General features: G+C 47.9%; 15 non-coding genes across 15 annotated transcripts; 8 read left to right on the plus strand and 7 right to left on the minus strand.

The window, feature by feature from the left end:
- The first annotated feature begins 135,179 nt into the window (after window positions 1-135,179).
- Window positions 135,180-135,343, plus strand: LOC134898862 (U1 spliceosomal RNA). The gene has a single exon (XR_010172550.1). It is a non-coding gene; the product is annotated as a U1 spliceosomal RNA (small nuclear RNA).
- Window positions 135,344-135,495: 152 nt separating this feature from the next.
- LOC134899380 (U1 spliceosomal RNA) lies at window positions 135,496-135,658 on the plus strand. Its single transcript, XR_010173056.1, has one exon. It is a non-coding gene; the product is annotated as a U1 spliceosomal RNA (small nuclear RNA).
- Window positions 135,659-136,333: 675 nt separating this feature from the next.
- On the plus strand, window positions 136,334-136,497 carry LOC134899159 (U1 spliceosomal RNA). The gene has a single exon (XR_010172841.1). It is a non-coding gene; the product is annotated as a U1 spliceosomal RNA (small nuclear RNA).
- A 152-nt stretch (window positions 136,498-136,649) lies between these two features.
- LOC134899273 (U1 spliceosomal RNA) lies at window positions 136,650-136,812 on the plus strand. The gene has a single exon (XR_010172953.1). It is a non-coding gene; the product is annotated as a U1 spliceosomal RNA (small nuclear RNA).
- Window positions 136,813-137,482: 670 nt separating this feature from the next.
- On the plus strand, window positions 137,483-137,646 carry LOC134899139 (U1 spliceosomal RNA). Its single transcript, XR_010172821.1, has one exon. It is a non-coding gene; the product is annotated as a U1 spliceosomal RNA (small nuclear RNA).
- Window positions 137,647-137,798: 152 nt separating this feature from the next.
- Window positions 137,799-137,961, plus strand: LOC134899478 (U1 spliceosomal RNA). Its single transcript, XR_010173150.1, has one exon. It is a non-coding gene; the product is annotated as a U1 spliceosomal RNA (small nuclear RNA).
- A 671-nt stretch (window positions 137,962-138,632) lies between these two features.
- On the plus strand, window positions 138,633-138,796 carry LOC134898960 (U1 spliceosomal RNA). The gene has a single exon (XR_010172648.1). It is a non-coding gene; the product is annotated as a U1 spliceosomal RNA (small nuclear RNA).
- Window positions 138,797-138,948: 152 nt separating this feature from the next.
- Window positions 138,949-139,111, plus strand: LOC134899606 (U1 spliceosomal RNA). Its single transcript, XR_010173259.1, has one exon. It is a non-coding gene; the product is annotated as a U1 spliceosomal RNA (small nuclear RNA).
- Window positions 139,112-139,468: 357 nt separating this feature from the next.
- LOC134898935 (U1 spliceosomal RNA) lies at window positions 139,469-139,632 on the minus strand. Its single transcript, XR_010172624.1, has one exon. It is a non-coding gene; the product is annotated as a U1 spliceosomal RNA (small nuclear RNA).
- A 676-nt stretch (window positions 139,633-140,308) lies between these two features.
- LOC134899436 (U1 spliceosomal RNA) lies at window positions 140,309-140,471 on the minus strand. The gene has a single exon (XR_010173114.1). It is a non-coding gene; the product is annotated as a U1 spliceosomal RNA (small nuclear RNA).
- Window positions 140,472-140,623: 152 nt separating this feature from the next.
- On the minus strand, window positions 140,624-140,787 carry LOC134899104 (U1 spliceosomal RNA). Its single transcript, XR_010172788.1, has one exon. It is a non-coding gene; the product is annotated as a U1 spliceosomal RNA (small nuclear RNA).
- A 674-nt stretch (window positions 140,788-141,461) lies between these two features.
- On the minus strand, window positions 141,462-141,624 carry LOC134899437 (U1 spliceosomal RNA). Its single transcript, XR_010173115.1, has one exon. It is a non-coding gene; the product is annotated as a U1 spliceosomal RNA (small nuclear RNA).
- Window positions 141,625-141,776: 152 nt separating this feature from the next.
- On the minus strand, window positions 141,777-141,940 carry LOC134899105 (U1 spliceosomal RNA). Its single transcript, XR_010172789.1, has one exon. It is a non-coding gene; the product is annotated as a U1 spliceosomal RNA (small nuclear RNA).
- A 674-nt stretch (window positions 141,941-142,614) lies between these two features.
- Window positions 142,615-142,777, minus strand: LOC134899411 (U1 spliceosomal RNA). The gene has a single exon (XR_010173087.1). It is a non-coding gene; the product is annotated as a U1 spliceosomal RNA (small nuclear RNA).
- Window positions 142,778-142,929: 152 nt separating this feature from the next.
- Window positions 142,930-143,093, minus strand: LOC134898843 (U1 spliceosomal RNA). Its single transcript, XR_010172533.1, has one exon. It is a non-coding gene; the product is annotated as a U1 spliceosomal RNA (small nuclear RNA).
- Window positions 143,094-144,179: the final 1,086 nt, after the last annotated feature.

The following is a 144,179-nucleotide window of genomic DNA, read 5'->3' on the forward strand; positions in this document are numbered from 1 at the left end:
CCACCTCCCCTGGTCCGACTCCTAACCCTCCCTCCAATACTCACCTTCGGGATGTTGGCTGTCTGTGTGCCGGCACCAGTCTCCCAAGTGGTGTCAGGATTCCAACATCGGTCAAATGACCGCCGGTATACCGTCTGCCAGGATGGTAAATGTATCCTGAGGACAGGTAGTGAGTGTGGAGGGATAGGTGGTTCAGTAAAATGTAACGGCTCAAACTGCGATCATTCACTGATAAATTGATTTATAGCTCTCCCTTTTTAACCATTGCAATTATAAAAGCAATGTTTTTTAAACTTTTAAATAAAGCTTGTTAGCATCCCCAGCACACTGTATATGCTGGGAGATGTAGTTATCAATATGAAAACATTTAATTACTGTATGAACTCTAATCCCCCAACTGAAACCTGGATGGTGCTCCTGGCAAGTGACATCCTGGCCAAGGGGTAGATACGCCCCTGAGGGTCAGGGCCAGCAACAGAAATCTTGGGCCCCAGTACACTGATATCTCTGGGGCCCCCTTAAGCCCCCCTTAACTTGGCAGAGGGATCTTTTTAAAAAAAATGGAGCCTTTGACTCGGACAGTCAGTGAGGCCGGCAGGTGGTTTTCATACTGGGCTATCCAGCTCTTCGGTGGCGGTGGCAGGGACATTCAGAAAAGGGCCAGCACAGCAACATGCATAATAATGGCAATACAGTATGGACCACAGGGACTGGACAAAGTGATGGGGTAAAAGGAGGGGGGAGGGTTTAGTTGGCCTGTTGACACTGCAGCATACTTACGACTGCAAGGGATATAGGACTCTTGAGTTCACGGGCCAATTTCATGGCAGTCTCGGATAGGAGGGCATTGTGGATTCACCAAGGGAATGCTGATGCTGACTCCAAGAAGAAAGGGAGTCTCTTCCCTATGAAGGTGAAGCCTTGTTTGGCGACGGCCTAGTTAATTTGATCTCGGCAGCTCCCGCAGGTAAGTCAACCTTCTTGCCCTATGTTCCCTCTCAACGGATGAAGACGCATCATTATCTACCGCAGTCATTTTGGCCCAATAGATATGCAAGAAGTTAAGATTCCCCTTTCTTTGCAGGTAGAGGAAGGAGAAGGAAGAGGTCTGTAGCCTCTTCAAGATCGCAGGAGCAGAGATTGTCCTCTGCTTCTGCCAAATCCACTGCATGACGCTGGGGCTTTCTTGCAGGAGCCAACACCAGTGGGGGCACGTCTAAAACTCTTCAGTCAGTTCTGGATTCATTCGGACCTGGACTCGTGGGTTTTACAAATAGTGTCCCAAGGGTACAAACTGGGGTTTCAAGACGTTCCCCCTCACCGATTGTTCAAATTGGCCTTAGTCAGCAGGGAGAAGGTTTTTATTCAAGCCTCTTCGTGGTCCCGAAGCCGGACGGCTCAGTCAGACCAATCTAAAATCTGAAATCCCTCAATTTCTTCCTAAAGAAATTCAATTTCAAGATGGAATCTCTCAGGGTAGTGATCTCCAGTCCGGAGGAAAGAGATTTCATGGTTTTGGTAGACATAAAGGATGCCTACTTACATGTTCCCATTTAGCCACTGCATCAAGCTACCTAAGGTTTGCAATTCAGGATTGTCATTACCAATTTCAGACATTGCCGTTTGGTCTGTCCACGGCTCCGAGGATTTTCACCAGGGTGATGGCGGAAATTATGGTTCTCCTTCGCAAGCAAGGAGTCACAATTATCCCGTACTTGGATGATCTCCTGATAAAGGCGAGATCCAGGGACCAGTTGGTGCAAAACATTGCAGTCTCCCTGACAGTTCTTCAACAACATGGTTGGCTCCTACACTTGCCAAAATCGCAGTTGGTCCCAATGACGCGGTAGTTGTTTTTGGGAGTCATACTAGACACAGAAGAGGTTTTCTTCCAGGGGAAAGGCTATGGAGATCCAGAGTCTGGTCAAACAAATTCTGAAACCAGCAAGAGTGTTAATCCATCAATGCATTTGGTTGCTGGGGAAGATGGTTGTGGCCTACGAGCCCATTCAGTTTGGCAGGTTCCATGCCAGAGTGTTCCAGTGGGACCTGTAGGACAAGTGGTCCGGATACCACCTACACATGCACCGGAGGATAATCCTGTCTTCCAAGACCAGAATCTCACTCCATTGGTGGCTGCACAGTTCTCACCTCCTAGAGGGGCGATGGTTCGGGATCCAGCACTGGATCCTAGGGACCACAGATGCAACCCTCCGAGGCTGGGGAGCAGTCACACAGGGGGAAAACGTCCAAGGAAGATGGTCAAGTCAGGAAAGTTGTCTCCACATAAATGTTCTGGAGTTAAGGGCCATTTAATAACTGCAGACACAGTACACACTGGGACGGGTGCCCAGCATCCTCTACAGACTAAGAGAAAAGGATTTACCGGTAGGTATTAAAATCCTAGTTTCTCTAACGTCCTAGAGGATGCTGGGGACTCCGTAAGGACCATGGGGATAGACGGGCTCCGCAGAGTTCATGATCTTCACTGAGGTAACGCACAGCACTGCAGCTGTGCGCCATTGCTCCCATACACCTCACATACTCCGGTCACTGTAAGGGTGCAGGGCGCAGGGGGGGCACCCTGGGCAGCAATATAAACCTCTTTTTGGCAAAAATATAACATATAAACAGCTGGGCACTGTATATATGTATGAGCCCCCGCCAATTTTACAGTTTAAGCGGGACAGAAGCCCGCCGCCGAGGGGGCGGGGCTTCTCCCTCAGCACTCACCAGCGCCATTTTTTCTCCACAGCACCGCTGAGAGGAAGCTCCCCGGACTCTCCCCTGCTTATACCACGGTAGAGAAGATGGTTGAAAAGAGGGGGGGGGCAAAAAATTTGGCGCAAATTACATACAGCAGCGCTACTGGACAAACATTAAGTTACTGTGTTATTCCTGGGTTATATAGCGCTGGGGTGTGTGCTGGCATACTCTCTCTCTGTCTCTCCAAAGGGCCTTGTGGGGAAACTGTCTTCAGAAAAAGCATTCCCTGTGTGTGTGGTGTGTCGGTACACGTGTGTCGACATGTCTGAGGAAGAAGGCTATATTAGAGAGGAGCGGGAGCAAATGAATGTGGTGTCCTCGCTGACACCTGATTGGATGGATATGTGGAATGCTTTAAATGCTAGTGTAAACTCATTGTACAAAAGATTAGTTAAGGCTGAAGCTTTGGGACAGTCAGGGTCTCAACCCATGCCTGATCCTATGTTGCAGGGACTGTCAGGGTATCATAAGCGCCCACTATCCCAGATTGTTGACACAGATACCGACATGGATTCTGACTCCAGTGTCGATTACGATGATGCAAAGTTACAGCCAAAATTGTCAAAATCCATTCGATATATGATTATGGCAATAAAATAAGAATTTACTTACCGATAATTCTATTTCTCGTAGTCCGTAGTGGATGCTGGGGACTCCGTCAGGACCATGGGGAATAGCGGCTCCGCAGGAGACAGGGCACAAAAGTAAAAGCTTTAGGATCAGGTGGTGTGCACTGGCTCCTCCCCCTATGACCCTCCTCCAAGCCTCAGTTAGGATACTGTGCCCGGACGAGCGTACACAATAAGGAAGGATTTTGAATCCCGGGTAAGACTCATACCAGCCACACCAATCACACTGTACAACCTGTGATCTGAACCCAGGTAACAGCATGATAACAGCGGAGCCTCTGAAAAGATGGCTCACAACAATAATAACCCGATTTTTGTAACAATAACTATGTACAAGTATTGCGGACAATCCGCACTTGGGATGGGCGCCCAGCATCCACTACGGACTACGAGAAATAGAATTATCGGTAAGTAAATTCTTATTTTCTCTAACGTCCTAAGTGGATGCTGGGGACTCCGTCAGGACCATGGGGATTATACCAAAGCTCCCAAACGGGCGGGAGAGTGCGGATGACTCTGCAGCACCGAATGAGAGAACTCCAGGTCCTCCTCAGTCAGGGTGTGCCCCTGACCAAGTATCAGCTCGGCAAAGTTGTAAAGCCGAGAGCCCTCGGGCAGCCGCCCAAGATGAGCCCACCTTCCTTGTGAAATGGGCATTTACATATTTTGGCTGTGGCAGGCCTGCCACAGAATGTGCAAGCTGAATTGTACTACATATCCAACTAGCAATCGTCTGCTTAGAAGCAAGAGCACCCAGTTTGTTGGGTGCATACAGGATAACAGCAAGTCAGTTTTCCTGACTCCAGCCGTCCTGGAAACCGATATTTTCAGGGCCCTGACAACATCTAGCAACTTGGAGTCCTCCAAGTCCCTAGTAGCCGCAGGTACCACAATAAGCTGGTTCAGGTGAAACGCTGACACCACCTTAGGGAGAAACTGGGGACGAGTCCGCAGCTCTGCCCTGTCCGAATGGACAATCAGATATGGGCTTTTGTGAGACAAAGCCGCCAATTCCGACACTCGCCTGGCCGAGGCCAGGGCCAACATCATGGTCACTTTCCATGTGAGATATTTCAAATCCACAGATTTGAGCGGTTTAAACCAATGTGATTTTAGGAATCCCAGAACTACGTTGAGATCCCACAGTGCCACTGGAGGCACAAAAGGGGGTTGTATATGCAGTACTCCCTTGACAAACTTCTGGACTTCAGGAACTGAAGCCAATTCTTCTGGAAGAAAATCGACAGGGCCGAAATTTGAACCTTAATGGACCCCAATCTGAGGCCCATAGACACTCCTGTTTGCAGGAAATGCAGGAATCGACCGAGTTGAAATTTCTTCGTGGAGCCTTCCTGGCCTCACACCACGCAACATATTTTCGCCACATGTGGTGATAATGTTGTGCGGTCACGTCCTTCCTGGCTTTGACCAGGGTAGGAATGACCTCTTCCGGAATGCCTTTTTCCCTTAGGATCCGGCGTTCAACCGCCATGCCGTCAAACGCAGCCGCGGTAAGTCTTGGAACAGACATGGTACTTGCTGAAACAAGTCCCTTCTTAGCGGCAGAGGCCATGAGTCCTCTGTGAGCATCTCTTGAAGTTCCGGGTACCAAGTCCTTCTTGGCCAATCCGGAGCCACGAGTATAGTTCTTACTCCTCTACGTCTTATGATTCTCAATAGCTTGGGTATGAGAAGCAGAGGAGGTAAGACATACACCGACTGGTACACCCACGGTGTTACCAGAACGTCCACAGCTATTGCCTGAGGGTCTTTTGACCTGGCGCAATACTTGTCCAGTTTTTTGTTCAGGCGGGACGCCATCATGTCCACCTTTGGTCTTTCCCAACGGTTCACAATCATGTGGAAGACTTCCCGATGAAGTCCCCACTCTCCCGGGTGGAGGTTGTGCTGAGGAATTCTGCTTCCCAGTTGTCCACTCCCGGAATGAACACTGCTGACAGTGCTATCACATGATTTTCCGCCCAGCATAAAATCCTTGCAGTTTCTGCCATTGCCCTCCTGCTTCTTGTGCCGCCCTGTCTGTTTACGTGGGCGACTGCCGTGTTGTTGTCCCACTGGATCAATACCGGCTGACCTTGAAGCAGAGGTCTTGCTAAGCTTAGAGCATTGTAAATTGCCCTTAGCTCCAGTATATTTATGTGGAGAAAAGTCTCCAGACTTGATCACACTCCCTGGAAATTTTTTCCTTGTGTGACTGCTCCCCAGCCTCTCAGGCTGGCCTCCGTGGTCACCAGCATCTAATCCGGAATGCCGAATCTGCGGCCCTCTAGAAGATGAGCACTCTGTAACCACCACAGGAGAGACACCCTTGTCCTTGGAGATAGGGTTATCCGCTGATGCATCTGAAGATGCGATCCGGACCATTTGTCCAGCAGATCCCACTGAAAAGTTCTTGCGTGGAATCTGCCGAATGGAATCGCTTCGTAATAAGCCACCATTTTTCCCAGGACTCTTGTGCAATGATGCACTGACACTTTTCCTGGTTTTAGGAGGTTCCTGACTAGCTCGGATAAATCCCTGGCTTTCTCCTCCGGGAGAAACACCTTTTTCTGGACTGTGTCCAGAACCATCCCTAGGAACAGCAGACGTGTCGTCGGAAACGGCTGCGATTTTGGATATTTAAAATCCACCCGTGCTGTCGTAGAACTACTTGAGATAGTGCTACTCCGACTTCCAACTGTTCTCTGGACCCTGCCCTTATCAGGAGATCGTCCAAGTAAGGGATAATTAAGACGCCTTTTCTTTGAAGAAGAATCATCATTTCGGCCATTACTTTGGTAAAGACCCGGGGTGCCGTGGACAATCCAAACGGCAGCGTCTGAAACTGATAGTGACAGTTCCGTACCACGAACCTGAGGTGCCCTTGGTGAGAAGGGCAATTTGGGACATGGAGGTAAGCAACCTTGATGTCCAGGGACACCCTATTGGTTCGCTATCACTGCTCTGAGTGACTCCATCTTGATTTGAACCTTTGTATGTAAGTGTTCAAAGATTATCCATTTAGAATAGGTCTCACCGAGCCGTCCGGCTTCAGTACCACAATATAGTGTGGAATAATACCCCTTTCCTTGTTGTAGGAGGGGTACTTTGATTATCACCTGCTGGGAATACAGCTTGTGAATTGTTTCCAATACTGCCTCCCTGTCGGAGGAAGACGTTGGTAAAACAGACATCAGGAGCCTGCGAGGGGGAGACGTCTCGAATTTCCAATCTGTACCCCTGGGATACTACTTGTAGGATCCAGGGGTCCACTTGCGAGTGAGCCCACTACGCGCTGAAACTCTTGAGACGACCCCCCACCGCACCTGAGTTCGCTTGTACGGCCCCCGCGTCATGCTGAGGACTTAGTAGAAGCGGTGGAGGGCTCTGTTCCTGGGAATGGGCTGCCTGCTGCAGTCTTCTTCCCTTTCCTCTATCCCTGGGCAGATATGACTGGCCTTTTGCCCGCTTGCCCTTATGGGGACGAAAGGACTGAGGCTGAAAAGACGGTGTCTTTTTCTGCTGAGATGTGACTTGGGGTAAAAAAGGTGGATTTTCCAGCTGTTGCCGTGGCCACCAGGTCCGATGGACCGACCCCAAATAACTCCTCCCCTTTATACGGCAATACTTCCATGTGCCGTTTGGAATCTGCATCACCTGACCACTGTCGTGTCCATAAACATCTTCTGGCAGATATGGACATCGCACTTACTCTTAATGCCAGAGTGCAAATATCCCTCTGTGCATCTCGCATATATAGAAATGCATCCTTTATATGCTCTATAGTCAATAAAATACTGTCCCTGTCAAGGGTATCAATATTTTCAGTCAGGGAATCCGACCAAGCCACCCCAGCGCTGCACATCCAGGTTGAGGCGATCGCTGGTCGCAGTATAACACCAGTATGTGTGTATATACCTTTTTAGGATATTTTCCAGCCTCTCAGCTGGCTCCTTGAGGGCGGCCCTATCTGGAGATGGTACCGCCACTTGTTTTGATAAGCGTGTGAGCGCCTTATCCACCCTAAAGGGTGTTTCTGGCGGGAAAAGGTATACCGCCAATTCACACACTTCATTTAATTTATCTGATTCAGGAAAAACTACAGGTAGTTTTTTCACACCCCACATAATACCCTTCTTTGTGGTACTTGTAGTATCAGAAATATGTAACACCTCCTTCATTGCCCTTAACATGTAACGTGTGGCCCTAAAGGAAAATACGTTTGTTTCTTCACCGTCGACACTGGAGTCAGTGTCCGTGTCGACCGACTGAGGTAAATGAGCGTTTTACAGCCCCTGACGGTGTTTGAGACGCCTGGACAGGTACTAATTTGTTTGCCGGCCGTCTCATGTCGTCAACCGACCTTGCAGCGTGTTGACATTATCACGTAATTCCTTAATTAAGCCATCCATTCCGGTGTCGACTCCCTAGAGAGTGACATCACCATTTCAGGCAATTGCTCCGCCTCCTCACCAACATCGTCCTCATACATGTCGACACACACGTACCGACACACAGCACACACACAGGGAATGCTCTGATAGAGGACAGGACCCCACTAGCCCTTTGGGGAGACAGAGGGAGAGTTTGCCAGCACACACCAAAAACACTATAATTATACAGGGACAACCTTTATATAAGTGTTTTTCCCTTATAGCATTTTAATATATATATATACATATCGCCAAATAAGTGCCCCCCCTCTCTGTTTTAACCCTGTTTCTGTAGTGCAGTGCAGGGGAGAGCCTGGGAGCCTTCCCACCAGCAGTTCTGTGAGGGAAAATGGCGCTGTGTGCTGAGGAGAATAGGCCCCGCCCCCTTTTCGGCGGGCTTCTTCTCCCGTTTTTCTGAGACCTGGCAGGGGTTAAATACATCCATATAGCCCCCAGGGGCTATATGTGATGTATTTTTAGCCAGAATAAGGTACTATCATTGCTGCCCAGGGCGCCCCCCCCCAGCGCCCTGCACCCTCAGTGACCGCTGCTATGAAGTGTGCTGACAACAATGGCGCACAGCTGCAGTGCTGTGCGCTACCTTATGAAGACTGAAGAGTCTTCTGCCGCCGGTTTCTGGACCTCTTCACTTTTCGGCATCTGCAAGGGGGTCGGCGGCGCGGCTCCGGGACGAACCCCAGGGTGAGACCTGTGTTCCGACTCCCTCTGGAGCTAATGGTGTCCAGTAGCCTAAGAAGCCAATCCATCCTGCACGCAGGTGAGTTCACTTCTCTCCCCTAAGTCCCTCGTAGCAGTGAGCCTGTTGCCAGCAGGACTCACTGAAAATAAAAAACCTAACAAAACTTTTACTCTAAGCAGCTCTTTAGGAGAGCCACCTAGATTGCACCCTTCTCGGCCGGGCACAAAATCTTAACTGAGGCTTGGAGGAGGGTCATAGGGGGAGGAGCCAGTGCACACCACCTGATCCTAAAGCTTTTACTTTTGTGCCCTGTCTCCTGCGGAGCCGCTATTCCCCATGGTCCTGATGGAGTCCCCAGCATCCACTTAGGACGTTAGAGAAAAGATGTTTTGCACATCACAGAGGAACCCCCTGTCCCTGACAAGAGGGTACATATGTACAAGGGAAAGAAGCCTGAGGTAACCTTTGAGGGGGTCACACGAGCTGAACGAGTTATGTGAAAAAGCTTGGGAATCTCCAGATAAAAGACTGCAGATTTCCAAAAGGATTCTTATGGCGTATCCTTTTCCATCAACGGATAGGTTACGATGGAAATCCTCCCCTAGGATGGACAAAGCATTAACACGCACAGCTACAGTTGGAAAATCAAATTTTTACCTTATGTTCCCTCACAGCATAAGAAAGCTCCGCATTATCAAATGCAGTCCTTTCGGTCACAAAGAAACAAGAAAGTGCGAGGTGCGTCCTTTCTTGCCAGAGGTAGGGGCAGAGGAATAAAGCTGCACAACACAGCTAGTTCCCAGGAACAGAAGTCCTCCCCGGCCTCTACAAAATCTACCTCATGACGCTGGGGCTCCACTGGCAGAGTCCGGCCCATGTGATGTCATGCAGCTGCTCTGACCACACCTCCTGTTTCTCCGTTGCCGACCCCATTTTGAAACCGTGCCCCCGCACCGCTCCATCTCCGACTTGGAAATGGAGTGTTGTTGACCCCCCCCTTCACCGATTCACCGGGGTGCCGCAGAAAATGCAGGCGGATGCGTATGCTCTTAGCAGTTTTTGCAGTTGGATTGCGATCCAACCTGAATCAGGCCCCATTACCTATCACAATGCACTGCGGGTAGTACAAAATGGGGTTAATACAGGAGAAAAACCCCCAGAGCTGTGCTCCTTAACTGTCCCTGGTGGCTAGTGGAGCGGCTGCCCAGTAATCAGTGTCCACGCCAGTGCGCACACGGCCCGCCCCCATCAGCGGCCTCGTGATCCCGGAGGGTGGTGTGTGTGTGACTGACCTTAGGAAGAAACCGGAGCCTCCGCTGCAGTGACCCAGCAACCGGGGCACGGGAGTATACTGCGCCACTGGGAGTGATGGAGCTGCAGTAAAGAAGTCTATTAGACCAAGCCTGCTGCAGCCCTTGTAGATTCTTATAAAAAAAGTTCTTCTTTTCTTGCCAAAATTAATAGCTAAGAATAGGCTGCCTGAGGCAGCCCCCTGTTAAGTGGCCTGTTACTGAAGGCACCAACTACAAACTGAGCTCCCTGTTCATGGAAGCGAGGTTATAGAGGAGGGGGCGCTGAGCATCTTGGGAACAGTCAAAAGCTTTGAGCCTGTTGGTGCCTCAGATCAAGATCCTACTCTACACCCCAATGTGAATCCTTGTGGAGTCCAGTGTACCCCACAGAAGAAATTAATGTGTCACACCCATTGGCAGTAACATTAGAATAGCTGCTGATGGGCACAATTGAGAAAGGAAGGGGGGAAAACATTTGAATCCAGCACATATATGTAATTTGAATATGTAATTTGTACCTTCCTACTTTAAAATGTAATGGATGAACCTCACCCTGTGAGAACTATCTTCATGATCAAGAGATCTCATATGCAAGATAAGTATGTGTTGGGATAGGGCTGTGGAGGGCGGCTGCTCGGGCACACCCCTGTCAAGTTAAGGAGATTCAACTGAGGCAGCACAAGGGAACTCTCATCTGGGGACAACAACTGCAGGGAGAACACATTTTCAGACGAATGTGGGAGGGCAGAAGGCTGCCTAATACTGAAGTACCCCCAAACAACAAACCAAATGCAACAACTAGTGCAAGCATTCCTGGGGGAAGGCCTGCAGCAGATGGATTTGCATATGGTGATGTCATCCAAGCAGTGGGCATAGTTGGCTGCAACCCTCGTCTGCATATGAAAAGAGAAAAGGGTCACGCAGGGCATGGCGGCCTTTGTGGGGTTGCGCTTGGATGACACCTAAATCGCTTTATACACCCCCACCCCCCATCAGTGTGGGCTCATGTTGGCCATGCCCCAGCCCCTGAAGCATTCAAGCTGATTTCTTGCAGCAGCTGGACCCAGTAACAGCTCCAGAGTTGCTCTACAAGACAAGTAAAAGGGTGTGAGCCCTGCAGCACCACCTGTAGTTTGCATACACACATATATAGGACAGCATCTCTTATATGCCCCAGGGTCAATAAAATAGTATCCTTATCTATGGTATCCATCCCCTCAGATAAGGTAACCGTCCATGCCGCTACAGCACTACACACCCAGGCCGACGCAATTGCCGGTCTGAGTAAGGTACCTGAATGTGTATAAATGGACTTCAGGGTAATCTCCTGTTTGCGGTCAGCAGACTCTTTGAGGGTAGCCGTATACTGGGACGGGAGGGCTACCTTCTTGGATAAGCGTGTTAATGCTTTGTCTACCCTAGGGGAGGATTCCCATCGTAACCTATCCATTGATGGGAAAGGATATGCCATAAGAATCCTTTTGGAAATCTGCAGTCTTTTATCTGGAGATTCCCAAGCTTTTTCACATAACTCGTTCAGCTCATGTGACCCCCTCAAAGGTTACCTCAGGCTTTTTTCCCTTGTACATATGTACCCTCTTGTCAGGGACAGGGGGTTCCTCTCTGATGTGCAAAACATCTTTTATTGCCATAATCATATATCGAATGGATTTTGCCAATTTTGGCTGTAACTTTGCATCATCGTAATCGACACTGGAGTCAGAATCCATGTCGGTATCTGTGTCAACAATCTGGGATAGTGGGCGCTTATGAGACCCTGACAGTCCCTGCAACATAGGATCAGGCATGGGTTGAGACCCTGACTGTCCCAAAGCTTCAGCCTTGTCTAATCTTTTGTGCAATGAGTTTACACTAGCATTTAAAACATTCCACATATCCATCCAATCAGCTGTCGGTGGAGACACCACATTCATTTGCTCCTGCTCCTCTCTAATATAGCCTTCTTCCTCAGACATGTCGACACACGTGTACCGACACACCACAAACACAGGGAATGCTTTTTCTGAAGACCGTTTCCCCACAAGGCCCTTTTGGAGAGACAGAGAGAGAGTATGCCAGCACACACCCCAGCGCTATATAACCCAGGAATACACAGTAACTTAATGTTTGCCTAGTACTGCTGTATGTAATTTGCGCCGAATTATGTGCCCCCCCCCCTCTTTTCAACTCTCTTGTCTACTATGGTATAAGCAGGGGAGAGTCCGGGGAGCTTCCTCTCAGCGGTGCTGTGAAGAAAAAATGGCGCTGGTGAGTGCTGAGGGAGAAGCCCCGCACCCTCGGCGGCGGGCTTCTGTCCCGCTTAAACTGTAAAATTGGTGGGGGCTCATACATATATACAGTGCCCAGCTGTATATGTGTTATAGTTTTGCCAAAAAGAGGTTTATATTGCTGCCCAGGTGCCCCCCCCCCCCCCCCCTGCGCCCTGCACCCTTACAGTGACTGGAGTGTGTGAGGTGTATGGGAGCAATGGCGCACAGCTGCAGTGCTGTGCGTTACTTCAGTGAAGATCATGAAGTCTTCTGCCACCTCTGAAGTCTTCTTTTCTTCTCATACTCACCCGGCTTCTATCTTCCGGCTCTGCAAGGGGGACGGAGGCGCGGCTCTGGGACGGACGGCGATGGAGAGATCCTGCGTACCAATCCCTCTGGAGCTAATGGTGTCCATAAGCCTAAGAAGCAGGACCTTGCAACTCGGAGAGTAGGGCTGCTTCTCTCCCCTCAGTCCCTCGATGAGGGAGTCTGTTGCCAGCAGTGCTCCCTGAAAATTAAAAACCTAACAAAATACTTTCTGTCAGAAAGCTCAGGAGAGCTCCTGAAAAGCACCCAGTCTCCACTGGGCACAGTATCAAACTGAGGTCTGGAGGAGGGGCATAGAGGGAGGAGCCAGTGTACACCCAGAACTAAAGTCTTTCTTAAAGTACCCATGTCTCCTGCGGAGCCTGTCTATCCCCATGGTCCTTACGGAGTCCCCAGCATCCTCTAGGACGTTAGAGAAAATAGGATTTTAATACCTACCGGTAAATCCTTTTCTCTTAGTCCGTAGAGGATGCTGGGCACCCGTCCCAGTGCGTACTGTGTCTGCAGTTATTAAATGGCCCTTAACTCCAGAATATTTATGTGGAGATAACTTTCCTGACTTGACCATCTTCCTTGGATGTTTTCCCCCTGTGTGACTGCTCCCCAGCCTCGGAGGGTTGCATCCGTGGTCCCTAGGATCCAGTCCTGGATCCCGAACCATCGCCCCTCTAGGAGGTGAGAACTGTGCAGCCACCAATGGAGTGAGATTCTGGTCTTGGAAGACAGGATTATCCTCCGGTGTAGGTGGGATCCGGACCACTTGTCCAACAGGTCCCACTGGAACACTCTGGCATGGAACCTGCCAAACTGAATGGCCTCGTAGGCCGCAACCATCTTCCCCAGCAACAGAATGCATTGATGGATTAACACTCTTGCTGGTTTTAGAATTTGTTTGACCAGACTCTGGATCTCCATAGCCTTTCCACTGGAAGAAAGCCTCTTCTGTGTCCAGTATGACTCCCAAAAACAACAACCGCGTCATTGGGACCAACTGCGATTTTGGCAAGTTTAGGAGCCAACCATGTTGTTGAAGAACTGTCAGGGAGAGTAGATGTTTTGCACCAACTGGTCCCTGGATCTCGCCTTTATCAGGAGATCATCCAAGTACTGGATAATTGTGACTCCTTGCTTGCGAAGGAGAACCATCATTTCCGCCATCACCCTGGTGAAAATCCTCGGAGCCGTGGACAGACCAAACGGCAACGTCTGAAATTGGTAATGACAATCCTGAATTGCAAACCTCAGGTAGCTTTATGCAGTGGCTAAACGGGAACATGTAATTAGGCATCCTTATGTCTACCAAAACCATGAAATCTCCTTCCTCCGGACTGGAGATCCCTACCCTGAGAGATTCCATCTTGAAATTGAATTTCTTTAGGTAGAAATTGAGGGATTTCAGATTTCAGATTGGTCTGACTGAGCCGTCCGGCATCGGGACCACGAAGAGGCTTGAATAAAAGCCTTCTCCCTGCTGACTAAGGCCGATTTGAACAATCGGTGAGGGGGAACGTCTTGAAACCCCAGTTTGTACCCTTGTGACACTATTTGTAAAACCCACGAGTCCAGGTCTAAATTAATCCAGAACTGACTGAAGTGTTTTAGACGTGCCCCCACTGGTGCGGGCTCCTGCAAGAAAGCCCTAGCGTCATGCAGTGGATTTGGCAGAAGCAGAGGACGATCTCTGCTCCTGCGATCTTGAAGAGGCTACAGACCTCTTCCCTCTTTTCCTTCCTCTACCTGCAAAGAAAGGGGAATCTTAACTTCTTGCATATCTATTGGGCCAAAATGACTGCGTTAGACAATGATGCGTCTTCATCCGTTGAGAGGGAACATAGGGCAAGAAGGTTGACTTACCTGCGGGAGCTGCCGAGATCAAATTAACTAGGCCGTCACCAAACAAGGCTTCACCTTCATAGGAAAGAGACTCCCTTTCTTCTTGGAGTCAGCATCAGCATTCCCTTGGTGAATGCACAATGCCCTCCTATCCGAGACTGCCATGAAATTGGCCCGTGAACTCAAGAGTCCTATATCCCTTGCAGTCGTAAGTATGCTGCAGTGTCCTTGATATGATCCAACGTAAGGAGTAATCCCATCTCTCCAAGATATCTATATCGGATGACGAGGTATTCGACCAATTCTTGAATACTACTACTCACCCATGCGCATGTAATGGCAGGTCTAAGTAATGTACCCGTGGTTACATAACTAGAAATAATGTAGCTTCCTGCATACGATCCGCTGGATTTGTGACAGGGCCCCGTGCAGAAGAGGGGGTGACTCCCACTTTATTCTGTCCGCAGCAGGAAATGAATAAACAACCGGAAACCTTTTGGGGATTTAAAACCATCTTGTCGAGCTGGCCCAGACTTTCTCAAACAGAGATGGAGGAACGTTACATCAGCTTTCATTATATATCTATATATACCCCTTTGTCAGGAACAGCAGGGTCCTCAGTGATGTTAATATGTCCTTAATATCCACAATCATGTACTGAATGCTCCTTGCCAATATTGGATCTAATCAGGAAATATTATGGCCGACATAGGAATCAGTATCCGAGTCAGTATCGATGTGTAGTAACATTTTTGCGGGCCTGAGTGAAAAGAAGCATAGCCATGAACATCACATCTTTTCTCTACGTCTGTGTCTGGGACACAGATTTATCCAACCTCACTCTGATATTACTGAAACTTTCACCCAGTCAGTTATTGGTGGTGCCAACAGGGCCACCATCATATGTCTGCATTCCTAATATAGTTTCCTCTTGGGAAAAACATTCAGCCACCGACATGTTGACACACATGTACCAAGTACCCACAGACACATCGGCTTATGGGGGATAGACCTACAGTAAATCTGTCAGAGGGACAGAGAGGATTTTTCAGCTCACAATCCAGCGCCAAAAGTACACAGTCTGGGAAATAATAAACTCTATAGTGATAGACTTGTTACGCTCTATAGATGTGCTGGTGAGGTGAGGAAGAAGCCCCGCCGCTGTAATGGCACGCTTCTGTCCCGCTCAGAAACAAATAATTAATTACGCTGGCGGGGTAAGTACAGTGCCCAGGCACTAATGTCCACTTTTGCCAGCCTTTTGTGAGGAATTTATGCTGCCCAGGGTGCCCCCCTTCCCCACCCACACGCCCTGCACCCTGCAGTGCCTGTGTTTGTGTGGGAGCATGGCGCACAGCATTCCGCTCGCTGCGTGGTACCTCAGAATGCCGTCACTGGAGAAGAAGTCTTCTGTTCTTCTGCTACTCGCCTGTCTTCTGACTTCTGGCTCTGTAAGGGGGTGATGGCAGGCTACGGGAGTGGGCATCTAGGCGTACCTAGCGATCAGCACCCTCAGGAGCTAATGGTGTCCTGTCAGCCAGAAGCAGAGCCATTGAACTCACTAGAATTTGGTCATACTTCTCTCCCCTAAGTTCCACGAAGCAGGGAGACTGTTGCCAGCAGCCTCCCTGAAAATAAGAAAAACTAACATAAGTCTTTTCAGAGAAACTCAGTAGAGCTCCCCTGTAGTGCATCCAGTCTCACTGGGCACAATTCTAAAACTGGAGTCTGGAGGAGGGCAGAGCCGAAACTAGGGAGGGGCTAGGGGGGCATGTGACCCGGGCACGGGATTTGATAGGGCGCTGGGATCAGCTGGGTCTGAAACAGCAGAGAATCTATTGAAGAAAAATGGGATTTGTAGTCATGTGTGCTACTGCTTAGACTTTATGCAGTAGCATAGAGACTACAAATCCCATGAGGCATTGCAGAAAGCTGGCCACGGCTGCTGGAGCTAGGGAGTCAGGGTAACGTCTAGTTTCCCTTCCTAAGCAGCGGCGGCAAGCCCAAAAAAGTATACTGCCCGCCCGCACGAGCTACGAATGTGGTCAGCTACTGACCTTTTTCTGGCCCCACACAGCATTGCATTCAGCCCAACAGCACAGTGATGGATGGAAGCAGGACAGCGAGAGACGGAGGTAAAACACACACACATATTCACTGTGACTGGTGTTAACCCCTGCAGCTCATTCAAACTACTGCTCATTTTCACCACTGTGACAGCTACAGATATACAGATATATACAGATATATATATATATATTCCATAGACAAAAAACCTTACGGTTTCACATGTCCCATTAAGGCTTCTTAGACATGATCGAAATTTCAGAAACCTGTTGTAACTCTTCCACTCAAACTCCAAAAAGCAATGAAATTCCGATCATTAAGGCTGACGCCTTAATGGACGTGTTCCTTGCGCAATACAGATATGGTATGCCATCACAGCCTGTGGGTAAGTGCAGATTCAGCACTCTCACAGAGTGAGATTGCTGTCACTCACACAATGGTGGAGCTGCTAATTCACAGATTTGTTTGCTCATTGGAATACACACATGCAGTCTATGCAACTGAAGGTCTGAGCAGTTTTGTGGTGCTCCCATCCCACACAGTGCCCACAACCATCCCATTCGGTCACCACAACAATCCCACCGTGTTACAACAGCTTCTCACTCCATACATCCATCTCACTTAGTATACACATTTAGCTCCCTCAAAATATCTTGGTTAATTGCTAAAACTATAATACCACATCTACTGTCTATGCATCTACACTTGCTTCCCCTATACACCTCCATGCTGCTGTCTTCCCCTATCCCTACTGCTGTGTTCTCCCATCTGTGCTAGTCTGTACTAACTTATCTGCACCATCTGTCTTTCCGCACCTGTGCCTTGTCTGTATCACCGTTTCCTTCTCTCTGTACTGCTCAGTGTTTCCCTCTTCAACGTCACTCTGTCTCCTCCAGTACAGGGCACACTGTCTTCTCTCCCATCTGCACCAGTTTTCTACCCATCCAAGCCAGTGTTTTCAACCCATCTGCACCATTTCCCCCATCTGCACCGCTCTGTCTCCCTTCCCATACTTTGTGCTTAATCTACCCCCTATCCACACCACTCTTACCCCATTCATGTAGCCGACATCCTGAAGGTAAATTTCGTGGGTCCTGCGCTCTTGGCAGGGAAATAACCGCCACAGCCCACCCCCCAGTGGTCCGGAAACGCCTCTGTTGTGCAGACCATGCCCTGCCAATGGCATTCTAACGCTGTTTGCACACCCCCTCCTTCCCCGCAACCCACTCTGCCTATCAATCAGGCAGGGTGATCGCAGCCAGTGAGATGCTGATAGCATCTCACTGGGCTCCTGGGGTACGTACGCGCAGTGCAGCCATTGCACGTGCGCACCTCACAAACTAATTCAGACTGCGATCGCTGCTGCTGCGGTCTGAATTACCCCGTGTTTCTTTGCCCCCCCCCATCAGTGCTGCTTAGTGTTCCCTCTATCCACACACTTCTGTTCCCCCATCCACACCGCTCTCCTCCCTTCAATCAACAACACTCATACCTCATCTGAGCAGCTTTGTCTTCCGCTCAGACCTTCAGTTGCATAGACTGCATGTGTGTATTCCAATGAGCACACAAATCTGTGAATTAGCAGCTCCACCATTGTGTGAGTGACAGCAATCTCACTCTGTGAGAGTGCTGAATCTGCACTTACCCACAGGCTGTGATGGCATACCATATCTGTATTGCGCAAGGAACACGTCTATTAAGGCGTCAGCCTTAATGATCGGAATTTCATTGCTTTTTGGAGTTTGAGTGGAAGAGTTACAACAGGTTTCTGAAATTTCGATCATGTCTAAGAAGCCTTAATGGGACATGTGAAACCGTAAGGTTTTTTGTCTATGGAATTTCATTGCTTTTTTTAAATTTATTTTTTTTATTCAGAAATGTAAAATTTCACTGTAAAAATAAACATTTGATTTTTTAAATGTTTAATGAAAATTTTCGTATAACATCACTGTTCTGTGCAAAATAATTTTATTTACCAAACCGAATTGTTTAAGGTCCGTACACACTTAACGATTTGATGAGCGACGTCGCTCATTTTCCCCCTCCTTAAGCGACGTCGCTCGTTTTATCGTTAAGTGTATATGCCACCAGCGACGAACGATGCGCTGCCCCGCGGGTCGGTAACAATCATCGCTGTCGGTAGGGCATGCATGAAGGATGTGGACTGTCGTCCACGACCTTCATGCAGGGCTGGCGGGGGCGTGACGTCACTGAGTGATATGAGCGGTCATATCGCTCAGTGTGTACAGTCGGCCGCCGGCCGGCCGGCCCGAGAGGGGGAAACATTAGACGATGTCGCTCACAGAGCGACATCGTTTAATGTGTATGGGGCTTTAGACTTTGGTCAAAATATTTTGCTGCCTTTGCAGCTGATGCAGGGAGGGGGGTAGGCGGCAGCAGCCTGTAACTGAGGCTGGAGGTAGGCGTGAAATGCATTGCTTGTACGTGTGAGTGCGTGGTGTCAGGTGCTGCGCGTGTATATGTGTGTGTGTCAGGTGCTGCCTGTGTATGTGTGTCAGGTCCTGTGTGTGTGTGTGTGTGTGTGTGTGTGTGTCAGGTGCTGCGTGTATATATGAGTGTGTCTGATGGTGCGTGTGTATGCGTCAGCTGCCGCACGTGGGTGTGTGTCAGGTGTTGCGGGTGTATATGTGTGTGAGTATCAGGTGCTCCGCGTGTGTACAAGTGTATGTCTGGTGCTGCGCATGAATACGTATGTCTGTGTCAGGTGCTGCGCGTGTACATGAGTGTGCGTCAGGTGCTGCGCGTGTACATGAGTGTGCGTCAGGTTCTGCGTGTGTACATGAGTGTGCATTAGGTGCTGCGCGTGTACATGAGTGTGCGTCAGGTGCTACGCGTGTACATGTGTGTGCGTCAGGTGCTACGCGTGTCTGTGTGAGTAAGGTGCTGCGTGTGTATGTGTGTGTCAGGTGCTGCATGTGTATATTAGTGTCTGATGGTGTGCGTGTATATGTATGTGTCAGGTGCTGCGTGTATATGTATGTGTCAGGTGCTGCGTGTACATGCATGTGTCAGGTGCTGCATGTTTATTTTATTGTGTCTGATGCTATGTGTGTGTGTCAGGTGCCGCATGTGTATATGTGTGTGTGTCAGGTGTTGCGCGTGTATGTGTGTGTCAGGTGCTGCATGTTTATTTTATTGTGTGTGTGTGTGTGTGTGTGTGTGTGTGTGTGTCAGGTGCTGCACGTGTATGTGTGTGTGTGTGTCAGGTGTTGCGCGTGTATGTGTATGTCAGGTGCCGTTCCCCTTCTTCCCATCCCAGCTCTCTCTGTAGAATACAGCTCTGCACCCAGAGAGAGGGAAAGACCAGGGGGCTGATCATTGCACTGCTCACTTTTTGGTCATGAGTTCGGCCTCCTGTTTCTTCCAGTGCTGTGTTCCTGCAGCCCAGCCCTCCCTGTTGTGCCAGAGAATCAGCCCTTCCTTCCCCTGCCAGAGAGAGAGAGCCCGAGGCAGAGACACTCTTCCCGTAGCTGGCCTACCCCCAGTACTTCAGCACTGGCCATGCGGCAGTCAACAAAGGAGACCAGCAGGGGGTCCTGGCAGCATCAGCTGTGGCCGCAGCTGAATTGGGGAGGCCTGCAGTGTCTGAGGTGGGCAGCACTTCCTCCGCCGCTGTCACCTTCCCCTGCCGGAGAGAAAGCCAGAGACATACCCTTCCTGCAGCTGGGCTACCCCTAGTACCTCAGCGCTGGCCAGGCAGAAGTCTATGGAGGGGACCGGCAGGGGTTTCGGGCCGCAGCAGCAGCGGCCGCAGCCAGATCAGGGAGGCCTGCAGGGTCAGAGCTGGGCAGCACTTCCACCAACACTGTCACCTCTGTGCTGGGCATGTACACCAGTCCGTACGGACGGAGGTGTCCACAACAGGCAGCAGTATAATGAGTCAGACAAACTCATTACACGCTGCCCACTGCTGCGCCGCATGCCCTCGATGGAGGAAGCCTAGATGCGGTCCCCAGCAGCAGCGAGGGAGAAGGGTGATCACATCACCCTTCAACCCGGCACCTCACAATCAGCTGGGGATCTGCAGTAGCTTCATCTCTCTCTTCCTCTCCCTCTCTGACAGCACAGCAGCCCCTCTGGGTCCCATGTAGCTCTGCCCCCCTGCTCACAGTTCACTCGGCCTCTCCTGATTAAAAAGAAAATAAGAGCCTGACCTGCTGCTCAGATGCGAGGAGGGGACGGGCGGTAGGTCCTCTGTGAGTGCACTACACAGCAAAATTAACTGACTCCTCACAACAGTGTGAACTGCGGGCGACGTCAGACGCCAATTTGGGTGTGCTTGCTGCACTACCTGCCCATCAAGCCCAACGTGGTGCCATGGTGCCAGCCCCGCCCACTATACGGATTCCATTTTGTATTAGGAATCCTATAACAGCATTCCGACATCCCTCCCTATGACGCTGCCATCCATACACTGCCGCTCTCATACATCCGTACACCGCCACTCTCATACATCCGCACACTGCCGCTCTCACACAACTGTACACTGAAGCTCTCATACATCCATACACTGCCGCTCATACATCCGTACAACCCCGCTCTCATACATCCGTACAACCCCGCTCTCATACATCCGCACACTGCCGCTCTCATACATCCGTACAACCCCGCTCTCATACATCCGCACACTGCCGCTCTCATACATCCGCACACTGCCGCTCTCATACAGCCGCACACTGCCGCTCTCATACAGCCGCACACTGCCGCTCTCATACAGCCGCACACTGCCGCTCTCATACAGCCGCACACCGCCGCTCTCATACAGCCGCACACCGCCGCTCTCATACAGCCACACACCGACGCAGTTATACAGCCGTACACTGCCGCTCTCATACAGCCGTACACTGCCGCTCTCATACATTCGCACACTGCCGCACTCATACAGCCGCACTCATACAGCCGCACACTGCCGCTCTCATACAGCCGCACACTGCCGCTCTCATACAGCCGCACACTGCCGCTCTCATACAGTCGCACACTGTCGCTCTCATACAGCCGTACAACCCCGCACTCATACATCCGCACACCGCCGCTCTCATACAGCCGCACACCGCCGCTCTCATACAGCCGCACACCGCCGCTCTCATACAGCCGCACACCGCCGCTCTCATGCAGCCGCACACCGCCGCTCTCATGCAGCCGCACACCGCCGCACTCATGCATCCACACACCGCCGCACTCATGCATCCACACACCACCGCACTCATGCATCCACACACCACCGCACTCATGCATCCACACACCACCGCACTCATGCATCCACACACCACCGCACTCATGCATCCACACACCACCGCACTCATGCATCCACACACCACCGCACTCATGCATCCACACACCACCGCACTCATGCATCCACACACCACCGCACTCATGCATCCACACACCACCGCACTCATGCATCCACACACCACCGCACTCATGCATCCACACACTACCGCCCTCATACATCCACACACCACCGCACTCATACATCCACACACCGACGCAGTTATACAGCCGTACACTGCCGCTCTCATACAGCCGTACACTGCCGCTCTCATACATTCGCACACTGCCGCACTCATACAGCCGCACTCATACAGCCGCACACTGCCGCTCTCATACAGCCGCACACTGCCGCTCTCATACAGCCGCACACTGCCGCTCTCATACAGTCGTACACTGTCGCTCTCATACAGCCGTACAACCCCGCTCTCATACATCCGCACACTGCTGCTCTCATACAGCCGCACACCGACGCAGTTATACAGCCGTACACTGCCGCTTTCATACATCCGCACACTGCCGCACTCTTACAGCCGCACACTGCCGCTCTCATACATCCACACACCGCCGCACACCACCACACGCATACAGCCGCACATCATCGCACTCATACAGCCGCACACCGACGCAGTTATACAGCCGTACATTGCCGCTCTCATACATCCGCACACTGCCGCTCTCATACATCCGCACACTGCCGCTCTCTACATCCGCACACTGCCGCTCTCTACATCCGCACACTGCCGCTCTCATACAGCCGTACACTATCGCTCTCATACATCCGACCACTTCCACTCACATCTATACATACATCTACACATCCAATCCCCGCGCAAGGGAACACTGAAATCACTATCACTTTTCCCCGGGGTGTGACCACAGCCAGCCACTACTCCGGCCACCTTCTTGTGACACCAAAATGCATCTTACCTATCATCAGGGTGGTGCTGCTGCTGGGGGCGGGTTGCTGCCTCAGTCTCCTGGTTGGTGCTGCGATTGGAGGGGGTACTGCTTCCCTGTGCTGCCACTGTCTCCCGGATCATCGTGCCGCTGGCTGAATTGCAGCTTGACGCTACTGCTGCCGGGAGTAACAGCTTCCTGACTGTTGTTGCTGGTGGCTGCCTACTGCTCATTGCCGCCGGAACACTGACCGGCTCGGCAGTGATGCTGGCGGAGGAGTAGTGGCGGTGGGGTGGGGGGTGCCTGCTCCCTTCCCTCGAGCATGCCGCAGTGCAAAAAAATAAATAATAAATAGAGAGCATACCAGGGTGAGAGTCTGTATGGATCACAGTGATTACACGGGGCACAGCATAAGGACACCTTGCTGTGAGGGGCTCTGCCCACACAGATTGCTGCACCCTCTCCGATGTCAGCCGCTGCCCTCTCGTTCTCTGGGCGGCCAGTTCCAGTGTGAGGTAGGAAAGGAAGAGAACACACAGGAGAGCAGCCCTGATATATAACAGAGGTGGAAGTTCTATAGGCAGCAGAGACGGAGACTAGCCAGCCAGTCTCCCAGTGCCCTGATCACTACACGCCGCCAGCACAGCATTACAGGAGGGTCATATAGTGCTGCCCTGAGCTAACAGGTGTGTGTACTAAGTGTACCCCGTACAGTGTGCTGCGCCCTGGTGTCTCTGAGAGGGGTGAGGTCACCGTGCCGCTTTAGTATATGGCTTTTCCTTAGTACTGTACGTTACAGCCCTGCACTAGTAGTGGCAACTCTGCCCTATGTGAACCTGTGAGGTTATTTTCCTATTTACAGAATAACCGGGGAGAAGGCGGCCATATTGCGGCTCTCAAGTGAAGGCCCTCTAGTACACCCCCTGCTGGCGGCCACTGCGCAGGCGCAACAAATTGAAATGCCCTATCTCTATAATGGGGCATATTTCTCTTAATTAAAAAAAACCTGTAACTTTCCGAAAAACCACAACCCCAAAAGGCACTTCACTGGGACATGCTCTATCTAATAAAACAAACCCCAAGTCTTATTTTTATACATATATATATATATATATATATATATATATATTGGGTAGTGGGGGTATGGCGCCACAGGTATGTGTGAGCAGATAACTATTAAAACAATATATATGTTATTTATAGACACTCCTTTTAAAAATGTAAGGTGTCTGCTATCCCCTAAGTAATCAGCAGTGATAAGCTGCCTTTAAAATGTGAAAAAAAGGGGGGAATAGGGGTACCAGCGACTTACAGTGTCTATCAAATTAAAGTAACTATGAAGAATATAGCAGGATACGGTTTTAGAAAAAGGGTAACAATATATTTATTTATACAATTTATAACATAATGATGGGATAAAAAAGTAGGTAAAAATTTTTTTTTTTGATATGCAGTAAAAAAAAAAAGATTTTAAAAACATAAACAGGTAAAAATAGAGTATATAATTTAGCTAGAATCCAAAATCATGTAAAATCAGTAAAAACAATTTCATACTGATAAAAAATATTTCAGGATGATAAAAATAAGAATTTACTTACCGATAATTCTATTTCTCGTAGTCCGTAGTGGATGCTGGGGACTCCGTCAGGACCATGGGGGATTAGCGGCTCCGCAGGAGACAGGGCACAAAAGTAAAAGCTTTAGGACTAGGTGGTGTGCACTGGCTCCTCCCCCTATGACCCTCCTCCAAGCCTCAGTTAGGATACTGTGCCCGGACGAGCGTACACAATAAGGAAGGATTTTGAATCCCGGGTAAGACTCATACCAGCCACACCAATCACACTGTACAACTTGTGATCTGAACCCAGTAAACAGCATGATAACAGAGGAGCCTCTGAAAAGATGGCTCACAACAATAATAACCCGATTTTTGTAACAATAACTATGTACAAGTATTGCAGACAATCCGCACTTGGGATGGGCGCCCAGCATCCACTACGGACTACGAGAAATAGAATTATCGGTAAGTAAATTCTTATTTTCTCTGACGTCCTAAGTGGATGCTGGGGACTCCGTCAGGACCATGGGGATTATACCAAAGCTCCCAAACGGGCGGGAGAGTGCGGATGACTCTGCAGCACCGAATGAGAGAACTCCAGGTCCTCCTCAGCCAGGGTATCAAATTTGTAGAATTTTGCAAACGTGTTTGCCCCTGACCAAGTAGCAGCTCGGCAAAGTTGTAAAGCCGAGACCCCTCGGGCAGCCGCCCAAGATGAGCCCACCTTCCTTGTGGAATGGGCATTTACAGATTTTGGCTGTGGCAGGCCTGCCACAGAATGTGCAAGCTGAATTTTACTACAAATCCAACGAGCAATCGTCTGCTTAGAAGCAGGAGCACCCAGCTTGTTGGGTGCATACAGGATAAACAGCGAGTCAGTTTTACTGACTCCAGCCGTCCTGGAAATATATATTTTCAAGGCCCTGACAACGTCTAGCAACTTGGAGTCCTCCAAGTCCCTAGTAGCCGCAGGCACCACAATAGGTTGGTTCAGGTGAAACGCTGACACCACCTTAGGGAGAAACTGGGGAGGAGTCCGCAGTTCTGCCCTGTCCGAATGGAAAATCAGATATGGGCTTTTGTGAGACAAAGCCGCCAATTCTGACACTCGCCTGGCCGAGGCCAGGGCCAACAGCATGGTCACTTTCCATGTGAGATATTTCAAATCCACAGATTTGAGCGGTTCAAACCAATGTGATTTGAGGAATCCCAGAACTACGTTGAGATCCCACGGTGCCACTGGAGGCACAAAAGGGGGTTGTATATGCAGTACTCCCTTGACGAATGTCTGGACTTCAGGAACTGAAGCCAATTCTTTCTGGAAGAAAATAGACAGGGCCGAAATTTGAACCTTAATGGACCCCAATTTGAGGCCCATAGACACTCCTGTTTGCAGGAAATGCAGGAATCGACCGAGTTGAAATTCCTCCGTGGGGGCCTTCCTGGCCTCACACCACGCAACATATTTTCGCCAAATGCGGTGATAATGTTGTGCGGTCACCTCCTTCCTGGCTTTGACCAGGGTAGGTATGACCTCTTCCGGAATGCCTTTTTCTCTTAGGATCCGGCGTTCAACCGCCATGCCGTCAACCGCAGCCGCGGTAAGTCTTGGAACAGACAGGGTCCTTGCTGAAGCAAGTCCCTTCTTAACGGCAGAGGCCATGGGTCCTCTGTGAGCATCTCTTGAAGTTCCGGGTACCAAGTCCTCCTTGGCCAATCCGGAGCCACGAGTATAGTTCTTACTCCTCTCCGTCTTAAAATTCTCAGTACCTTGGGTATGAGAGGAAGAGGAGGGAACACATACACTGACTGGTACACCCACGGTGTTACCAGAGCGTCCACAGCTATTGCCTGAGGGTCCCTTGACCTGGCGCAATACCTGTCCAGTTTTTTGTTGAGGCGGGACGCCATCATGTCCACCTTTGGTTTTTCCCAATGGTTCACAATCATGTGGAAGACTTCCGTGTGAAGTCCCCACTCTCACGGGTGGAGGTCGTGCCTGCTGAGGAAGTCTGCTTCCCAGTTGTCCACTCCCGGAATGAACACTGCTGACAGTGCTATCACATGATTTTCTGCCCAGCGAAGAATCCTTGCAGCTTCTGCCATTGCCCTCCTGCTTCTTGTGCCACCCTGTCTGTTTACGTGGGCGACTGCCGTGATGTTGTCCGACTGGATCAGCACCGGCTGACCTTGAAGCAGAGGTCTTGCTAGGCATAGAGCATTGTAAATTGCCCTTAGCTCCAGTATATTTATGTGGAGAGAAGTCTCTAGACTTGACCACGTTCCCTGGAAATTTCTTCCCTGTGTGACTGCTCCCCAGCCTCTCAGGCTGGCATCCGTGGTCACCAGGATCCAATCCTGAATGCCGAATCTGCGGCCCACTAGTAGATGAGCACTCTGCAGCCACCACAGAAGAGACACCCTTGTCCTCGGAGACAGGGTTATCCGCTGATGCATCTGAAGATGCGATCCGGACCATTTGTCCAGCAGATCCCACTGAAAAGTTCTTGCGTGAAATCTGCCGAATGGAATCGCTTCGTAAGAAGCCACCATTTTTCCCAGGACCCTTGTGCAATGATGCACTGACACTTTTCCGGGTTTTAGGAGGTTCCTGACTAGCTCGGATAACTCCCTGGCTTTCTCCTCCGGGAGAAACACCTTTTTCTGGACTGTGTCCAGAATCATCCCTAGGAACAGCAGACGTGTCGTTGGGATCAGCTGCGATTTTGGAATATTTAGAATCCACCCGTGCTGTTGTAGCAGTACCCGAGATAGTGCTACTCTGACCTCCAACTGTTCCCTGGACTTTGCCCTTATCAGGAGATCGTCCAAGTAAGGGATAATTAAGACGCCTTTTCTTCGAAGAAGAATCATCATTTCGGCCATTACCTTGGTAAAGACCCGGGGTGCCGTGGACAATCCAAACGGCAGCATCTGAAACTGATAATGACAGTTCTGTACTACGAACCTGAGGTACCCTTGGTGAGAAGGGCAATTTGGGACATGAAGGTAAGCATCCTTGATGTCCAGGGACACCATATAGTCCCCTTCTTCCAGGTTCGCTATCACTGCTCTGAGTGACTCCATCTTGAATTTGAACCTTTGTATGTAAGTGTTCAAAGATTTCAGATTTAGAATAGGTCTCACCGAGCCGTCTGGCTTCGGTACCACAAATAGTGTGGAATAATACCCCTTTCCCTGTTGTAGGAGGAGTACTTTGATTATCACCTGCTGGGAATACAGCTTGTGAATTGCTTCCAATACTGCCTCCCTGTCGGAGGGAGACGTTGGTAAAGCAGACTTCAGGAACCTGCGAGGGGGAGACGTCTCGAATTCCAATCTGTACCCCTGGGATACTACCTGTAGGATCCAGGGGTCCACTTGCGAGTGAGCCCACTGCGCGCTGAAATTCTTGAGACGACCCCCCACCGCACCTGAGTCCGCTTGTAAGGCCCCAGCGTCATGCTGAGGACTTGGCAGAAGCGGTGGAGGGCTTCTGTTCCTGGGAAGAGGCTGTCTGCTGCAGTCTTTTTCCCTTTCCTCTACCCCGGGACAGATATGACTGGCCTTTTGCCCGCTTGCCCTTATGGGGACGAAAGGACTGAGGCTGAAAAGACGGTGTCTTTTTCTGCTGAGAGGTGAGTTGGGGTAAAAAGGTGGATTTTCCAGCTGTTGCCGTGGCCACCAGGTCCGAAAGACCGACCCCAAATAACTCCTCCCCTTTATACGGCAATACTTCCATATGCCGTTTGGAATCCGCATCACCTGACCACTGTCGTGTCCATAAACATCTTCTGGTAGAAATGGACATCGCACTTACTCTTGATGCCAAGGTGCAAATATCCCTCTGTGCATCACGCATATATAGAAACGCATCTTTTAAACGCTCTATAGTCAATAAAATACTGTCCCTGTCCAGGGTATCAATATTTTCAGTCAGGGACTCCGACCACGCCACCCCAGCGCTGCACATCCAGGCTGAGGCAATTGCTGGTCGCAGTATAACACCAGTATGTGTGTATATACTTTTTAGGACATTTTCCAGCTTCCTATCAACTGGCTCCTTGAGGGCGGCCGTATCAGGAGACGGTAACGCCACTTGTTTTGATAAGCGTGTGAGTGCCTTATCCACCCTAGGGGGTGTTTCCCAACGCGCCCTAACTTCTGGCGGGAAAGGGTATAATGCCAATAATTTCTTAGATATCAGCAATTTTTTATCGGGGGAGACCCACGCATCATCACACACTTCATTTAATTCTTCTGATTCAGGAAAAACTACGGGTAGTTTTTTCACACCCCACATAATACCCTTTTTTGTGGTACTTGTAGTATCAGAAATATGCAAAGCCTCCTTCATTGCCGTGATCATGTAACGTGTGGCCCTACTGGAAAATACGTTTGTTTCTTCACCGTCGACACTGGAGTCAGTGTCCGTGTCTGTGTCGACCGACTGAGGTAATGGGCGCTTTAGAGCCCCTGACGGTGTTTGAGACGCCTGGACAGGCACTAACTGACTTGCCGGCTGTCTCATGTCGTCAACAGTTTTTTGTAAAGTGCTGACACTATCACGTAATTCCTTAAATAAGACCATCCAGTCAGGTGTCTACTCCCTAGGGGGTGACATCACTACTACAGGCAATTGCTCCGCCTCCACACCATTTTCCTCCTCATACATGTCGACACACGCGTACCGACACACAGGACACACACAGGGAATGCTCTGATAGAGGACAGGACCCCACTAGCCCTTTGGGGAGACAGAGGGAGAGTTTGCCAGCACACACCAGAGCGCTATATATGTATAGGGACAACCTTATAAATAAGTGTTTCTCCCTTATAGCTGCTATATATGTTTTTATATGCCAAATTAGTGCCCCCCCCCTCTCTTTTTTACCCTGTTTCTGTAGTGCAGGACTGCAGGGGAGAGTCAGGGAGACGTCCTTCCAGCGGAGCTGTGAGGGAAAATGGCGCTTGTGTGCTGAGGAGATAGGCTCCGCCCCCTTCACGGCGGCCTTTCTCCCGCTTTTTATGAGGTAAAATGGCAGGGGTTAAATACATCCATATAGCCCAGGAGCTATAGGTGATGTATTTTTTACCATAAATAGTGTTTTCATTGCGTCTCAGGGCGCCCCCCCCCAGCGCCCTGCACCCTCAGTGACCGGAGTGTGAAGTGTGCTGAGAGCAATGGCGCACAGCTGCAGTGCTGTGCGCTACCTTTCTTGAAGACAAGATGCCTTCTGCCGCCGATTTCTGGACCTCTTCACTCTTCTGGCTCTGTAAGGGGGCCGGCGGCGCGGCTCCGGGACCCATCCATGGCTGGGCCTGTGATCGTCCCTCTGGAGCTAATGTCCAGTAGCCAAGAAGCCCAATCCACTCTGCACGCAGGTGAGTTCGCTTCTTCTCCCCTTAGTCCCTCGATGCAGTGAGCCTGTTGCCAGCAGGACTCACTGAAAATAAAAAAACCTAAGTCTATACTTTTATTCTAAGCAGCTCAGGAGAGCTACCTAGATTGCACCCTTCTCGGCCGGGCACAAAAACCTAACTGAGGCTTGGAGGAGGGTCATAGGGGGAGGAGCCAGTGCACACCACCTAGTCCTAAAGCTTTTACTTTTGTGCCCTGTCTCCTGCGGAGCCGCTAATCCCCCATGGTCCTGACGGAGTCCCCAGCATCCACTTAGGACGTCAGAGAAAATGATGCTTATCTTTTTGAAGATGGAGAGTCAGTGGAGGTACAGCCAACGCGTTTCGTCCTTAGACTTCATCACCCCTTGATGAAGTCTAAGGACGAAACGCGTTGGGTGTACCTCCACTGACTCTCCATCTTCAAAAAGATAAGCATCATTTTTATCATCCTGAAATATTTTTTATCAGTATGAAATTGTTTTTACTGATTTTACATGATTTTGGATTCTAGCTAAATTATATACTCTATTTTTACCTGTTTATGTTTTTAAAATCTTTTTTTTTTTTACTGCATATCAAAAAAAAGATTTTTACCTACTTTTTTATCCCATCATTATGTTATTAATTGCATAAATAAATATATTGTTACCCTTTTTCTAAAACCGTATCCTGCTATATTCTTCATAGTTACTTTAATTTGATAGACACTGTAAGTCGCTGGTACCCCTATTCCCCTATATATATATATATATATATATATATATATATATATATATATGCACACACACTCATGTATATACATGCATATACATGTATACACAAATACACGTATGTACATGTTTATGTATGTATAATACACTGATAGAGTACATTATATTTATGAATTAATTGCTTCCCGATTCTGCAGCATCATCATCAGCACCACCAGTGTTACTCACAGTCACTTCACACTGACTGCTGCACAACACATCACTTAATTTCCGGGCCGCCCGCCACCTGGTGAAGAGACATGGGAGATGAAGGACCAGCAGTGCCACGTTGAGCGGAAGTATTGTGAATTAGTTACCCACACACTCCTTGTGACACCTGCTCCCCGTCTGCCCTCCCACCCGCCGCCTGCCGTCCGGAACCCGCACTGACAAGTAAGTCTCAGCAGAATGTGTCTGCCAGCAGCTCCCAGTCCCTCCTAGAGGAACACTGCCAGTGGTGTGGCGGCCGCGGCACACTAGGACTGAGAGACCGCAGCAGGAGGAAAGCACAGGTGGGCGGGAGGAGAGCATGGGCGGACATCACCACGTCACATTGCAAGGTGACGCCAGTCCCCCCAGTGAGGCCGCCGACGAATGCACTCAGCATAGTATTAGCAGCAGGCAGAGGGGGGGCGGGTGCAGCGGTGGTGGGAGGTACGGAAATGAGCTGCAGGCTAGGCTCCACCGATCACACACTCAGCGATCACTGTGCTACAGCAAGCGTGGCGTGCAGCGGTGCTGGACATTAGGGAGTGCCTGTGCGCACCAGGCACCCCCTGTACGCACGCCTATGCGCTACCACCCCCCATATGCCACACTACATCACTATGCTACAGCCCTTCCATATGCTGCACTTCATAATTACACTATACCCCCCATACAACATACTACATCACCACACTACACTACTCACAATAAAATTAAAACATCCCAGTTCCTAATTCTTAATGAGCTCACGTGAGTTCTCTCCCCAACGGAGCTCCAGACCAAGTAACAATGAAGACACCAGCAGCGTGTAGGGGGCAGGCCTGGTCCACTTGTCAGGAGAGAGCAGTCACAGGAGGGTAAGAAGGGGGCGGGGCCTAGTCCTTCAGACTAGGCCCCGCCCCCTTCTTACGGGAGAGAGCACAGACAGGAGAGAGCAAGGTACAGGGGTAGAAGGGGACGGCTGATGTGAAGAAGGGGGCGGGGCCTATTCTTACAGGCTTTCAAAATTCGACTTTAAAATTCGACATTTGACAAATTCGACTTTTCTGCAATGGTACAAATGCGGCAATTCGACAAAAGTATATTCAATTAAAGTTTGTAAATTCGACAACAGTGCTTTTAAACAGTAAATTCGTCATTTTCAATCCGCAACACTTTGCTGGCGGAATCTAATTAAAAAAAATTTAAAAACATGTTTTTTTTTGCTGTTTTTTTTTTTTGGTAATAGCATATCTATTTATATTAGAAGGGATTAGGTACTTGGTTTGTCTTTTTTGGAGGCACAAGTATTATTTATATATTTTTTAAAATATTATTTATTTTTAAATGGAATGTGAAAAATCCAGAAAAAAAATTGCGTGGGTCCCCCCTCCAAAGCATAACCAGCCTCGGGCTCTTCGAGCCGGTCCTGGTTCTAAAAATCCGGGGGGAAAACGGACAGGGGATCCCCCGTATTTTTAAAACCAGCACCGGGCTCTGCGCCTGGTGCTGGTGCAAAAAATACGGGGGACAAAAAGAGTAGGGATCCCCCGTATTTTTTACACCAGCATCGGGCTCCACTAGCTGGACAGATAATGCCACAGCCGGGGGTCACTTTTATACAGTGCCCTGCGGCCGTGGCATTAAATATCCAACCAGGGGTGAAGCCCGAGGCTGTCCCCCCCATCCAAGGGCTGCGGATGGGAGGCTGATAGCCTTGAGAAAATTTAAAGAATATTGTTTTTTCTAGTAGTACTACAAGTCCCAGCAAGCCTCCCCCGCATGCTGGTACTTGGAGAACCACAAGTACCAGCATGCAGGAGAAAAACGGGCCCGCTGGTACCTGTAGTTCTACTGGGAAAAAAATAAGAATTTACTTACCGATAATTCTATTTCTCGTAGTCTGTAGTGGATGCTGGGGACTCCGTCAGGACCATGGGGTTTAGCGGCTCCGCAGGAGACAGGGCACAATAATAAAAGCTTTAGGATCAGGTTGTGTGCACTGGCTCCTCCCCCTATGACCCTCCTCCAAGCCTCAGTTAGGATACTGTGCCCGGACGAGCGTGCATAATAAGGAAGGATATTGAATCCCGGGTAAGACTCATACCAGCCACACCAATCACACCGTACAACCTGTGATCTGAACCCAGTTAACAGTATGATAACAACGAAGGAGCCTCTGAAAAGATGGCTCACAACAAGAATAACCCGATTTTTGTAACAATAACTATGTACAAGTATTGCAGACAATCCGCACTTGGGATGGGCGCCCAGCATCCACTACGGACTACGAGAAATAGAATTATCGGTAAGTAAATTCTTATTTTCTCTAACGTCCTAAGTGGATGCTGGGGACTCCGTCAGGACCATGGGGATTATACCAAAGCTCCCAAACGGGCGGGAGAGTGCGGATGACTCTGCAGCACCGAATGAGAGAACTCCAGGTCCTCCTCAGTCAGGGTGTGCCCCTGACCAAGTAGCAGCTCGGCAAAGTTGTAAAGCCGAGACCCCTCGGGCAGCCGCCCAAGATGAGCCCACTTCCTTGTGGAATGGGCTTTTACTGATTTTGGCTGTGGCAAGCCTGCCACAGAATGTGCAAGCTGAATTGTACTACAAATCCAGCGAGCAATCGTCTGCTTAGAAGCAGGAACACCCATCTTGTTGGGTGCATACAGGCTAAACAGCGAGTCAGATTTTCTGACTCCAGTCGTCCTGGAAACATATATTTTCAGGGCCCTGACAACGTCAAGTAACTTGGAGTCCTCCAAGTCCCTAGTAGCCGCAGGTACCACAATAGGTTGGTTCATGTGAAAAACAGAAAACACCTTAAGGAGAAATTGAGGACGAGTCCTCAATTCTGCCCTGTCAGAATGAAAAATTAAGTAAGGGCTTTTATATGATAAAGCCGCCCATTCTGACACACGCCTGGCTGAAGCCAGGGCTAATAGAATCTTCACCTTCCATGTGAAATATTTTAATTCCACAGTGGTGAGTGGATCAAACCAATGTGACTTTAGGAAACTCAAAACAACATTGAGATCCCAAGGTGCCACTGGGGGCACAAAAGGAGGCTGTATATGCAGTACCCCTTTTACAAACGTCTGAACTTCAGGCACTGAAGCCAGTTCTTTCTGGAAGAAATTCGACAGGGTCGAAATTTGAACCTTAATGGACCCTAATTTTAGGCCCATAGACAGTCCTGTTTTCAGGAAATGTAGGAAACGACCCAGTTGGAATTCCTCTGTAGGGACCTTCTTGGCCTCACACCACGCAACATATTTTCGCCAAATGCGGTGAAAATGTTTTGCGGTTACATCCTTCCTGGCTTCGACCAGGGTAGGGATGACTTCATCTGGAATGCCCTTTCAGGATCCGGCGTTCAACTGCCATGCCGTCAAACGCAGCCGCGGTAAGTCTTGGAACAGGTCCTCTCTTAAAGGTAGAGTCCACGTTTCTTCCGTGAGCATCTCTTGAAGTTCTGGGTACCAAGTCCTTCTTGACCCATCCGGAACCACGAGTATCGTTCTTACTCATCTCCTTCTTATGATTCTCAGTACTTTTGGTATGAGATGCATAGGAGGGAACACATACCCTGACTGGTACACCCACAGTGTTACCAGAGCGTCCACCGCTATTGCCTGAGGGTCCCTTGACCTGGCGCAATATCTGTCTAGTTTTTTGTTCAGGCGGGACGCCATCATGTCCACCTTTGGTTTTTCCCAACGGTTTACAATCATGTGGAAGACTTCCCGCTGAAGTCCCCACTCTCCCGGGTGGAGGTTATGCCTGCTGAGGAAGTCTGCTTCCCAGTTTTCCACTCCCGGAATTAACACTGCTGAGAGTGTTATCACATGATTTTTCGCCCAGCGAAGAATCCGTGCAGTTTCTGCCATTTCCCTCCTGCTTCATGTGCCGCCCTGTCTGTTTACGTGGGCGACTGCCGTGATGTTGTCCCACTGGATCAATACCGGCTGACCTTGAAGCAGAGGTCTTGCTAAGCTTAGAGCCTTGTAAATTGCCCTTAGCTCCAGTATATTTATGTGGAGAGAAGTCTCCAGACTTGATCACACTCCCTGGAAATTTTTTCCTTGTGTGACTGCTCCCCAGCCACTCAGGCTGGCATCCGTGGTCACCAGGACCCAGTCCTGAATGTCGAATCTGCGGCCCTTTCATAGATGAGCACTCTGCAGCCACCGCAGAAGAAAACACCCTTGTCCTTGGAGACAGGGTTATCCGCTGATGCATCTGAAGATGCGATCCGGACCATTTTCCCAGCAGATTCCACTGAAAGGTTCTTGCTTGAAATCTACCGAATGGGATCGCTTTGTAAGAAACCACCATTTTTCACAGGACCCTTGTGCAATGATGCACTGATACTTTTCCTGGTTTTAGGAGGTTCCTGACTAGCTCGGATAACTCCCTGTCTTCTCCGGGAGAAAACATCCTTTTCTGGACTGTGTCCAGAATCATTCCTAGGAACATTAGACGTGTCGTCGGAAAAAGCTGCGATTTTGGAATATTTAGAATCCACTCGTGCTGTCGTAGAACTACTTGAGATAGTGCTACTCCGACCGCCAACTGTTCTCTGGACCTTGCCCTTATCAGGAAAGCGTCCATATTTCTTTTAGGAAGAATCATCATTTCGGCCATTACCATGGTAAAGACCCGGGGTGCCGTGGACAATCCAAACGGCAGCGTCTGAACTGATAGTAACAGTTCTGTACCACGAACCTGAGATACCCTTGGTGAGAAGGGCAAAATCTGGACATGTAGGTAAGCGTCCCTGATATCCAGTGACACCATATCGTCCTGGTTCGCTATCACTGCTCTGAGTGACTCCATCTTGATTTGAACCCTTGTATGTAATTGTTCAAATCTTTTAGATCTCACCGAGCCGTTTGGCTTCAGTACCACAATATAGTGTGGAATAATACCCCTTCCCTTGTTGTAGGAGGGGTACTTTGATTATCACCTGCTGGGAATACAGCCTGTGAATTTTTTCCCAATACTGCCTCCCTGTCGGAGGGAGACGTTGGTAAAGCAGACTTCAGGAACTTGTGAGGGGAAGACGTCTCGAATTTCCAATGTACACCTGGGATACTACGTGTAGGATCCAGGAGTCCACTTGCGAGTGAGCCCACTGCGTGCTGAAACTCTTGAGATGACCCCCCACCGCACCTGAGTCCGCTTGTATGGCCCCAGCGTCATGCTGCGGACTTGGCAGAAGCTGTGGAGGACTTCTGTTCCTGGGAATGGGCTGCCTGCTGCAGTCTTCTTCCCTTTCCTCTAACCCTGGGCAGATATGACTGGCCTTTTGCCCGCCTGCCTTTATGGGTACGAAAGGACTGAGACTGAAAAGACTGTGTCCTTTTCTGCTGAGATGTGACTTGGGGTAACAAAAGTGGATTTTCCAGCTGTTGCCATGGCCACCAGGTCCGATGGACCGCCCCTTTATACGGCAATACTTCCATGTGCCGTCTGGAATCTGCATCACCTGACCACTGTCGTGTCTATAAACATCGTCTGGCAGATATGGACATCACATCTACTCTTGATGTCAGAATGCAAATATCCCTCTGCGCATCTCGCATATATAGAAATGCATCCTTAAAATGCTCTATAGTCAATAAAATATTGTTCCTGTCAAGGGTATCAATATTTTCAGTCAGGAAATCCGACCAAGCCCCCCCAGCGCTGCACATCCAGGCTGAGGCGATTGCTGGTCGTAGTATAACACCAGTATGTGTGTATATACTTTTTAGGATATTTTTTAGCTTCCTATCAGCTGGCTCCTTGAGGGCGGCCGTATCTGGAGACGGTAACGCCACTTGTTTTTATAAGCGTGTGAGCGCCTTATCCACCCTAAGGTGTGTTTCCCAACTCGCCCTCACTTCTGGCGGGAAAGGGTATACCTCCAATAATTTTCTATCGGAGGAAACCCACGTATCATCACACCCTTTAATTTATCTGATTCAGGAAAAACTACAAGTAGATTATTCCCACCCTACATAATACCCTTATTTGTGGTACTTGTAGTATCAGAAATATGTAACACCTCCTTCATTGCCCTTAACATGTAACGTGTGGCCCTAAAGGAAAATACGTTTGTTTCTTCACCGTCGACACTGAAGTCAGTGTCCGTGTCTGTGTCGACCAACTGAGGTAAATGGGTGTTTTTACAAGCCCCTGACGGTGTCTGAGACGCCTGGACAGGTACTAATTTGTTTGCCGGCCGTCTCATGTCGTCAACCGGCCTTGCATCGTGTTGACATTATCACGTAATTCCTAAATAAGCCATCCATTCCGGTGTCGACTCCCTAGAGAGTGACATCACCAATACAGGCAATTTGCTCCGCCTCCTCACCAACATCGTCCTTCTACATGTCGACACACACGTACCGACACACAGCACACACACAGGGAATGCTCTGATAGAGGACAGGACCCCACTAGCCCTTTGGGGAGACAGAGGGAGAGTTTGCCAGCACACACCAAAAAACGCTATAATTATACAGGGACAACCCCTTATACAAGTGTTTTCCCTTATAGCATTTTCACATATGTAATCATATCGCCAAATAAGTGCCCCCCCTCTCTGTTTTAACCCTGTTTCTGTAGTGCAGTGCAGGGGAGAGCCTGGGAGCCTTCCTCACAGCAGAGCTGAGCAGGAAAATGGCGCCGTGTGCTGAGGAGAATAGGCCCCGCCCCCTAAAACGGCGGGCTCTTCTCCCGGAGTTTGTGAAATCTGGCAGGGGTTAAATACATCCATATAGCCTCGAGGGCTATATGTGATGTATTTTAGCCATAAAAAAGGTATAATACATTGCTGCCCAGGGCGCCCCCCCCAGCGCCCTGCACCCTCAGTGACCGCTGGTATGAAGTGTGCTGACAACAATGGCGCACAGCTGCAGTGCTGTGCGCTACCTTATGAAGACTGAAAGTCTTCTGCCGCCTGTTTCTGGACCTCTGGACCTCTTCAACTTCGGCATCTGCAAGGGGGGTCGGCGGCACGGCTCCGGGACGAACCCCAGGGTGAGACCTGTGTTCCGACTCCCTCTGGAGCTAATGGTGTCCAGTAGCCTAAGAAGCAAATCCATCCTTCACGCAGGTGAGTTTACTTCTCTCCCCTTGTAACTTAAACTTTTATTCTAAGCAGCTCAGGAGAGCCACCTAGATTGCACCCTTCTCGGCCGGGCACAAAAATCTAACTGAGGCTTGGAGGAGGGTCATAGGGGGAGGAGCCAGTGCACACCACCTGATCCTAAAGCTTTTATTATTGTGCCCTGTCTCCTGCGGAGCCGCTAAACCCCATGGTCCTGACGGAGTCCCCAGCATCCACTTAGGACGTTAGAGAAATACCCAAATAAAAACAGGACACAGACACCGTGAAAGTATAACTTTATTTCACACCTGCCGACACACACATACTTACCTATGTTGACATGAAGCAGTCGGTCCTCTTCTCCAAGTAGAATCCACGGGTACCTGAAAATAAGATAATTATACTCACCTGATCCAGGTTCCAGATTAAATCCACGTACTTGGCAAAACAACAAACCGAACACCCGGACCAGACTGACTGAAAGGGGTCCCATGTTTACACATGGGACCCCTTTCCACGAATGCAGACATCCGAATCTCGCGAGAATCAGACAGCGGGATGATGACGTTCGTGCGCGCTCGGGCTAGCCGAGCAAGGCGGGAAGGTTCGAACCTGCCTCGGACCCGTGTAAAATGGGTGAAGTTCGGGGGGTTCGGATTCCGACGAACCGAACCCACTCATCACTAGTATGTACGTGTGTGTCAGGTGCCGTGCGCGTACGTACGTGTCAGTGCCGTGCGTGTACGTACGTGTGTGTCAGGTGTCGTGCGTGTACGTGTGTGTGTGTCAGGTGGCGCGTACCTACATGTGTGTATGTCAGGTGCTGTGCATGTGTGTACGTACACGCGTGTGTCAGGTGCCGCGCGTGTACGTGTGTGTGTGTGTGCCAGGAGCCGCGCGTGTACATGTGTGTGGGTGTCAGGAGCCGTGCGTATACGTACATACGTGTAGGTGTCAGGTGCCGAGCATATACGTACATACGTGTGTGTGTCAGGAGCCGCGCGTGTTCATACATGTGTGTGTGTCAGGAGCCACGCGTGCGTGTGTGTGTGTCAGGAGCCATGCGTGTGCATACGTGTGTGTGTCAGGTGCCACACGTGTACGTACGTGTGTGTGTGTGTTAAATGCCGCGTGTGTATGTACGTATGTGTGTGCCTGGAGCCGCGCGTGTACATACATGTGTGTGTGTCAGGTGCTGTACGTGTATTTGTGTGTCTCAGGTGCTGCACGTGTATATGTGTGTATCTCAGGTGCTGCATTTGTATGCGTCAGCTGCCACGTGGGTGTCAGGTGTTGAGCGTGTATGTGTTTGTGTCGCATCTGTATGTGTGTGACTGTCAGGTGCTGCGCGTGTATGTGTGTGTCAGGTGCTGCATGTGTATATATGTGTGAGTGGCAGGTGCTGCGTGTGTATACGAGTGTTTGTGAGGTGCTGCGAGTGTATGTGTGTGTTAGGTGCTCTGAGTGTATATGATTGTGTGTCAGGTGCTGTGCGTGTGTGCGTTAAATGCCACATGTATGTATGTGTGTCAGGTGCTGTGTGTGTGTGTGTGTGTGTGTGTGTGTGGGTGTGTGTGTCAGGTGCTGCATGTCTGTGTGTTGTCAAAGTCAGAAAAATATTACATAGAGAGACCATATAAACTGCACACATATAAGCCGCTATACTTGCAAATATGCGCAGCGAGCACAGCAAACACCAGACGTCATGGAGATTTAGAATTGGCTGATGAATTAATGTCATGGATGTGTATCATTTGAACCGAACCAGATAAACACATCATGTTTGGTATTGAAGCAAGCAGAATAAGGTGTGGTTTAGTTTGAGACCTATTGTGTTGTCGTGGGACATTGCAGCGGATAGATATGATTATATGTATAAAAGTTAAGATCAGCTTTGTTGGGAACAATGGATGATCAACTAAGTTTTCAGGTCTGAACCTGATTAGCATATACAAAGAGAACAGTGATTCAATACAAAAGCTAGAGAGACCCCTCCCCCAGATACTGGTCAAACAGGAAGGTAGTGGTCAGGTGTGGCCTCAGAGAACAGATGTAATGTAGCTACACTCACACACAGACACACACAGCTACCTGGCACCCAGCAGCATGGAGGCTACATCCCCAGGACTGACCAGGCACCAAAGGCTAAGTATTGAATCCACATGGCTAGATAAGGGAATATAGACAGATTGCTTTCTGGTTTAAATAGGATGTTGTAGCTTGGTTGTGTGATTGTTGGGTGTTAGTGTTGGTGCCCTGTGGAATCTGTGATGGTAGCTGGGATCTTGTTAATCATAAATACCACCATGCAGTAGTTTTGAATATGTGCTGGTAGCAATGGCAGGCTGATACTTGTGAGTACATTGTGATCTGGTCTTGTGATGAATATGCTCTGGTTAGTGAGATACTGAAGTTGTTTGGGATGTGAAATTATGAGATGGTTCTAGGAAGTTGGATTACATTGTGAAAGGTGATTTGGAATGTGAAATTATAAGATGGTTCTAGGAAGTTGGATTACATTGTGAAAGGTGATTTGGAATGTGAAATTATGAGATGGTTCTAGGAAGTTGGATTACATTGTGAAAGGTGTTTTAGATGGTTTGGAATTGTAAAATCAGAACATATGCATTGTTTTGAGGCTTGGACATTTTGGAGTAAAATGGAGTCTTGTGTTTTCTGCTATGTGATTGTGGTGCCATGTGTTTGGACCTGCAAATCTAAAATGGCTGCTGCTGGATGTCTTCCCCTCCCCCTTTCAGGCATGTGGTGTGGTCTTTGGAATCAAGTGGAGGTTTCTCAAAATGGAGTCTAGCTTCCATCCCATGCTGTATTCAGCATTGACTAACTGCGCAGCGATTGTCTCTCACATATGTAGTTTTATCTGCAACCATGTTGTCTCTTATGTAACGTAATCATTGTTTTTTCTGTGAGCCAATTTCTCTCATCTCTCTCTCTCTCTCTCTCTCTCTCTCTCTCTCTCTCTCTCCCTTCTCCTTTCTCTCATATCTCCCCTAGACTAATATAGTATTGTATTGTATTGTATCTAGGTCAGCGTAGTATTGTCTATTTGTATTTATTGTTTAGTTCTGTGGTTAGGAAGTCTCTGTTATATTGTAGTGTATCATATGTACTGTTATCCTTTTTTTACAAGTATATTAGATATAATACAGTTAATAGGCTTTGGAACCCTAAACCAGTATCTGTGTATTTTCTATAGTGTTAAGTGTTCACTTGAGCGTCGGTGACGCACAAGCAGCTTTGTAGTTAGTCAGGTTACACAAGGTTGCACTTACACCCTGTACTCACATTAAGGTATGCAGTGTATTTCATTGATATAAGGTTTTACATAAAGGTATAGTGTTGTGAGCGTCGGCATCGCTGGTGACCTCCTCGTGGTCTCGAGCGTAAGCTACGCCATAGCGAATCATTTCCCTAGACATAACCAATAACGTGTCCTGTGATCACTGGGCCGCGAGCGAACGTGACGCTTGAGCGTCTCGCCTACGGCTGAGCGATCGTTACGCAAATAGCGTACCATTACGGTACTTCTTAAGTAAACAGCGTACAGTGTTCTTAGACTTCTTAAGGTGTTTTATACGACAAAGGAATTCAGCATTGTCAATTGGGGGCGTGTCCTATCCTTCTCATATCTGCACTGGGTAGATCAGCAGACATTATCCCTCCAGCAAAGGGTGGGAGGTTGTCTCGCAGTTGCTGACGGGATAAGCGTCTGCTTTCGCTTAGATTAAGAGTGCTGAAGGAATCCGGGACCGGAAGTAAGAACAAAACGCTTGTGTCTTTTTTTAAAACTGTTTATTTTTCTTTTGTCTTGCGTACGCACGCATATATCTGCATTTCTGTTTCATTTTCGTATATCACTATTCCTGTCTGCCAAATTTTATAGTTGATAGAAAGGGCTAAAAGGAGATTTGCTGTTATTTAATAAGTAGAGGTAATAGTTAAAGTATAGAACAACACACGGCTTGTCCGAGAGACGAGGCAGCCAGTGTGCAGTGTGGATTGCGGTAGATGATCAGGGATCATCTACATTGATAAAATATATATTGTGTTACGGTGGATCCTTTGCATTGCGTACACGTGTCACTAACAAAGACTAGCGTACGCAATCCGAAAGGCAGACGCACGCAGCGTACATTACGCAACGTAGCGTCTGGTTACGCCCACGTAGCTCAAGTTGTGATAAAGTTGAATTAGCGCAAAAGCGATAAGTAGCGCAAAAGTGAAGTAACGCAAGGCGATAAATAACACAAATTGATTTCAGCTTTCCAAAACTTAGTTTAAATACCTTGTTTTACTGTAGTACCTCTGGGGAGAGCTATCAGACTACGGGAAATGATTTTTCTGATCAGAAAACTATAAGAATGATAGTGGGTTGAAAACGGTATGAGTGTATTGAATCCCGCTTTGTGGACTTTGTGATCTATGTGATAATCCCGCTTTGTGGACTTTGTGATCTATGTGATAATCCCGCTTTGTGGACTTTGTGATCTATGTGATAATTTGTGATCTATGTGGAATGTGATAAGCACGATCTGAGTGAAAACGTGCAACAGAGTGTGATAAAGTTTTCGTTGTATTACGCTCTGGCTGTTTTGGAGCACAGTAGGGAGACTCCAATGATCCTACCATTTATGGGCAACAAGTGTCTATAAGTGGTACGATTGGACCGCACGGTTGTATGTGTGACCAATAACGCAACGGGATATGAGGTCGTATATCCATGCGTAAATCTTGCCCTCATACGTGTTGTAGGGAGCACATGCAAGCGTGATTTGTGTAAAGAAAAAGGAAGGGAATTTTCTCAGGAAAATCTCTAGAGATAGGGCCTGCAACGGCTACACGTATCTGCTAGAAGGCGGAACGGAGATACCCGGAGCAGAAGAAGTTCAGTGGAAGAGCTTTAAGGATTTCCAACGAAGTTCTGTGTTTGGTGCATTTTAGGAAGTTTTTTTCTGTGTTAAAAAGGTCCACAATGGCAGCCAAGTGCACAATACAGAGACGGTCGGAGGTCAGGATTCAGACTCCAGAGGCTTGCAGACCCCGAGGGTCTGCTCGGTTAGTAATGTGGGGGAAATATGGTCCCCACTCTGAGACCTTTTGTGATGAATGGACACGAATGACTGCGGGGGATAAGGCACCATTTCCCGGGATAGGTAGTTTTGACTCAGAGGTGTTGCATAATTTAAGGCAAAGGATATGTCTCATCAAATCAGCAAAGAGACGAATCAAGCATTATGATTGTTTACAAATATGGCAACAGGAGAGTGAAATGCAAAGAAATATAACTTACTTACCTAACTTTCATCTTGAGAGAGGAGAAGTGGCAATGGAGGGGATTGTGGTTGCGGAGAGAAGCACAAGGGTGAACAATAAAAATGCTCTTAGCAACAGTAGTACAGATAATAAGAATAAGTGTAATAAATGTAACAAAGATAATTGTAATACTGTTGAATGTACAACTATTAACCCATGCAAGTCGCACCCCATGTTAAACTTTCCTCAGGAACACCAACCAGAAAGTGAACCAAGAACGATGTCGGCACCTCTTTCAGAAGTCATCACACAAGACGTCCAGGTGGACACGACCCAGTCGGTAAAAACTGTAATCAAACCCCCTAATGGAGGGTCAGGTGAGGTCGTGTTCACAGGTATGTATGGTAATATACATCACACACAAACAAATGTACACCACAGAGAGGTAGCTGTGTCCGTATTAGCGAGCAACTTGAAAGACACACTAAAAATTAGGGTACAAACTTCAATACCTCATTGGAGAGGTATCTCGGTGGCGGCATTAAGAGAGTCCGCTATCGAGCATGACCGAAATATCCAAAGAACCAGGGAAGCGCAGGGAGAGCGGTTGATGACACTGAACATCCAAGCACTAGAGGATGCATCAAGTCGACCGGAACCCCAGGCCCCTAGCACATGGAGAAGGCCAAGGATTTGTTACCATTGTAGAAGAGAAGGGCATTATGCCAACAACTGTAATAACCCACATAAAGTTAGACCCCCTAGACATGAAAATGAGCATGAATATGACACACCATTATAATCAGGGATCATATAGGAAGAATTTTGGGCCACACCCATAAAATATAGTCAAGAAAGGTGATCATTAGGACTGATGGTAAGCCTGAGGTAACGATTAATAAAGTGGGAGGTCATTCACTAAAGACACAGGGATGACCAGGTGAAACGTTGTAAATGTATTTGTGAAAAATGTTTTTTTCTCTCTCTCTCTCTCTATCCCCATCTATGACGAGTATTGGTAAGAATTCACACATTGCATATCAACTTGGTCCTTGCAGAAGTCTACCAAACCCCAGCATAACCTCCGCCACAATGTATTTCTGGCCAGATACAGACAATGGAGTAATGCAGGAGCTGGTGGGGAGGGACTGCTCAAGGAGACCATTAGACACATAGATATGACAGCCTAATAAGTCTGACAATGTTTTTCTAATGCTAACAATGTTTTCTTAATGTTGACAATGTTTAAAAATGCTTTGTTTCTCTTTTCTTATTGGTGGTTATTGTCGAGTTATGTAATGTATATATGCACATGAATTGTTCTCTATCTCTTTTGTTTTTTTTTGTTGTCTCTCTCTTCCCACTCATGTTTCCATGGTTTAAAGATGGTATGTCACCCCTCAGTTGGACCTATGGTAATGCCAGATTTTTGCTCCTTAACAGAAAGATCGCTGGATGGGAAGGAATATTGCATCACCAGAATGTTCGTTTGGAAGACTGAGAGACAGCACCTTTTGAGAGGACAGCAGAACAAGAAGAACAACAAGACGAGAGAACTTATTATCGTAACAAGTTCTCTCCCCCTCAGACGGTTTTCTTATACCCCCTTTACAAACTTCTTCTTTTCTCCTCCTGTAAGATGGACTTGCCCCAAGAGACTGTGATATGGATTTTTCCGTTAACCATGATGTTGACCAGAGCAGTCTGTTTCGGTGAGAGTACCAGTGAGGTCGAGAAAGGATCCAGAAAGGTCCTGATGACTGAGACGGAGGTGTAAATTTCCAATAGCAACCCAATCACCAAGCAAAGGCGAGTACCGGGCACGATCTAACAACCATGTTATCTGTAAACATTTTCTTTGAAGGATTGTTAGTTCAAAAAGAAAAACTGTATCTGTAGGCTCTGTGACAACGGTTGAAGATGGATGCATAAAGAAATGCCAATCCAGTCTTAATATCCATATGGACCGGCATCCATTGAGTGACTATCACTCTCTAGTGGGTAACGTGTTGAACCAAACAGATTGTTGGGTATGCTCTCAAGTACCTCAGGGTCACAGCAAATCAGGGCTAGTACCATTTCCTTTAACGGTAGGGGAGGTACTTGAGCTAAAGGGTGGGAGACCGGTGGACAGGAGGTTTAATATCTCCAGCCCTCCTAGTTTGAAGCTCCACCAATACCATGTGGATAGGTCCCTCTTATGTTTTAACATCTCCAATCCTAGAAAACCGGGAAATTGGGAAGTGTCATGGAGCAACCAAACCATGACCTTTTCACATAGAGCAGATAGAATGCCTACAGATACAGAGCTCGTACGCCACATAGCCAGTAGAGGAAAATCTTTCCGGTATCGATATACCTTAGGAAATAGGATTACTAAAGGTTGGAGAGGTATCACCAGGATACTGTGCACATATCGTACAAACCGATACGTGCATTAAGCAGATGGAAGAATTAGGGTCAGGAGATTTCACCTGGAAGGTTTGTAATATGGTCATGTCCTTCTCCGTCCCTTATGTTCTCCCCGATGATGCATATTTCATATGCGGGAGAAAGGCGTACAAGTGGCTTGCCCCAAACTCTGAAGGATTGTGTTATATTGGAAAAGTATTGCCTGAAGTAATGACTGTTACACATGACAAAATGAAGGATATACACCGTGGTGCCCAAGCTCCTTATACTCACACTCACTACGAACACCGAGTTAAAAGACAACTGTCAGAAAGGTTAGAGCATCCGGCCTCTGATCTTATCCATGAATCCACCGGGATTCAGGTTCTGGTAGCGTTAGATTTCACTCGTACCGCTCGAGGAGTGATGAATTATAGATACATTTCCGCACTCGCCAATTTGTTAGATAATATCACTGAAATGTATGATGACACGTTTAGATACACTGGAAGAGAACTTCAAGCTTACAAAACAGAACTAGTTCAGCATAGGATGGTTCTTAATTACCTTACAGCAGTAACAGGCGGATATTGTGTTACTTTGGCAACACAGTACGGTATAAAGTGTTGCACGTATATCACAAATAGCACCGAGGATCCGGTAGAGGTCATAGACCAAAAGATGGACGACATTCTGCAATTAAAATGGGAATTTCGTCGAAAACACAATCTCACCCTTGTTGCTGTAGGTAATGAGCTGACTGGTTGGGTGTCATGGTTGAACCCGCGAAATTGGTTCTCCGGTTTGGGAGACTGGGCTCAAGGAGTCATAATGGATGTTGGAAAGTTTCTGCTATGTATCTTGGGTGTCGTTATATCGATTGGATTGATATTTAGATGCGGGCAGGCTTTAATGAGGTGCAAACAAAGTACAAGAGTGATGAGCTTGAGGAGTGAGGAAACTGTAATTAACCTGGATTTGATTTATGACCCAATGCTAGAAACCATGACGTAATGATGTAATGAGTATACGGTCCGTCTTTCACCCATTTCTATGTTTTCCTCCGAGGTACAAAGACCCACGTAGACGAAGGATTTGATGAGCCAAGGGGCCGACAACGGAAAGATGGAAAGAAGAAGAGCAGACGACCTGATATACAAGATTTTGATGGACAATGCCATGGGTACCCCAGTTTCCCTAGGAACTTTAAAATCACGCTAGCCCAACATTTTTTGTAAATCCATGGACGTTGTTTGCTTTACTCACGATTTATGAGCAAAAGCACAAAGAAGAAGACTCCAATCAACCGACACCAATCAAGACCTCAATCGACGAACGTACATTTCCCTGACATAGAATATCATTGCATTTTCCATAAGTGTTCTTTATCTTCATCTCTACAACCCTCAGGTAATGACACACATAGTCGATAGGGAATACAGGCACAGATATCAGCAACCACATACTTCCCTCATTCATGTATCATCAACTAAAATGTGCATCCCCATTTTGCTGCAACTGAAAGCCGAAATGAGCTCGGTAGAGTTTGACAGCCCATCCACAGACCCTTAATATGGGATAAGAAGGAATTCAAATGTATACTTCGCAATACCTCGAAGCTTGATTTACAACACGTTCGGCACGATGATACATGACCCCCCCAAACATGGACGCATACACACATGCTTCTGCTATCTCACCAGGTCATACCCTTTTCACACCTACTCCTCTCTCCTCCCCTACCCAACCATGGAAATGTATTAACCCCTGACATATATTTTTCTCTTTTTGAAATGTTTTAGGAAGTGGCAGTTATTGGTGACTGCCAAAGGGTGGACTGTCAAAGTCAGAAAAATATTACATAGAGAGACCATATAAACTGCACACATATAAGCCGCTATACTTGCAAATATGCGCAGCGAGCACAGCAAACACCAGACGTCATGGAGATTTAGAATTGGCTGATGAATTAATGTCATGGATGTGTATCATTTGAACCGAACCAGATAAACACATCATGTTTGGTATTGAAGCAAGCAGAATAAGGTGTGGTTTAGTTTGAGACCTATTGTGTTGTCGTGGGACATTGCAGCGGATAGATATGATTATATGTATAAAAGTTAAGATCAGCTTTGTTGGGAACAATGGATGATCAACTAAGTTTTCAGGTCTGAACCTGATTAGCATATACAAAGAGAACAGTGATTCAATACAAAAGCTAGAGAGACCCCTCCCCCAGATACTGGTCAAACAGGAAGGTAGTGGTCAGGTGTGGCCTCAGAGAACAGATGTAATGTAGCTACACTCACACACAGACACACACAGCTACCTGGCACCCAGCAGCATGGAGGCTACATCCCCAGGACTGACCAGGCACCAAAGGCTAAGTATTGAATCCACATGGCTAGATAAGGGAATATAGACAGATTGCTTTCTGGTTTAAATAGGATGTTGTAGCTTGGTTGTGTGATTGTTGGGTGTTAGTGTTGGTGCCCTGTGGAATCTGTGATGGTAGCTGGGATCTTGTTAATCATAAATACCACCATGCAGTAGTTTTGAATATGTGCTGGTAGCAATGGCAGGCTGATACTTGTGAGTACATTGTGATCTGGTCTTGTGATGAATATGCTCTGGTTAGTGAGATACTGAAGTTGTTTGGGATGTGAAATTATGAGATGGTTCTAGGAAGTTGGATTACATTGTGAAAGGTGATTTGGAATGTGAAATTATAAGATGGTTCTAGGAAGTTGGATTACATTGTGAAAGGTGATTTGGAATGTGAAATTATGAGATGGTTCTAGGAAGTTGGATTACATTGTGAAAGGTGTTTTAGATGGTTTGGAATTGTAAAATCAGAACATATGCATTGTTTTGAGGCTTGGACATTTTGGAGTAAAATGGAGTCTTGTGTTTTCTGCTATGTGATTGTGGTGCCATGTGTTTGGACCTGCAAATCTAAAATGGCTGCTGCTGGATGTCTTCCCCTCCCCCTTTCAGGCATGTGGTGTGGTCTTTGGAATCAAGTGGAGGTTTCTCAAAATGGAGTCTAGCTTCCATCCCATGCTGTATTCAGCATTGACTAACTGCGCAGCGATTGTCTCTCACATATGTAGTTTTATCTGCAACCATGTTGTCTCTTATGTAACGTAATCATTGTTTTTTCTGTGAGCCAATTTCTCTCATCTCTCTCTCTCTCTCTCTCTCTCTCTCTCTCTCTCTCTCTCTCTCTCTCTCTCTCTCTCCCTTCTCCTTTCTCTCATATCTCCCCTAGACTAATATAGTATTGTATTGTATTGTATCTAGGTCAGCGTAGTATTGTCTATTTGTATTTATTGTTTAGTTCTGTGGTTAGGAAGTCTCTGTTATATTGTAGTGTATCATATGTACTGTTATCCTTTTTTTACAAGTATATTAGATATAATACAGTTAATAGGCTTTGGAACCCTAAACCAGTATCTGTGTATTTTCTATAGTGTTAAGTGTTCACTTGAGCGTCGGTGACGCACAAGCAGCTTTGTAGTTAGTCAGGTTACACAAGGTTGCACTTACACCCTGTACTCACATTAAGGTATGCAGTGTATTTCATTGATATAAGGTTTTACATAAAGGTATAGTGTTGTGAGCGTCGGCATCGCTGGTGACCTCCTCGTGGTCTCGAGCGTAAGCTACGCCATAGCGAATCATTTCCCTAGACATAACCAATAACGTGTCCTGTGATCACTGGGCCGCGAGCGAACGTGACGCTTGAGCGTCTCGCCTACGGCTGAGCGATCGTTACGCAAATAGCGTACCATTACGGTACTTCTTAAGTAAACAGCGTACAGTGTTCTTAGACTTCTTAAGGTGTTTTATACGACAAAGGAATTCAGCATTGTCAGTGTGTGGGTGTCTCAGGTGCTGCGTGTGTGTGTGTGTGTGTGTGTGTCTGTCAGGTGCTGCATGTGTGTGTCAGGTGCTGCATGTCTGCGTGTGTGTGTCAGGCGCTGCATGTCTGTGTGTCAGGTGCTGCGTGTGTGTGTCAGGTGCTGCGTATGTGTGTGTGTGTCAGGTGCTGCGTGTCTGTGTTAGGTGCTGCGTGTCTGCGTGTGTGTGTCAGGTTCTGCGTGTGTGTGTCAGGTGCTGCGTGTGTGTGTCAGGTGCTGCGTGTCTGCGTGTGTGTGTCAGGTGCTGCGTGTGTGTGTGTCAGGCACTGCATGTCTGTCAGGTGCTGCGTGTGTGTGTGTGTGTGTGTGTCAGGTGCTGTGTGTGTGTGTGTGTGTGTTTCAGGTGCTGCGTGTGTGTGTGTGTGTGTCGGGTGCTGCGTGTGTGTGTGTCAGGTGCTGCGTGTCTGCGTGTGTGTGTCAGGAGCTGCGTGTGTGTGTGTGTGTGTCAGGTGCTGCCTGTCTGCGTGTGTGTCAGGTGCTGCGTGTGTGTGTGTGTGTGTCAGGTGCTGCATGTCTGTGTGTCAGGTGCTGTGTGTGTGTGTGTGTCAGGTGCTGCATGTCTGTGTCAGGTGCTGCATGTCTGTGTGTGTGTGTGTCAGGTGCTGTGTGTGTGTGTGTCAGGTGCTGTGTGTGTGTGTGTGTGTGTGTGTCAGGTGCTGCGTGTGTGTCAGGTGCTGCGTGTCTGCGTGTGTCAGGTTCTGCGTGTGTGTGTGTCAGGTGCTGCGTGTCTTCGTGTGTGTGTCAGGTGCTGCATGTCTGCGTGTTTGTGTGTCAGGTGCTGTGTGTGTGTCAGGTGCTGCGTGTCTGCGTGTGTGTCAGATGCTGCGTGTGAGTGCGTGTGTCAGGTGCATGAGTGTGAGTGTCAGGTGCGTGTGAGTGTGTGTGTCAGGTGCTGCGTGTGTGTCAGGTGCTGCGTGTGCGTGAGGTGCTGCGTGTGCGTGTGTGTCAGGTGCGTGAGTGTGCGTGTGTGTCAGGTGAGTGTGCGTCAGGTGCGTGAGTGTGTGTGTGTGTGTCAGGTGCGTGAGTGTGTGTGTGTGTCAGGTGCGTGAGTGTGTGTGTGTGTCAGGTGCGTGAGTGTGTGTGTGTCAGGCGCTGCGTGTCTGTGTGTGTCAGGCGCTGCGTGTCTGTGTGTGTCAGGCGCTGCGTGTCTGTGTGTGTCAGGCGCTGCGTGTCTGTGTGTGTCAGGCGCTGCGTGTCTGTGTGTGTGTCAGGTGCTGCGTGTCTGTGTGTGTGTCAGGTGCTGCGTGTGAGTGTGTGTGTGTGTGTGTCAGGTCCGTGTGAGTGTCAGGTGCTGCGTCTGTGTGTGTTAGGTGCTGCGTGTGTGTCAGGTGCTGCGTGTGTGCGTGTGTGTCAGGCGCTGCATGTCTGTGTGTGTCAGGCGCTGCATGTCTGTGTGTGTCAGGCGCTGCATGTCTGTGTGTGTCAGGCGCTGCGTGTCTGGGGAAGGTGGCCGGACACACAGCAGGGAGGGGGGTGGCCGGACACACAGCAGGGAGGGGGGGTGGCCGGACACACAGCGGGGGTGGGGTGGGGGTGGCGGCCGGACACACAGCAGGGGGGGAAGGGGGGGGCGGACACACAGCAGGGAGGAGGAGGAGGAGGAGGGGGGGTGGCTGGACACACAGCAGGGAGGGGAGGGTGACCGGACACACGGCAGGGAGGGAAGGGGGTAGGGGGTGGCCGGACACAGCAAGAGGAGGGGGGGTGGCCGGACACACAGCAGGGGAGGGGAGGGTGGCCGGACACACAGCAAGGAGGGGGGGTGGCTGGACACACAGCAGGGAGGTGGGGGTGACGGGACACACGGCAGGGAGGGGAGGGGGTGGCCGGACACAGCAGGGAGGAGGGGGGGGTGGCCGGACACACAGCAGGGGAGGGGAGGGTAACTGGACACACGGCGGGGGGGGGGGTGGCTGGACACACGGCGGGGGGGGTGGCTGGACACACGGCGGGGGTGGGGTGGCTGGACACACGGCGGGGGTGGGGTGGCTGGACACACGGCGGGGGTGGGGTGGCTGGACACACGGCGGGGGTGGGGTGGCTGGACACACGGCGGGGGTGGGGTGGCTGGACACACGGCGGGGGTGGGGTGGCTGGACACATGGCGGGGGTGGGGGGGAAACACGGCGGGGGGGGGTGGCTGGACACACGGCGGGGGGGGTGGCTGGACACACGGCGGGGGGGGTGGCTGGACACACGGCGGGGAGGGGAGGGTGACCGGACACACGGAAGGGAGGAGGAGGGTGACCGGACACACGGAAGGGAGGAGGAGGTGTGGCCGGACACACAGCAGGGGGGGGGGGGGCGGACACAAAGCAGGGAGGGGAGGGGGTGGCCGGACATAGCGGGAGGAGGGGGTTTGGCCGAACACACAGCACGGGAGGGGAGGGTGGCTGGACACACAGCAGGGAGGGCGGGGGGACGGACACACAGCAGGGAGGGCGGCGGGGGGGGGACACACAGCAGGGAGGGCGGGGGGTATGGAAGGACACACAGCAGGGCAGACAGGCACATAGCAGGGAGGGCTGGGGGGGGCGGACGGACACACAGCAGGGAGGGGGGGACCTTCGGACACACTGCAGGGCAGGGGGGGGGGACGGACACACCCGACACACTGCGGGGGGGGACACACTGCAGGGACGGCGAGGGGAGGGGAGACGGACACACAGCAGGGAGGGCGAGGGGGTGGGGGACGACGGACACACAGCAGGGAGGGAGGGGAGGACTGGTGACCATAGAGACCTTGATAAATATCGCATACTGCAGGGAGGGAGGGCCGGACACAGCAGGAGGAGAAGGAGGGAGGAGTGGCCGGACACAGCTGCCCGAGACGGCTCCTACTGCCAGCCGCACCACAGACGCGGGGAGGAGACGCAGGCAGCAACCGGGGAAGGTCCGGCGGGCGGCCGGGCACACAGCGGGAGGGAGGGCGGACAAGCGGGGGAGAAGTGGAAGCTGGGTACACAGCGGTGGGCTGCCTGACAGAACTCACCCAGTGCTACGCAGCTCCGGCGAGCTCCTCCCGCTTCATGGACCTCAGTGAACTCACGCGCCGGGAACCGCTGGCTGTCCTCCTGCAGCTCCACGTGACTCCTTCCCACTCTGTCTCCTCGTGCCCAACTGCCAGAGCTACTCTGTACACCCCCTGCTGGCGGCCACTGCGCAGCCGCAACAAATTGAAAAGCCCTATCTTTATAATGGGGCATATTTTACTTAATTAAAAAAAAAACTGTAACTTCCTGAAAAACCTTAACCCCAAAAGGCACTACACTGGGACATACTCTATCTAGTAAAACAAACCCCAAGTCTTAATTCGTCCTCTATCCTGAGTTATGCCTTCCCAAAACAATCCTCATTCACTCTATGGGAATACGGTGTCAAAAAGCCACAGAGGGAGTGGCAGAAAAAAACTGACAGTTGGAACTTTAGGTTACTCCCAATTCCTCATTTTTTATTATTTTGCCCTGAAATTTGGCATGCAGCACCGGGTGACGATTCTACGCTCCCATGCCAAATTTCAGCTCAGTACGTCCAATCAGTTTTGAGGTGTAGCCTCTCAAACACCATGCCCCCATCTCAGAAGTTCCCTATGGGAGAATTCCGTTTGTTCGATTCAGCCTTAATATAAGGGCACGACCGTGCCCTTATAATAAATATATATATATATATATATATAATATATGTATGTGGCTGTGTACATATATACACGCGTGTGTGTGTGTGTGTGTGTGTATATATATATATATCTATCATGTGTGTATTACTGGTGTCTGCTGGTCTGAGGGATATCGGTGTTGAATTTGTTTGTTTCTTATTTTTTTTATTTTTCTATTTTATTATATATATATATATATATATATATATATATATATATATATATATATATATATATATATATATATATATTTTTATTAATTTTTGGGGGGGGCGCAAAATTTCTGTCTTGTGCCGGTAGTCCTAGTTTCGGCCCTGAGGAGGGGCATAGAGGGAGGAGACAGTTCACACCCTTTGAAAGTCTTAAAGTGCCCATGTCTCCTGCGGATCCCGTCTATACCCCATGGTTCTTAATGTGATCCCAGCATCCTCTAGGACGTATGAGAAAACAAATAACGCACACACGAGGAGGAGAGAACAAAGGGAGCTTTAAGGAGGGGAGGGGAGGGGGGGGGGGAAGGTAAGGTAGTAAAGGGATATTGGATAAACTACAACCTTATACATATTCATTAATGTACCAGTAGTTAGAAGTAGAAGAGCTCTAACAGAAACCACAAAGCTTATCTAAAGCCACACCACACTGGATATGCCCAATCTCATTTGATCTTTGAAGCAAAGCAGTATTGGACTTTGTTAATACCAAGCAGTCTCCCATCCATGTATTATCAGATTATTTAGGTGTTTTTAAACTACCAACACCCTTTTCTTGGTACTGTACATTTAATTTTTACACATATTCTTTTATGTACCAGAAGTTAGAAGTAGAAGAGCTCTAACAGAAACCACAAGCTCATCTACAGCCACAGCACACTGGATTTGCCCAATCTCTCCTGATCATGGAAGCTGAGCAGTGTTGGTCCTGGTTTTAGTACTTGGATGGGAGACCACCAGGAAATACCAGGAGCTGTGTGTATTTTTACAATACCAACACCGTTCTCTTGATGCATTCCATTTTGAAACATTGGGGCAGATCTATTAAGCCTGGTGAACTGATAAAGTAAAAAAATACAAAAGAATATAACCAGGCGCTAATACATCATCACCATATTCTGGTGATCAAATTACTGGTATTAAAAATTATGTACAAATAATACTGCAATTAATGTATACTTAAGCTGCAGGAGAGAGCTTGACTTGGGGTAAATCAAGTAAAAAAGAACCGGCACTTTAAAGTCTCCGGTAACACTGGAACACTGAACTAATCTCCTCTTGCGCTATAAATAGTATGATATGGCTCAAAGTTCAATAAAACCAAATAAATAATTTCATATATTCTATATTTTTTATTAAATATATATATATATATATATATATATATATATATACATATATATATGTATATATATATATATATATATATATATATATATATATATATATATATATATATATATATATATATATACACTTTACAATAAACTATTAGACCGGTCAAATAAAATCACTAACAATATATTTGCATAGCTATAGGAGGTGGATCTTAGATAAACTCTGTGCACAGAGAAATTTTCAAAAATAAAAATCAGTCCATATATTGGATTAAAAAATCAATTTACCAGCTGTAATTCGCACCCATGTAGTAGATAATAAGATTTTACTTACCGATAAATCTATTTCTCGTAGTCCGTAGTGGATGCTGGGACTCCGTAAGGACCATGGGGAATAGCGGCTCCGCAGGAGACAGGGCACAAAATAAAAGCTTAAGGATCAGGTGGTGTGCACTGGCTCCTCCCCCTATGACCCTCCTCCAAGCCTCAGTTAGGATACTGTGCCCGGACGAGCGTACATAATAGGGAAGGATATTGAATCCCGGGTAAGACTCATACCAGCCACACCAATCACACCGTACAACTTGTGATCTGAACCCAGTTAACAGTATGATAAACGTAAAGGAGCCTCTGAAAAGATGGCTCACAACAATAATAACCCGAATTTTTTGTAACAATAACTATATACAAGTATTGCAGACAATCCGCACAAGGGATGGGCGCCCAGCATCCACTACGGACTACGAGAAATAGATTTATCGGTAAGTAAAATCTTATTTTCTCTGACGTCCTAGTGCATGCTGGGACTCCGTAAGGACCATGGGGATTATACCAAAGCTCCCAAACGGGCGGGAGAGTGCGGATGACTCTGCAGCACCGAATGAGAGAACTCCAGGTCCTCCTCAGCCAGGGTATCAAATTTGTAGAATTTAGCAAACGTGTTTGCCCCTGACCAAGTAGCTGCTCGGCAAAGTTGTAAAGCCGAGACCCCTCGGGCAGCCGCCCAAGATGAGCCCACCTTCCTTGTGGAATGGGCTTTTACAGATTTTGGCTGTGGCAATCCTGCCACAGAATGTGCAAGCTGAATTGTACTACAAATCCAACGAGCAATCGTCTGCTTAGAAGCAGGAGCACCCAGCTTGTTGGGTGCATACAGAATAAACAGCGAGTCAGATTTTCTGACTCCAGCCGTCCTGGAAACATATATTTTCAAGGCCCTGACAACGTCAAGCAACTTAGAGTCCTCTAAGTCCCTGGTAGCCGCAGGTACCACAATAGGTTGGTTCATGTGAAAAGCAGAAACCACCTTAGGTAGAAATTGAGGACGAGTCCTCAATTCCGCCCTGTCAGAATGAAAAATTAAGTAAGGGCTTTTATATGATAAAACCGCCAATTCTGACACACGCCTGGCTGAAGCCAAGGCTAACAGCATCGACACCTTCCATGTGAGATATTTTAAGTCCACAGTGGAAAGTGGTTCAAACCAATGTGACTTTAGAAAACTCAACACCACATTGAGATCCCAAGGTGCCACTGGAGGCACAAAAGGAGGCTGTATGTGCAGCACCCCTTTTACAAATGTCTGAACTTCAGGTACTGAAGCCAGTTCTTTCTGGAAGAAAATCGACAGGGCCGAAATTTGAACCTTAATGGACCCTAATTTTAGGCCCATAGACAGTCCTGTTTGCAGGAAATGAAGGAAACGACCCAGTTGAAATTCCTCTGTAGGGGCCTTCTTGGCCTCACACCACGCAACATATTTACGCCAAATGCGGTGATAATGTTTTGCGGTTACGTCCTTCCTGGCTTTGACCAGAGTAGGGATGACTTCTTCTGGAATGCCTTTTTCCCTCAGGATCCGGCGTTCAACCGCCATGCCGTCAAACGCAGCTGCGGTAAGTCTTGGAACAGACAAGGCCCCTGCAGTAGCAGGTCCTTTCTTAGAGGTAGAGGCCACGGTTCGTCCGTGAGCATCTCTTGAAGTTCCGGGTACCAAGTCCGTCTTGGCCAATCCGGAACCACGAGTATAGTTCTTACTCCTCTCCTTCTTATGATTCTCAGTACTTTTGGTATGAGAGGCAGAGGAGGGAACACATACACTGACTGGTACACCCACGGCGTTACCAGAGCGTCCACTGCTATTGCCTGAGGGTCCCTTGACCTGGCGCAATATCTGTCCAGTTTCTTGTTTAGACGTGACGCCATCATGTCCACCTTTTGGTTTTTCCCAACGGTTTACAATCAGGTGGAAGACTTCTGGGTGAAGTCCCCACTCTCCCGGGTGAAGGTCGTGTCTGCTGAGGATGTCTGCTTCCCAATTGTCCACTCCCGGAATGAATACTGCTGACAGTGCTATCACATGATTTTCCGCCCAGCGAAGAATCCTTGCAGCTTCTGCCATTGCCCTCCTGCTTCTCGTGCCGCCCTGTCTGTTTACGTGGGCGACTGACGTGATGTTGTCAGATTGGATCAACACCGCCTGACCCTGAAGCAGAGGTTTTGCTTGACTTAGGGCATTGTAAATGGCCCTTAGTTCCAGAATGTTTATATGAAGAGATGTTTCCATGCTTGACCACAGGCCCTGGAAATTCCTTCCCTGTGTGACTGCTCCCCAGCCTCTCAGGCTGGCATCCGTGGTTACCAGGATCCAATCCTGAATGCCAAATCTGCGGCCCTCTAGTAGATGAGCACTCTGCAGCCACCACAGGAGAGACACCCTTGTCCTTGGCGACAGGGTTATCCGCTGATGCATCTGCAGATGCGATCCGGACCATTTGTCCAGTAGATCCCACTGAAATGTTCTTGCATGGAATCTTCCGAATGGAATCGCTTCGTAAGAAGCCACCATTTTCCCCAGGACCCTCGTGCACTGATGCACTGAGACCTGTCCTGGTTTTAGGAGGTTCCTGACTAGCTCGGATAACTCCCTGGCCTTCTCCTCCGGGAGAAACACCTTCTTCTGGACTGTGTCCAGAATCATTCCTAGGAACAGTAGACGTGTCGTTGGAATCAGCTGCGATTTTGGAATATTTAGAATCCACCCGTGCTGACGTAACACTACCTGAGATAGTGCTACTCCGACTTCTAACTGTTCCCTGGATCTTGCCCTTATCAGGAGATCGTCCAAGTAAGGGATAATTGAAATGCCTTTTCTTCGTAGAAGAATCATCATTTCGGCCATTACCTTGGTAAAGACCCGAGGTGCCGTGGACAATCCAAACGGCAGCGTCTGAAACTGATAATGACAGTTTTGTACTACAAACCTGAGGTACCCTTGGTGAGAAGGGTATATCGGGACGTGGAGATAAGCATCTTTGATGTCCAGAGACACCATATAGTCCCCTTCTTCCAGGTTCGCTATCACTGCTCTGAGTGACTCCATCTTGAATTTGAACCTTTTTATGTAAGTGTTCAAGGATTTCAGATTTAAAATTGGTCTCACCGAGCCGTCCGGCTTCGGTACCACAAACAGCGTGGAATAAAACCCCTTTCCTTGTTGCAGGAGGGGTACCTTGATTATCACCTGCTGGGAATACAGCTTGTGAATGGCTTCTAGAACTGCCTCCCTGTCGGAGGGAGACTTTGGTAAAGCAGACTTCAGGAAACGATGAGGGGGAAACGCCTCGAATTCCAGTTTGTACCCCTGCGATACTACCTGTAGAATCCAGGGATCCACTTGCGAGTGAGCCCACTGCGCGTTGAAATTTTTGAGACGGGCCCCCACCATATCCGAGTCTGCTTGTAAAGCCCCAGCGTCATGCTGAAGACTTGGCAGAAGCAGGGGAGGGCTTCTGCTCTTGGGAAGCGGCTGCATGGTGCAGTCTTTTTCCTCTTCCTCTGCCCCGGGGCAGAAAGGAGTGGCCTTTTGCTCGCTTGTACTTATGGGAACGAAAGGACTGAGATTGAAAAGACGGTGTCTTTTTCTGCTGATGTGGAGTGACCTGGGGTAAAAAGGTGGATTTTCCAGCCGTTGCCGTGGCCACCAGGTCCGATAGACCAGCCCCAAATAACTCCTCCCCTTTATACGGCAATACTTCCATGTGCCGTTTGGAATCCGCATCCCCTGACCACTGTCGCGTCCACAACGCTCTTCTGGCAGAGATGGACATAGCACTTACTCTTGATGCCAGGGTGCAAATATCCCTCTGTGCATCACGCATATATAGTAATGCATCCTTTAAATGTTCTATAGTTAACAAAATATTGTCCCTATCCAGGGTATCAATATTCTCAGTCAGGGAATCCGACCATGCGACTCCAGCACTGCACATCCAGGCTGAGGCGATTGCTGGTCGCAGTATAACACCAGTATGTGTGTATATACTTTTTAGGATATTTTCCAGCCTTCTATCAGCTGGTTCTTTGAGGGTAGCCGTATCAGGAGACGGTAACGCTACTTGTTTAGATAAACGTGTGAGCGCCTTATCTACCCTAGGGGGTGTTTCCCAACGCGCCCTAACCTCTGGCGGGAAAGGATATAATGCTAATAATTTTTTAGAAATTAGCTGTTTTTTATCGGGAGAAACCCACGCTTTTTCACACACCTCATTTATTTCCTCTGACTCAGGAAAAAATATTGGTAGTTTTTTCTCACCCCACATAATACCCTTCTTTGTGGTACTTGTAGTGTCAGAAAGGTTCAATGCCTCTTTCATTGCCGTGATCATGTAACGTGTGGCCCTACTGGACATTACGTTTGTCTCGTCACCGTCGACACTAGACTCAGTATCTGTGTCGGGGTCTGTGTCGACCCACTGAGGTAACGGGCGTTTTAGCGCCCCTGACGGTGTCTGAGACGCCTGGACAGGCACTAACTGATTTGCCGGCTGTCTCATGTCGTCAACAGTTTTTTGCAAATTGCTGACATTATCACTTAATTGTTTAAATACAATCATCCAGTCAGGTGTCGACTCCCTAGGGGGTGACATCACCAACGCAGGCAACTGCTCCGCCTCCACATAATTTTCCTCCTCATACATGTCGACACACGCGTACCGACACACAGCACACACACACCGGGAATGCTCTGATAGAGGACAGGACCCCACTTAGCCCTTTGGAGAGACAGAGGGAGAGTCTGCCAGCACACACCCAGCGCTATATATATATACAGGGATAACCTTATATAAGTGTTATTCCCTTATAGCTGCTGTTAATTATTGTTATTTGCTGCCAAAAATGCCCCCCCTTCTCTTTTTTACCCTGATTCTGAAGCAGGACTGCAGGGGAGAGTCAGGGAGCCGTCCTTCCAGCGGAGCTGTGAGGGAAAATGGCGCTTGTGTGCTGAGGAGATAGGCTCCGCCCCTTCACGACGTCCTTATCTCCCGCTTTTTTGTGTAAAATGGTAGGGGATTAAAATACATCCATATAGCCCAGGAGCTATATGTGATGTATTCTGTTTTGCCACCTAAGGTATTCTGTTATATTGCGTCTCAGGGCGCTCCCCCCCCAGCGCCCTGCACCCTCAGTGACCGGAGTGTGAAGTGTGCTGAGAGCAATGGCGCACAGCTGCGGTGCTGTGCGCTACCTTAGTCTGAAGACAGGATGTCTTCTGCCGCCGATTTCACCGGACCTCTTCGTCTCTTCTGGCTCTGTAAGGGGGACGGCGGCGCGGCTCCGGTGACCCATCCAGGCTGAACCTGTGATCGTCCCTCTGGAGCTAGTGTCCAGTAGCCTAAGAAACCCGATCCACTCTGCACTCAGGTGAGTCCGTTTCTTCTCCCCTTAGTCCCACGATGCAGTGAGCCTGTTGCCAGCAGGACTCACTGAAAAAAAAAAAAAAAAACCTAACTAAACTTTTATTCTAAGCAGCTCAGGAGAGCCACCTAGATTGCACCCTTCTCGGCCGGGCACAAAAATCTAACTGAGGCTTGGAGGAGGGTCATAGGGGGAGGAGCCAGTGCACACCACCTGATCCTTAAGCTTTTATTTTGTGCCCTGTCTCCTGCGGAGCCGCTATTCCCCATGGTCCTTACGGAGTCCCAGCATCCACTAGGACGTCAGAGAAAACATATTTATAAGTTGTTATATATTGGAATTCCTCAATATGCTGCCACTTGGCAAAGGAGATGATATTGTGCAAAATAACCGCTCCACACTGGAGCCTTACGTGTAGCTTGCACCAGTTGTTATAACACGGGAGAGTCCAATGACAGAAGAGACGGTCTCGGGCTGCGGGAACGGCGCTTCACTGGCGCCTGCTGTGCTGAATAATTACCCGACTTCCAAGCTTTATGAGTCCACGCCTCCAAGTGCCGTATGCAGACACCACAATCACGGTTGTGTTCTCCCGATCTCCGTTTAGTCCACGGATATTACCGCTAGATGATGGTATATTTTGGGGCTGCAAATAAGGCTGGTATAAGGGTCCAATGACTCTCCCGTGTTATAACAACTGGTGCAAGCTACACGTAAGGCTCCAGTGTGGAGCGGTTATTTTGCACAATATCATCTCCTTTGCCAAGTGGCAGCATACTGAGGAATTCCAATATATAACAACTTATAAATATGTTATCTACTACATGGGTGCGAATTACAGCTGGTAAATTGATTTTTTAATCCAATATATGGACTGATTTTTATTTTTGAAAATTTCTCTGTGCACAGAGTTTATCTAAGATCCACCTCCTATAGCTATGCAAATATATTGTTAGTGATTTTATTTGACCGGTCTAATAGTTTATTGTAAAGTATATATACATATATATATATATATATATATATATATATATATATATATATATATATATATATATATATTTATATGTAATAAAAAATATAGAATATATGAAATTATTTATTTGTTTTTATTGAACTTTGAGCCATATCATACTATTTATAGCGCAAGAGGAGATTAGTTCAGTGAACTGATAAAGTGCAAGGTGATAAAGTACAAGTCAGTCTGCTCCTAACTGTCATTTTTCAAACCCAGCCTGTGACATGGCAATTAGGAGCTGATTGGCTGGTACTTTATCACCATGCAAATTATCATTTCACCAGGTTTAATAAATCGTCCGCTTATTCATTTATGTACGAGTAGTTAGAAGTAGAAGAACTCTAACAGAAACCACTAAGCTCATCTACAGCCACACCACACTGTATATGCCCAATATCACCTGATTTTAGGCCTGGTTTGTTCTTGGATGTGAGACCACCTGGGAATACCAGGTGCTGTAGGTAGTTTTATACTACCAACACCGTTCTCTTGATGCATTCTATTTTGAAACTTATTCATTGATGTTGAAGTTAGAAACAGCAAAAATCATCTACAGCCGCATCACACTGGATATGTCCAATCTCATCTGATGATGGAAGCTAAGCAGTGTTGTGCCTGGTTTGTTTTTGGATTTCAAGTCCTGCCTTCTGGTTTGGCCATGGCACCTCGGATATTTACCAAGGTCATGGCCGTGATGACGACCCTTCACCATCAGAGAATCAGGATCCTGCCAAATCTGGACGACTTGCTGATCCTGGTGAACTCCCAAGAGGTTCTCCACAGTTATCTGGAACTGGCGGTCCAATTCCTACAAGTCCACGGGTGGCTCATCAACTGAAAAAAGTCCTCGCTGGTCCCTGCTCGGAACATGGTGCACCTAGGGGCACTGCTGGACACACACAGCCAACAATTGTTTCTGTCTCCAGAGAAAGTCCTGAAAATTCAGGACAGTATCTTTCTCTCTCGCCCAAGAGTGTTGATACACACGGCGATGCAAGTACTAGACCTCATGGTGTCGGCTTTCGATATGGTAGAGTACGCTCAATTTCATTACCGCCCTCTGCAGAGGTTAATCCTCTCCAAGTGGGACGGCCTGCCTCATCGGATAATGTCTCAAATGATCTCCTTGACTCCAGAGGTTCGTCTGACACTGAGCTGGTGGCTAGGGACCAACAGTTGAGCAGGAGCCATCCCTTCTGGATCTCCAGCTGTGTCCTCCTGACAATGGATGCCAGTCTTTTGGGCTGGGCCACGGTGTTGGAGCAACACTTTCTCCAGGGTCGGTGAACCAGGGAGGAATCTCTCCTCCTGATATACATTCTGGAATTGCAGGCAGTGTTCAATTAATTGACACTGGCCCTGCCTCTAGTACAGAACAGGCCTGTTCAAGTACAATCTGACAACGCCACCACGGTAGTGTACACAAATCATCAAGGCGGCACTCGAAACTTGGCGGCACTCGAAACTGCATGGCAAAGCTGGAAGTATCAAAAATCCTCCATTGGGTAGAATGTCATCTGACAGCAATATCGGCAGTGTTCATTCCCGGAGTCCTCAACTGGGAAGCGGATTTCCTCAGTCGTCAGGACGTTCACGCTGGAGAGTGGAGAGGCCGCAGCAGAAATGTCTGCACTGGTGTCAGTAGGTGACTGAGGCAGGGATGATTGGGAGATAGTGGGTGACTGAAGCATGTATGAGTGGGAGATAGTGGGTGACTGAGGCCGGGGTGACTGGGAGATAGTGGGTTACTGAGGGAGGGGTGATAGGAAGGGGTTGGGTAAGTATGGGAAGAAAGTGGGTGACAGGGATAATAAATGACTAAGGCAGGGGTGATAGGGAGATAGTGGATGATTGTGCAGGGGTGACAGGGACAGTAAGAGACTGAGGCAGGGGTGACAGGGATAGTGGCTGACTGAGGCAGGGGTGACTGGGAGATAGTGGGTGACTGAGGCAGGGTTGATAGGGATAGTGGGTGACTGAAGCAGGGGTGACAGTGGGTGACTAAAGCAGGGGTGACTGGTATAGTGGGTGACTGAGGCAGGGATCGCAGGTATTGTGGTTGACTGAGGCAGCGGTGACTGGGAGATAGTGGGTAACTGAGGCAGGGGTGACAGGGAAAGTGTGTGACTCAGGCAGGGGTGACAGGGAGATAGTGGGCAGCATATCTCTGCCTCACTGCAGCAGCACATTCCTGCTTCAATGACAGCAGCACATCCCTGCCTCGCTGACAGCAGCACATCCCTGCCTCGCTGACAGCAGCACATTTCTGCCTCGCTGACAGCAGCACAGCACTGCTTCGCTGACAGCAGCACATCACTGCTTCACTACCAGCAGCACATCCCTGCCTCACTGGCAGCAGAACATCCCTGCCTTACTGACAGCTGTATATAGGGCCTAATTCAGACCTGATCCCTGCTGTGCATATTCACACAACAGGAGATCAGGTCTGAAGTGCGTGTGTGCTGGTGCCGCAGTGCACCGGCACATGCCAGAGATGCGATCAGCCGCATCACACTGGATATGTCCAATCTCATCTGATGTTGGAAGCTAAGCAGTGTTGTGCCTAGTTAGTTTTTGGATTTCAGGTCCTGCCTTCTGGTTTGGCCACGGCACCTCGGAAATTCACCAAGGTCATGGCCGTGATGACGACCCTTCACCATCGGTGGACCAGGGAGGAATCTCTCCTCCCGATAAACATTCTGGAATTGCAGGCAGTGTTCAATTCATTGACACTAGCCCTGCCTCTAGTACAGAACAGGCCTGTTCAAGTACAATCGGACAACGCCACCACGGTAGTGTACACAAATCATCAAGGCGGCACTCGAAATTGCATAGCAAAGCTGGAAGTATCAAAAATCCTCAATTGGGTAGAACGTCATCTGCCAGCAATATCGGCAGTGTTCATTCCCGGAGTCCTCAACTGGGAAGCGGATTTCCTCAGTCGTCAGGACGTTCACGCTGGAGAGTGGAGAGGCCGCAGCAGAAATGTCTGCACTGGTGTCAGTAGGTGACTGAGGCAGGGATGACTGGGAGATAGTGGGTGACTGAAGCATGTATGAGTGGGAGATAGTGGGTGACTGAGGCCGGGGTGACTGGGAGATAGTCAGTGACTAAGGCAGGGGTGATAGGGATATAGTGGATGACTGTGGCAGGGGTGACAGGGACAGTAGGAGACTGAGGCAGGAGTGACAGGGATAGTGGGTGACTGAGGCAGGGGTGATAGGGTGACAGTGGGTGACTGAGGCAGGGGTGACAGGGATAGTGGGTGACTGAGGCAGGGGTGATATGGAGATAGTGGTTGACTGAGGCAGGGGTGACAGATAGTGGGTGACTAAAGCAGTGGTGACTGGTATAGTGGGTGACTGAGGCAGGGGTCGCAGGTATAGTGGTTAACTGAGGCAGCGGTGACTGGGAGATAGTGGGTAACTGGGGCAGGGGTGACAGGGAAAGTGTGTGACTCAGGCAGGGGTGATAGGGAGATAGTGGGCAGCAGATCACTGCCTTGCTGACAGCAGCACATCCCTGCTTCACTGACAGCAGCACATCCCTGCCTCATTGACAGCAGCACATACCTGCCTCACTTATAGCAGCACATCCCTGCCTTACTGACAGCAGCAGATCACTGCCTCACTGACAGCAGCAGATCACTGCCTCACTGACAGCAGCAGATCACTGCCTCACTGACAGCAGCAGATCCCTGCCTCACTGGCAGCAGCAGATCCCTGCCTCACTGGCAGCAGCAGATCCCTGCCTCACTGGCAGCAGCAGATCCCTGCCTCACTGGCAGCAGCAGATCCCTGCCTTACTGACAGCTGTATATAGGGCCTAATTCAGACCTGATCTCTGCTGTGCATATTCACACAACAGGAGATCAGGTCTGAAGTGTGTGTGTGTGCTGGTGCCGCAGTGCACCGGCACATGCCAGAGATGCGATCAGCATCTCTGCCCAGTGAGCGCCTCTGCCAACACATACTTATCTTGCATATGAGATCTCTTGATCATAAAGATAGTTCTCACAGGGTGAGGTTCATCCATTACATTTTAAAGTAGGAAGGTACAAATTACATATTCAAATTACATATATGTGCTGGATTCAAATGTTTTCCCCCCTTCCTTTCTCAATTGTGCCCATCAGCAGCTATTCTAATGTTGCTGCCAATGGGTGTGACACATTCATTTCTTCTGTGGGGTACACTGGACTCCACAAGGATTCACATTGGGGTGTAGAGTAGGATCTTGATCTGAGGCACCAACAGGCTCAAAGCTTTTGACTGTTCCCAAGATGCTCAGCGCCCCCTGCTCTATAACCTCGCTTCCATGAACAGGGAGCTCAGTTTGTAGTTGGTGCCTTCAGTAGCAGGCCACTTAACAGGGGGCTGCCTCAGGCAGCCTATTCTTAGCTATTAATTTTGACAAGAAAAGAAGAACTTTTTTTATAAGAATCTACAAGGGCTGCAGCAGGCTAGGTCTAATAGACATCTTTACTGCAGCTCCATCACTCCCAGCGGCGCAGTATACTCCCGTGCCCTGGTTGCTGGGTCACTGCAGCGGAGGCTCTGGTTTCTTCCTAAGGTCAGTCACACACACACCGCCCTCCGGGATCACGAGGCCGCTGATGAAAGGGAGGTAAGGGGCTTCTGTGCCCACACTATACCGAGATCCAGCGTGGCTGTAGGGGGCGGGCCGTGTACGCACTGGCGTGGACACTGATTACTGGGCAGCCGCTCCACTAGCCACCAGGGACAGTTAAGGAGCACAGCTCTGGGGGTTTTTCTCCTATATTAACCCCATTTTGTACTACCTGCAGTGCTTTGTGATAGGTAATAGAGCCTGATTCAGGTTGGATTGTAATCGCAATAAGCAATCCAACTGCAAAAATTGCTAAGAGCATACGCATGCGCCTGCATTTTCTGTGGCACCCCGCAGATAATGCGATCACCTCTGACTGTCAATCGGTGCGGGGGGGGGGGGGGGGGTCAGCAACAATCCATTTCAAAGTCGGAGATGGAGCGGTGCAGGGGCAGGGCTACAAAATGGGGTCGGCAACGGAGAAACATGAGGCGTGGTCAGAGCGGCCTCATGCAGCCGCTGCGATCACAAAAATGGTGGCGGCTTCCTGCGCACACGTACAGTCTGCACCAACAGGAGGCTAACCCATTTTTTATGATCACGCTGAACTGCACTGAGACTGCAATTTCAGCGTGGTCAAGAAGGGAGGCGGCATGCTGGGTGGCCATGCCCTGTGATGGGTGGCCCCAGCATGCGAACCAAAGGATTGCAAATTCTGTTACTTAGCAGAATTTGCAATCCTTACTGAATTAGGCCCATTGATTACAAAATTGTAAACAATATTTGAAGTTTTTCTTCAGGGACTAACACAAAAGATGCTTGGGGCTACTAACACATGGGTAAGCCACGTAAAGCTTCCCATGGGTCAGTGGCATCACAACAGGGTTGCGGCACACACCCGAGTGTCACCCGCCAAGGGGGGTGACACCAAAGTGCCGGCTCTTCTTCAGTGACAGAATATGGGTGTTTCACTGTGACATTACGTGCAACACCCAGTTTCTGTCACTGTGCAGGAGCCAGCACCACTCACACACAGGGTCCCCGGGTGCAGCCCCCAACCCCCGGGATACCCGGAGCAACAAAATGGTGATTCAGGCCACGCCCCTACCTATGAGACCATGCCTCCTTTTTACCATTGCGCTGCTTATCTGCGCGCACTGCATTACAATCTCCTTCGCCACCTCTCTGGGTGTCACCAGTGATAGTGACACCTCTGCCATGCTTGTAGCAGCTGGTCCTAAGATCTACGCCTCCAGCCCTGAGTGTTTGCCCATGTGACTTGTTGATCATCATAGCGAAGCAGATGCTTACAGAAAACTGCAGGGGCTTAGATTGAAAAGAAAAACATTGATGAACCCATCATTTCAGAGACCGGGTCTGCCACACGACTGACTGAAATGACTGGTTGGTTTGTGCCCCCACCAAAAAAGAATCAATCAATCAATCAATCAATCAATCAATCAATCTCTCCTTGCACAAACTGGCTCTACAGAGGCAAGATGTCCACCTCATCATCCTCCGATTCCTCACCCCTTTCACTGTGTACATCCCCCTCCTCACAGATTATTAATTCGTCCCCACTGGAATCCACCATCTCAGATCCCTGTGTACTTTCTGGAGGCAATTGCTGGTGAATGTCTCCACGGAGGAATTGATTATAATTCATTTTGATGATCATCATCTTCTCCACATTTTCTGGAAGTAACCTCGTACGCCGATTGCTGACAAGGTGAGCGGCTGCACTAAACACTCTTTTGGAGTACACACTGGAGGGAGGGCAACTTAGGTAGAATAAAGCCAGTTTGTGCAAGGGCCTCCAAATTGCCTCTTTTTCCTGCCAGTATACATACTGACGTGCCTACCTGGATGCAGTCACTCATATAATTCTCCACCATTCTTTCAAAGGTGACAGAATCATATGCAGTGACAGTAGACGACATGTCAGTAATCGTTGCCAGGTCCTTCAGTCCGGACCAGATGTCAGCACTCACTCCAGACTGCCCTGCATCACCGCCAGCGGGTGGGCTCGGAATTCTTAGCCTTAGCCTCCCCAGTTGCGGGAGAATGTGAAGGAGGAGCTGTTGACGGGTCACGTTCCGCTTGACTTTTGACAATTTTCTCACCAGCAGGTCTTTGAACCTCTGCAGACTTGTGTCTGCCGGAAAGAGAGATACAATGTAGGTTTTAAATCTAGGATCGAGCACGATGGCCAAAATGTAGTGCTCCGATTTCAACAGATTGAATCCTGGTTAAGCGAATTAAGGGCTCCATCCACAAGTCCCACATGCCTAGTGGAATCGCTCTGTTTTAGCTCCTCCTTCAATGTCTCCAGCTTCTTCTGCAAAAGCCTGATGAGGGGAATGACCTGACTCAGGCTGGCAGTGTCTGAACTGACTTCACGTGTGGCAAGTTCAAAGGGTTGCAGAACCTTGCACAACGTTGAAATCATTCTCCACTGCGCTTGAGTCAGGTGCATTCCCCCTCCTTTGCCTATTTCGTGGGCAGATGTATAGGCTTGAATGGCCTTTTGCTGCTCCTCCATCCTCTGAAGCATATAGAGGGTTGAATTCCACCTCGTTACCACCTCTTGCTTCAGATGATGGCAGGACAGGTTCAGGAATGTTTGGTGGTGCTCCAGTCTTCGACATGCGGTGGCTGAAGGCAGAAAGTGGCCCGCAATTCTTCGGGCCACCGACAGCATCTCTTGCACGCCCCTGTTGTTTTTTAAATAATTCTGCACCACCAAATTAAATGTATGTGCAAAACATGGGACGTGCTGGAATTTGCCCAGATGTAATGCACGCACAATATTGGTGGCGTTGTCCGATGTCACAAATCCCCAGGAGAGTCCAATTGGGGTAAGCCATTCTGCGATGATGTTCCTCAGTTTCCGTAAGAGGTTGTCAGCTGTGTGCCTCTTATGGAAAGCGGTGATACAAAGCGTAGCCTGCCTAGGAACGAGTTGGCAATTGCGAGATGCTGCTACTGGTGCCGCCGCTGCTGTTCTTGCTGCGGGGGGCAATACATCTACCCAGTGGGCTGTCACAGTCATATAGTCCTGAGTCTGCCCTGCTCCACTTAACCACAGACAAGTGGACATTGGGTACAACTGCATTTTTTAGGACACTGGTGACTCTTTTTCTGAGGTCTGTGTACATTTTCGGTATCGCCTGCCTAGAGAAATGGAACCTAGAGGGTATTTGGTACCGGGGACACAGTACCTCAATCAAGTGTCTAGTTGCCTGTAAATTAACGATGGATACCGGAACCACGTTTCTCACCACCCAGGCTGACAAGACCTGAGTTATCCGCTTTGCAGCAGGATGACTGCTGTGATATTTCATCTTCCTCGCAAAGGACTGTTGGACAGTCAATTGCTTACTGGAAGTAGTACAAGTGGTCTTCCGACTTCCCCTCTGGGATGACGATCGACTCCCAGCAGCAACAACAGCAGCGCCAGCAGCAGTAGGCGTTACACTCAAGGATGCATCGGAGGAATCCCAGGCAGGAGAGGACTCGTCAGACTTGCCAGTGACATGGCCTGCAGGACTATTGGCTCTCCTGTCTAAGGAGGAAATTGACACTGAGGGAGTTGGTGGTGTGGTTTGCAGGAGCTTGGTTACAAGAGGAAGGGATTTAGTGGTCAGTGGACTGCTTCCGCTGTCATCCAAAGTTTTTGAACTTGTCACTGACTTATGATGAATGCGCTGCAGGTGTCGTATAAGGGAGGATGTTCCGCGGTGGTTAACGTCCTTATCCCTACTTATTACAGCTTGACAAAGGCAACACACGGCTTGACACCTGTTGTCCGCATTTGTGTACAGGATGCATACCTTCATGTCCCCATTTATCCACCTCATCAGGCGTACCTCAGATTTGCGGTACAGGACTGTCATTGCCAATTTCAGACGTTGCTGTTTGGTCTCTCCATGGCCCTGAGAATTTTCACCAAGGTAATGGCGGAAATGATGGTGCTCCTGTGCAAGCAAGGTGTCACAATTATCCCGTACTTGGGCGATCTCATAAAAGCGAGATCAAGAGAGCAGTTGCTGAACAGCGTATCACTTTTGTCACGATCCGGGTATCTGGACGCCATTTCTTACCCATCCGATGCCTCCTAAGGCTGGCTCAGTGCTCCAGGACCGGATCCCATCTGTTATCCTGATGTGTACATTCCTGTATCCTCTCCTGTCACTCTGGGACGCTGTCACAGTAAACGCCATATTACACCTGGCATGGCGTCTCCCGGGGCCTCCGCCGCCGTCCCTGAACTTCTGCATGCAGAGTGTCTGAGTGGCGATTACGTCAGCCGCGGCCTCCGCTGTGTCCGCGTGGTTGGATGTGCATCGGTCAGCCTGGCGCCTCCTGTCTCCAGTGGCCGGCGCCGCCATTACTGTTTTCATTACCACATGGATTACAAACCAAACTTCCCTCCAAGTGTCTGCATGGGCGCAGCCATCTTGGATTCTGTCAGCTGATCATTTACTCCAATCTGTTGTCAGTATTGTTAATCTGCATAATTGCCTAGCCAATCCCTTCCTTGCTGCAGGTATAAATACACTGTGCCTGAGCAAGGAAGGCGTCAGTGCTTTGGTTGTCAAACCTAGTTCCTGTTTGTCTCTCTCCTGTGATTGTCTTCCAGGTTCCAGCTCCTGTCTCAAGACTTCCACCATAGAGACCCGCACCAGCATTCCACCTGCGGTGTAGCCTGACTCTCCGATCCATTGTGGATTCATCTGTTTCCAGCTACAACATTACCTGCTTCCAGCCCAGCTTCCAGCAGAGTACAGCTTCTCTTAAAGGGCCGGTGTCCTTTCTACACTTTACCACTCTCCACCGGTATTATTATTTCTCCGCTCTCAAGTTCTACATTTCATTCATATTGCATCGCTCTCAAGCTTCATTTATTATTTAACTGGTTCCAGCCAGTATCCACTCCGTGCTAACAACAGTCTGGTTCCAGCCAGTATCCACAGCAGCCGTTTTATCTTCAGCAACCCAGCTTTTCCTGGAACACCAGCTGGTACAATCCTGGGTTATCTCCATTGCTACAGTCGGGCCTGGTAAGGACTTTCCATCTAGAAGATTATAAGAACTATCTCACACTACCAGTGCCCTGTGGCTCCTGCCACCCTGTAGTACCCAGGAACTGTATTTATTCTTTGCTGACTTTTATGTTTTCTTTTACTGCTGCTGTGTTGCGGAGTTGTCATAATAAACATCATTGACTTTTATCCAAGTTGTCGTGGTCACGCCTTCGGGCAGTTATTATTCATGTTACTTACATGTCCAGGGGTCTGATACAACCTCCCAGGTTCCGGTACATCTCAGCCCCTACAACTGAGGCTGCCTCCCGTCAGCTCAGGCCCTCAGTTGTGACAGTAAGCACTGACCTAATGAATCCAGCCGGAGACCAGGATCAAGCGGCCAGGCCGATGCAAGAACTGGCAGCCCGACTAGAACATCAGGAGGCTGCACAGGGCCACATCATCCGCTGTCTCCAGGATTTCTCTACTCGGCTGGATGGGATTCAGACAACTCTCTGTGGATCAGGCGCGTCTGGTGCGTCAACCACAGTGACTCCAGCTATAACCCCACCCACCTTACCCATTTCTGCTCCACGTCTTCATCTTCCAACGCCAGCAAAATTTGACGGATCTCCAAGATTCTGCAGGGGATTTCTCAACCAGTGTGAGATTCAGTTTGAGCTACAACCTGGCAATTTTCCCAGTGACCGTACAAAAATTGCCTACATTATTTCTCTTCTCAGTGGCTCAGCCCTTGATTGGGCATCACCGTTATGGGAGAGGTCCGACACCCTGCTATCTTCCTACACTGCCTTCGTGTCAACATTCAGGCGCATCTTCGACGAGCCAGGCCGGGTAACCTCAGCTTCATCCGAGATTCTCCGTTTACGCCAGGGGTCACGTACTGTAGGACAATATCTGATACAGTTCCAGATCCTGGCATCCGAACTGGCATGGAACGACGAGGCCCTGTATGCTGCATTCTGGCATGGCTTATCTGAGCGTATTAAAGATGAGTTAGCTACCAGAGACTTACCCTCTAAGTTAGATGAGCTAATCTCACTCTGCACGAAAGTTGATTTACGTTTCAAAGAGAGAGCAACTGAGCGTGGAAGATCATCTGCTCTAAAATCTTCTGCTCCTCCTCCTCGTCAACTGTCACCAACTAAAGATGAACCCATGCAAATTGGCCGTTCCCGTTTAACGCCTGCTGAGCGCCGAAGACGTCTCTCCGAGTCTCTCTGTCTTTATTGTGCAGCTCCGTCTCACACCATTAATGCCTGTCACGAATGTCCGGGAAAACTCCAAACCCTAGCTCGCCAAGGAGAGGGCCGGCTAGGAGTAATGATCTCCTCAAGATTGTAATCTCCCAGTCTCGCTTCAAGTTGCTCAACGTTATCGGAACGTCATTGCCCTCCTGGATTCCGGAGCAGCTGGGAACTTTATTACTGAAGCCTATGTTAAACGGTGGTCTCTACCCACCGAGAGACTTCCTTCGTCCATTTCTTTAACTGCCGTGGATGGCAGCAAAATTTTTGATGCAGTTATTTCTTTAAGGACTCAGTTCGTCTGAGAGTGGGAGTTCTTCATTCCGAACTTATTTCTTTTTTAGTGATTCCAAGAGCCACACATCCTGTGGTCCTGGGCCTTCCATGGCTCCGTCTTCACAATCCTACAATTGATTGGACGACTACGCAAATCCTGGCATGGGGTTCCTCCTGTGCTGAGACATGTTTGTTTAAAGTATTGCCTGTCTGTTCTTCCTCCCCCAGGTCGTCTGATGTTCCACCTCCTCCATATCAAGATTTCACGGATGTGTTCAGTAAAGCTTCTGCTGATATCCTTCCTCCTCATAGAGAATGGGACTGCCCGATTGATCTCGTTCCAGGGAAGGTTCCACCTCGAGGCCGAACTTATCCGTTGTCTCTGCCTGAGACGCATTCTATGGAGGAATACATTAAAGAGAACCTAGCAAAGGGGTTCATTCGACCTTCTTCCCCAGCCGGCGCAGGCTTCTTTTTTGTAAAAAAGAAAGATGGTGGTCTGCGGCCGTGCATCGACTACAGAGGTTTGAACGACATTACCATCAAGAACCGTTATCCTTTACCCCTGATTACTGAGCTCTTTGACAGAGTTAGCGGAGCTACCATCTTTACAAAGCTGGACTTGAGAGGTGCATACAATCTCATCCGGATCCGTGAGGGTGACGAGTGGAAGACCGCCTTTAACACCCGTGACGGACATTATGAGTACCTCGTCATGCCCTTCGGATTGAGCAATGCTCCAGCTGTCTTCCAGCATTTTGTCAATGAGATCTTCAGAGACATTCTATACCGTCATGTCGTGGTCTATCTAGACGATATCCTCATTTTTGCCAACGATTTAGAGGAACATCGTTTTTGGGTTAAAGAGGTTCTGTCCCGTCTCCGTGTCAATCATCTCTATTGCAAATTAAAGAAATGCGTCTTTGAAGTCAAGTCCATTCCGTTTCTAGGGTACATTGTGTCCGGTTCCGGACTAGAGATGGATCCTGAGAAACTACAAGCAATCCAAAATTGGCCGATACCCTTAACCCTCAAAGGGGTCCAGAGGTTCTTGGGGTTCGCCAACTATTACCGAAAGTTTATACGAGACTTTTCCACCATTGTGGCGCCTATTACTGCTTTCACTAAGAAGGGTGCTAACCCGTCCAAGTGGTCTGAAGAAGCCATGCAAGCATTTCATCTTTTAAAACAAAGGTTCATCTCTGCGCCTGTTCTGAAACAGCCTGACATCGACTCTCCTTTCATCTTAGAGGGGGATGCCTCCTCCGTTGGAGTAGGAGCGGTGTTATCTCAGAGGGCTAAAGATGGCCATTTACACCCTTGCAGTTTCTTCTCCCGGAAGTTCTCCCCAGCTGAGCGCAACTATGCCATTGGCGACCAGGAGTTGCTAGCCATCAAGCTTGCTCTAGAAGAGTGGAGGTATCTGTTGGAGGGAGCTTCTCATTCAATCACCATACTTACAGACCACAAGAACCTTTTATATCTGAAAGGCGCACAATGTCTCAACCCTCGTCAGGCCAGATGGGCACTTTTCTTTTCCAGGTTCGACTTTAAACTCCAGTTCTGTCTGGGCTCTCAGAATCGCAAGGCCGATGCCCTTTCCCGCTCATGGGAGCAAGAAAATGAGTCAGAGTCTTCAGACAAGCATCCTATTATAAATCCGTTGGCATTCTCCACGGTAGGGATGGACTCTACGCCCCCATCAGGGAAAAGTTTTGTGAAACCGATGCTAAGGAAGAAGCTCATGCATTGGGCCCATGCTTCCCGTTTTGCCGGACATACAGGTATCCAAAAAACCCTGGAGTTTATCTCTAGGTCCTATTGGTGGCCAACTCTGAAAAAGGACGTCTTGGAGTTTATTGCATCTTGCCCAAAGTGTGCTCAACATAAGGTATCCCGCCAGTCGCCTGCGGGGCAACTGGTTCCACTATCTGTTCCCCGTCGACCTTGGACCCATTTGTCGATGGATTTTATTACAGATTTACCCATGTGCAACAAGTTCAATACCATCTGGGTGGTAGTTGACCGGTTCACCAAGATGGCACATTTCATTCCTCTCACCGGTCTTCCGTCAGCTTCCAAGTTGGCTCAAGTATTCATACAAGAGATCTTCCGACTCCACGGTCTTCCTGAAGAAATTATCTCAGATCGAGGAGTTCAATTCACAGCCAAATTCTGGCGAAGTTTATGTCAAGTCATTCAAGTCAAGCTAAAGTTTTCCACGGCTTACCATCCTCAGACCAATGGTCAAACCGAGAGGGTGAATCAGGACTTGGAGGCCTTCCTCCGCATCTATGTGTCCTCCTCTCAAGATGACTGGGTTCAATTACTTCCCTGGGCCGAGTTCTGTCATAACAACCAGTATCATTCTTCATCTGCTTCAACCCCGTTCTTCACTAACTTTGGATTCCACCCTAAAGTCCCTGAGTTCCAACCGCTTCCAGCAACTTCTGTTCCCGCAGTGGATATCACCTTGCATCAGTTTGCCAATATCTGGAAGAGCGTACGATCAGCTCTGCTCAAGGCATCGTTCAGGTACAAGAAGTTTGCGGATAAGAAGCGTCGAGCAGTTCCTGCTCTCAAGGTGGGTGATCGGGTATGGTTATCCACGAAGAATTTGAGGTTAAGAGTTCCCAGTATGAAGTTTGCACCTCGCTATATCGGTCCTTTCAAGATTGAACAAGTCATCAATCCTGTTGCTTACAGACTCCAGTTGCCTTCCTTCTTAAAAATACCCAGGACATTCCATGTTTCCCTGTTGAAACCGCTGATCTTGAATCGGTTTCATTCCTCACTTCCTCCAACTCCGAAAGTCCAAACTCAACGAGGCGTTGAGTATGAAGTGGCCAAGATCCTGGACTCACGTCACAGTTACGGTCAACTACAATATCTTATTGACTGGAAGGGTTATGGTCCTGAGGAACGTTCATGGACCAATGCTTCTGATGTCCATGCTCCTGCCTTGGTCCGGAGATTCCATTCCAAGTTTCCTCAAAAGCCAAAGAAGTGTCCTGGGGCCACTCCTAAAGGGGGGGGTGCTGTCATGATCCGGGTATCTGGACGCCATTTCTTACCCATCCGATGCCTCCTAAGGCTGGCTCAGCGCTCCAGGACCGGATCCCATCTGTTATCCTGATGTGTACATTCCTGTATCCTCTCCTGTCACTCTGGGACGCTGTCACAGTAAACGCCATATTACACCTGGCATGGCGTCTCCCGCGGCCTCCGCCGCCGTCCCTGAACTTCTGCATGCAGAGTGTCTGAGTGGCGATTACGTCAGCCGCGGCCTCCGCTGTGTCCGCGTGGTTGGATGTGCATCTGTCAGCCTGGCGCCTCCTGTCTCCAGTGGCCGGCGCCGCCATTACTGTTTTCATTACCACATGGATTACAAACCAAACTTCCCTCCAAGTGTCTGCATGGGCGCAGCCATCTTGGATTCTGTCAGCTGATCATTTACTCCAATCTGTTGTCAGTATTGTTAATCTGCATAATTGCCTAGCCAATCCCTTCCTTGCTGCAGGTATAAATACACTGTGCCTGAGCAAGGAAGGCGTCAGTGCTTTGGTTGTCAAACCTAGTTCCTGTTTGTCTCTCTCCTGTGATTGTCTTCCAGGTTCCAGCTCCTGTCTCAAGACTTCCACCATAGAGACCCGCACCAGCATTCCACCTGCGGTGTAGCCTGACTCTCCGATCCATTGTGGATTCATCTGTTTCCAGCTACAACATTACCTGCTTCCAGCCCAGCTTCCAGCAGAGTACAGCTTCTCTTAAAGGGCCGGTGTCCTTTCTACACTTTACCACTCTCCACCGGTATTATTATTTCTCCGCTCTCAAGTTCTACATTTCATTCATATTGCATCACTCTCAAGCTTCATTTATTATTTAACTGGTTCCAGCCAGTATCCACTCTGTGCTAACAACAGTCTGGTTCCAGCCAGTATCCACAGCAGCCGTTTTATCTTCAGCAACCCAGCTTTTCCTGGAACACCAGCTGGTACAATCCTGGGTTATCTCCATTGCTACAGTCGGGCCTGGTAAGGACTTTCCATCTAGAAGATTATAAGAACTATCTCACACTACCAGTGCCCTGTGGCTCCTGCCACCCTGTAGTACCCAGGAACTGTATTTATTCTTTGCTGACTTTTATGTTTTCTTTTACTGCTGCTGTGTTGCGGAGTTGTCATAATAAACATCATTGACTTTTATCCAAGTTGTCGTGGTCACGCCTTCGGGCAGTTATTATTCATGTTACTGATACAACCTCCCAGGTTCCGGTACATCTCAGCCCCTACAACTGAGGCTGCCTCCCGTCAGCTCAGGCCCTCAGTTGTGACAACTTTCACTGAAAGTGTTACAGCAACACGGCTGGATTCTCAATATCCCGAAGTCGCAGTTGATTCCTACTACTCGTCTGTCTTTCTTGGGCATGATTCTGGACACGGACCAGAAGAGGGTTTATCTCCTGATAGAAAAGGCCCAGGAACTCATGACTCTTGTCAGGAACCTATTGAAACCAAAACTTGTGTCAGTGCATCACTGCACTCGAGTCCTGGGAAAGATGGTGGCATCATACGAGGCCATTCCATTCGGCAGGTTCCATGCGAGGACTTTCCAATGGGACCTACTGGACAAGTGGTCCGGGTCACATTTACAGATGCATTGGTTGATCACCCTGTCCCCCAGGGTCAGGGTATCACTCCTGTGGTGGCTGCAGAGTGCTCACCTTCTCGAGGGACGCAGATTCAGCATTCAGGGCTGGATCCTGGTGACCACAGACGCAAGCCTCCAAGGTTGGGGAGCAGTCACACAGGGAAGAAATTTCCAAGGTCTTTGGTCAAGTCAAGAGACTTGTCTTCACATCAACATATACAATGCCCTACGTCAAGCGGAGACCTTACTTTGCGACCAACCGGTTCTGATCCAGTCAGACGTCACCGCAGTGGCTCATGTAAACTGCCAAGGCGGCACAAGGAGCAGAGTGGCGATGGCACAAGCCACCAGAATTCTTCGCTGGGTGGAGAATCACGCAAGCGCACTGTCAGCAGTGTTCATTCCGGGAGTGGACAACTAGGAAGCAGACTTCCTCAGCAGACACGACCTACATCCGGGAGAGTGGGGACTTCATCAGGAAGTCTTTGCACAGATTACAAGTCGGTGGGAACTGCCACAGATAGACATGATGCCGTCCCGGCTCAACAAAAAGCTACAGAGGTATTGCGCAAGGTCAAGAGACCCTCAGGCAGTAGCTGTAGACGCCCTAGTGACACCGTGGGTGTTCCGGTCGGTCTATGTATTTCCTCCTCTTCCTCTCATACCAAAGGTGTTGAGGATAATAAGACAAAGAAAAGTGAGAACAATCCTCATTGTCCACGGAGGACCTGGTATCCGGATCTGCAGGAAATGCTCACAGAAGATCTGTGGCCTCTCCCTCTAAGACAGGACCTGTTGCATCAGGGGCCCTGTCTGTTCCAAGACTTACCACGGCTGCGTTTGACGGCATGTCGGTTGAATGCTGGATCCTAGCATTCCGGTTGAGGTCATCCCTACGCTGATAAAGGCTCGGAAGGATGTAACGTTAAAACATTACACCGTATATGGCGAAATTATGTTTCTTGGTGTGAGGCCAGGAATGCTCCTACGGAAGAATTCCATCTGGGCCGTTTCCTTCACTTCCTACAAACTGGAGTGAATTTGGGCCTACAATTAGGCTCTATTAAGGTCCAGATTTCAGCCTTATCCATTTTCTTTCAAAAAGAATTGGCTTCTCCTCCAGAAGTTCAGACTTTTGTAAAAGGAGTGCTGCATATTCAGCCTCCTTTTGTGCCTCCGGTGGCACCTTGGGACCTTAACGTGGTGTTAAGTTTTCTAAAATCACACTGGTTTGAACCACTTAAAACAGTGGAGTTAAATTATCTCACGTGGAAGGTGGTCATGTTATTAACCTTGGCTTCGGCTAGGCGAGTGTCGGAATTAGCGGCTTTGTCACATAAAAGCCCATATTTGGTATTCCATGTGGATAGAGCGGAATTGCGGACCCGTCCTCAATTCCTACCAAAAGTGGTCTCATCTTTTCATATGAACCAACCTATTGTGGTGCCTGTGGCTACGCGTGACTTGGAGGATTCCGAGTTACTTGATGTGGTCAGGGCTTTGAAAATTTACGTGGCCAGGACGGCTAGAGTCAGGAAAACTGAAGCGCTGTTTGTCCTGTATGCAACCAACAAGATTGGTGCCCCTGCTTCAAAGCAGGCTATTGCTCGCCGGATTTGTAACACGATTCAGCAAGCGCATTCTATGGCTGGATTGCAGTTACTGAAATCGGTCAAGGCCCATTCCACGAGGAAAGTGGGCTCTTCTTGGGCGGCTGCCCGAGGGGTCTCGGCACTACAGCTGTGTCAAGCTGCTACTTGGTCGGGTTCAAACTAGAGATGAGCGCCTGAAATTTTTCGGGTTTTGTGTTTTGGTTTTGGGTTCGGTTCCGCGGCCGTGTTTTGGGTTCGAACGCGTTTTGGCAAAACCTCACCGAATTTTTTTTGTCGGATTCGGGTGTGTTTTGGATTCGGGTGTTTTTTTCCAAAAACACTAAAAAACAGCTTAAATCATAGAATTTGGGGGTCATTTTGATTCCAAAGTATTATTAACCTCAAAAACCATAATTTACACTCATTTTCAGTCTATTCTGAATACCTCACACCTCACAATATTATTTTTAGTCCTAAAATTTGCACCGAGGTCGCTGTGTGAGTAAGATAAGCGACCCTAGTGGCCGACACAAACACCGGGCCCATCTAGGAGTGGCACTGCAGTGTCACGCAGGATGTCCCTTCCAAAAAACCCTCCCCAAACAGCACATGACGCAAAGAAAAAAAGAGGCGCAATGAGGTAGCTGACTGTGTGAGTAAGATTAGCGACCCTAGTGGCCGACACAAACACCGGGCCCATCTAGGAGTGGCACTGCAGTGTCACGCAGGATGTCCCTTCCAAAAAACCCTCCCCAAACAGCACATGACGCAAAGAAAAAAAGAGGCGCAATGAGGTAGCTGACTGTGTGAGTAAGATTAGCGACCCTAGTGGCCGACACAAACACCGGGCCCATCTAGGAGTGGCACTGCAGTGTCACGCAGGATGTCCCTTCCAAAAAACCCTCCCCAAACAGCACATGACGCAAAGAAAAAAAGAGGCGCAATGAGGTAGCTGACTGTGTGAGTAAGATTAGCGACCCTAGTGGCCGACACAAACACTGGGCCCATCTAGGAGTGGCACTGCAGTGTCACGCAGGATGTCCCTTCCAAAAAACCCTCCCCAAACAGCACATGACGCAAAGAAAAAAAGAGGCGCAATGAGGTAGCTGACTGTGTGAGTAAGATTAGCGACCCTAGTGGCCGACACAAACACCGGGCCCATCTAGGAGTGGCACTGCAGTGTCACGCAGGATGTCCCTTCCAAAAAACCCTCCCCAATCAGCACATGATGCATAGAAAAAGAAAAGAAAAAAGAGGTGCAAGATGGAATTGTCCTTGGGCCCTCCCACCCACCCTTATGTTGTATAAACAAAACAGGACATGCACACTTTAACCAACCCATCATTTCAGTGACAGGGTCTGCCACACGACTGTGACTGATATGACGGGTTGGTTTGGACCCCCCCCAAAAAAGAAGCAATTAATCTCTCCTTGCACAAACTGGCTCTACAGAGGCAAGATGTCCACCTCATCTTCACCCTCCGATATATCACCGTGTACATCCCCCTCCTCACAGATTATCAATTCGTCCCCACTGGAATCCACCATCTCAGCTCCCTGTGTACTTTGTGGAGGCAATTGCTGCTGGTCAATGTCTCCGCGGAGGAATTGATTATAATTCATTTTAATGAACATCATCTTCTCCACATTTTCTGGATGTAACCTCGTACGCCGATTGCTGACAAGGTGAGCGGCGGCACTAAACACTCTTTCAGAGTACACACTTGTGGGAGGGCAACTTAGGTAGAATAAAGCCAGTTTGTGCAAGGGCCTCCAAATTGCCTCTTTTTCCTGCCAGTATAAGTACGGACTGTGTGACGTGCCTACTTGGATGCGGTCACTCATATAATCCTCCACCATTCTATCAATGTTGAGAGAATCATATGCAGTGACAGTAGACGACATGTCCGTAATCGTTGTCAGGTCCTTCAGTCCGGACCAGATGTCAGCATCAGCAGTCGCTCCAGACTGCCCTGCATCACCGCCAGCGGGTGGGCTCGGAATTCTGAGCCTTTTCCTCGCACCCCCAGTTGCGGGAGAATGTGAAGGAGGAGATGTTGACAGGTCGCGTTCCGCTTGACTTGACAATTTTGTCACCAGCAGGTCTTTCAACCCCAGCAGACCTGTGTCTGCCGGAAAGAGAGATCCAAGGTAGGCTTTAAATCTAGGATCGAGCACGGTGGCCAAAATGTAGTGCTCTGATTTCAACAGATTGACCACCCGTGAATCCTTGTTAAGCGAATTAAGGGCTGCATCCACAAGTCCCACATGCCTAGCGGAATCGCTCCCTTTTAGCTCCTTCTTCAATGCCTCCAGCTTCTTCTGCAAAAGCCTGATGAGGGGAATGACCTGACTCAGGCTGGCAGTGTCTGAACTGACTTCACGTGTGGCAAGTTCAAAGGGCATCAGAACCTTGCACAACGTTGAAATCATTCTCCACTGCACTTGAGACAGGTGCATTCCATCTCCTATATCGTGCTCAATTGTATAGGCTTGAATGGCCTTTTGCTGCTCCTCCAACCTCTGAAGCATATAGAGGGTTGAATTCCACCTCGTTACCACTTCTTGCTTCAGATGATGGCAGGGCAGGTTCAGTAGTTTTTGGTGGTGCTCCAGTCTTCTGTACGTGGTGCCTGTACGCCGAAAGTGTCCCGCAATTTTTCTGGCCACCGACAGCATCTCTTGCACGCCCCTGTCGTTTTTTAAAAAATTCTGCACCACCAAATTCAAGGTATGTGCAAAACATGGGACGTGCTGGAATTTGCCCATATTTAATGCACACACAATATTGCTGGCGTTGTCCGATGCCACAAATCCACAGGAGAGTCCAATTGGGGTAAGCCATTCCGCGATGATCTTCCTCAGTTGCCGTAAGAGGTTTTCAGCTGTGTGCGTATTCTGGAAAGCGGTGATACAAAGCGTAGCCTGCCTAGGAAAGAGTTGGCGTTTGCGAGATGCTGCTACTGGTGCCGCCGCTGCTGTTCTTGCGGCGGGAGTCCATACATCTACCCAGTGGGCTGTCACAGTCATATAGTCCTGACCCTGCCCTGCTCCACTTGTCCACATGTCCGTGGTTAAGTGGACATTGGGTACAACTGCATTTTTTAGGAGACTGGTGAGTCTTTTTCTGACGTCCGTGTACATTCTCGGTATCGCCTGCCTAGAGAAGTGGAACCTAGATGGTATTTGGTAACGGGGGCACACTGCCTCAATAAATTGTCTAGTTCCCTGTGAACTAACGGCGGATACCGGACGCACGTCTAACACCAACATAGTTGTCAAGGACTCAGTTATCCGCTTTGCAGTAGGATGACTGCTGTGATATTTCATCTTCCTCGCAAAGGACTGTTGAACAGTCAATTGCTTACTGGAAGTAGTACAAGTGGGCTTACGACTTCCCCTCTGGGATGACCATCGACTCCCAGCGGCAACAACAGCAGCGCCAGCAGCAGTAGGCGTTACACGCAAGGATGCATCGGAGGAATCCCAGGCAGGAGAGGACTCGTCAGAATTGCCAGTGACATGGCCTGCAGGACTATTGGCATTCCTGGGGAAGGAGGAAATTGACACTGAGGGAGTTGGTGGGGTGGTTTGCGTGAGCTTGGTTACAAGAGGAAGGGATTTACTGGTCAGTGGACTGCTTCCGCTGTCACCCAAAGTTTTTGAACTTGTCACTGACTTATTATGAATGCGCTGCAGGTGACGTATAAGGGAGGATGTTCCGAGGTGGTTAACGTCCTTACCCCTACTTATTACAGCTTGACAAAGGGAACACACGGCTTGACACCTGTTGTCCGCATTTCTGGTGAAATACCTCCACACCGAAGAGCTGATTTTTTTGGTATTTTCACCTGGCATGTCAACGGCCATATTCCTCCCACGGACAACAGGTGTCTCCCCGGGTGCCTGACTTAAACAAACCACCTCACCATCAGAATCCTCCTGGTCAATTTCCTCCCCAGCGCCAGCAACACCCATATCCTCCTCATCCTGGTGTACTTCAACACTGACATCTTCAATCTGACTATCAGGAACTGGACTGCGGGTGCTCCTTCCAGCACTTGCAGGGGGCGTGCAAATGGTGGAAGGCGCATGCTCTTCACGTCCAGTGTTGGGAAGGTCAGGCATCGCAACCGACACAATTGGACTCTCCTTGTGGATTTGGGATTTCAAAGAACGCACAGTTCTTTGCGGTGCTTTTGCCAGCTTGAGTCTTTTCAGTTTTCTAGCGAGAGGCTGAGTGCTTCCATCCTCATGTGAAGCTGAACCACTAGCCATGAACATAGGCCAGGGCCTCAGCCGTTCCTTGCCACTCCGTGTGGTAAATGGCATATTGGCAAGTTTACGCTTCTCCTCCGACAATTTTATTTTAGGTTTTGGAGTCCTTTTTTTACTGATATTTGGTGTTTTGGTTTTGACATGCTCTGTACTATGCCATTGGGCATCGGCCTTGGCAGACGACGTTGCTGGCATTTCATCGTCTCGGCCATGACTAGTGGCAGCAGCTTCAGCACGAGGTGGAAGTGGATCTTGATCTTTCCCTAATTTTGGAACCTCAACATTTTTGTTCTCCATATTTTAATAGGCACAACTAAAAGGCACCTCAGGTAAACAATGGAGATGGATGGATTGGATACTAGTATACAATTATGGACGGGCTGCCGAGTGCCGACACAGAGGTAGCCACAGCCGTGAACTACCGCACTGTACTGTGTCTGCTGCTAATATATAGACTGGTTGATAAAGAGATAGTATACTCGTAACTAGTATGTATGTATAAAGAAAGAAAAAAAAACCACGGTTAGGTGGTATATACAATTATGGACGGGCTGCCGAGTGCCGACACAGAGGTAGCCACAGCCGTGAACTACCGCACTGTACTGTGTCTGCTGCTAATATATAGACTGGTTGATAAAGAGATAGTATACTCGTAACTAGTATGTATGTATAAAGAAAGAAAAAAAAACCACGGTTAGGTGGTATATACAATTATGGACGGGCTGCCGAGTGCCGACACAGAGGTAGCCACAGCCGTGAACTACCGCACTGTACTGTGTCTGCTGCTAATATATAGACTGGTTGATAAAGAGATAGTATACTCGTAACTAGTATGTATGTATAAAGAAAGAAAAAAAAACCACGGTTAGGTGGTATATACAATTATGGACGGGCTGCCGAGTGCCGACACAGAGGTAGCCACAGCCGTGAACTACCGCACTGTACTGTGTCTGCTGCTAATATATAGACTGGTTGATAAAGAGATAGTATACTCGTAACTAGTATGTATGTATAAAGAAAGAAAAAAAAACCACGGTTAGGTGGTATATACAATTATGGACGGGCTGCCGAGTGCCGACACAGAGGTAGCCACAGCCGTGAACTACCGCACTGTACTGTGTCTGCTGCTAATATATAGACTGGTTGATAAAGAGATAGTATACTCGTAACTAGTATGTATGTATAAAGAAAGAAAAAAAAAAACCCACGGTTAGGTGGTATATACAATTATGGACGGGCTGCCGAGTGCCGACACAGAGGTAGCCACAGCCGTGAACTACCGCACTGTACTGTGTCTGCTGCTAATATATAGACTGGTTGATAAAGAGATAGTATACTCGTAACTAGTATGTATGTATAAAGAAAGAAAAAAAAACCACGGTTAGGTCACTGGTATATACAATTATGGACGGGCTGCCGAGTGCCGACACAGAGGTAGCCACAGCCGTGAACTACCGCACTGTACTGTGTCTGCTGCTAATATAGACTGGTTGATAAAGAGATAGTATACTACTAATATTATATACTGGTGGTCAGGTCACTAGTCACACTGGCAGTGGCACTCCTGCAGCAAAAGTGTGCACTGTTTAATTTTAATATAATATTATGTACTCCTGGCTCCTGCTATAACCTATAACTGGCACTGCAGTAGTGCTCCCCAGTCTCCCCCACAATTATAAGCTGTGTGAGCTGAGCAGTCAGACAGATATATAATATATATAGATGATGCAGCACACTGGCCTGAGCCTGAGCAGTGCACACAGATATGGTATGTGACTGAGTCACTGTGTGCTGTGTATCGCTTTTTTCAGGCAGAGAACGGATTATATTATGTACTCCTGGCTCCTGCTATAACCTATAACTGGCACTGCAGTAGTGCTCCCCAGTCTCCCCCACAATTATAAGCTGTGTGAGCTGAGCAGTCAGACAGATATATATAATATTATATATAGATAATAGATGATGCAGCAAACTGGCCTGAGCCTGAGCAGTGCACACAGATATGGTATGTGACTGAGTCACTGTGTGCTGTGTATCGCTTTTTTCAGGCAGAGAACGGATTATAAATAAAAGTGGTGGTCACTGGTCACTATCAGCAAAACTCTGCACTGTACACTACTGAGTACTCCTAATGCTCCCCAAAATTAGTAAATGAAGTGTCTCTCTAATCTATTCTAATTCTAAACGGAGAGGACGCCAGCCACGTCCTCTCCCTATCAATCTCAATGCACGTGTGAAAATGGCGGCGACGCGCGGCTCCTTATATAGAATCCGAGCCTCGCGAGAATCCGACAGCGTCATGATGACGTTCGGGCGCGCTCGGGTTAACCGAGCAAGGCGGGAAGATCCGAGTCGCTCGGACCCGTGAAAAAAAACATGAAGTTCTGGCGGGTTCGGATTCAGAGAAACCGAACCCGCTCATCTCTAGTTCAAACACCTTTGCAAAATACTATAAGTTTGATACCCTGGCTGAGGAGGAACTCATGTTTGCTCAATCGGTGCTGCAGAGTCATCCGCACTCTCCCGCCCGTTTTGGAGCATTGGTATAATCCCCATGGTCCTTACGGAGTCCCCAGCATCCTCTAGGACGTTAGAGAAAATAAGATTTTAAACCTACCGGTAAATCATTTTCTCGTAGTCCGTAGAGGATGCTGGGCGCCCGTCCCAAGTGCGGACTACTTCTGCAATACTTGTATATAGTTATTGCTTCAATAAGGGTTATGTTATAGTTGCATCGGTCCTGCACTGATGCTATGTTGTTTTTTCATACTGATAACTGGGTAGTTTATCACAAGTTATACGGTGTGATTGGTGTGGCTGGTATGAATCTTGCCCTGGATTAACAAAATCCTTTCCTCATACTGTCCGTCTCCTCTGGGCACAGTTTCTCTAACTGTGGCATAGAGGGAGGAGCCAGTGCACACCCAGAACTAAAGTCTTCCTTAAAGTGCCCATGTCTCCTGTGGAGCCCGTCTATCCCCATGGTCCTTACGGAGTCCCCAGCATCCTCTACGGACTACGAGAAAAAGATTTACCGATCGGTTTAAAATCTTATTTTCTACTGTATTCTTTTCTATCCTAGTTTATTACGACCAACTCTCATCCAAGGAGTTTGATATTCTACTACCTGCATGCAATTTAAATTGCTTAAATTGTTTATATGGTTGATTTGTCCTTCACAATCCATAATCTGCAACTTGGATGGTTTTGTGTCATTGAAAATCTTATAATAAAAATGTATATATATATATATATTTAAAAAAAAAAAAAGTTATAAAGACATATGCATTCAATATTTGAAGAAACAAAATAAAATAAAGCTATCTATTGGGTTTCACTAACAAGCACATTGGAAGACTTGACTACTGTTAAAAGACATGCATTACATGGTATAGAGCCACAAACCACAATGTAGTAAAATAAAAACAAACTTACATGTGTATCAAACCTATGTGAGGCTTACATTGATAGTGCAAGATCAACACTCTATCAACTGTGCAAACTAGACTGCACATAAATGCCATAAAATTTATCTGAGATTTTAGTAAATAAGGCCCGTTGCTGTCCGGGTCACGCAGCCGTCACGGCCCGCCCCCATACGGTCCGGTCATGTCTGCGTTGTCCGGACTGTGCCCCCAAAATGGCGGCACAACGCCGCTGGCCCGACTCCTCCTGCCCAGTGATCGCCTATGCCTGTCAATCAGGCAGAGGCGCTCACTGGGCAGAGATGCTGATCGCATCTCTGGCATGTGCCGGTGCACTGCGGCACCAGCACACACGCACTTCAGACCTGATCTCCTGTTGTGTGAATATGCACAGCAGGGATCAGGTCTGAATTAGGCCCTATATACAGCTGTCAGTAAGGCAGGGATGTGCTGCTGCCAGTGAGGCAGGGATGTGCTGCTGGTAGTGAAGCAGTGATGTGCTGCTGTCAGCGAAGCAGTGCTGTGCTGCTGTCAGCGAGGCAGAAATGTGCTGCTGTCAGCGAGGCAGGGATGTGCTGCTGTCAGCGAGGCAGGGATGTGCTGCTGTCAGCGAGGCAGGGATGTGCTGCTGTCAGCGAGGCAGGGATGTGCTGCTGTCAGCGAGGCAGGGATGTGCTGCTGTCAGCGAGGCAGGGATGTGCTGCTGTCATTGAAGCAGGAATGTGCTGCTGCAGTGAGGCAGAGATATGCTGCCCACTATCTCCCTGTCACCCCTGCCTGAGTCACACACTTTCCCTGTCACCCCTGCCTCAGTTACCCACTATCTCCCACTCATACATGCTTCAGTCACCCACTATCTCCCAGTCATCCCTGCCTCAGTCACCTACTGACACCAGTGCAGACATTTCTGCTGCGGCCTCTCCACTCTCCAGCGTGAACGTCCTGACGACTGAGGAAATCCGCTTCCCAGTTGAGGACTCCGGGAATGAACACTGCCGATATTGCTGTCAGATGACATTCTACCCAACGGAGGATTTTTGATACTTCCAGCTTTGCCATGCAGTTTCGAGTGCCGCCTAGTTTCGAGTGCCGCCTTGATGATTTGTGTACACTACCGTGGTGGCGTTGTCAGATTGTACTTGAACAGGCCTGTTCTGTACTAGAGGCAGGGCCAGTGTCAATTAATTGAACACTGCCTGCAATTCCAGAATGTATATCAGGAGGAGAGATTCCTCCCTGGTTCACCGACCCTGGAGAAAGTGTTGCTCCAACACCGTGGCCCAGCCCAAAAGACTGGCATCCATTGTCAGGAGGACACAGTTGTAGATCCAGAAGGGATGGCTCCTGCTCAACTGTTGGTCCTGTAGCCACCAGCTCAGTGTCAGACGAACCTCCGGAGTCAAGGAGATCATTTGAGACATTATCCGATGAGGCAGGCCGTCCCACTTGGAGAGGATTAACCTCTGCAGAGGGCGGTAATGAAATTGAGCGTACTCTACCATATCGAAAGCCGACACCATGAGGTCTAGTACTTGCATCGCCGTCTGTATCAACACTCTTGGGCAAGAGAGAAAGATACTGTCCTGAATTTTCAGGACTTTCTCTGGAGACAGAAACAATTGTTGGCTGTGTGTGTCCAGCAGTGCCCCTAGGTGCACCATGTTCCGAGCAGGGACCAGCGAGGACTTTTTTCAGTTGATGAGCCACCCGTGGACTTGTAGGAATTGGACCGCCAGTTCCAGATAACTGTGGAGAACCTCTTGGGAGTTCACCGGGATCAGCAAGTCGTCCAGATTTGGCAGGATCCTGATTCTCTGATGGTGAAGGGTCGTCATCACGGCCATGACCTTGGTAAATATCCGAGGTGCCGTGGCCAAACCAGAAGGCAGGACTTGAAATCCAAAAACAAACCAGGCACAACACTGCTTAGCTTCCATCATCAGATGAGATTGGACATATCCAGTGTGATGCGGCTGTAGATGATTTTTGCTGTTTCTAACTTCAACATCAATGAATAAGTTTCAAAATAGAATGCATCAAGAGAACGGTGTTGGTAGTATAAAACTACCTACAGCACCTGGTATTCCCAGGTGGTCTCACATCCAAGAACAAACCAGGCCTAAAATCAGGTGATATTGGGCATATACAGTGTGGTGTGGCTGTAGATGAGCTTAGTGGTTTCTGTTAGAGTTCTTCTACTTCTAACTACTCGTACATAAATGAATAAGCGGACGATTTATTAAACCTGGTGAAATGATAATTTGCATGGTGATAAAGTACCAGCCAATCAGCTCCTAATTGCCATGTCACAGGCTGGGTTTGAAAAATGACAGTTAGGAGCAGACTGGCTTGTACTTTATCACCTTGCACTTTATCAGTTCACTGAACTAATCTCCTCTTGCGCTATAAATAGTATGATATGGCTCAAAGTTCAATAAAAACAAATAAATAATTTCATATATTCTATATTTTTTATTACATATAAATATATATATATATATATATATATACTTTACAATAAACTATTAGACCGGTCAAATAAAATCACTAACAATATATTTGCATAGCTATAGGAGGTGGATCTTAGATAAACTCTGTGCACAGAGAAATTTTCAAAAATAAAAATCAGTCCATATATTGGATTAAAAAATCAATTTACCAGCTGTAATTCGCACCCATGTAGTAGATAACATATTTATAAGTGGTTATATATTGGAATTCCTCAATATGCTGCCACTTGGCAAAGGAGATGATATTGTGCAAAATAACCGCTCCACACTGGAGCCTTACGTGTAGCTTGCACCAGTTGTTATAACACGGGAGAGTCATTGGACCCTTATACCAGCCTTATTTGCAGCCCCAAAATATACCATCATCTAGCGGTAATATCCGTGGACTAAACGGAGATCGGGAGAACACAACCGTGACTGTGGTGTCTGCATACGGCACTTGGAGGCGTGGACTCATAAAGCTTGGAAGTCGGGTAATTATTCAGCACAGCAGGCGCCAGTGAAGCGCCGTTCCCGCAGCCCGAGACCGTCTCTTCTGTCATTGGACTCTCCCGTGTTATAACAACTGGTGCAAGCTACACTGGTACCCCAGCGCTATATAACCCAGGAATAACACCCTACCCATTGAGCTACTTGATCCTGCATAAAAATTGTGAACATTATATGAAGCTATTGGTACTTTGCAAAAAAATATTATTAGCATTGCAACTCAGCAGATCAATGCAGTGTGCAGCCACACACTCCATATATCTGCTCAGCCACAATGCTGATTATTTCTTCACAAAGTACAAGGTGAGCTCCAAATAGAATTCTCTAGCTTAGATTATACCTTTCTATGCAAGGGTAAATAGCTCAATTGTTTGACTGCAATGCCACAGGAAATGGTTTGGATCCAAGACAGTGTGACTGAATAATAAAGAAACCTTAAGATGAGTTCATGAATGTTGTATAAGTATTAGTGAGAGAAGGGGTCAGGAGCATGCTAGGCTGCAAAAAATAAGGTAGGCTGCAAGTGAAAGTAATGATCTCCTATATATTTTCCCAGATCTGTCACTCTGTGTGGCTAACTCTGGGGGAAGTCACAGCAATGGGCGGAGACGGCATCTGCAGGACGATACACCAGTGCCAGCAGCAGACCGTAACAAAGTGACAGATTAGGGAGAATATATAGGAGGTAGGGAGGTGGCCATGGTACATGGCTGACCAAGGGACACTAGCTCATGTACCCCTTTACCACTGAGGCTAGCCACCAAGGATGGACCTGTCACCAGTGCACATGCAATAACCTCTTCTGCTGCCCTCTTTGCAACTCAGATTGCCCAGTGCTCCCCTTCGCTAACAGTCCACAAAGTTTCCCCATCTCACGATCTGCCTCCTCACCGCCACTTTCATCTCTACAGCACACGCGCATATCATACAAGATCCCATCATGCGTACGTAGGTCTGAAATGCCAGAGGGAGGTTGGGGGGAGATTGGCATGCGCCAGCAACACCACACAGCTCACTGTGACCACAGTGGAGAGGCGCTGCAACAGGACAATACACCAACCTCGGAGCAAGGAACTGCGTCGGTCAGGAGGAGAACTATTTCAATAGCATAAAAAGGTTAGTGCGTCCCACCCTATGGACACCAGACTCATCAAGTCACTGTTGCCAGAGTCTCATACAATGACTCTGAACCTCTAAGCACACTATTTGACTGTCCACACCCTGCTGTGCCTATTACCCATCTCCTCCACCACCCTCAACACTGACCCACACATCATTCACCCACAAAGATACAATAAAGGTAGTTTGGATAAATTAGCTAAATGAAATGGATTTAACCAATTTATCTAAATGACCATTTTTGGATGTTTTCCAGTGTTTGTGAGCAAATGGTCAATTGTCATTTGCTGCCACATATTAGCATAATTTTGTTTCAACTAGAAAAAAAAAAATTGGACAGATAATCTAAGTGTGGATCCAGTTTAAAGGTCCGTATTCACGGCCCGATTTTGGGGAGATGTGTGCTGAGCGAACTGCTCAGCACACATCTCTCCCCCCGCTCAGCACAGCGTGATGTGTACTGAGCGTACGAGGGGTGGGGGGGGGCGCTCATTTCACCCCCTGTGTAGGGCATTCTGTGTGTATCCAGCTTAACAGGTGTGAGCAGTGCCAGATTAAGGTCCACATGGGCCTGGAGCTGAAATTTACAAAGGGCCTAATTGTGCACCGCCACATGGGGTGTGGCTAGTGGTGTGGGGGGCATGATCAGTGGTGTGGGGGTGTGGCCTTCCTTCAGTCACCTTAATTGCCATCTCCACTTCACTTATATCAACAGTGTAATGTGAAAGTTAACAAACAAAAGGAAACCCCCTGTAAATAGCAGTGCCGCTTATACACATAATGATGCCCACGGTAGGAATGCCCCTTATACACATAATTCCCCGTGGCAGCAGTGCCTCTTATACACATAATAAATGTCCGTGGTAGCAGTGCCACTTACATACATGTTAACGTCCACAGTATCAATGCCGCTTATACACATAATAAATGCCCATGGTAGCAGTGCCGCTTATTCCACATACAACTGACGGAAACGCAGTTCTGCCCCGTTCTGATACACTTTAACCCCTAACAAAAAAAGGTATCAGGAATACCTAGGGAGCACAATAACAAATTTATAAAAAATTTATTTTACATACACATTATGCACACATAATAACAATATATCATTAAAAATATATTAACTGAACAATTGAACAAGACTCCTTTTATCTTCAAATAATTAAGGTTACCTAATAAGGGTTTATGGACAGAAATCCTTAATCGATGGTATCCAATCCTAAAAAGTGTCATATAGAATTTTAGTTTCAATAGTTGTATTCCATTAAAGTTAGTTGTGCTTATTTATTCCAGCAATGTCAGTCTCTGGAGAGAGGGCGTCTGACTGTACGGTTCAAAAAGAGCGCGGTGCTATGCTCCACCTCCTAGATGTTACTCTTATCCCCACAGCATCGTGGGTAAAGTACTTTAACAGCTGCTGGCCTTCTCCATTCCTAATGTTTGTTAATAGCATCTTGGATATACAGTAACTTTGTACAATAACTACAAACATCAAAGGTGGAGCATAGCGCTGGTACGTTACATACAGAGCCCCGGCGACCTCCTTTTGTCAGCGTAAAAGTTATTCCGTTACATCATTGCTGTGGGGATAAGTGTAACATCTAGGAGGTGGAGCATAGCGCCGTGCTCTTTTTTGGGTAAATGTATGATCTGGCAATATGGGGGAGAAGCGGTATCAGCGCACATGATGTGCGTTATACCTCTTCTCCCCCATGTATGATGGCTGCGGTGCGGCTATCTAAAACATAGCAGGCGGATATGCGCGGGCAATATATGAACGGTCAGCATCGCTGACCATTCCGACACCTGCAGCTGTCGATTTGGACAGCTGCAGGTGTCATACACCTGCACCATACACTACAGCAGGTACAGAGCTGTCGCTGCCTGTGGCGGGTGCCGGCACCGGACTGCGCTGAAGTTCTCACCTGAGTAACGAGTTCCTGCGCATGCACAGAGGAGCCGGCCGGGTAGGAGACGCAGCGCGTCAGCACTGAGCTGACGTGCTGTGTGCTCAGGGGTACATCACCGGAGGGGGGAGCGCTTCGGCAGACAAGATGTTAATACATCTTGTTGATGTCCCTTCCTGCTTCGCCTCAGTAATGAGGCGACGCAGGAAGTGTTATAGCGGCATGATGCGTGCGGCTATAATACATTTACCTATTTGTGCCGTACAGTCAGGCTCCCCCCCTCCAGAGACTGACATTGCTGGAATAAACAAGCACTAACTTTATCAGAATACAACTGTTGAAACTAAACTTCTATTTGGCACTTTTTAGGATTGGATACCATCGATTATTGGGTAACCTTAATGATTAGAAATAAGACAAGTCTTGTTCATTTAATATATTTTTAATGACTTACAGTATTGTTATTATGTATGCATAATGTGTATGTACAGTAATATTCATTTTTAATAAATATGTTATGGCACGCCCTAAGTATTCCTATTACCTTTTTTTGTTGTTACTTAACCCTGGCATCACAGTATTGCAGCATTACATGAGAATTCTACATACAATAATATAGCGATTGGCCAAACAGTTTTGATGCCTTGATAAGCGCTAGGTATTCATTTGTTGTTTCACTTTTATCCCTGCCTACCACCACATACACACACATAGTACACACAACAAACACGCACCACCACATATACACACACAGTACACACACCACCACTGCATATACACACGCACAGTATACACTACATACACATACAGTACACAAACACATCACTACACACACCACTATATATATATATATATATATATATATATATATATATATATATATATACACACACACACGCCACTGCATATACACATGCATATACACATGCACAGTACACGCACACACACCACCACATATACACACAGACAGTACACACACATCACCACATAGTGCATAGTGCACACTACACACATACACTACACAGACATACAGTACACACAAACACACATACAATACACAACATCACATGTACATACATACACACCACTACATGCACACAAACACTACACACACAAAGCAGTCGATGCTACTTATCCAGAAGCCATTGTACAACTTACAATTACCAGGCTTCATGCAGCAGCAGCAGCTCCTCGTGTAGTCTGAGGGGGCGGAGCTTGTGAGTGACAGGATCAGTCAGGACCCCGGAGAAGGAGAGACTGGGGGAGAGATGCTGCCACCACACTGCCTGCACCGTCCTGTGGCTCTTGGTGAGAGTGCTGGCGTCGGGGCATGGGAGAGAGGACAGTCGCTGACAGTCTGTGACAGGAAAAAGTTATTTTCCTGTCATGGCTGTCAGTCTCCTGTGGGCCTGTTTGCAATGGGGGGCCTGGAGCTGCAGCTCCATCCGCCCCATTGTTAATCCGGCCCTGGGTGTGAGCATCATACAACTACTGACTTGCCAGTAACTATACAGCAGCTCCATACCTTGTGACTTGAAGAAACACCAGTTAACCCCGGGAATGCTGCAGTCAAAGCAACAATTCCTCTTCTTACATTCCGCTGCACTTATTGTGGGGTAGCCGCAATCCCTTCTGCTGTACGGTTCCACATTACATTGTTTCTTGTCACTTCCTGTTGATGCAGTAAGGAAACATCCAGGAATTACAGCAGCTTAGTTTTTTTTTTTTTTTTTTAACTGGTGCAATTTAGCTAAAACAGCTAACAGGAAATTTCCACATAAATGGTATTTTCTAATCTTATCTGACCATGACTAAGAATAAAGGATACACAAGATAAACTCTTATAGCTATGGACCTTATCCATGTTTAAGCTCCATCAAATCTGTAATCAATAGCACTACATGCTCCCACTCTACCACTGTACTGTATACTCTACCTGTGTTTTTAAGGTTAAAAACACCATTTAACCCCAGTGACACTTGAATTAAAGCAGCAGCCTCTATAATAGCATTCTTTAGCATTAATCCCAGGAAATCTGCAATCTTCACGCTCTTTGATAGCCACGCTACATTGCTGTTTACTTGGATGGAGCAGAGAGCACAACATCAGGACACAGGAAATATTACAATGCATGATAAGAAAGGTGTGAGCTCTACAGCAAGGCCTCTAACCCTTTGCCAGTGCCAAATACATAGGGCTTAACTCAGATCTGATCACAGCAGCAAATTTATTAGCTAAAACCATGTACACTGCAGGGGGGGGGGGGGTGTATAATATGTGCAGAGAGAGTTAGATTTTGGTGCGGTGTGTTCAAACTGAAATCTAAATTGCAGTGTAAAAACAAAACAGCCAGTATTTACCCTGCACACAAACAATATAACCCACCTAAATCTCTCTGCAAATGTTATATCTGCCCCCCCCCATCCCTGCAGTGCACATGGTTTTGCCCACTAGCTAACAAATTTGCTGCATCTGGGAATTACAGCATCTTAATATTTCTTTTTACAGAAGGTTCAGCAAATTAAATTATTTAGTGAAATACTGTAATCATAACAGTTACAGGGATATTGTAGGTAGATTTATTGTCAGTGGATAAATGTAAAAATTAAACCCTTAGGCATAGTTCCCAAATGCTGTCATTGCAATCCAGATTTTAAGGATATCATGCTTGAGCACAGGTGACTTAATTAGAACTTCGGTCAATGTGAATTAACCATTGGACTCAACCATGGTTATCCTTAAAACCCAGGGGTCTATTTAAGATCGATCTTAATCGATGTTGGGCTTCCAGGTTGAAAAAAAAACACACATTTACTAACATTTTAAAATTTATATAAAAAATCATCTGTTCGTAAATGCAGTGCACATGGTTTTGCCCAACTGCTAACAAAAATCCTGCTGCGATCAACTCAGAATTACCCCCCATGGCCCTCATTCCGAGTTGTTCGCTCGCAAGCTGCTTTTAGCAGCATTGCACACGCTAAGCCGCCGCCTACTGGGAGTGAATCTTAGCATCTTAAAATTGCGAACGAAAGATTTGCAATATTGCGATTAGAGATGAGCGGGTTCGGTTTCTCTGAAACCGAACCCGCACGAACTTCATGTTTTTTTTCACGGGTCCGAGCAGACTCGGATCCTCCCGCCTTGCTCGGTTAACCCGAGCGCGCCCGAACGTCATCATGACGCTGTCGGATTCTCGCGAGACTCGGATTCTATATAAGGAGCCGCGCGTCGCCGCCATTTTCACACGTGCATTGAGATTGATAGGGAGAGGACGTGGCTGGCGTCCTCTCCATTAGAAATTAGATTAGAAGAGAGAGAGAGATTGTGCAGAGTCAGACAGAGTTTACCACAGTGACCAGTGCAGTTGTTGTTAGTTAACTTTTATTTATTTTAATATAATATATCCGTCCGTTCTCTGCTATATCCGTTCTCTGCCTGAAAAAAAACGATACACAGCAGCAGCCAGTCACACAGTGTGACTCAGTCTGTGTGCACTCAGCTCAGCCCAGTGTGCTGCACATCAATGTATAAAAGGCAAAGCTTATAATAATTGTGGGGGAGACTGGGGAGCACTGCAGGTTGTTATAGCAGGAGCCCCCAGGAGTACATAATATTATATTAATTTAAAATTAAACAGTGCACACTTTTGCTGCAGGAGTGCCACTGCCAGTGTGACTAGTGGTGACCAGTGCCTGACCACCAGTATAGTAGTATATTGTTGTATGTATTGTATACTATCTCTTTATCAACCAGTCTATATTAGCAGCAGACACAGTACAGTGCGGTAGTTCACGGCTGTGGCTACCTCTGTGTCGGCAGTCGGAACTCGGCAGGCAGTCCGTCCATCCATAATTGTATTACAATATATACCACCTAACCGTGGTATTTTTTTTTCTTTCTTTATACCGTCGTCATAGTGTCATACTAGTTGTTACGAGTATACTACTATCTCTTTATCAACCAGTGTACAGTGCGGTAGTTCACGGCTGTGGCTACCTCTGTGTCGGCAGTCGGCAGGCAGTCCGTCCATCCATAATTGTATTATTATTATAATATATACCACCTAACCGTGGTTTTTTTTTTCATTCTTTATACCGTCGTCATAGTGTCATACTAGTTGTTACGAGTATACTACTATCTCTTTATCAACCAGTGTACAGTGCGGTAGTTCACGGCTGTGGCTACCTCTGTGTCGGCAGTCGGCAGGCAGTCCGTCCATCCATAATTGTATTATTATTATAATATATACCACCTAACCGTGGTTTTTTTTTCATTCTTTATACCGTCGTCATAGTGTCATACTAGTTGTTACGAGTATACTACTATCTCTTTATCAACCAGTGTACAGTGCGGTAGTTCACGGCTGTGGCTACCTCTGTGTCGGCAGTCGGCAGGCAGTCCGTCCATCCATAATTGTATTATTATTATAATATATACCACCTAACCGTGGTTTTTTTTTCATTCTTTATACCGTCGTCATAGTGTCATACTAGTTGTTACGAGTATACTACTATCTCTTTATCAACCAGTGTACAGTGCGGTAGTTCACGGCTGTGGCTACCTCTGTGTCGGCAGTCGGCAGGCAGTCCGTCCATCCATAATTGTATTATTATTATAATATATACCACCTAACCGTGGTTTTTTTTTCATTCTTTATACCGTCGTCATAGTGTCATACTAGTTGTTACGAGTATACTACTATCTCTTTATCAACCAGTGTACAGTGCGGTAGTTCACGGCTGTGGCTACCTCTGTGTCGGCAGTCGGCAGGCAGTCCGTCCATCCATAATTGTATTATTATTATAATATATACCACCTAACTGTGGTATTTTTTTTTCTTTCTTTATACCGTCGTCATAGTGTCATACTAGTTGTTACGAGTATACTACTATCTCTTTATCAACCAGTGTACAGTGCGGTAGTTCACGGCTGTGGCTACCTCTGTGTCGGCAGTCGGCAGGCAGTCCGTCCATCCATAATTGTATTATTATTATAATATATACCACCTAACCGTGGTTTTTTTTTCATTCTTTATACCGTCGTCATAGTGTCATACTAGTTGTTACGAGTATACTACTATCTCTTTATCAACCAGTGTACAGTGCGGTAGTTCACGGCTGTGGCTACCTCTGTGTCGGCAGTCGGCAGGCAGTCCGTCCATCCATAATTGTATTATTATTATAATATATACCACCTAACCGTGGTTTTTTTTTCATTCTTTATACCGTCGTCATAGTGTCATACTAGTTGTTACGAGTATACTACTATCTCTTTATCAACCAGTGTACAGTGCGGTAGTTCACGGCTGTGGCTACCTCTGTGTCGGCAGTCGGCAGGCAGTCCGTCCATCCATAATTGTATTATTATTATAATATATACCACCTAACCGTGGTTTTTTTTTCATTCTTTATACCGTCGTCATAGTGTCATACTAGTTGTTACGAGTATACTACTATCTCTTTATCAACCAGTGTACAGTGCGGTAGTTCACGGCTGTGGCTACCTCTGTGTCGGCAGTCGGCAGGCAGTCCGTCCATCCATAATTGTATTATTATTATAATATATACCACCTAACTGTGGTATTTTTTTTTCTTTCTTTATACCGTCGTCATAGTGTCATACTAGTTGTTACGAGTATACTACTATCTCTTTATCAACCAGTGTACAGTGCGGTAGTTCACGGCTGTGGCTACCTCTGTGTCGGCAGTCGGCAGGCAGTCCGTCCATCCATAATTGTATTATTATTATAATATATACCACCTAACCGTGGTTTTTTTTTCATTCTTTATACCGTCGTCATAGTGTCATACTAGTTGTTACGAGTATACTACTATCTCTTTATCAACCAGTGTACAGTGCGGTAGTTCACGGCTGTGGCTACCTCTGTGTCGGCAGTCGGCAGGCAGTCCGTCCATCCATAATTGTATTATTATTATAATATATACCACCTAACTGTGGTATTTTTTTTTCTTTCTTTATACCGTCGTCATAGTGTCATACTAGTTGTTACGAGTATACTACTATCTCTTTATCAACCAGTGTACAGTGCGGTAGTTCACGGCTGTGGCTACCTCTGTGTCGGCAGTCGGCAGGCAGTCCGTCCATCCATAATTGTATTATTATTATAATATATACCACCTAACCGTGGTTTTTTTATACCACCTAACCGTGGCAGTCCGTCCATAATTGTATACTAGTATCCAATCCATCCATCTCCATTGTTTACCTGAGGTGCCTTTTAGTTCTGCCTATAAAATATGGAGAACAAAAAAGTTGAGGTTCCAAAATTAGGGAAAGATCAAGATCCACTTCCACCTCGTGCTGAAGCTGCTGCCACTAGTCATGGCCGAGACGATGAAATGCCAGCAACGTCGTCTGCCAAGGCCGATGCCCAATGTCATAGTACAGAGCATGTCAAATCCAAAACACCAAATATCAGAAAAAAAAGGACTCCAAAACCTAAACTAAAATTGTCGGAGGAGAAGCGTAAACTTGCCAATATGCCATTTACCACACGGAGTGGCAAGGAACGGCTGAGGCCCTGGCCTATGTTCATGGCTAGTGGTTCAGCTTCACATGAGGATGGAAGCACTCAGCCTCTCGCTAGAAAAATGAAACGACTCAAGCTGGCAAAAGCACAGCAAAGAACTGTGCGTTCTTCGAAATCCCAAATCCACAAGGAGAGTCCAATTGTGTCGGTTGCGATGCCTGACCTTCCCAACACTGGATGTGAAGAGCATGCGCCTTCCACCATTTGCACGCCCCCTGCAAGTGCTGGAAGGAGCACCCGCAGTCCAGTTCCTGATAGTGAGATTGAAGATGTCAGTGTTGAAGTCCACCAGGATGAGGAGGATATGGGTGTTGCTGGCGCTGGGGAGGAAATTGACAAGGAGGATTCTGATGGTGAGGTGGTTTGTTTAAGTCAGGCACCCGGGGAGACACCTGTTGTCCGTGGGACGAATATGGCCGTTGACATGCCAGGTGAAAATACCAAAAAAATCAGCTCTTCGGTGTGGAGGTATTTCACCAGAAATGCGGACAACAGGTGTCAAGCCGTGTGTTCCCTTTGTCAAGCTGTAATAAGTAGGGGTAAGGACGTTAACCACCTCGGAACATCCTCCCTTATACGTCACCTGCAGCGCATTCATAATAAGTCAGTGACAAGTTCAAAAACTTTGGGTGACAGCGGAAGCACTCCACTGACCAGTAAATCCCTTCCTCTTGTAACCAAGCTCACGCAAACCACCCCACCAACTCCCTCAGTGTCAATTTCCTCCTTCCCCAGGAATGCCAATAGTCCTGCAGGCCATGTCACTGGCAAGTCTGACGAGTCCTCTCCTGCCTGGGATTCCTCCGATGCATCCTTGCGTGTAACGCCTACTGCTGCTGGCGCTGCTGTTGTTGCTGCTGGGAGTCGATGGTCATCCCAGAGAGGAAGTCGTAAGACCACTTTTACTACTTCCACCAAGCAATTGACTGTCCAACAGTCATTTGCGAGGAAGATTAAATATCACAGCAGTCATCCTACTGCAAAGCGGATAACTGAGGCCTTGACATCCTGGGTGGTGAGAAACGTGGTTCCGGTATCCATCATTACTGCAGAGCCAACTAGAGACTTGTTGGAGGTACTGTGTCCCCGGTACCAAATACCATCTAGGTTCCATTTCTCTAGGGTTGCGATACCGAAAATGTACACAGACCTCAGAAAAAGAGTCACCAGTGTCCTAAAAAATGCAGCTGTACCCAATGTCCACTTAACCACGGACATGTGGACAAGTGGAGCAGGGCAGGGTCAGGACTATATGACTGTGACAGCCCACTGGGTAGATGTATGGACTCCCGCCGCAAGAACAGCAGCGGCGGCACCAGTAGCAGCATCTCGCAAACGCCAACTCGTTCCTAGGCAGGCTACGCTTTGTATCACCGGTTTCCAGAATACGCACACAGCTGAAAACCTCTTACGGCAACTGAGGAAGATCATCGCGGAATGGCTTACCCCAATTGGACTCTCCTGTGGATTTGTGGCATCGGACAACGCCAGCAATATTGTGCGTGCATTACATCTGGGCAAATTCCAGCACGTCCCATGTTTTGCACATACCTTGAATTTGGTGGTGCAGAATTTTTTAAAAAACGACAGGGGCGTGCAAGAGATGCTGTCGGTGGCCAGAAAAATTGCGGGACACTTTCGGCGTACAGGCAGCACGTACAGAAGACTGGAGCACCACCAAAAACGCCTGAACCTGCCCTGCCATCATCTGAAGCAGGAGGTGGTAACGAGGTGGAATTCAACCCTCTATATGCTTCAGAGGTTGGAGGAGCAGCAAAAGGCCATTCAAGCCTATACAACTGACCACGATATAGGAGGTGGAATGCACCTGTCTCAAGCGCAGTGGAGAATGATTTCAACGTTGTGCAAGGTTCTGCAACCTTTTGAACTTGCCACACGTGAAGTCAGTTCAGACACTGCCAGCCTGAGTCAGGTCATTCCCCTCATCAGGCTTTTGCAGAAGAAGCTGGAGACATTGAAGGAGGAGCTAAGACAGAGCGATTCCGCTAGGCATGTGGGACTTGTGGATGGAGCCCTTAATTCGCTTAACAAGGATTCACGGGTGGTCAATCTGTTGAAATCAGAGCACTACATTTTGGCCACCGTGCTCGATCCTAGATTTAAAACCTACCTTGGATCTCTCTTTCCGGCGCACACAAGTCTGCTGGGTTTCAAAGACCTGCTGGTGAGAAAATTGTCAAGTCAAGCGGAACGCGACCTGTCAACATCTCCTCCTTCACATTCTCCCGCAACTGGGGGTGCGAGGAAAAGGCTCAGAATTCCGAGCCCACCCGCTGGCGGTGATGCAGGGCAGTCTGGAGCGACTGCTGATGCTGACATCTGGTCCGGACTGAAGGACCTGACAACCATTACGGACATGTCGTCTACTGTCACTGCATATGATTCTATCACCATTGATAGAATGGTGGAGGATTATATGAGTGACCGCATCCAAGTAGGCACGTCACACAGTCCGTACTTATACTGGCAGGAAAAAGAGGCAATTTGGAGGCCCTTGCACAAACTGGCTTTATTCTACCTAAGTTGCCCTCCCACAAGTGTGTACTCCGAAAGAGTGTTTAGTGCCGCCGCTCACCTTGTCAGCAATCGGCGTACGAGGTTACATCCAGAAAATGTGGAGAAGATGATGTTCATTAAAATGAATTATAATCAATTCCTCCGCGGAGACATTGACCAGCAGCAATTGCCTCCACAAAGTACACAGGGAGCTGACATGGTGGATTCCAGTGGGGACGAATTAATAATCTGTGAGGAGGGGGATGTACACGGTGATATATCGGAGGATGATGATGAGGTGGACATCTTGCCTCTGTAGAGCCAGTTTGTGCAAGGAGAGATTAATTGCTTCTTTTTTGGTGGGGGTCCAAACCAACCCGTCATTTCAGTCACAGTCGTGTGGCAGACCCTGTCACTGAAATGATGGGTTGGTTAAAGTGTGCATGTCCTGTTTTGTTTATACAACATAAGGGTGGGTGGGAAGGGCCCAAGGACAATTCCATCTTGCACCTCTTTTTTCTTTTATTTTTCTTTGCGTCATGTGCTGTTTGGGGAAGGTTTTTTGGAAGGGACATCCTGCGTGACACTGCAGTGCCACTCCTAGATGGGCCCGGTGTTTGTGTCAGCCACTAGGGTCGCTTATCTTTCTCACACAGCTACCTCATTGCGCCTCTTTTTTTCTTTGCGTCATGTGCTGTTTGGGGAGGGTTTTTTGGAAGGGACATCCTGCGTGACACTGCAGTGCCACTCCTAGATGGGCCCGGTGTTTGTGTCGGCCACTAGGGTCGCTTATCTTTCTCACACAGTCAGCTACCTCATTGCGCCTCTTTTTTTCTTTGCGTCATGTGCTGTTTGGGGAGGGTTTTTTGGAAGGGACATCCTGCGTGACACTGCAGTGCCACTCCTAGATGGGCCCGGTGTTTGTGTCGGCCACTAGGGTCGCTAATCTTACTCACACAGCTACCTCATTGCGCCTCTTTTTTTCTTTGCGTCATGTGCTGTTTGGGGAGGGTTTTTTGGAAGGGACATCCTGCGTGACACTGCAGTGCCACTCCTAGATGGGCCCGGTGTTTGTGTCGGCCACTAGGGTCGCTTATCTTACTCACACAGCGACCTCGGTGCAAATTTTAGGACTAAAAATAATATTGTGAGGTGTGATGTGTTCAGAATAGGCTGAAAATGAGTGTAAATTATGTTTTTTGAGGTTAATAATACTTTGGGATCAAAATTACCCCCAAATTCTATGATTTAAGCTGTTTTTTAGGGTTTTTTGAAAAAAACACCCGAATCCAAAACACACCCGAATCCGACAAAAAAAATTCGGTGAGGTTTTGCCAAAACGCGGTCGAACCCAAAACACGGCCGCGGAACCGAACCCAAAACCAAAACACAAAACCCGAAAAATTTCCGGCGCTCATCTCTAATTGCGATAAGACATCTCTGTGCAGTTTCTGAGTAGCTCGAGACTTACTCTGCCAGTGCGATCAGTTCAGTGCTTGTCGTTCCTGGTTTGACGTCACAAACACACCCAGCGTTCGCCCAGACACTCCTCCGTTTCTCCAGCCATTACCGCGTTTTTCCCAGAAACGGTAGCATTTATTCCCACACGCCCCTAAAACGGTCTGTTTCCACCCAGAAACACCCACTTCCTGTCAATCACATTACGATCACCAGAACGATGAAAAAACCGTGAGTAATATTCCTAACTGCATAGCAAATTTACTTGGCGCAGTCGCAGTGCGAACATTGCGCATGCGCATTAAGCTGAAAATCGCTGCGATGCGAAGAAAATTACCGAGCGAACAACTCGGAATGACCACCTATGTGCACTGCAGGGAAGGCAGATTTAACATGTGCAGAGAGAGTTAGATTTGGGTGTGGTGTGTTCAATCTGCAATCTAATTTGCAGTGTAAAAATAAAGCAGTCAGTATTTACCCTGCACAGAAACAAAATAACTCACCCAAATCTAACTCTTTCTGCACATGTTATATCTGCCTCCCCTGCAGTACACATGGTTTTGCCCAACTGCTAACAAAATTCCTGCTGCGATCAACTTGGAATTACCCCCATCGAATTACCCCCATTTTCACACTGCTCGTGTATATAAGACATAGGGCCTAATTCAGTTTGGATCGTAATACGCGTTCCAACCGCAAAAACTATGAAGAGGATGGGGGCATATACGCAGGGTCCATCCTGTGCGTGTGCCTACATTTTCTCCGGGTGCCCCGCAGAAAATGCGAATGCCTCTGCCTGTCAATCAGTAGAGGGCGTACCTTCGCAGGTATATCGCGATCATGAGCCATGTCTCCCATTTTTGTCATTATAGGTGCTCTGTGAGCTGCTGGCCATGCCCCAGCCCCTCTGTCTCCCGTGAATAGACATTGAGGCTTATTCAGACCAGATCGCTTCAATTTATTTTCACCCAGCGGGCAATCAGGTCTGCACTGCACATGCGTATGCGCCACAATGCGTAAGTGCGACGGTCCGGAGATCACAAGAAGATTGACAAGAAGAGGGTGTTTGTGTGGGTGGCAACTGAATGTTTCTAGGGAGTGTCCGGAAAAACCCTGGAGGGACCGGGCGTTTTGTGGGAGGATTTGTGACGTCACCTCAATGGCTGAGTAAGTGCTGAGCTGTGCAGCTCTTGTGCACATGTGATCACACACCTGCACAGCAAATTTTCCCTTCCGCTGTAGGCGGCAACTACCTGATTACAGGGATGCAAAAAACACACCCTAGCAATCAGGTCTGAATTACCCACAATGTGCATATTTGCAGAGCAACAAGCTACAGGGAGCCTTCCACCCCCCCCCCCCCCCCTTCCACATGACTATGGGACACTGCGGCCCCCACAGGGGGGGGGGGGGGTTGTTTGGGTTAGCTGGACATTCCCCAAAAAAGTGACTGTCCTGCAAAAATTGGTATAGTTGGGAGGTATGTTCAAATACATTTATTGTTTTGCATGCAGGGTAAATACTGGCTTCTTTGACATTTAGCCACAAATGCTGCACAGCTGAATTACAGTATTACACTGCAATTAACAGTTATGCTAGGACATTCCCCCTCCCAAATCTACCTCTCTCTGCATGTTACATCTGTCCCACAGTGGCGTGCGGTGAGGTCAGTGGCTAGTGAGGCACTACAGCCATAATTTCCGCCGAATCCTGCCGATGACCCTTAGCCAATGCCCGCTACTGCCTCTGAGCCGATACCCGCTGCCACCGCCAATGGCTTACAAACTCTCCCACAATCAACTGACCCAGCCCTCCACCACTAATTTCTATCTCAGTCCGATGCCGCCAATGCCCGCTGCCTGCCTGCTCATTGTTCTTGTTATATATTATACATTTTTAAAGAAAAAAAAAATGAGTGTTTGGGACTGGGAAGGGTGAGGGAGGAGGACATGAATGCAATTTTGTTGTCCAGGGCTTCCATTAACTTAAAGGAGAAGGGTCTGCATGGGTTAAAAAAAAATGCGTGAGGTCCCCCCTCCTTAGTATAACCAGCCTCGGGCTCTTTGAGCCGGTCCTGGTTATTTAAATACTGGGGGAAAAAATGGACAGGGGTTCCCCGTATTTAGACAACCAGCACCGGGCTCTTAGAACGGTCCAGGTTCCAAAAATACGTGGGACAAAAGATGTAGGGGTCCCCCATATTTTTAAAACCAGCACCGGGCTCCACTAGCCAGAGAGATAATGCCACAGCCGGGGGACACTTTTATGTAGGTCCCTGCGGCCCTGGCATTACCCCTCCAACTAGTCACCCCTGGCCGGGGTTCCCTGGAGGAGTGGGGACCCCTTAAATCAAGAGGTTCCTCCCCTCGAGGCACCCAAGGGCCAGAGGTGAAGCCCGAGGCTGTCCCCAGCACCCCTGGGTGGTGGGTGCCGGGCTGATAGCCATGTGTGTAAAAAAAGAATATTGTTTTTTTTGTTGTGGAACTACAAGGCCCAGCAAGCCTCCCCCGCTTGCTGGTACTTGGAGAACCTCAAGTACCAGCAGGCGGGGAAATAACGGGCTTGCTGGTACCTGTAGTTCTACAACAACAAAAAATACCCAAATAAAAACACAAACACACACAGCGTGACAGTAAAATTATTAAGACAGGCTGTAGCATGTGGGTGCATGTAACCCTATAAAAGTGATGGATTGGGTGACTATTACAATACCCACTGTTGCTGTCTGAAAAATTATGGATTTATAGATTGCTCTGCCGAGACATGTTTTTTTCTAAAATGCACCACAGGTATGGATGGATAGTATACTTGACGACACAGAGGTAGGTAGAGCAGTAGCCTACTGTACCGTACTGCTATATATTATATTATTTATTATTATTATTATCCTTTATTTATATGGCGCCACAAGGGTTCCGCAGTGCCAATTACAGAGTACATAAATAAATAATCAAACAGGAAAACAGCAACTTACAGTTGACGACAATATAGGACAAGTACAGGGTAAATAAACATAGCTACATCAGCAGATGACACTGGAATAAGTATCAGGTGGCAGAAGACTGCTGGATTTGGTGCAGCTGAAGATTATTAAAGTAAGAAAAGAGTAAGCACATGAGGGAAGAGGGCCCTGCTCGTGAGAGCTTACATTCTAAAAGGGAGGGGTAGACAGACAGGGGTGAGACAGATGGGGTACATAGAGAGCGTGGAACAGAGGTTTAGGATGAGATTTGGCTGGGTTTGGTGAAGAAGTGGGTCTTGAGAACCCGTTTGAAGTTTTGTAGAGAGGTGGAGAGTCTGAGGGGGAGAGGTAGGGAATTCCAGAGAAGTGGTGCAGCACGTGAAAAATCTTGGAGGTAGGAGTGGGAGGAAGTAATCCGTAGGCAGGAGTCGGTGTGCATTAGCAGAGCGAAGAGGACGGGTGGGAGTGTAAAGCGAGATAAGATCAGAGATGTAGATGGGAGAGGAGTGGGTGAGGGCTTTGTAAGCAAGTGTGAAAAGCTTGAAATGGATTCTGAAAGGGAAGGGGAGCCAGTGAAGGACTAGTAAGAGAGGAGAGGTGGACGTAGTGCGTTTGGTGAGGAAAATGAGCCGGGAAGCAGCATTGAGGATAGATTGGAGTGGAGAGAGGTATTTGTCAGGAATGCCAGTCAGGAAGAGATTACAGCAGTCCAGTCTGGAGATGACCAGTGAGTGGATAAGAGTCTTACTTAGTAGCATCCTGGGTCAGAAAGGGTCTGATCCTGGAAATATTTTTTAGATGAAAACGGCAGGTTTGTGAGAGGTGCTGAATGTGTGGTTTGAAGGAGAGGGAGGAGTCAAGGATTACTCCAAGACAGCGCACTTGGGGGGTAGAGGAGATAGTAGTGCCATCAATAGATAATGAGATTGTAGGAGGTGAGGTTATGCGGGAGGGAGGGAAGATGATCAGCTCGGTCTTAGACATGTTAAGTTTAAGAAAGAGCTGGGACATCCAGGAAGAGATAGCAGAGAGACAGTTGGAGATACGAGTGAGGAGAGTAGGGGAGAGGTCTGGAGAGGAAAGATAGATTTGAGTGTCATCAGCATAGAGATGATATTGGAAACCAAAAGAACTAATGAGCTTACTTAGTGAGGACGTATAGAGAGAGAAGAGAAGAGGACCAAGGACAGAACCTTGGGGTACCCCTACAGTTAGTGGAAGTGAGGGGGAGGTGGAGTCATGAGAGGAGACAGAGAATGAACGGTCAGAAAGGTAGGACGACAACCAAGAGAGGGCTGTGTTACGCAGACCAATGGAGTGAAGGATTTGCAGTAGGAGAGGATGGTCCACAGTGTCAAAAGCAGCAGAGAGATCAAGTAGAATAAGTAGAGAGTAGTGTCCCTTAGATTTAGCAGAATGGAGGTCATTGCATACTTTTGTAAGGGCAGTTTCAGTGGAGTGGAGAGGACGGAAGCCAGACTGGAATGGGTCAAGCAGTGAGTGTGAGGAAAGAAAGGAAGTAAGGCGGTTGTAGACAATACGCTCAAGGAGTTTGGAGGCAAAAGGGAGGAGAGAGATGGGTCGGTAGTTGGAGAGAGTGTTTGGATCAAGGGTAGGTTTTTTAAGAATAGGAGAGATGAGAGCGTGCTTGAAGGCAGAGGGGACAGTGCCTGATGAGAGGGAGAGATTGAGAAGGTGGGAAAGATGGGAAAAAGCAGAAGAAGAGAGGTGGCAAAGGAGGCAGGAGGGGATTGGGTCAAGTGGGGAGGTGGTGAGGGGACAGGAACGAATGAGGGCCATGACTTCCTCTCCAGATGCATGGGAGAAAGATGACAGAGTTGGTGCGAGGGATGGGGAGGGTTCGTAAGGGTTGGGAGAAGGCTGGTTACTGATAGTCTGGTGTGATGTGATGTCCTGACGTATGGAGTCAATTTTGGATGTGAAGTAAGTGGCAAAGTCAAGAGCAGAGAGTGAGGAAGGGAGACGAGGTGGAGGTGGGCAGAGGAGTGAGTTGAGAGTGGCAAAGAGGCGCCGGGGGTTGGAAGACTGGGAGGAGATGAGGTTCTTTAAGTATGACTGTTTAGCAAGAGAAAGGGCAGCACTGAAGGATGAGAGCATAAGTTTGAAATGGAGGAAGTCTGCCTTAGAGCGTGATTTCCTCCAGTGTCGCTCAGCCGTACGTGAGCATTTTTGCAGATATCTGGTGCATTTGGTGTGCCAGGGTTGAGGTGTTAATTTGTGAGGGTGAATAGTGGTTGGTGGAGCAACAGAGTCAAGAGCAGAAGTAAGGGAAGCATTGTATGTGGAAGTGGCTTGTTCAGGGCATGAGAGAGAGAGAATAGGAGAGAGAAGTGAGTCAAACAGGGAGGAAAGGAATGTGGTGTCAATAGCTTCAATGTTACGCTTAGTGATGGTGGCCTTAGGAGGTAGAGATGGGGAAGTCGAGAGAGATAGGTTGAAGGAGAGCAGGTGGTGGTCAGAGAGGGGAAATGGGGAGTTGGAAAAATCAGAAATATCACAGCGGTGAGTGAAGACCAGATCCAGTGAGCTCCCATTCACATGGGAGGGTGAGGAGGTCCACTGGGAGAGACCAAGTGAAGAGGTGAGGTTAAGGAGTTTAGAGGCAGGGGATTGTGTGGGGATGTCAATAGGGATGTTGAAATCGCCTAGGATAATGGTGGGAATGTCAGAAGAGAGGAAGTGAGGAAGCCAGGAAGCAAAGTTGTCGATTAATTTGGAAGCAGTGCCAGGGGGGCGGTAAATGACAGCTACTCTAAGATGGACTGGTTGGAAGAGGCATATGGCGTGGACCTCAAATGTAGAGAATATAAGGGATGGTTCTGGTGGTATGAGTTGGTAGGAGTAACTAGAAGGTAAAAGGACCCCAACACCACCCCCATGGCGACCCCCAGGTCGGGGTGTGTGTGTGAATGTAAGGCCCCCAGCAGAGAGAGCAGCAGCAGAAGTAGTGTCAGAGGGCGTAATCCAAGTTTCAGTAATGGCTAGTAGGTGTAGGGAGTTGGAAATGAAAAGGTCATGAGTGGGGACCAGTTTGTTATAAACAGATCTGGCATTCCAGAGGGCACAGGATAGGGGGTATGAGTTTGTGGGAGAGATGTGAATTAGATTTTCAGGGTTGCTGTAGCGATGAGGTGGGATTAACTTTGAGGGCAGGGATGATGAGAGAGTAGTGATGGTACGGGTGCCTGAGCTAGGAGGGGAAACTGCAGGAGGTGGGCAGGGAGGGAGGTCAGTGTGATGTGGATGGGGGTGTGGGGAGGTGACAGGGAAGGGAGAGAGGGAGCAGGGCTGAGTTGTGGGGTAGCAGGACCATGGGGCAGAGGTGAATGAAAGTGGGGTAACAGGAAAGGTGGGGGAAGAAAACAGAGGGATGGAGGGGAGACAGAGGAGGGGAGAGAGGAGGAGGTGGAGGAGACTAGGGGGGAAGGCTAAAGATACATTATTAGGTAGACACTGAGTGATGTGGGGAGTATAAGAAAACCTTGACATAGTGTTAAGTAGGTAAATAGGTTGAGGGAAAGTGGAAGTAGGAGAGGAGACTGTAAGGCAATCCGAGCAGAAGAATTGCAGAAATGCAGGTGAGAAAAGCAGTGTAGGCTCAAGGGGTGTAGATTTAGTATGAAATGAGTCAAAAGCGTAGATAAAGTGGGTGCAGAAAAGAATTTGGAGTGTAAGAAATGAAAGGATTGTGAGAGGTTTAAGAAGCAATGGTAATTATGTTAGATGTTTTAAGTGTTTGCAGGTAAAATTGCATTGGTGCAGCTGTGCTTAAAAAACAAAATTACAATAATACAGATACAGGCATTTGTAGGTGAAATGGATGGTTTATGAAATGTCCAAGTAAGGTAGTTATGTGCTATGTAATCAGATGCAACAATCAGGAGGTGAGTGATCTGAGGAGTAAGTGACTCACATTTGTTATTAGTTCTTCAGTTTTCTTTGTTTTGTTAGATTGGTGTGCTTCTGTTTTCCTTCTTTTTCACTTCGATTGAACGCTGATTGAACACTGCTGTTATGTGTCAATTTTATCACGCTTTGATAAAAATGCACGCTTAGATCAATAAATGCACAGCCAAACGGCTTTGCACAGCCTACACCATTGGACTTAAGTAGAAGACTATTACAAGTGAAACCAATAATTGAAATCTGTAACCACACCCCACCCCCTCAAATGCCAGGCAATAAATTACCTTAAAAACAACAACCAGGCATTCCACAAAGATTAAACTGGGTCTATATCATTCAAAACTTTAAAAAAGTACTTCAAAATCACATACTATGCATTAATGTTTCAATTTGCATTACCCAGCAGAATTAGCTTTGCATATATAGATATAGTGCAGCAGAATATATTGGTGGTTGTAGTCAATTGTAATTACTCAGCAGAATTAGCTTTGCATATATAGATATAGTGCAGCAGAATATATTGGTGGATGTAGTCAATTGTAATTACCCAGCAGAATTAGCTTTGCAAATATAGATATAGTGCAGCAGAATATATTGGTGGTTGTAGTCAGTTGTAATTACCCAGCAGAATTAGCTTTGCATATATATAGTGCAGCAGAATATATTGGTGGTTGTAGTCAATTGTAATTACCCAGCAGCAGCTCTACTGCACTCAAGATCACCAGTGCTCACAATATATATAATGATATATACTATGCCATAGTGGTGCTTACTATATAACACCTCCTACTGCGTTCCCCCTGGCAATGAGCATGACACCCAGAGAGTGAAACCCCTGGCAATGAGCATGACACCCAGCACGTGAAACTCTTGGCATTGAGCAGTTTTTGTAAAAGTAATTAGAAGCTTTACTGTAGGGCATAGTGTATCACAGATATTGTGGTGAGTGACATAATATGTTCCAAAGGGCATTAATGTGTGGGGCTTAACATGGTGGAAATTACTGTACTTTTTTCCCTGTGGTGGCCGAGGTCTGTTGGTGCAGGGTCAAGAACTGGGGTGTAAGGTAGTCTTTGCCTGCAAGGCTACGCCCATTTTATGGAGACCATACCCATTTTTGCGAGGTCACGCCCCCCCATCCCGTCCGGAGCGCTCACGCAAATATAGTTTTTTTTTATATATATATATATATATGGGGGAGGGGCACAATTTTTAATGCCAATGGTGGCGGGGGGCACGCATTTGAAGCCAAATTGTTTAGAAACACCCCTGCAAGAAAATATCTGCAAATCCAATGTTACCATAAGTGTGGCATATACCTGCGCTTGCTCTTGGGGTGAGAACATCTCCCTAATTGAATTCAGCGATATGAATAGAGGTTGTGCAGCAGCCACAGAAAGGGTTAATCTCTGCAGCTTGTCACTAAATTACATTGTTGCAATTTTAGCTGGGAGCTGCAATAATTACTCTAATACATAACACAGCCAACACTTCTATATTCACACAATATACTGCATGGTGAATATAGAAGTGGTGCTTACTAAACAGCACCTCCTACTGCATTCCACATCACCGCTGGTCACACTCATATCAGGCCCATAATGCTGTATACTATGCCATAGTGGTGCTTACTATATAACACCAGGTGCTGTGCAGTGGTCAAAACACACTAACTGGTCCCATGCTGTTGTTGAACTAAAGGCCTACACACACGATGAGATTCGGTCTATGCTAATAGGTTTAAAAAGGTTACATAAAAGCTACTTTATGTATTTATTCATTAAAGTTTTTAAGTTGTATTTTACAACCATACAATGATATGATATATAATGTATCGTATAATCATTACATAATGTTGATGGCATTGAATTGTCTCTGCCTTGACTAGTGGCAGCAGCTTCAGCACTAGGTGGAAGTGGATCTTGATCTTTCCCTATTTTACCCTCCACCTTTTTGTTCTCCATTTTTTAATGTGTGGAATTATATGCCAGTAATATATCTGGAATTAGACGGTGGTAATGTCTGAAATTAGATACCACTAGATAGATACCAGATATCACTGCATACCCTCCAACATTTTACACACAAAAATCGGTACAAATTAGAAAAAGGGGCGTGGTCACATGTAAAGGGGGCGTTGTCACGCCCCTTTTCCTATACTTTCAATGGAAGTTTGGAGAGCCAAAAATAGGTACAGACCATGAAAAAATAAGATTTTACTTACCGATAAATCTATTTCTCGTAGTCCGTAGTGGATGCTGGGACTCCGTAAGGACCATGGGGAATAGCGGCTCCACAGGAGACAGGGCACAAGAATAAAAGCTTTAGGATCAGGTGGTGTGCACTGGCTCCTCCCCCTATGACCCTCCTCCAAGCCTCAGTTAGGATACTGTGCCCGGACGAGCATACATAATAAGGAAGGATATTGAATCCCGGGTAAGACTCATACCAGCCACACCAATCACACTGTACAACCTGTGATCTGAACCCAGTTAACAGCATGATAACAGCGGAGCCTCTAAAAAGAAGGCTCACAACAATAATAACCCGATTTTTGTAACAATAACTATGTACAAGTATTGCAGACAATCCGCACTTGGGATGGGCGCCCAGCATCCACTACGGACTACGAGAAATAGATTTATCGGTAAGTAAAATCTTATTTTCTCTGACGTCCTAGTGGATGCTGGGACTCCGTAAGGACCATGGGGATTATACCAAAGCTCCCAAACGGGCGGGAGAGTGCGGATGACTCTGCAGCACCGAATGAGAGAACTCCAGGTCCTCCTCAGCCAGGGTATCAAATTTGTAGAATTTAGCAAACGTGTTTGCCCCTGACCAAGTAGCTGCTCGGCAAAGTTGTAAAGCCGAGACCCCTCGGGCAGCCGCCCAAGATGAGCCCACTTTCCTTGTGGAATGGGCTTTCACAGATTTTGGCTGTGGCAGGCCTGCCACAGAATGTGCAAGTTGAATTGTACTACAAATCCAACGAGCAATAGTCTGCTTAGAAGCAGGAGCACCCAGCTTGTTGGGTGCATACAGGATAAACAGCGAGTCAGACTTTCTGACTCCCGCCGTCCTGGAAACATATATTTTCAGGGCCCTGACAACGTCAAGTAACTTGGAGTCCTCCAAGTCCCTAGTAGCCGCAGGCACCACAATAGGTTGGTTCATGTGAAAAGCAGAAACCACCTTAGGGAGAAATTGAGGACGAGTCCTCAATTCTGCCCTGTCAGAATGAAAAATTAAGTAAGGGCTTTTATATGATAAAGCCGCCAATTCTGACACACGCCTGGCTGAAGCCAGGGCTAACAGCATCGTCACCTTCCATGTGAGATATTTTAAGTCCACAGTGGTGAGTGGTTCAAACCAATGTGACTTAAGGAACCTCAAAACAACATTGAGTTCCCAAGGTGCCACTGGAGGCACAAAAGGAGGTTGTATATGCAGTACCCCTTTTACAAATGTCTGAACTTCAGGTACTGAAGCCAGTTCTTTCTGGAAGAAAATCGACAGGGCCGAAATTTGAACCTTAATGGACCCTAATTTTAGGCCCATAGACAGTCCTGTTTGCAGGAAATGGAGGAAACGACCCAGTTGAAATTCCTCTGTAGGGGCCTTCTTGGCCTCACACCACGCAACATATTTTCGCCAAATGCGGTGATAATGTTTTGCGGTTACATCCTTCCTGGCTTTGACCAGGGTAGGGATGACTTCATCTGGAATGCCTTTTTCCTTCAGGATCCGGCGTTCAACCGCCATGCCGTCAAACGCAGCCGCGGTAAGTCTTGGAACAGACAAGGCCCCTGTTGGAGCAGGTCCTTTCTTAGAGGTAGAGGCCACGGGTCTTCCGTGAGCATCTCTTGAAGTTCCGGGTACCAAGTCCTTCTTGGCCAATCCGGAACCACGAGTATCGTTCTTACTCCTCTCCTTCTTATGATTCTCAGTACTTTTGGTATGAGAGGCAGAGGAGGGAACACATACACTGACTGGTACACCCACGGTGTCACCAGAGCGTCCACCGCTATTGCCTGAGGGTCCCTTGACCTGGCGCAATATCTGTCTAGTTTTTTGTTTAGACGTGACGCCATCATGTCCACCTTTGGTTTTTCCCAACGGTTTACAATCAGGTGGAAGACTTCTGGGTGAAGTCCCCACTCTCCCGGGTGAAGGTCGTGTCTGCTGAGGAAGTCTGCTTCCCAGTTGTCCACTCCCGGAATGAACACTGCTGACAGAGCTACCACATGATTTTCCGCCCAGCGAAGAATCCTTGCAGCTTCTGCCATTGCCCTCCTGCTTCTCGTGCCGCCCTGTCTGTTTACGTGGGCGACTGACGTGATGTTGTCCGATTGGATCAATACCGCCTGACCCTGAAGCAGGGGTTTCGCTTGACTTAGGGCATTGTAAATGGCCCTTAGTTCCAGAATGTTTATATGAAGAGATGTTTCCATGCTTGACCACAAGCCCTGGAAATTTTTTCCCTGTGTGACTGCCCCCCAGCCTCTCAGGCTGGCGTCCGTGGTCACCAGGACCCAATCCTGAATGCCAAATCTGCGGCCCTCTAGTAGATGAGCACTCTGCAGCCACCACAGAAGAGACACCCTTGTCCTTGTCGACAGGGTTATCCGCTGATGCATCTGAAGATGCGATCCGGACCATTTGTCCAGTAGATCCCACTGAAACGTTCTTGCATGGAATCTTCCGAATGGAATCGCTTCGTAAGAAGCCACCATTTTTCCCAGGACCCTCGTGCACTGATGCACTGACACCTGGTCTGGTTTTAGGAGGTTCCTGACTAGCTCGGATAACTCCCTGGCCTTCTCCTCCGGGAGAAACACCTTTTTCTGGACTGTGTCCAGAATCATTCCTAGGAACAGTAGACGTGTCGTTGGAATCAGCTGCGATTTTGGAATATTTAGGATCCACCCGTGCTGACGTAACACTACCTGAGATAGTGCTACTCCGATTTCTAACTGTTCCCTGGACCTTGCCCTTATCAGGAGATCGTCCAAGTAAGGGATAATTAAGATGCCTTTTCTTCGAAGAAGAATCATCATTTCGGCCATTACCTTGGTAAAGACCCGAGGTGCCGTGGACAACCCAAACGGCAGCGTCTGAAACTGATAATGACAGTTTTGTACTACAAACCTGAGGTACCCTTGGTGAGACGGGTAGATTGGGACGTGGAGATAAGCATCCTTGATGTCCAGAGACACCATATAGTCCCCTTCTTCCAGGTTTGCTATCACCGCTCTGAGTGATTCCATCTTGAATTTGAACCTCTTTATGTAAGTGTTCAGGGATTTTAGATTTAAAATTGGTCTCACCGAGCCGTCCGGCTTCGGTACCACAAACAGCGTGGAATAATACCCCTTTCCCTGTTGTAGGAGGGGTACCTTGATTATCACCTGCTGGGAATACAGCTTGTGAATGGCTTCCAAAACTGCCTCCCTGTCGGAGGGAGACTTTGGTAGAGCAGACTTCAGGAACCGGCGAGGGGGAAACACCTCGAATTCCAGTTTGTACCCCTGCGATACCACCTGTAGAATCCAGGGGTCCACTTGCGAGTGAGCCCACTGCGCGTTGAAATTCTTGAGACGGGCCCCCACCATGTCTGAGTCTGCTTGTAAAGCCCCAGCGTCATGCTGAAGACTTGGCAGAAGCAGGGGATGGCTTCTGCTCCTGGGAAGCGGCTGCATGGTGCAGTCTTTTTCCCCTTCCTCTGCCCCGGGGCAGGAAGGAATGGCCTTTAGCTCGCTTGTACTTATGGGAACGAAAGGACTGAGTTTGAAAAGACGGTGTCTTTTTCTGCTGATGTGAAGTGACCTGGGGTAAAAAGGTGGATTTTCCAGCCGTTGCCGTGGCCACCAGGTCCGATAGACCAGCCCCAAATAACTCCTCCCCTTTATACGGCAATACTTCCATATGTCGTTTGGAATCCGCATCGCCTGACCACTGTCGCGTCCATAACGCTCTTCTGGCAGAAATGGACATAGCACTTACTCTTGATGCCAGGGTGCAAATATCCCTCTGTGCATCACGCATATATAGTAATGCATCCTTCAAATGCTCTATAGTTAACAGTATATTGTCCCTATCCAGGGTATCAATATTTTCAGTCAGGGAATCCGACCACGCGACGCCAGCACTGCACATCCAGGCTGAAGCGATTGCTGGTCGCAGTATAACACCAGTATGTGTGTATATACTTTTAAGAATATTTTCCAGCCTTCTATCTGCTGGTTCTTTGAGGGTGGCCGTATCAGGAGACGGTAACGCTACTTGTTTAGATAAACGTGTGAGCGCTTTATCTACCCTAGGGGGTGTTTCCCAACGTGTCCTAACCTCTAACGGGAAAGGATATAGTGCCAATAATTTTTTAGAAATTAGCAGTTTTTTGTCGGGGGAAACCCACGCTTTATCACACACCTCATTTAACTCATCTGACTCAGGGAAAACTATTGGTAGTTTTTTCACACCCCACATAATACCCTTCTTTGTGGTACTTGTAGTGTCAGAAATGTTCAATGCTTCCTTCATTGCCGTGATCATGTAACGTGTGGCCCTACTGGACATTACGTTTGTCTCCTCACCGTCGACACTAGACTCAGTATCTGTGTCTGGATCTGTGTCGACCCACTGAGGTAACGGGCGTTTTAGGGCCCCTGACGGTGTCTGAGACGCCTGGACAGGCACTAATTGATTTGCCGGCTGTCTCATGTCATCAACCGTTCTTTGCAAAGTGCTGACATTATCACTTAATTCTTTAAATACGATCATCCAGTCAGGTGTCGACTCCCTAGGGGGTGACATCACTAACCCAGGCAATTGCTCCGCCTCCACATCATTTTCCTCCTCATACATGTCGACACACACGTACCGACACACAGCACACACACCGGGAATGCTCTGATAGAGGACAGGACCCCACAAGCCCTTTGGAGAGACAGAGGGAGAGTCTGCCAGCACACACCAAGCGCTATATATATATACAGGGATAACCTTATATAAGTGTTAATCCCTTATAGCTGCTGTTTATATAGTTTTTAGCTGCCAATAGTGCCCCCCCTTCTCTTTTTTACCCTGATTCAGTAGCAAGTCTGCAGGGGAGAGTCAGGGAGCCGTCCTTCCAGCGGAGCTGTGAGGGAAAATGGCGCTTGTGTGCTGAGGAGATAGGCTCCGCCCCTTCACGACCACCTTATCTCCCGCTTTTTCTGTAAAAAATGGCAGGGGTTAAAATACATCCATATAGCCCCAGAGCTATATGTGATGTATTCTTTAGCCAATCTAAGGTATATCATGTTATATTGCGTCTCAGGGCGCTCCCCCCCAGCGCCCTGCACCCTCAGTGACCGGAGTGTGAAGTGTGCTGAGAGCAATGGCGCACAGCTGCGGTGCTGTGCGCTACCTTAGTCTGAAGACAGGATCGTCTTCTGCCGCCGATTTCACCGGACCTCTTCGCTCTTCTGGCTCTGTAAGGGGGCCGGCGGCGCGGCTCCGGGACCCATCCATGCTGAACCTGTGATCGTCCCTCTGGAGCTAATGTCCAGTAGCCTAAGAAACCCGATCCACTCTGCACGCAGGTGAGTCCGTTTCTTCTCCCCTTAGTCCCACGATGCAGTGAGCCTGTTGCCAGCAGGACTCACTGAAAATAAAAAACCTAAAATATACTTTTATTCTAAGCAGCTCAGGAGAGCCACCTAGCCTGCACCCTTCTCGTTCGGGCACAAAAATCTAACTGGGGCTTGGAGGAGGGTCATAGGGGGAGGAGCCAGTGCACACCACCTGATCCTACAGCTTTTATTCTTGTGCCCTGTCTCCTGCGGAGCCGCTATTCCCCATGGTCCTTACGGAGTCCCAGCATCCACTAGGACGTCAGAGAAAATACCTATTAAAAAGGTACAGTTGGAGGGTATGTCACTGTGACTGGAATGATGACATATGCACAGTGACAGGACACTACCACAGCACCCTACAGCAGCCATATGCGGCACAAGACACTGGAGTATTAGTAATGTACTGTAGTATACTGAGCACCACAAGACAATGAGCAGTGATACGGAGCACTGATGAGATTACTAGAACTGACACAGAGCAGCCAGATGCAGCACTGGACTATTAGTAATGTTCTGTAGTATACTGAGCACCACAATGCAGCACAAAACAATGAGCAGTGATACTGAGCACTGATGAGGATACTAGAACTGACACTGAGCAGCAAGATGCAGCACTGGACTATTAGTAATGTACTCTAGTATACTGAGCACCACAATGCAGCACAAGACAATGAGCAGTGATACTGAGCACTGATGAGGATACTACTGAGAACTGACACTGAGCAGGAGAGACACACTACAATTTCATCTTGCGCCTCTTTTTTTATTTATCTTTGCATCATGTGCTGTTTGGGGCTATTTTTTTAAGTGCCATCTTGTCTGACACTGCAGTGCCACTCCTAGATGGGCCAGGTGTTTGTGCTGCCCACTTGGGTCGCTTAGCTTAGTCATCCAGGGACCTTGGTGCAAATTTTAGGACTAAAAATAATATTGGGAGGTGTGAGGTGTTCAGAATAGACTGGAAAGAAGTAGAAATTGGTTATTGAGCTTAATACTATAGGATCAAAATTACCCCCAAATTCTATGATTTTAGCTGTTTGAGGTTTTAAAAAAAAATCACCCGAATCCAAAACCCGAAAGGGTGGTTTTGCCAAAACGCGTCCGTATCCAAAACACAACTGCGGATCCGAAACCAAAACCAAAACATGAAACACGAAAAATGCCCGCTGCACATCTCTAGTTAGGGGAGAAGCATGTAGCCTTGTAGACTATGCACAGCTATATCTAGAAAAATATACGATCTAATCTTTAACCAACCAATGCAAGAAAGTATTTAATGTGAAAATACGAAACACTAGACTAATTGGAGGTGCGCCCTAAAGCAAATTACAATGTTAGGATTAGGGGGTTCGGAAAGACCTCTAGTGTATACACTACTATATACATTTTAAGATAGGAAGGTACAAATTACATATTCACATTGCATCTATGGGCTGGATTCAAATGTCCCTTTCCTCCCTCAATCGTGCCCGTCAGCAGCTATTCTAATGTTGCTGCCAACGGGTGCGACATGTTTATTTCAGCTCGCTACCCCCAGGGGAAACAAGCTGAAATGTGTGCAAAGAGACCCATTTGGGCAACCAAACGGTGTCTTTTCACGATCGCGCCCATTACTTTATTCAGGTTTAGGTGCTTTGTGCACCTAAACCAGAGTGTAATGGGCGCAATAATTGAATGCATTTGAATTTCCCTTATATGTGTGTGTGTGATATACAAACAGACACACATACTGTATTTCTTTATATAATGGACACCTCAGTTTCTATTCATTCATGTCCTGCCCCCTACTCTGTCAGACCCCTTCCCCTCTACTTTTCTGACCCCAAACGCCACTCATTCTTGTTGAGTGCTGGTGGGCCCATTCAGAATTTTGCTATGGGGCCCACAAAGGTCTAGTTACGCCACTGGGCAGGGTTATAGAGGAGGCGGTGCAAGGCATCCTGGGAACAGTCAAAGCTTTAGCCTGTTGGTGCCTTGGATCAACATCCAACTCTACACCCCGATGTTAGTGTAGTGCCTTTTGGGGTTAAGGTTTTACAGAAAGTTACAGTTTTTTTTAATTTAGTAAAATATGCCCCATTTTAAAGATAGGGCATTTAAATTTGTTGCACCTGTGCAGTACATAGCAGCCTGCAGGGCATGTACAGTGGCTTCATTTGGGTGCACATACATTGCCGACTCCTGGTCGCAAACTGAAATTATTGTGTGTAAGTGGAATTAGCGGTGTTTATGTCATACAGGGGGGTGGGGGAGGTTTGTGGTTGGCGGGGGGCACGCTGTGCGATTATTATCCTGCATCTATACATACATGCGCTAACACCTGGACATACACTGATGTACCCACACCTAATATCCATACATACACGCCCTGACACCTGGACATACACCAACATTCCCACACCTGCATCTATACATACACATGCTGACACCTGGACATACACCAACATACAAGCACCTGCATCTATATATACACGCGCTGACAAATGGACATACACCGACGTACCCACACTTGCATCTATACATACATGCACTGACATCTGGACATACAAGCACCTGCATCTATACATACACGCGCTGACACCTGAACCTACACTGACGTTCCCACACCTGCATCTATACATACACATTCTGACACCTGGACATACACAGACGTACCCACACCTGCATCTATACATACACGCGTTGACACCTGGACGTACACTGACGTACACACACCTACATCTATATATGCATGGATGCAAATGTGGGTACGTCTGTATACGTCCAGTTGTTAGCATGTGTATGTATAGATGTTAGGTGTGGGTACATCAGTGTATGTCCAGGTGTCAGCACATGTATGTATAGATTCACATGTGGGTACGTTGGTGTACGTTTAGGGGTCAGCGTGTTTATGTATAGATGTTGGTGTGTGTATATCAGTGTACGTACAGATATAGGTGTGTGTATGTATGTATGTATGTATGTATATGTATAGAGGAAGGTGTGATACATACATATAACACATACATGATAGATACATACATATATCACACACACGATAGATAGATAGATAGATAGATAGATAGATAGATAGATAGAACACATACATACAAGATAGATAGATACATACATACATACATACATGATAGATACATATATACACACACATACGATAGATAGATAGATAGATAGATAAATAGATAGATAGATAGATAGATAGATACATATATATATATATATATATATATATATCACAAACATATATGATTCATACATATATCACACACACATACATGATACATACATGAGAAAGACCTGGGATGGTGATGAGGCCCGGGCCCCCTGCTGATGTTGCGTTGAGGAAGGCAGTGTTCCAGGGCGGATGCCAGTCGGGGAGAGCGCTGCGCAGCCCGGGAAAAATACTGCTGAGGAGCTACATCTGGAAGAGCCCCAGGGAGGGAGAGTGTCACATGCCCCATCCTGCGCGGCACACTCTGCAGGCCTGCACATGGGAAGGGAGGTCTCTGGCCACACATACTCACCCTGCTGCTGAAGCCCGCTGCTGTCCCCATCAGCGCTCTCCAGCGGGGAGCGGGGCCAGGATGAACCTCAACCTGTGAGAACTATCTTCATGATCAAGAGATCTCATATGCAAGATAAGTATGTGTTGGGAAAGGGCTGGGGAGGGCGGCTGCTCGGGCACACCCTCGTCAAGTTAAGGAGATTTAACTGAGGAACACAAGGGAACTCTCGTCTGGGGACAACAACTGCAGGGAGACCACATCTTTTCAGATGAACATGGGAGGGCGGAAGGCTGCCTAATACTGAAGCACCCTCAGACATTAAACCATATGCAACAACTATTGCAAGCATTCCTGGGGGAAGGTCTGCAGCAGACGGATTTGCATTCAGTGATGTCATCCAAGCAGTGGGCCAAAGTTGGCTGGAACCCTCATCTGTATATGAAAAGAGAAAAGGGGCATGTGGGGCATGGCGGTCTTTTGCGGCGCTTGGATAACCCCAAGTTTGCATTAAACACCCCCACCCTCCTTCGGTGTGGGGCTCATGTTGGCCATGCCCAAGCCCCTGAAGCATTCAAGCTGATTTCTTGCAGCAGCTGGGCACTGTAACAGCTTCAGAGCTGATCTACAAGACAAGTAAAAGGGTGTGGGCCCTGCAGCACCACCGGTAGTTTGCATACACACATATATAGGACAGCATCTCTTATATGCCCCAGGGTCAATAAAATAGTATCCTTGTCTAGGCTATCCATCCCCTCAGATAAGGCATTTGTCCATGCCGCTACAGCACTACACACCCAGGTCGACGCAATTGCCGGTCTGAGTAAGGTACCTGAATGTGTATAAATGGACTTCAGGGTAATCTCCTGTTTGCGGTCAGCACACTCTTTGAGGGTAGCCGTATCCTGGGACGGGAGGGCTACCTTCTTGGATAAGCGTGTTAATGCTTTGTCCACCCTAGGGGAGGATTCCCATCGTAACCTATCCGTTGATGGGAAAGGATACGCCATAAGAATCCTTTTGGAAATCTGCAGTCTTTTATCTGGAGATTTCCAAGCTTTTTCACATAACTCGTTCAGCTCGTACATATGTACCCTCTTGTCAGCGACAGGGGGTTACTCTGTGATGTGCAAAACATTTTTTATTGCCATAATCATAAATCGAATGGATTTTGCCAATTTTGGCTGTAACTTTGCATCATCGTAATCGACACTGGAGTCAGAATCCGTGTCGGTATCTGTGTCAACAAACTGGGATAGTGGGCGCTTATGAGACCCTGACAGTCCCTGCAACATAGGATCAGGCATGGGTTGAGACCCTGACTGTCCCAAAGCTTCTGCCTTGTCTAATCTTTTGTGCAATGAGTTTACACTAGCATTTAAAACATTCCACATATCCATCCAATCAGCTGTCGGCAGAGACACCACATTCATTTGCTCCCGCTCCTCTCTAATATAGCCTTCTTCCTCAGACATGTCGACACACGTGTACCGACACACCACACACACAGGGAATGCTTTTTCTGAAGACAGTTTCCCCACAAGGCCCTTTGGAGAGACAGAGAGGGAGTATGCCAGCACACACCCCAGCGCTATATAACCCAGGAATAAAACAGTAACTTAATGTTTGCCCAGTAGTGCTGCTGTATGTAATTTGCGAATTATGTGCCCCCCCCCCCTCTTTTCAACCCTCTTGTCTAACGTGGTATAAGCAGGGTAGAGTCCGGGGAGCTTCCTCTCAGCGGTGCTGTGGAGAAAAAATGGCGCTGGTGAGTGCTGAGGGAGAAGCCCCGCCCCCTCGGAGGCGGGCTTCTGTCCCGCTTAAACTGTAAAATTGGTGGGGGCTCATACATATATACAGTGCCCAGCTGTATATATGTTATATTTTTGCGAAAGAGGTTTATATTGCTGCCCAGGGCGCCCCCCCTGCGCCCTGCACCCTTACAGTGACCGGAGTATGTGAGGTGTATGGGAGCAAAGGCACACAGCTGCAGTGCTGTGCGTTACCTCAGTGAAGATCATGAAGTCTTCTGCCGCCTCTGAAGTCTTCTTTTCTTCTCATACTCACCCGGCTTCTATCTTCCGGCTCTGCGAGGGGGACGGAGGCGCGGCTCTGGGACGGACGGCGAGGGTGAGATCCTGCGTACCAATCCCTCTGGAGCTAATGGTGTCCAGTAGCCTAAGAAGCAGGACCTTGCAACTCAGAGAGTAGGGCTGCTTCTCTCCCCTCAGTCCCTCGATGAGGGAGTCTGTTGCCAGCAGTGCTCCCTGAAAATTAAAAACCTAACAAAATACTTTCTGTCAGAAAGCTCAGGAGAGCTCCTGAAAAGCACCCAGTCTCCACTGGGCACAGTATCAAACTGAGGTCTGGAGGAGGGGCATAGAGGGAGGAGCCAGTGCACACCCAGAACTAAAGTCTTTCTTAAAGTGCCCATGTCTCCTGCGGAGCCCGTCTATCCCCATGGTCCTTACGGAGTCCCCAGCATCCTCTAGGACTTTAGAGAAAATAGGATTTTAATACCTACTGGTAAATCCTTTTCTCTTAGTCCGTAGAGGATGCTGGGCACCCGTCCCAGTGCGTACTGTGTCTGCAGTTATTAAATGGCCCTTAACTCCAGAACATTTATGTGGAGACAACTTTCCTGACTTGACCATCTTCCTTGGATGTTTTCCCCCTGTGTGACCGCTCCCCAGCCTCGGAGGGTTGCATCCGTGGTCCCTAGGATCCCGTCCTGGATCCCAAACCATCGCCCCTCTAGGTGGTGAGAACTGTGCAGCCACCAATGGAGTGAGATTCTGGTCTTGGAAGACAGGATTATCCTCCGGTGCATGTGTAGGTGGGATCCGGACCACTTGTCCAACAGGTCCCACTGGAACACTCTGGCATGGAGCCTGCCAAACTGAATGGCCTCGTAGGCCGCAACCATCTTCCCCAGCAACCGAATGCATTGATGGATTAACACTCTTGCTGGTTTCAGAATTTGTTTGACCAGACTCTGGATCTCCAGAGCCATTCCACTAGAAGAAAACCTCTTCTGTGTCCAGTATCACTCCCAAAAACAACAACCGCGTCATTAGGACCAACTGCAATTTTGGCAAGTTTAGGAGCCAACCATGTTGTTAAAGAACTGTCAGGGAGAGTAGATGTTTTGCACCAACTGGTACCTGGATCTCGCCTTTATCAGGAGATCATCCAAGTACGGGATAATTGTGACTCCTTGCTTGCGAAGGAGAACCATCATTTCCGCCATCACCCTGGTGAAAATCCTCGGAGCCGTGGACAGACCAAACGGCAACGTCTGAAATTGATAATGACAATCCTGAATTGCAAACCTCAGGTAGCTTGATGCAGTGGCTAAATGGGAACATGTAAGTAGGCATCCTTTATGTCTACCAAAACCAGGAAATCTCCTTTATCCCCCGGACTGGAGATCACTACCCTGAGAGATTCCATCTTGAAATTGAATTTCTTTAGGTAGAAATTAAGGGATTTCAGATTTAAGATTGGTCTGACTGAGCCGTCCGGCTTCGGGACCACGAAGAGGCTTGAATAAAAACCTTCTCCCTGCTGACTAAGGCTGATTTGAACAATCGGTGAGGGGGAACTTCTTGAAACCCCAGTTTGTACCCTTGGGACACTATTTGTAAAACCCACGAGTCCAGGTCCGAATGAATCCAGAACTGACTGAAGAGTTTTAGACGTGCCCCCCAGTGGTAGAACTAGCGAGCAGTGGGCCCATGTGCGACAAAATGGCTTGGGCCCCCCCCCCATCCCTTCCCATCCAAGTCCACCCCCTCACCCCTGAAGAGGATCTGGTTAGGGGGGCCTGCTCAGGGAAGTGGATACTTAGCAACAGTGCCGTAACTAGACATTTTAGCAGTGTGTGCAAGAAACGGCATTGGAGCCCCACCCCTGCATGCAAAACAGGGGCAGTGCGCGCCGTAGGCGCGCGCAAAAAAACATAGTGGCGTGGCTTCGTGGTTAAGGGGTGTGGCCACAAAATAATACCAATTCATAAAACGGTGCACAGTAGTCTCCATTATTCAAATTACGCCGCACAGTAGCACCACTACACCAGGTAGAGACCCTTTTACACCTTACGGCGGACAGATTCCTCTTTTTACACATTACAGCAGACAGCGTCCTCTTTTTACACATTACAGCAGACAGCGTCCCCTTTTTACACATTACGGCAGACAGCATCCCCCTTTTTTACACAACGGCAGACAGCGTGCCCTTGTTACACATAGCGGCAGACAGCGTACATTTTTTTCACATAACGGCAGACAGCCTGCCCTTGTTAAACATAGCGGCAGACAGCGTACACTTTTTACACATAACGGCAGACAGCCTGCCCTTGTTAAACATAGCGGCAGACAGCGTACACTTTTTTCACATAACAGCAGTCAGCCTGCCCTTGTTACACATAATGGCAGACATCGTACACTTTTTACACATTACAGCAGACAGCTTGCCCTTGTTACACATTACAGCAGACAGCTTGCCCTTGTTACACATTATGGCAGACAGCGTGCCCTTGTTACACATTACGGCAGACAGCATCCCCCTTGTTACACATTACAGCAGGCAGATTCCCCCTTGTTACACATTGCGGCAAGCAGATTCCCCCTTTTTACACATTGCGGCAAGCAGCTTCCCCCTTTTTACACATTGCGGCAGGCAGATTCCCCCTTTTTACACATTGCGGCAGGCAGTCCCCCTTTTTACACATAGCTGCAGGCAGATTCCCCCTTTTTACACATAGCGGCAGGCAGATTCCCCCTTTATACATATTGCGGCAGGTAGTCCCCCTTTTTACACATAGCTGCAGGCAGATTCCCCCTTTTAACACATAGCTGCAGGCAGATTCCCCCCTTTTACACATAGCTGCAGGCAGATTCCCCCTTTTTACACATAGCGGCAGGCAGATTCCCCCTTTTTACACATAGCGGCAGGCAGATTCCCCCTTTTTACACATAGCGGCAGGCAGATTCCCCCTTTTTACACATAGCGGCAGGCAGTCCCAACAAAGAAAGAAAGAGACGAAAGAAAGAAAGAAAGAAAGAAAGAAAGAAAGAAAGAAAGAAAGAAAGAAAGAAAGAAAGAAGAATTATACTTACCCTCTCCGCTGGCTCAGGCTTCTCGTGCAGCTTGACGATTCCCGGGCAGTAGAGAAGGAGGAGGAGGGAGGTGGAGGAGGGAGCCGCAGCAGCGCTGTCTTATTGGTGGAGGCGCTGCTGCTGCTGCCCCTCTGCTTCACTATAGGCTGTTCTCGGAAGACAGCCTATAGTGAAGCAGAGGGGCAGCAGCAGCAGCGCCTCCACCAGTAACAAAGCGCTGCTGCGGCTCCTTCCTTCACCTCCCTCCTCCTCCTCCTCCCGCCCGTGCCGCTGCTCCTCTCATCTCCAAGCGACCCTCCTCCCTCTTCGTGTGTTACAGAGGCGGCAGCGTGTCTGGTGCTGCGGCTGCTGCCCGTAGTGCCCTGGCCTGATCTGTTCGTTACGACGGGCGGGCGGCGGGAGTCGCAGGACGCAGACCTGACGGGAGCGCTGGTGTGCGGCTGCGGCATAATACAATGAGTCATTGTGACTCATTGTAATGCCGGCGGCTGTGGGCCCTTGAGTGCGGTGGGGCACCAGTGCAATGCACTGCCTGCCCTGCCAGTAGTTCCGCCCCTGGTGCCCCCCACTGGTGTGGGCTCCTGCAAGAGAGCCCCAGCGTCATGCAGTGGATTTGGCAGAAGCAGAGGACTCTGCTCCTGCGATCTTGAAGAGGCTTCTTGGAGTCAGCATCAGCATTCCCTTGGTGAATCCACAATGCCCTTCTATCCGAGACTGCCATGAAATTGGCCCGTGAGCACTTGTGCCCGGTGTAGGATTTTTAAATATGTGTAGTTTACTGTATGCAAGGGTTTAAAACCTTTTAGGAACTGAGATCTAAGGTGTATTACATGTAGTTTAAAAAAAACAAAAAAGGTTTATTTTATGGCAGTAGTTTCCAAACTGGGGTTCTTGCACTGGTAGCATAGTTTGGTGGTCCAGGACCAATTAAAATTATTTATACTTTATTAAATTGGCAAAACCATTCCCTCACAACATAACTGAACCTGAGGATGACATGCTATAAACACAATTTACTTAATTTTATATTTTTTTCTGAATTTCTCAATAAAAAAAACTTTGGCCTAGGGGTGCCGTGAAACAAATTTTGATACTATTTATTTATATAGTGCTCTTTCTCCAACAGGACTTGAGATATGGCTTCTGGAACTGAACACAGGATTCTAAATGTGGCTGTACCAAGGACCTATACAGTGGCATTACAGGTTGAGTATCCCTTATCCAAAATGCTTGGGACCAGAGGAATTTTGGATATCGGATTTTTCTGTATTTTGGAATAATTGCATACCATAACGAGATATTATGGTGATGGGACCTAAATCTAAGCACAGAATGCATTTATGTTTCATATATACCATATATACACAGCCTGAAGGTAATTTTAGCCAATATTTTTTATAACTTTGTGCATTAAACAAAGTGTGTGTACATTCACAGAATTCATTTATGTGTCATATACACCTTATACACACAGTCTGAAGTTCATTTAATACAATATTTTTAATAACTTTGAGTATTAAACAAAGTTTGTGTACACTGAGCCATCAAAAAACAAAGGTTTCACTATCTCAGTCTCACTCAAAAAAGTCCGTATTTCGGAATATTCCGTATTTCGGAATATTTGGATATGGGATACTCAACCTGTATTACTTTTTTCTGCTACTGGTTCTTTACCTAAGCATCTGACTTGCCTTTCCTATTGCTTTGTTACATTGCTCACCTGAAATAGTAATACTTAGATAGCTTTCCTCTTGCCATTATAATGCCCTTAATATTATAGTTAGCCTTTGTATTTTTGAGACGTGTATGATTTTGCATTTTTTGGCATTAAATGTTGCCATGTTCTTGACCATTCCTCTAGTCCAGGGGCGGAACTGCCAGAGACAACGGAGTCAGTTGCCGCCGGGCTCCAGCCCTAAAGGGGCTTCCTCCATTGCCCTCCGGCTGTTACGTGCCCTTCCTACTAAATAGACAAAGGCTCTACCAGCAGGGTCTCGCAGTTTGTACATTCCATGCCGTAACACCCTTCTTTCCACCTTTTTCAAGACCCAGCCCAGCAGCCTCGCCGCTGCCACCACCGCTAGCTGCAGCACTGCCAGCGGTGGGGTGCCCCTGCTTCTTCTCACACCACAGATAGCTGGGCAGCACTGCAACTGCCTGCCTGATTGCTCCGCCCCTTCCGGCTCCCAAGCACCTCTGCTGCCCAGTGATCCAGGAGCCTGCTGCTAGGAAGAAGTGGCCGAGCTTCAGCAAGCGAGTCTGGACACTGGCGGAGGAAGCCATGATAACCAGATAATGGGGAGTGGAGAGCCAGTTCCAAGGTAATACTTTATACAGCTGGTTGAGATCCTGGTCGGTGGATATGGATTCCAAGAAAACCCTGGAGGTGCTTCCTTTCAAGGGAGACACTCTCTTTGGAGAAGACCTCAATAAGATTGTAGCTGATCTGGCTACTGCTAAAACAGCTTGCCTACCTAGTATGACTCCTACCACGCAGAAGGCTAAAAGTACTTTCCCTTGGCCCTTTCATCCTCAAGGTAAAGCGTACCCAAGGTCAGGCATACCCAAAGCAAGCTCATGCTTCCAGACCTGCCAAGCCCAGACTGAAGCAAGACTGGGCTGCCCATCAGCCTGCTTCCAAAACGGACAAGCCTGCCGCATGACGGTGCAGGCCTCCCTCTGGGGGATCCCAGGGTGGGGGGCCCGACTTCTAGGTTTGGCATAATTCTAAGCTAGAGAATTCTGTTTGGAGCTTACCTTGTACTTTGTGAAGAAATAATCAGCATTGTGGCTGAGCAGATACATGTAGTGTGTGGCTGCAAACTGCATGGATCTGCTGCGTTGTAATGCTGATACTTTTTTTTTCAAAGTACCAATAGCTTCATATAATGTTCACAATTTTTATGCAGGATCAAATAGCTCAATAGGTAGGGTGTTTGATTAGAATTCAACAGGTTATAGGTTTGAATCCTGGGTATGGTAGTTTGAGATGTGTTATTTAATAAAGTATGTTGTTCTGACTGCCGGCATCCTATCACCTGGGATATCATACTAAATAAATGGAGTTGATCAATTTTTTTTTATTTTTTTTATAAACTAGGGACAATTTCCAGATACTTTTCTTTATAACTGAGATTGCCCCCTGGAACTTCACATCAGTTGACAACTATGCATGAGTGGGCAGTGCTTGCTCTGGATCTGCCCACCCATTTATGTGCCGTCATAAAAGAAAGCACAACTGACAGTTATCCTGGGCGTACACTACACAATTATCTGTCAGGCTATCTATCCAGTCTGGATGGATGGAATGAAAATCTGGTAATGTATAGGAGCAAATGTCAATTAACCATTTGCTCCCAAACACTAGAAAAGTGGTCAAAAATGGTCATTACACAAATTGGTTAAACCCAAAATTTAACCAATTTGTTTAGGGGACCATTTTTGTCCATTTTCTAGTGTTTGAGAGTAAATCGTTGATGGTCATTTGCTCACATAGATAACCGGATTTCTATTCCAACCAGCCAGTGTTGGAGATATGGTCTGCCAGATTACATAATGCATACCAGAGCCATAACTAGACTTTTTGGTGCCCTGTGACAGATCATTATATGCCCCCCCCCTCCCCATTTTTGCAATATGGACAAAAGGCGCATGCCTTGTGGGGAAGGGGCATAACAAGATTGGTCTCAGAGAAAGCACATGAGATATGAAGATATATCTAGTATACTTGACACTCAATGGTTTGTGGTATTGCCGGGGTGCCCTCCTTAAATGCATATACAGTCACACATGGCGTGTTTGTGCAAATGGCATATCAGCAGTCAGCACTAACTGGTGACATGCCATTTGTACAAGTAAGCCATGTGTGACTAATATATAAACATACTTTATTAAATAACACCTCAAACTATCATACCCAGGATTCAAACCTATAACCTGTTGAATTCTAATCAAATACCTTACCCATTGAGCTACTTGATCCTGCATCTATTCAAACCTCCAAAAACAGATTCAGTTGCATTTTCCAGCGTGTTTTGTTTGCGCCTTTGCAAATGTCTTACATCGACAAACTTATTTAGTACTATTTTGCAAATAGGGTTACATTGTCGCAACATTGTGTTCCCTAATTGCTTGATTTTTTTAAATGCAACAATTGATAAAGACACCTGATAATTGCTCTGTGGAGTCTTATTTTGTGTCTACTTCTTATCTACATTTAATTCCCTACCTCTAATCAAGGCATTTTTAAATGCTGGGGGCTGCCAGGACGTGAGGCCTACCTAGACTTTAGATCTGAATTTGAATGTACTTGTGAACTAACTTAATTTTCTACTTCTAAATTCATTCCTAAATTCACTACTTACATTAATCCTGTAGTTGGGCATTTTGAGCCTTCAATTGTGGGCATTGTTTTGTGTCCAGACCAGCAGCTGGTGGTGTGCATTTGCTGGAAAGGCATCGAAGACCTCCGATATGCTGCATCTCCTGATGTGTGTCTCCCTCAAGTGGCTGTCAGCAAATGCATGATAGACACCCCATTCCAAGCTGATTGTGACATCACGGAACATGCATCATAGAACAGGCATGCTAGAATATGGGTCTTCAACCTGCGACCCTCCAGCTGCTGTGGAACTACATATACCAGCATGCCCTGCCTCAGTTTTAGCATACCTTAATAGCAAAACTGTGGCAGGGCATGCTGGGATGTGTAGTTTCACAGCAGCTGGAGAGCCACAGGATGAAGACCCATGTGCTAGAGCCAAGCCGCAGGTACATTGAATGCTAGCAAGCTGAATGTTTAAATCATTTTTGTTCCGCAGCATTCCAATGCGGAAGATTCCATGGAACCAGAGATTATTCCATTGAGAAGGACATGCTGCCTTGATGACTGCACTGTGCAAATTAAATCACGGAGCCAGTTGGCTTGTGGGTGGCTCTGGTGACTGGGTGGTTGGGTGGGCTGTGTGTCGGAGGTGGAGCACATGCAAATGAATGTGTATCATCCAGCTAGTGAGAGTGAAAACTCATGCAGGAGTGTGCCTGCTTGTCAGTGGGTTATGCACCTTGCCAGGCGTCAAATCTACATGGAGCAGCTGGAGGGGACAAGAGCAGGTTTGCAAAATATAGATAGAAGAGCATATATGCTGGCGCATTCTCCATGATTGTGTCAGCTTATGTTTTGGTGCACTGCACTTTCCTTCACTAAGTTTTAGCCATTTTGGTTAAACGTAAGTGTAGTTGCTACTCGCCCTTTTGGCTGTGATCTTGTATCGTGGTTGAAGAGTCTGCTGGAGGGATTGTTTTCTTCATTGGCGAGAGACTGAAGATATTCCAGGATGGAAGGCTTGGGAACACTATACGTTTTTCAGTTGTGGAAGAGTTGAAAGACCGGATTGGACTACATTCTATAGTAAAGGATATCTTTGTATTTATTAATCCTCCATTTATATGTGTCTGTCTTTCAATAAAGCTTCGGGCTTGTGATTCCTTCACCCTCTTACACTCCACACCCATAGCCTTATTAACTGTTGTATTATTGTATTGTTTAAATGTATAGTGCAGTTCATGATTTATAGTGTAGGCTGGCCTGTGCTGTAGTTCTTGAACTGTACTATACCGACAGCATTTGTATTGTGTTTTGGCTGTGCTGCAACACGGTACTTATGTGTGTAATGTTTATGTATGTTTTTTTGCTTCTTTATGTCAATAAAGACTGCTTTTTCAATCCAATATCTGAAAACAATCAATGTTTATCTTTGATGGCAATAGAAGTGGTATGATATTTGCTGCTTTTTAAAGGCAATATCTGATATGTCCCCTATCTGGGAACCATATATTAAATGGCTTTTCAGAAAAGGGAGATGGGAGAAGAGCTTTCAGTACTTGTAGGACCGATGCTCATTTCCTATTCTAGCCTCCAAAAACAGATTCAGTTGCATTTTCCAGCGTGTTTTGGATGCGCCTTTGCAAATGTCTTACATCGACAAACTTATTTAGTACTATTTTGCAAATAGGGTTACATTGTTGCAACATTGTGTTCCCTAATTGCTTGATTTTTTAAATGCAACAATTGATAAAGACAGCTGATAACTGCTCTGTGGAGTCTTATTTTGTGTCTACTTCTTATCTACATTTAATTCTCTACCTCTAATCAAGGCATTTTTAAATGCTGGGGGCTGCCAGGACGTGAGGCCTACCTAGACTTTAGATCTGAATTTGAATGTACTTGTGAACTAACTTAATTTCCTACTTCTAAATTCATTCCTAAATCCACTACTTACATGAATCCTGTAGTTGGGCATTTTGGGACTTCGATTGTGGGCATTGTTTTGTGTCCAGACCAGCAGCAGGTGGTGTGCATTTGCTGGAAAGGCATCGAAGACCTCCGATATGCTGCATCTCCTGATGTGTGTCTCCCTCAAGTGTCTGTCAGCAAATGCCTGCTAGACACCCCATTCCAAGCTGATTGTGACATCACGGTACATGCATCATAGAACAGGCATGCTAGAACATGGGTCTTCAACCTGCGACCCTCCAGCTGCTGTGGAACTACACATCCCAGCATGCCCTGCCTCAGTTTTAGCATACCTTAATAGCAAAACTGTGGCAGGGCATGCTGGGATGTGCAGTTTCACAGCAGCTGGAGGGCCACAGGATGAAGACCCATGTGCTAGAGCCAAGCCGCAGGTACATTGAATGCTAGCAAGCTGAATATTTAAATCCTTTTTGTTCCGCAGCATTCCAATGTGGAAGATTCCATGGAACCAGAGATCCTTCCATTGAGAAGGACATGCTGCCTGGATGACTACACTGTGCAAATTAAATCACGGAGCCAGTTGGTTTGTGGGTGGCTCTGGTGACTGGGTGGTTGGGTGGGTGGTGTGTCGGAGGTGGAGCACATGCAAATGATTGTGTATCATCCAGCTAGTGAGAGAGAAAACTCATGCAGGAGTGTGCCTGCTTGTCAGTGGGTTATGCACCTTGCCAGACGTCAAATCTACATAGAGCAGCTGGAGGGGACAAGAGCAGGTTTGCAAAATATAGATAGAAGAGCATATCTGCTGGCACATTCTCCATGATTGTGTCAGCTTATGTTTTGGTGCACTGCACTTTCGTCCACTAAGTTTTAGCCATTTTTGTTAAGCTCAAGTGTAGTTGCTTCTCGGCCTTTTGGCTGTGATCTTGTATCGTGGTTGAAGGGTCTGCTGGAGGGAGGGATTGTTTTCTTCATTGGCGAAAGACCAAAGATATTCCAGGATGGAAGGCTTGGGAACACTATCCGTTTTTAAGTTGTGGAAGAGTTGAAAGACCGGATTGGACTACATTCTATAGTAAAGGATATCTTTGTATTTATTAAACCTCCCTTTATATGTGTCTGTCTTTCAATAAAGCTTCGGGCTTGTGATTCCCTCACCCTCTTACACTCCACACCCATAGCCTTATTAACTGTTGTATTATTGTATTGTTTAAATGTATAGTGCAGTTCATGATTTATAGTGTAGGCTGGCCTGTGCTGTAGTTCTTGAACTGTACTATACCGACAGCATTTGTATTGTGTTTTATCTGTGCTGCAACACAGTACTTATGTGTGTAATGTTTATGTATGTTTTTTTGCTTCTTTATGTCAATAAAGACTGCTTTTTCAATCCAATATCTGAAAACAATCAATGTTTATCTTTGATGGCAATAGAAGTGGTATGATATTTGCTGCTTTTGAAAGGCAATATCTGATATGTCCCCTATCTGGGAACCATATATTAAATGGCTTTTCAGAAAAGGGAGATGGTAGAAGAGCTTTCAGTACTTGTAGGACCGATGCACATTTCCTATTCTAGCCTCCAAAAACAGATTCAGTTGCATTTTCCAGCGTGTTTTGGATGCGCCTTTGCAAATGTCTTACATCGACAAACTTATTCAGTACTATTTTGCAAATAGGGTTACATTGTTGCAACATTGTGTTCCCTAATTGCTTGATTTTTTAAATGCAACAATTGATAAAGACACCTGATAACTGCTCTGTGGAGTCTTATTTTGTGTCTACTTTTTATCTACATTTAATTCTCTACCTCTAATCAAGGCATTTTTAAGTGCTGGGGGCTGCCAGGACGTGAGGCCTACCTAGACTTTAGATCTGAATTTGAATGTACTTGTGAACTAACTTAATTTCCTACTTCTAAATTCATTCCTAAATTCACTACTTACATGAATCCTGTAGTTGGGCATTTTGGGACTTCGATTGTGGGCATTGTTTTGTGTCCAGACCAGCAGCAGGTGGTGTGCATTTGCTGGAAAGGCATCGAAGACCTCCGATATGCTGCATCTCCTGATGTGTGTCTCCCTCAAGTGGCTGTCAGCAAATGCCTGCTAGACACCCCATTCCAAGCTGATTTTGACATCACGGTACATGCATCATAGAACAGGCATGCTAGAACATGGGTCTTCAACCTGCGACCCTCCAGCTGCTGTGGAACTACACATCCCAGCATGCCCTGCCTCAGTTTTAGCATACCTTAATAGCAAAACTGTGGCAGGGCATGCTGGGATGTGTAGTTTCACAGCAGCTGGAGGGCCACAGGATGAAGACCCATGTGCTAAAGCCAAGCCGCAGGTACATTGAATGCTAGCAAGCTGAATATTTAAATCCTTTTATTCCGCAGCATTCCAATGTGGAAGATTCCATGGAACCAGAGATCCTTCCATTGAGAAGGACATGCTGCCTGGATGACTACACTGTGCAAATTAAATCACGGAGCCAGTTGGCTTGTGGGTGGCTCTGGTCACTGGGTGGTTGGGTGGGTGGTGTGTCGGAGGTGGAGCACATGCAAATGATTGTGTATCATCCAGCTAGTGAGAGAGAAAACTCATGCAGGAGTGTGCCTGCTTGTCAGTGGGTTATGCACCTTTCCAGACGTCAAATCTACATGGAGCAGCTGGAGAGGACAAGAGCAGGTTTGCAAAATATAGACAGAAGAGCTCTCCAGCCTAGTTTGCTGTCTGTTTCCACTTCTCTTTTCTTGAGCCGCTCCCTTCTATGCCCTTGCGCACTATCCTGACTTCTCCCATCTGCTTACTTTGTGCCTTCCAACGCACAATGCGAACTACAGGTAGTGCTGCAGGGCCCACACCCTTTTACTTGCCATACAGAGCAGCTCTGGAGTTGTTACAGTGCCCAGCTTCTGCAAGAAATCAGCTTGAATGCTTCAGGGGCTGGGGCATAGCCAACATGAGCCCCGCACCGAAGGAGGGTGGAGGTGTTTAATGCGAACTATAGGTCATCCAAGCGCCGCAAAAGGCCGCCATGCCCTGCATGCCCCTTTTCTCTTTTCATATGCAGACGAGGGTTGAAGCCAACTTTGACCCACTGCTTGGATGACATCACCATATGCAAATCCATCTGCTGCAGGCCTTCCCCCAGGAATGCTTGCACTAGTTGTTGCATTTGGTTTGTTGTTTGGGGGTGCTTCAGTATTAGGCAGCCTTCTGCCCTCCCATGTTCATCTGAAAATATGTGTTCTCCCTGCAGTTGTTGTCCCCAGATGAGAGTTCCCTTGTGCTGCCTCAGTTGAATCTTCTTTACTTGACAGAGATGTGCCTGAGCATCGGCCCTCCCCAGCCCTATCCCAAATCATACTTATTTTGCATAGGAGATACCATGGTCATGAAGATTGTTCTCCCAGGGTGAGGTTCATTCATTGCATTCTGGGTATGCTGACTCCTGTGATTTCCCCAAATGTGGGAAACTTGACTGCATTATTTGTGGTAGTGGGGGACTGTGTTTGTGCTTTCCTCTGGTCAGCTCTGGTAAAAGTCAGATTTCTTTGTCTCAGATCTTCCTCTAGCCTTGTTCTTCTTTCGAGAGTTCCCTTGTGCTGCCTCAGTTGGATCTCCTTTACTTGACAGGGGGGTGCCCAAGCAGCGACCCTCCCCAGCTCTAGCCCAACTCCTACTTATCTGCCAGGTGAGATACTATGATCATGAAGGTGCTTCTCCCAGGGCAAGGCTCACCCATTGCACTCTGGGTGTGCTGCCCCTGTGATTTCCCCAAATGTGGGAAACTTGACTGCATAATTTGTGTTTCCACTGGTCGGCTTTCATATAATTCAGATCTCTTTGTCTCAGGTCTCTCTCCAGCCTAGTTTGCAGTCTGTTTCCACTTCTTTTTTTTTTGAGCCCCTCCCTTCTATACCCTTGTGCACTATCCTGACTTCTCCTCCTGTCTGCTTACTTTGTGCCTTCCAATGCACAATGCAAACTACAGGTAGTGCTGCAGGGCCCACAAACTTTTACTTGCATTACAGAGCAGCTCTGGAGCTGTTACAGTGCCAAGCTGCTGCAAGAAATCAGCTTGAATGCTTCAGGGGCTGGGGCATTGCCAACATGAGCCCCACACCGAAGGAGGGTGGGGGTGTTTAATGCGAACTAAGGGTCATCTAAGCGCCGCAAAAGGCCGCCATTCCCTGCATACCCCTTTTCTCTTTTCATATGCAGATGAGGGTTCCAGCCAACTTTGGCCCACTGCTTGGATGACATCACTGTATGCAAATCCGTCTTCTGCAGACCTTCCCCCAGGAATGCTTGTACTAGTTGTTGCATTTGGTTTGTTGTTTGGGGGTGCTTCAGTATTAGGCAGCCTTCTGCCCTCCCATGTTCATCTGAAAATATGTGTTCTCCCTGCAGTTGTTGTCCCCAGATGAGAGTTCCCTTGTGCTGCCTCAGTTGAATCTCCTTTACTTGACAGAGATGTGCCTGAGCAGCGGCCCTCCCCAGCCCTATCCCAAATCATACTTATTTTGCATAGGAGATATCATGGTAATGAAGACTGTTATCCCAGGGTGAGGTTCATTCATTGCATTCTGGGTATGCTGACCCCTGTGATTTCCCCAAATGTGGGAAACTCGACTTCATTATTTGTGGTAGTGGGGGACTGTGTTTGTGCTTTCCTCTGGTCAGCTCTGGTAAAAGTCAGATTTATTTGTCTCAGATCTTCCTCTAGCCGTGTTCTTCTTTCGAGAGTACCCTTGTGCTGACTCAGTTGGATCTCCTTCACTTGACAGGGAAGTGCCCGAGCAGCGACCCTACCCAGCTCTAGCCCAACTCCTACTTACCTGCCAGGTGAGATACTATGATCATGAAGGTGCTTCTCCCAGGGCAAGGCTCACCCATTGCACTCTGGGTGTGCTGCTCTTGCGATTTCCCCAAATGTGGGAAACTTGACTGTATAATTTGTGTTTCCCCTGGTCGGCTCTCGTATAATTCAGATCTCTTTGTCTCAGGTCTCTCTCCAGCTTAGTTTGCTGTCTGTTTCCACTTCTCTTTTCTTGAGCCGCTCCCTTCTATGCCCTTGCGCACTATTATGACCTCTCCTGTCTGCTTACTTTGTGCCTTCCAACGTCAATGCAAACTACAGGTAGTGCTGCAGGGCCCACACCCTTTTACATGCTTTACAGAGCAGCTCTGGAGCTGTTACAGTGCCCAGCTGCTGCAAGAAATCAGCTTGAATGCTTCAGGGGCTGGGGCATAGCCAACATGAGCACCACACCGAAGGAGGGTGGAGGTGTTTAATGTGAATTAGGGGTCATCCAAGCGCCGCAAAAGGCCGCCATGCCCTGCACATCCCTTTTTTCTTTTCATATGCAGACGAGGGTTGAAGCCAACTTTGACCCACTGCTTGGATGACATCACCATATGCAAATCCATCTGCTGCAGGCCTTCCCCCAGGAATGCTTGCACTAGTTGTTGCATTTGGTTTGTTGTTTGGGGGTGCTTCAGTATTAGGCAGCCTTCTGCCCTCCCATGTTCATCTGAAAATATGTGTTCTCCCTGCAGTAGTTGTCCCCAGATGAGAGTTCCCTTGTGCTGCCTCAGTTGAATCTCCTTTACTTGACAGAGATGTGCCTGAGCAGCGGCCCTCCCCAGCTCTATCCCAAATCATACTTATTTTGCATAGGAGATACCATGGTCATGAAGATTGTTCTCCCAGATTGAGGTTCATTCTTTGCATTCTGGGTATGCTGACCCCTGTGATTTCCCCAAATGTGGGAAACTTGACTGCATTATTTGTGGTAGTGGGGGACTGTGTTTGTGCTTTCCTCTGGTCAGCTCTGGTAAAAGTCAGATTTCTTTGTCTCAGATCTTCCTCTAGCCTTGTTCTTCTTTCGAGAGTTCCCTTGTGCTGCCTCAGTTGGATCTCCTTCACTTGACAGGGGGGTGCCCGAGCAGCGACCCTCCCCAGCTCTAGCCCAACTCCTACTTACCTGCCAGGTGAGATACTATGATCATGTAGGTGCTTCTCCCAGGGCAAGGCTCACCCATCGCACTCTGGGTGTGCTGCCCCTGTGATTTCCCCAAATGTGGGAAACTTGACTGCATAATTTGTGTTTCCCCTGGTCGGCTCTCGTATAATTCAGATGTCTTTGTCTCAGGTCTCTCTCCAGCCTAGTTTGCTGTCTGTTTCCACTTCTCTTTTCTTGAGCCGCTCCCTTCTATGCCCTTGCGCACTATCCTGACTTCTCCCGTCTGCTTACTTTGTGCCTTCCAACGCACAATGCGAACTACAGGTAGTGCTGCATGGCCCACACCCTTTTACTTGCCTTACAGAGCAGCTCTGGAGCTGTTACAGTGCCCAGCTGCTGCAAGAAATCAGCTTGAATGCTTCAGGGGCTGGGGCATAGCCAACATGAGCCCCACACCGAAGGAGGGTGGAGGTGTTTAATGCGAACTAGGGGTCATCCAAGCGCCGCAAAAGGCCGCCATGCCCTGCACGCCCCTCTTCTCTATTCATATGCAGATGAGGGTTGAAGCCAACTTTGACCCACTGCTTGGATGACATCACCATATGCAAATCCATCTGCTGCAGGCCTTCCCCCAGGAATGCTTGCACTAGTTGTTGCATTTGGTTTGTTGTTTGGGGGTGCTTCAGTATTAGGCAGCCTTCTGCCCTCCCATGTTCATCTGAAAATATGTGTTCTCCCTGCAGTTGTTGTCCCCAGATGAGAGTTCCCTTGTGCTGCCTCAGTTGAATCTCCTTTACTTGACAGAGATGTGCCTGAGCAGCGGCCCTCCCCAGCTCTATCCCAAATCATACTTATTTTGCATAGGAGATACCATGGTCATGAAGATTGTTTTCCCAGGGTGAGGTTCATTCATTGCATTCTGGGTATGCTGACCCCTGTGATTTCCCCAAATGTGGGAAACTGGACTGCATTATTTGTGGTAGTGAGGGACTGTGTTTGTGCTTTCCTCTGGTCAGCTCTGGTAAAAGTCAGATTTCTTTGTCTCAGATCTTCCTCTAGCCTTGTTCTTCTTTCGAGAGTTCCCTTGTGCTGCCTCAGTTGGATCTCCTTCACTTGACAGGGGGGTGCCCGAGCAGCGACCCTCCCCAGCTCTAGCCCAGCTCCTACTTACCTGCCAGGTGAGATACTATGATCATGAAGGTGCTTCTCCCAGGGCAAGGCTCACCCATTGCACTCTGGGTGTGCTGCTCCTGCGGTTTCCCCAAATGTTGGACACATGACTGCATAATTTGTGTTTCACCTGGTCGGCTCTCGTATAATTCAGATCTCTTTGTCTCAGGTCTCTCTCCAGCCTAATTTGCAGTCTGTTTCCACTTCTCTTTTCTTGAGTTGCTCCCTTCTATGCCCTTGCGCACTATCCTGACTTCTCCTGTCTGCTTACTTTGTGCCTTCCAACGCACAATGCAAACTACAGGTAGTGCTGCAGGGCCCACACCCTTTTACTTGCCTTACAGAGCAGCTTTGGAGCTGTTACAGTGCCCAGCTGCTGCAAGAAATCAGCTTGAATGCTTCAGGGGCTGGGGCATAGCCATCATGAGCCCCACACCGAGGGAGCAACTCGAAAGAAGAACAAGGCTAGAGGAAGATCTGAGACAAAGAAATCTGACTTTTACCAGAGCTGACCAGAGGAAAGCACAAACACAGTCCCTCACTACCACAAATAATGCAGTCCAGTTTCCCACATTTGGGGAAATCACAGGGGTCAGCATACCCAGAATGCAATGAATGAACCTCACCCTGGGAGAACAATCTTCATGACCATGGTATCTCCTATGCAAAATAAGTATGATTTGGGGATAGAGCTGGGGAGGGCCGCTGCTCAGGCACATCTCTGTCAAGTAAAGGAGATTCAACTGAGGCAGCACAAGGGAACTCTCATCTGGGGACAACAACTGCAGGGAGAACACATATTTTCAGATGAACATGGGAGGGCAGAAGGCTGCCTAATACTGAAGCACCCCCAAACAACAAACCAAATGCAACAACTAGTACAAGCATTCCTGGGGGAAGGTCTGCAGAAGCCGGATTTGCATACAGTGATGTCATCCAAGCAGTGGGCCAAAGTTGGCTGGAACCCTCATCTGCATATGAAAAGAGCAAAAGGGGTATGCAGGGAATGGCGGCCTTTTGCGGCGCTTGGATGACCCTTAGTTCGCATTAAACACCCCCACCCTCCTTCGGTGTGGGGCTCATGTTGGCAATGCCCCAGCCCCTGAAGCATTCAAGCTGATTTCTTGCAGCAGCTTGGCACTGTAACAGCTCCAGAGCTGCTCTGTAATGCAAGTAAAAGTTTGTGGGCCCTGCAGCACTACCTGTAGTTTGCATTGTGCATTGGAAGGCACAAAGTAAGCAGACAGGAGGAGAAGTCAGGATAGTGCACAAGGGTATAGAAGGGAGGGGCTCAAAAAAAAAGAAGTGGAAACAGACTGCAAACTAGGCTGGAGAGAGACCTGAGACAAAGAGATCTGAATTATATGAAAGCCGACCAGTGGAAACACAAATTATGCCGTCAAGTTTCCCACATTTGGGGAAATCGCAAGAGCAGCACACCCAGAGTGCAATGGGTGAGCCTTGCCCTGGGAGAAGCACCTTCATGATCATAGTATCTCACCTGGCAGGTAAGTAGGAGTTGGGCTAGAGCTGGGTAGGGTCGCTGCTCGGGCACTTCCCTGTCAAGTGAAGGAGATCCAACTGAGTCAGCACAAGGGAACTCTCGAAAGAAGAACAAGGCTAGAGGAAGATCTGAGACAAAGAAATCTGACTTCTACCAGAGCTGACCAGAGGAAAGCACAAACACAGTCCCCCACTACCACAAATAATGCAGTCAAGTTTCCCACATTTGGGGAAATCACAGGGGTCAGCATACCCAGAATGCAATGAATGAACCTCACCCTGGGATAACAGTCTTCATTACCATGATATCTCCTATGCAAAATAAGTATGATTTGGGATAGGGCTGGGGAGGGCCGCTGCTCAGGCACATCTCTGTCAAGTAAAGGAGATTCAACTGAGGCAGCACAAGGGAACTCTCATCTGGGAACAACAACTGCAGGGAGAACACATATTTTCAGATGAACATGGGAGGGCAGAAGGCTGCCTAATACTGAAGCACCCCCAAACAACAAACCAAATGCAACAACTAGTACAAGCATTCCTGGGGGAAGGTCTGCAGAAGCCGGATTTGCATACAGTGATGTCATCCAAGCAGTGGGCCAAAGTTGGCTGGAACCCTCATCTGCATATGAAAAGAGAAAAGGGGTATGCAGGGAATGGCGGCCTTTTGCGGCGCTTGGATGACCCTTAGTTCGCATTAAACACCCCCACCCTCCTTCGGTGTGGGGCTCATGTTGGCAATGCCCCAGCCCCTGAAGCATTCAAGCTGATTTCTTGCAGCAGCTTGGCACTGTAACAGCTCCAGAGCTGCTCTGTAATGCAAGTAAAAGTTTGTGGGCCCTGCAGCACTACCTGTAGTTTGCATTGTGCATTGGAAGGCACAAAGTAAGCAGACAGGAGGAGAAGTCAGGATAGTGCACAAGGGTATAGAAGGGAGGGGCTCAAAAAAGAAGAAGTGGAAACAGACTGCAAACTAGGCTGGAGAGAGACCTGAGACAAAGAGATCTGAATTATATGAAAGCCGACCAGTGGAAACACAAATTATGCCGTCAAGTTTCCCACATTTGGGGAAATCGCAAGAGCAGCACACCCAGAGTGCAATGGGTGAGCCTTGCCCTGGGAGAAGCACCTTCATGATCATAGTATCTCACCTGGCAGGTAAGTAGGAGTTGGGCTAGAGCTGGGTAGGGTCGCTGCTCGGGCACTTCCCTGTCAAGTGAAGGAGATCCAACTGAGTCAGCACAAGGGAACTCTCGAAAGAAGAACAAGGCTAGAGGAAGATCTGAGACAAAGAAATCTGACTTCTACCAGAGCTGACCAGAGGAAAGCACAAACACAGTCCCCCACTACCACAAATAATGCAGTCAAGTTTCCCACATTTGGGGAAATCACAGGGGTCAGCATACCCAGAATGCAATGAATGAACCTCACCCTGGGATAACAGTCTTCATTACCATGATATCTCCTATGCAAAATAAGTATGATTTGGGATAGGGCTGGGGAGGGCCGCTGCTCAGGCACATCTCTGTCAAGTAAAGGAGATTCAACTGAGGCAGCACAAGGGAACTCTCATCTGGGAACAACAACTGCAGGGAGAACACATATTTTCAGATGAACATGGGAGGGCAGAAGGCTGCCTAATACTGAAGCACCCCCAAACAACAAACCAAATGCAACAACTAGTACAAGCATTCCTGGGGGAAGGTCTGCAGAAGCCGGATTTGCATACAGTGATGTCATCCAAGCAGTGGGCCAAAGTTGGCTGGAACCCTCATCTGCATATGAAAAGAGAAAAGGGGTATGCAGGGAATGGCGGCCTTTTGCGGCGCTTGGATGACCCTTAGTTCGCATTAAACACCCCCACCCTCCTTCGGTGTGGGGCTCATGTTGGCAATGCCCCAGCCCCTGAAGCATTCAAGCTGATTTCTTGCAGCAGCTTGGCACTGTAACAGCTCCAGAGCTGCTCTGTAATGCAAGTAAAAGTTTGTGGGCCCTGCAGCACTACCTGTAGTTTGCATTGTGCATTGGAAGGCACAAAGTAAGCAGACAGGAGGAGAAGTCAGGATAGTGCACAAGGGTATAGAAGGGAGGGGCTCAAAAAAGAAGAAGTGGAAACAGACTGCAAACTAGGCTGGAGAGAGACCTGAGACAAAGAGATCTGAATTATATGAAAGCCGACCAGTAGAAACACAAATTATGCAGTCAAGTTTCCCACATTTGGGGAAATCACAGGGGCAGCACACCCAGAGTGCAATGAGTGACCCTTGCCCTGGGAGAAGCACCTTCATGATCATAGTATCTCACCTGGCAGGTAAGTAGGAGTTGGGCTAGAGCTGGGGAGGGTCGCTGCTTGGGCACCCCCCTGTCAAGTAAAGGAGATCCAACTGAGGCAGCACAAGGGAACTCTCGAAAGAAGAACAAGGCTAGAGGAAGATCTGAGACAAAGAAATCTGACTTTTACCAGAGCTGACCAGAGGAAAGCACAAACACAGTCCCCCACTACCACAAATAATGCAGTCAAGTTTCCCAAATTTGGGGAAATCACAGGGGTCAGCATACCCAGAATGCAATGAATGAACCTCACCCTGGGAGAACAATCTTCATGACCATGGTATCTCCTATGCAAAATAAGTATGATTTGGGATAGGGCTGGGGAGGGCCGCTGCTCAGGCACATCTCTGTCAAGTAAAGAAGATTCAACTGAGGCAGCACAAGGGAACTCTCATCTGGGGACAACAACTGCAGGGAGAACACATATTTTCAGATGAACATGGGAGGGCAGAAGGCTGCCTAATACTGAAGCACCCCCAAACAACAAACCAAATGCAACAACTAGTGCAAGCATTCCTGCGGGAAGGCCTGCAGCAGATGGATTTGCATATGGTGATGTCATCCAAGCAGTGGGTCAAAGTTGGCTTCAACCCTCGTCTGCATATGAAAAGAGAAAAGGGGCGTGCAGGGCATGGCGGCCTTTTGCGGCGCTTGGATGACCTATAGTTTGCATTAAACACCTCCACCCTCCTTCGGTGTGGGGCTCATGTTGGCTATGCCCCAGCCCCTGAAGCATTCAAGCTGATTTCTTGCAGAAGCTGGGCACTGTAACAGCTCCAGAGATGCTCTGTATGGCAAGTAAAAGGGTGTGGGCCCTGCAGCACTACCTGTAGTTCGCATTGTGCGTTGGAAGGCACAAAGTAAGCAGATGGGAGAAGTCAGGATAGTGCGCAAGGGCATAGAAGGGAGCGGCTCAAGAAAAGAGAAGTGGAAACAGACAGCAAACTAGGCTGGAGAGCTCTTCTGTCTATATTTTGCAAACCTGCTCTTGTCCTCTCCAGCTGCTCCATGTAGATTTGACGTCTGGAAAGGTGCATAACCCACTGACAAGCAGGCACACTCCTGCATGAGTTTTCTCTCTCACTAGCTGGATGATACACAATCATTTGCATGTGCTCCACCTCCGACACACCACCCACCCAACCACCCAGTGACCAGAGCCACCCACAAGCCAACTGGCTCCGTGATTTAATTTGCACAGTGTAGTCATCCAGGCAGCATGTCCTTCTCAATGGAAGGATCTCTGGTTCCATGGAATCTTCCACATTGGAATGCTGCGGAATAAAAAGGATTTAAATATTCAGCTTGCTAGCATTCAATGTACCTGCGGCTTGGCTTTAGCACATGGGTCTTCATCCTGTGGCCCTCCAGCTGCTGTGAAACTACACAT

Source organism: Pseudophryne corroboree, chromosome 3, assembly GCF_028390025.1.
Source record: "Pseudophryne corroboree isolate aPseCor3 chromosome 3, aPseCor3.hap2, whole genome shotgun sequence".
NCBI lineage: Eukaryota > Metazoa > Chordata > Amphibia > Anura > Myobatrachidae > Pseudophryne > Pseudophryne corroboree.